The 142,664-nt window shown below is 30.9% G+C and overlaps 19 protein-coding genes and 2 pseudogenes across 33 annotated transcripts; 12 read left to right on the top strand and 9 right to left on the bottom strand.

Moving 5' to 3' along the window:
* Positions 1-5,890: 5,890 nt before the first annotated feature.
* Positions 5,891-11,128, bottom strand: LOC112533692 (acetylornithine aminotransferase, mitochondrial). The gene is made up of 4 exons (XM_048378068.1): positions 11,011-11,128; positions 7,820-8,886; positions 7,217-7,651; positions 5,891-6,520 (listed from the first exon to the last, which is right to left on the bottom strand). The coding sequence occupies exons 2-4, from the start codon at positions 8,201-8,203 to the stop codon at positions 5,987-5,989; spliced, it is 1,353 nt and encodes a 450-aa protein (XP_048234025.1). The 5' UTR covers positions 8,204-8,886; positions 11,011-11,128; the 3' UTR covers positions 5,891-5,986.
* LOC8283088 (F-box/LRR-repeat protein 14) lies at positions 8,896-11,210 on the bottom strand. The gene is made up of 2 exons (XM_015726164.3): positions 11,011-11,210; positions 8,896-10,527 (listed from the first exon to the last, which is right to left on the bottom strand). The coding sequence occupies exon 2, from the start codon at positions 10,476-10,478 to the stop codon at positions 9,075-9,077; it is 1,404 nt and encodes a 467-aa protein (XP_015581650.1). The 5' UTR covers positions 10,479-10,527; positions 11,011-11,210; the 3' UTR covers positions 8,896-9,074.
* Positions 11,211-11,905: 695 nt separating this feature from the next.
* On the bottom strand, positions 11,906-14,673 carry LOC8283090 (annotated as a pseudogene).
* A 1,397-nt stretch (positions 14,674-16,070) lies between these two features.
* On the bottom strand, positions 16,071-22,586 carry LOC8283092 (BRAP2 RING ZnF UBP domain-containing protein 2). 2 transcript variants are annotated; one of them, XM_002530405.4, is made up of 12 exons: positions 22,261-22,584; positions 22,016-22,131; positions 20,508-20,616; positions 20,249-20,369; positions 19,995-20,092; positions 18,612-18,718; positions 18,260-18,506; positions 18,112-18,165; positions 17,752-17,895; positions 17,526-17,590; positions 16,708-16,762; positions 16,071-16,604 (listed from the first exon to the last, which is right to left on the bottom strand). In XM_002530405.4, the coding sequence occupies exons 1-12, from the start codon at positions 22,477-22,479 to the stop codon at positions 16,437-16,439; spliced, it is 1,503 nt and encodes a 500-aa protein (XP_002530451.1). In that variant the 5' UTR covers positions 22,480-22,584; the 3' UTR covers positions 16,071-16,436. The 2 variants fall into 2 exon arrangements, with proteins under 2 accessions (XP_002530451.1, XP_048234176.1); XM_048378219.1 differs by lacking the exon at positions 16,071-16,604 and having other exon boundaries at positions 16,663-16,777; positions 22,261-22,586.
* A 690-nt stretch (positions 22,587-23,276) lies between these two features.
* Positions 23,277-29,318, bottom strand: LOC8283093 (3-isopropylmalate dehydrogenase 2, chloroplastic). Its single transcript, XM_002530406.4, has 11 exons — positions 29,002-29,318; positions 28,761-28,890; positions 28,553-28,664; positions 27,667-27,742; positions 27,467-27,555; positions 27,002-27,088; positions 25,588-25,704; positions 25,355-25,462; positions 25,127-25,180; positions 24,837-24,989; positions 23,277-23,611 (listed from the first exon to the last, which is right to left on the bottom strand). The coding sequence occupies exons 1-11, from the start codon at positions 29,219-29,221 to the stop codon at positions 23,537-23,539; spliced, it is 1,221 nt and encodes a 406-aa protein (XP_002530452.1). The 5' UTR covers positions 29,222-29,318; the 3' UTR covers positions 23,277-23,536.
* A 4,264-nt stretch (positions 29,319-33,582) lies between these two features.
* On the top strand, positions 33,583-35,649 carry LOC8283094 (pentatricopeptide repeat-containing protein At1g80550, mitochondrial). Its single transcript, XM_015726155.3, has one exon. It carries the CDS (start codon positions 33,683-33,685, stop codon positions 35,012-35,014), a length of 1,332 nt encoding a protein of 443 aa, XP_015581641.1. The 5' UTR covers positions 33,583-33,682; the 3' UTR covers positions 35,015-35,649.
* Positions 35,650-37,917: 2,268 nt separating this feature from the next.
* Positions 37,918-39,837, bottom strand: LOC8283095 (putative UPF0481 protein At3g02645). Its single transcript, XM_015726156.3, has one exon. The coding sequence runs from the start codon at positions 39,801-39,803 to the stop codon at positions 38,109-38,111; it is 1,695 nt and encodes a 564-aa protein (XP_015581642.3). The 5' UTR covers positions 39,804-39,837; the 3' UTR covers positions 37,918-38,108.
* Positions 39,838-44,599: 4,762 nt separating this feature from the next.
* LOC112536575 lies at positions 44,600-46,192 on the bottom strand (annotated as a pseudogene).
* A 2,100-nt stretch (positions 46,193-48,292) lies between these two features.
* Positions 48,293-52,711, top strand: LOC8283097. The gene is made up of 9 exons (XM_048377635.1): positions 48,293-48,632; positions 48,747-48,931; positions 50,131-50,315; positions 50,405-50,689; positions 50,786-50,844; positions 50,952-50,988; positions 51,088-51,159; positions 51,304-51,631; positions 51,864-52,711. The coding sequence occupies exons 1-9, from the start codon at positions 48,497-48,499 to the stop codon at positions 52,239-52,241; spliced, it is 1,665 nt and encodes a 554-aa protein (XP_048233592.1). The 5' UTR covers positions 48,293-48,496; the 3' UTR covers positions 52,242-52,711.
* Positions 52,712-53,857: 1,146 nt separating this feature from the next.
* LOC8283098 lies at positions 53,858-57,087 on the top strand. Its single transcript, XM_048378307.1, has 9 exons — positions 53,858-54,016; positions 54,210-54,403; positions 54,597-54,778; positions 54,876-55,160; positions 55,269-55,327; positions 55,445-55,481; positions 55,585-55,656; positions 55,742-56,090; positions 56,175-57,087. Exons 1-9 carry the CDS (start codon positions 53,881-53,883, stop codon positions 56,538-56,540), a joined length of 1,680 nt encoding a protein of 559 aa, XP_048234264.1. The 5' UTR covers positions 53,858-53,880; the 3' UTR covers positions 56,541-57,087.
* Positions 57,088-63,531: 6,444 nt separating this feature from the next.
* On the top strand, positions 63,532-64,437 carry LOC8283100. The gene has a single exon (XM_002530413.4). It carries the CDS (start codon positions 63,741-63,743, stop codon positions 64,194-64,196), a length of 456 nt encoding a protein of 151 aa, XP_002530459.3. The 5' UTR covers positions 63,532-63,740; the 3' UTR covers positions 64,197-64,437.
* A 2,673-nt stretch (positions 64,438-67,110) lies between these two features.
* On the top strand, positions 67,111-77,742 carry LOC8283101 (mediator of RNA polymerase II transcription subunit 15a). Of its 2 annotated transcripts, none has more exons than XM_015726163.3 (12): positions 67,111-67,254; positions 67,828-67,953; positions 69,083-69,194; positions 69,410-69,533; positions 69,913-71,337; positions 72,327-72,397; positions 72,717-72,791; positions 73,103-74,488; positions 74,621-74,965; positions 75,539-75,739; positions 75,821-75,909; positions 77,043-77,742. In XM_015726163.3, the coding sequence occupies exons 2-12, from the start codon at positions 67,841-67,843 to the stop codon at positions 77,248-77,250; spliced, it is 4,149 nt and encodes a 1,382-aa protein (XP_015581649.2). In that variant the 5' UTR covers positions 67,111-67,254; positions 67,828-67,840; the 3' UTR covers positions 77,251-77,742. The 2 variants fall into 2 exon arrangements, with proteins under 2 accessions (XP_015581649.2, XP_048233502.1); XM_048377545.1 differs by having other exon boundaries at positions 75,821-75,934; positions 77,043-77,178.
* Positions 77,743-79,928: 2,186 nt separating this feature from the next.
* Positions 79,929-80,916, top strand: LOC8283102 (fructose-1,6-bisphosphatase, cytosolic-like). The gene is made up of 3 exons (XM_048377608.1): positions 79,929-80,235; positions 80,341-80,416; positions 80,797-80,916. Exons 1-3 carry the CDS (start codon positions 80,141-80,143, stop codon positions 80,908-80,910), a joined length of 285 nt encoding a protein of 94 aa, XP_048233565.1. The 5' UTR covers positions 79,929-80,140; the 3' UTR covers positions 80,911-80,916.
* A 1,756-nt stretch (positions 80,917-82,672) lies between these two features.
* LOC8283103 (peroxidase 5) lies at positions 82,673-84,466 on the top strand. The gene is made up of 2 exons (XM_002530416.3): positions 82,673-83,473; positions 83,563-84,466. Exons 1-2 carry the CDS (start codon positions 83,243-83,245, stop codon positions 84,325-84,327), a joined length of 996 nt encoding a protein of 331 aa, XP_002530462.1. The 5' UTR covers positions 82,673-83,242; the 3' UTR covers positions 84,328-84,466.
* Positions 84,467-87,227: 2,761 nt separating this feature from the next.
* Positions 87,228-88,737, top strand: LOC8283104 (peroxidase 5). Its single transcript, XM_048377668.1, has 2 exons — positions 87,228-87,534; positions 87,671-88,737. Exons 1-2 carry the CDS (start codon positions 87,316-87,318, stop codon positions 88,433-88,435), a joined length of 984 nt encoding a protein of 327 aa, XP_048233625.1. The 5' UTR covers positions 87,228-87,315; the 3' UTR covers positions 88,436-88,737.
* Positions 88,738-89,879: 1,142 nt separating this feature from the next.
* Positions 89,880-91,174, top strand: LOC8283105 (peroxidase 5). The gene is made up of 2 exons (XM_002530418.4): positions 89,880-90,105; positions 90,215-91,174. Exons 1-2 carry the CDS (start codon positions 89,893-89,895, stop codon positions 90,989-90,991), a joined length of 990 nt encoding a protein of 329 aa, XP_002530464.3. The 5' UTR covers positions 89,880-89,892; the 3' UTR covers positions 90,992-91,174.
* An 8,300-nt stretch (positions 91,175-99,474) lies between these two features.
* Positions 99,475-100,328, top strand: LOC8283106 (A-agglutinin anchorage subunit). The gene has a single exon (XM_002530419.4). It carries the CDS (start codon positions 99,597-99,599, stop codon positions 100,179-100,181), a length of 585 nt encoding a protein of 194 aa, XP_002530465.1. The 5' UTR covers positions 99,475-99,596; the 3' UTR covers positions 100,182-100,328.
* A 3,326-nt stretch (positions 100,329-103,654) lies between these two features.
* On the top strand, positions 103,655-110,354 carry LOC8283107 (protein NUCLEAR FUSION DEFECTIVE 4). Its single transcript, XM_048377881.1, has 3 exons — positions 103,655-104,629; positions 108,458-109,359; positions 109,532-110,354. The coding sequence occupies exons 1-3, from the start codon at positions 104,300-104,302 to the stop codon at positions 109,995-109,997; spliced, it is 1,698 nt and encodes a 565-aa protein (XP_048233838.1). The 5' UTR covers positions 103,655-104,299; the 3' UTR covers positions 109,998-110,354.
* A 568-nt stretch (positions 110,355-110,922) lies between these two features.
* On the bottom strand, positions 110,923-112,240 carry LOC8283108. Its single transcript, XM_002530421.4, has one exon. It carries the CDS (start codon positions 111,952-111,954, stop codon positions 111,373-111,375), a length of 582 nt encoding a protein of 193 aa, XP_002530467.1. The 5' UTR covers positions 111,955-112,240; the 3' UTR covers positions 110,923-111,372.
* Positions 112,241-118,033: 5,793 nt separating this feature from the next.
* On the top strand, positions 118,034-122,513 carry LOC8283109 (pentatricopeptide repeat-containing protein At4g02750). 13 transcript variants are annotated; one of them, XM_015726167.3, is made up of 5 exons: positions 118,034-121,060; positions 121,151-121,315; positions 121,487-121,548; positions 121,619-121,684; positions 121,763-122,513. In XM_015726167.3, exon 1 carries the CDS (start codon positions 118,232-118,234, stop codon positions 120,974-120,976), a length of 2,745 nt encoding a protein of 914 aa, XP_015581653.1. In that variant the 5' UTR covers positions 118,034-118,231; the 3' UTR covers positions 120,977-121,060; positions 121,151-121,315; positions 121,487-121,548; positions 121,619-121,684; positions 121,763-122,513. The 13 variants fall into 13 exon arrangements, with proteins under 13 accessions (XP_015581653.1, XP_015581654.1, XP_048233884.1 ...); XM_015726168.3 differs by having other exon boundaries at positions 118,034-121,079; XM_048377927.1 differs by having other exon boundaries at positions 118,034-121,315; positions 121,805-121,874; positions 121,964-122,513.
* Positions 122,514-122,909: 396 nt separating this feature from the next.
* Positions 122,910-125,150, bottom strand: LOC8283110 (amino acid transporter AVT6E). The gene has a single exon (XM_002530423.4). The coding sequence runs from the start codon at positions 124,905-124,907 to the stop codon at positions 123,414-123,416; it is 1,494 nt and encodes a 497-aa protein (XP_002530469.1). The 5' UTR covers positions 124,908-125,150; the 3' UTR covers positions 122,910-123,413.
* Positions 125,151-142,664: the final 17,514 nt, after the last annotated feature.

Here is a 142,664-nt window from a genome sequence, read left to right as displayed (position 1 = left end):
TTGTCAATTCTAACATTAACTAATTTATTTTTAAGAAAAACTTCATTTAGGATATGTGGTTTGAGTTTTGTCATTTTAATATTCTGTGAATATGACCATTAGTAAATCATGATCAAAATATATATTACACCATTAGCAAGTGCTGATATGACAGTGGAAAGAATAGTGGGTATTACGTGTCACGTCAGAATCTTTTAACATTATTATGTAATTTGATCGCTATTTGCTAACAATCATATTTACATTGTACTAAAATTATAAAAAATAAACCAAAGACCCTAAAATGAAAATATGGTAAATTACAAAATTGTTTACTGAATTTTTTTATTTTTTATTATCACTAGAGTTCACATCATATCAATAAATTTAGCTAATAATTACATTGAAAATTAAAATTAAAATTAATACTAAAAATATAATACTATTAAAAATTTAAAAATTATGTGCTATATTTGATAATAATTACAATTAGAGTCAAGGTATGTTCATTAAGATGATTAAATTTTAAAATTTAACCATATGATTATTTTCTCTTTTTCAGAATTTATTTATGAGGATTAATTTAATTAATTAATTGACGGATTAAAAAGATAATTTTACTAACTAAAGAAAAGCGATAAAACATGGAATTAAGTACATTTCCATGATGTGATAGCAATTTACAGAATATAAAATGAAGAACTGCTTCATTAATTTGAAATATTTGAATTAGGTAATTCACAAATACTTTTATTAGAGAGAATAGGACGAGAGGTTTTAAATTTGCGATTCTTTAGGTAATCTATTTACTAATTCTGACATTCAACTATTAATTCTTAGAAATCAGACATAATTACATGATATCATCTAGAATTATAAACTAAATATATAAATTTCTTCATAACTTATTTGAATATTTCTTATCATATTCTTCTTTGAATGAGTAGAGTTTTTTAGGTAATATTTTACAAGGCAGGATGAGAGTTTTGGACTGTATTTTTAATAAAAATAAATTGAAATAGAAAATAAATTTAGGTATATTTTAAAGGCAATTCTAATACTATTAAGCCTTAAATCATTGGTATTTGATAAGTCTTGTTTTGATTAATTGGTTTGTTTGAAACTGAAGTACGAGTCCTAGAGGTTTACATATAATTTAGTCACATATATAACCGAGTGGCGGTTCTAAAAGAGTTTGTCTTATCTCATATTCATACATAAAAAAATGGTACAACTAAAAACAAAATAGAATACCGAGATTTAAATTTCCAAGCAATGGATGGGAAAACAAGGGAGCTTCAGCTTGGTGCTTGTTTCTCTAATACCAAGTTTTTCAGTTAACAAAGATTGGTCGTAAGCACAATATGGAACATCATATTGGTTTGTGCAAAACATAAATCAGTGGTCCAGAACCCTTAAAGATTAATTACACTTTGAAGTCAATCTTCTATTGGTGTGCACAATACTTATGAACAATACTCCATGCAAAAGCATTATAATAAAAGAAAAAAATACATATTTTGGTGCATCATCAGTTGTCCTTGTTTGGCTTGTTATGGGCATGTTTCGAGGTGGTAGAGGAAATTTGTTCACTTATGCTATGATATTTCAAGAAACATTCTGTAGGAACGACAAAGAATGTCGGTCTGTAAGTCTCTAAAACATTAAACAATCTTACTTATTGTAAATCTATGTGAGAGAGAGAGAGAGAGAGAGAGAGAGAGAGAGAGAGAGAGAGCTCATTAGTTTAGCACGCGAAGAAGGGTTTAGTGTTTTGCACACTATTAACCCTTTGGACCAAGAGATTTTGGTCTTGGTTGGCCTGTATGTATAGAAGATTTAAACAGAGATGGACCATTTTACTAGGGTTAGCCAGAGAGGGTTATTTTTGAAAAGGAAAAGAGAGACAATTAGGGTGAGAGAATCCCAAGAAGATACCATACAATTAAAAACCAAAGAAAGTATGCTATTATGATTTCTTGTACTTTTGCTGTGTTTATTTTGGTGTTAAGAAGTAATTATTAATAGTAAATATCTACTGCTACTTTCACGGAACATGTGGGGAATTGTTTTTTCTCTTTTGAGTGAATTGATGTTGTCACTTTTGAATATTCTTTGATGGGTTATGCATCCTTTTATCATAAGAATAGTTAGCAATAATTCCAAGAAAAACATATACCAGGATCAAACTCCTAACAGGTCAAAGTAAAAGGTCGATCCAAGTCCTGTCGTTATGGCCATTCATATATATATGCATCGTGTGTTGAATTCTACAGACTTCTTCTTCTTCTTCTTTTATTCTTATTTTTATTATTTAAATGTTTATTTATAGCTAAGCAATATGCAATACCCAATCCAAAAACTTTAGACAAGGGTTAATCATGTGTTTTAATGTGACTCACGGTGGCATTGCATTGAGAAAACTAATTAAAAAGCCTTCTTTTTGGTATTTATTATTTTATTTTCTGAATAATTTTATATTTTAAAATGTTTGTATAAATTTTATTTTCAATTAAATTATATTAGCAGAAGCATATTTTTCAATGTATGAGCTATAAAATATTGCAAAGCACCAAAAGAAAAAAGTAATAATAAAAGAAACTTAAAAATAAATTTAAAATATAAAATTTTATTAAGTTTAGTATATCATTATATTTTATTCTTAAATATAAAATCTTTAATCTTTTCAATTTGAGCTGCTGTTTTTCATATTAGAATTACTATTTTGACTTGAATCTAGAAACAAATTAACTACAAAATTGTAAAATTTGTTTTATAGAATATAGTTATAAATATAAAATATGATAGCTTTATTTAAATAAGATAATTGATTATTCTGTGAATTGAATGTAAATTATAAAGTTTTTTAATTGCAATAGAGCTAAAATTTGTTTCATTTTATTGATGAAAATTTATAATGAAAGAAAGCAGTAAGTTGTCTTTATTGAAAAAAAAAAATATAAGACAAAAGACATATTTTTTTATACAATTCTAAAAGAACTTAGAGGGTAATGTTTGGAATAATTTGGGGAGCAAAGTTTTATTTCTTGTAATCTTATATGTAAATCAAGATACTTGAAATATGTATTCTTCAAATATCCGGATTCGATTTAATTTTAATGGAGTAAAAGTTGAGTGATTGGTAAAATATTTTAAATTATTAATGCCTCGTGTATTATTTAAATAATATTATGTAATTTTATTTCTAGTTTTCTCCTTTAACTATGTGCAATAAAATGTTGGTTAGGCAGCTTCGATTTAGTCAATTTTATTAAAAAAAAAGAAAAAAAAAAGAAACAGTAATTTGAGATTACCAAAATCTTTACTCGAATTTCTAATGATAATCTATTTGAGTTCCAAAAACCTCATTATCATATTGAATAAAATTTTGTATTTCTTCATGCTGTGAACCGTCCTGTTATCGAAGCTTTGAGAAACCGTCTTGGAGTTGTCTCCTTCATTCACACAAAAAGAGAAAATAATTTCAATGGGTGACGCCCTTGCAAAGCCTGGTAACTGGCAGGACTCTGATCTGATTGCTTGGATTTGAGGACCCTCTCCATTTTTCTGGGTGTTTGGTATGCTCTTCTTTTGTTCTATCTTTTGTGCTCTTTGATGTTGTTGTTATTCTACATTATGTGGGGGGCTATTATTTTCTTGTGCTGCTGTCTCTCTTTTTCTTCTTAATTATGTCTCTCGCGATCACACAAATACACATTTGCTGCCCGCCAACTCTTCAACACTCACCGCTTACTCGCTCGCATTATTGCATTCATCACTGGCGTAATGCGTTGCATTGCATGCAACTCTTTCTACACAACCTCACTTTGACCATTCTTTTTCTAGACTTGCATGCACACATTTCGGAGAAGTATTCAAAATAATAATAATTATAATAATAATAAAAAATAAAACAAAACAAAACAAAATAAGGATCTTATCTAACATATGGATATATATATATATATAAATTTTTGAAACTTAAATTTTTTTGATATGTGTGTTTAATTTTTGACATAGAGAATTTTTATTTTGACATATTTAATATTTTAGACATATAAAATTTAAGTTTATATATAATTTTATAATTTTTTATTAATTATTGATTAATAAGTTACATTCCTAATTAGATACTCACTCTACTTCTCAAAAATAAAATATTAATTATATTTTAATATTATATTAATTAATAAATAATTTTTTATTTAATAATAATATTATTCTATCTTAAGAAATAGCATACTAATTATATTTTAATGTTATATTAATTAGTATATTTTTCTAATTAGATAATAATTTTAATTTTAGAATATAATATTTTTAATATTTTATTCAATAATAAATTAATTTTTAATTATATAATAAGTTTTTAATTTAAAAAATAATAATATTAATTATATTGATAGTAGTAATTTATATAATACTAAAATTAATTTATTAATATTTTTAAAATATTTTTATATTATTATATTAAAAAATTTAAAAAGGACATTTAAATATAATTAGTTTGCTATTGGTCTTTAAAATATTATAGATTAAATATCAAATATTAAAAAATTTATTAAATTATTTTTTTAATTTTATTTTATAGTTGAAATAATAATAACGTGTCATACAATGCATGAATACTTTTTTTAGTTAGATATAAATTTGCAAATTCCTTTCACAAATAAGATGATTAGTAGAAATAACAATAGATTGGATATTTTTGAATATTATCCTAATAGAATGTTTTTAGAAAATAATAGTTTAAAAGAAATTCAAACATGTGACAGGAAATATATTTATGAATGGTAAGTAGTCATTTAATATTAACATTTAATTTATATTATTTGATTTTATTAATTATCTTTTTCATCTAGTTAGTATTTTTTTTTCATTATTAGAAGTTATTTTACTAATTTGATTTCTGTCTTTTAATTGTATTACTAATTATACATTACATGAGTTTATTAAATAGGTATCTGTTGTATTACTCAACTTTATTTATGTAAGCGGGCTTTTAACAGGTAAAGAATTCATTATCCGGCTAATACCCTTAAATATATTTATAAATATAAATATAAAATATAACTGAGTTGCTCTGGTTTGAGTAGTATGCCAGTAGTACTAACCGGATTTATTCAAATTCAGATAATTATGAGTAACTCTGATTATAAGGGTGACCTATCCAACTTGAAGCCAAAATATTGTTCCTTGAAATTGAGATTTCACCAGATTCCAAGAACTCAAATAACATTCAAGCTCGCAGGTGACCTGATCCGACAGTAAACAATACCAAACCAACTAAATCATTACAAAACACAAAGCCACTACAGTTTCTTTTTCTTTCTTGGTATCAGACCAATTACTAGCTCAGGAAAATCCTTATAGAAATAATAAATTTTCGCACTATTGTTTTGTCTAGGAGTACCCTTCTGCTAGTAGCTGCCCTGATCGCAGCTGTCACCTTCCTGATCTCTTTCTATAGAATCAGTCACTGTCAGTCTCCCTTTTGGTACCATCTGCATGTTATCTTTTTCTATCTACTTCTTTAACTTACATGTATAAGTTCATGCTAACCAGTGCAACTTCTGATGAGGCAAAAAACAACTTAATCATCTTCTATTAAAGAGATTGTATGCTTGTCCAAACATTCGCTAATCTAAACCCATAGCTCATATATGCAATTTACAAGTAGTTGAGGTCTGAATGTACATTATGGTTAGAGGCACAAAACAAATTATTGGTAGATTTTAATTTGGGAGGACAAAGCTTGGCCAAAAGAAACTGACATGTCATTTTAAGAGTTTATAATGTACTTGCTGGTTTTCGTGTACTACGGTTTCAGCATATGTTTTGAACCCTATTTTCTGCTTACAATTTTGGGAAAGGCAATAAATGCACCAGAAAAAGCATATGCAAACCAAGATTGACAGTAACAAATTGTTTCAAGTCTGCTCTATTTAGGAGGAAATTTTTAACAGGTTTCACCTGAAACTAAATGTTGATACAAACTTCTTTTCCTTCAATTGGTCTCATCAAGTACTGGTAAACATTTAAGCAGAATATCAGTTGCATGCTCCAATTCTTGTTCTGAGATTATCAATGGAGGTACCAGCCTTACAACATTTCCTTTTCCAGCAGTTAATATTAAAAGACCAGAGTTTCGACAGAAATCTACTAGGGGTGAAGCAGATACATCTAGTTCTATCCCAATTATGAGCCCCAAACCTCGTACCTCTCTCACATGAGAATTTCCTCCAAGTTTCTGAATTAACATTTCCTTGAAGTACTGACCTTTCTTGGAGACACTGGCCAAGAAACCAGGACTTGATATTTTATCTAAAACAGTGATGGCAGCGTTACAGACAAGTGGTCCACCAGCAAAAGTGCTTCCATGTTCTCCATACTTCATCGCAGCAGCAACTTTTTCACTCATAAGTACAGCTCCTATTGGAAGGCCTCCAGCAAGAGGCTTGGCTATAGTCATTATATCTGGCACTATACCATATGCTTCATGTGCCCAAAGATAACCAGTTCGGCCCAAGCCACATTGCACCTGAGAAATTTTTGACATGCTTCTTAATTGAACTGAGATTTCTATATCAAATATCCAAATACTCAAAGTGTAAGTATGGAGGAATTAAACAAAAAAAAGAAGCTCTCTAATACAAAGAAAATGAGACAGACAATTGTCACAATCAAAACGAAAATTCTTTAGTTTGAACAGAAGAACCATGCTTCAAGCTGTCTTACCAAATAGTTTCTGCGCAATGCATGTAGTGAACTCTGATCATTTAAAAAAGGAGAAATGATAAAATGAGAACTGGCATCACTAACACGGTGCAGATTAAATGTAGGAGGTTTATACTTCTACTTAAATTAATTTGAAGAACCATTAATCAACTGGCATTTTTCTCCATGTTTTCCTTCTTATAGGTACACAGGACACTGTTTAGCCATGAGATAAAACTATGTTTTCACCCTAAGAATTCGAGAGAAATTCACTAGAAGGGCTCATGATACTCTATACTTGATGATGTTACTCGTGAAATACATCTATACCTTCCAATTATATGCCAACATATCTACGCTTTTAGTTAGTGACAGCATTGTGAGAGCAAAGGAGAAGGTATAAAAACAAAATGCCATAAGAAAATCTGTCATATCAAATAATTAGAAGAAGAAATTTGCATCTCAAGGTATATATCATTTATATAAAAACCTTTTTCTAGTAAAACAAAAAGCTGGTTACCTCATCAAAAACCAGTAGAGACCCAACATCATCACAAGCACTACGCAAGGATTGCAAAAATTCCTTAGTAGCACTATAAATACCACCTTCACCCTGAATAGGTTCAACAAATACAGCAGCAATTTTCCCACTTTGAATCAATTCTGTCGCAGCTTGAATGTTACCATATTCCAAGAAAGTAACTCCAGGCATAACAGGCTCAAAAGGGGAACGATAATGCTCTTTACTAGTCAAAGCAACAGCACCCATTGTCCTTCCATGGAAACTATTAGTGAAAGAAATGAACTCTGTTGCAGGCTTTTTCAGCTCAGGATGTGAAATCCTTTGAAACTTCCTTGCAAATTTGATTGCAGCTTCATTGGCTTCTGTTCCAGAGTTAGAAAAGAATACTCGATCAGCAAATGAAGAATCCACCAGACGCTTTGCAAGCTCTACCTACATAGTCGAAGCAACTAAACATTACAAAAAATAAATTATATAACGTAAGAAAAAAAAAAACAAATCCAATATCAATTAAATATGTAAGGGACTATGACTTTACATAACCATGAGTAGTAACAACGGTGACTAAGAAATATGAAAAGGAAAGATATTTTACTTTACCTGAGGGATCGAATAATAGACATTACTAACATGGGTAAGCAAATTGGCTTGCTCTGTAACAGCCCGCACCCAATCAGGATCGCCGTGGCCGAGCGCGTTGACCGCGATACCGGCGGTGCAGTCCAGATACTCTTGTCCTTCAGGATCGTATAATTTACAGCCTTTGCCACTAGAGAGAACTAATGGGTTTCTTGCATAAGTACCCACTAGAACCTTTGCTTCCATTTCTATTACTTCCTTGCTCTTCAAAGTCAGATTCTTTACTGATTCCGGCTGCATGTCCACGTTAAGACACGCGCGTGGAGTGATAGCACGGTGGCGACTGGCTGCCGGAGGAGGAGAAAGAGAGATGGGACGGTTGAGAAAGAATTGGGTTGAGCTCATTTTTGTTAAATTAGAAGAAATTTGCTGTCTTTGCTCTTGTGGGTGCTGAGCTTATACAGGAGATTTCAAATCTTTTCGAGAGGTATTGGATTTGCCAGGAAATAATTGAGAATTGAATCAATTCGATTATGAAAAAGTGAGAAGTATTCTTAGGAGGACTGATTGAGATTTGCGAGAGAGTATGTTAAGTGGAAAAGAGGGAGGGGTTAGGATTTAAGGTTCTCTGTTGATTGTTGAGGAAGAAGAATAGCAATTGGAAAAGTTATGCTTCAAAACAGGGAATATGGGGCGAATGGCGGGCTTTTGATTAGTCATTGGTGGTATTTTTTCGTCGATAGGTTTAAGACTCGAAGAATTCATTCAAAAAGAAAATCACATTAATACCTACTGCCATAAGGGGTCTCACTCACACTCTATGGCTGTTGTTTATTTACTATTCTACTGATTCGTATATTGAGATTTAAAGTTGCCAAAATTATAAGATTTAAGATTTAATTACGCTTATATATAATTAGATAAATAATTATTAATATTACGATAATCTCAAATTGTAGCTAGTGTTAGTGAATCCTGTAGTTGCTGAAGGAAACATCGATTGCTAATATATAGTAAATTCAATTATTTTCTGAATTAACATCTCTCCTTAAAACCATTGAAGATGAGCAACTGAATCCAAACAATTCCTGCATATGTAGATGGGACGTCAATCAGAGCAGTATACTTTAAAAATCATGATACAACCACCAAGTAAGAATGATAATACAAGAAACAGATGCATAAAGAACACTTAGAAAAAATTGCAAAGATGCATAAAAGACTTAACAAACAATTGATGTTTTGTTTTTTTCTTCTTTTGAGTATAATACCGAGTTCAATACATCCATGACAAGTCTTGCCGGAATGACACAGATCTTGCAGTTCCTTGAACACCCCTTTCAGAAATTTGAGGACAATCTTCCACTGTCAGGAATTCCATTTTGTATGACCCAATAAGAGGTTTTAACCCATCATCTGTAAGCCCCAAACACTTTTTTAACCTTAAAATGCACAAGCGAGGAAACTGGGTCACAAGCTGCAGCCCCTCATCACTAACTTCTTGGCATCTTACAAGCTCCAAGTTCTCAAGATACTGAGCCGAACAAAGAGCTTCCATCCCAATGTCATTGAAGGAATACACGTGGTCAAGAGCAAGTTCCCTGATAGGGCACGTCTGAATTAAAGTAAGAATTCCATTTAAAGTAAATGATGAAAAGGAAGGAAACTCCCCATCAGAAAAAGATACCCGTACAGATTCAAGCATTGGACAGTTTTGAGCCAACGCTTTAAGACTTTCATCTGTTAATCTCAAAGGATTGTTCAGCAGAAGGGGCAAGGAGAAATCTGAGGGAACTCGGAGGGAAATTGACCGAAGATTTCTTGATTTTTGAGCCAAGCCTATGATGTCATAGTCCCTCACCCCAACACACATGTCCAAATGAATCTTTTCCAGGTTCTTGCACTTTCCCAATACACAAGCAAGTCCTCTCCCTGGGCTGATGATGCAATTAACCAGGCTAAGTTCCAATAAAGATTCACACGGCACCAATTGCTTTTGCCATCTATCTACAGCCAACCGATCATAAACCTTCATATATCTGTAATTAGCATCCACCTCAAACTGCAATCTTTTTAGCTTTCGCCAGCCAGATCCTATCTTAATCAAGTCACCCTCCCCAATCACTCGACAATTCTTAATTGAAAGGTCTTCAAGTGTTTCAAGCTTGCCAAGGTATTCCAGCCATTCCACACTGGTAACATTGAGACATCGGTTAAGGTGAAAAATGATGAGATTTTTGCAACCTATAACAAGAGATAATATGCCACAACCAGTGATTCTTGGTGTGAAATTCAACTTCAGTTTCGAAAGCTTGGAGCAAGAAGCCAAGTAGCGAAGACCCACATCCGTTATGAATGTGCAATAGCTCAAAGCTAAATCACTAAGAGATGGACAGTTGTTAGCAAGCAGGAGAAGCCCTTGGTCATCTAACTGCTTTCCTAGCTTGGACATCCAACCAGAGTAAGTTATTTCTACTTTTACCAAGTTAGGAAAGCGGTTGCAGAGGGACGTCAAAGCTTGATTAGCAGGATGTAATCCACAACCAACCCGAAGAGATTGTCTTTGTTCATTATCCAATTCATACAGACGCTTACAAGCTAATGAAGCAGCATTTCTATCAATAGTTTTCTTGACTCTGCTAAAGATCTCCCAAACCAATTGGTCTGGTAAATCATCCATTGGAATATGATTTATTTCTTGCCTTAACAAAAGAATATCAATAACTCGTCTGAAAATACAATGCAAGAATCAAAATGAAACTCTTAATAGAAGTAGACTTAATTCACCAATCACCACAATAAATAGACAGATGTAAGAGGTAAAAGCTTCCATTAGAATGAAATCAACACATAACAAACAATTCAAAAGAAAATCATATGTAATTTTGTCTTACACCCGATACAGCGCAGAAAAATTGACTATTGAGGACCCATTTAGAAATCGATCCCAGAAACAAAACATGTACTGATAAAATAAAAAAAGAAATTTCAACCAATATCTCATCTTTTTCAAAATTCTCAATGCTTAGAGCAGACAATTATATAAAACCCAGAAAACAAAAATTAATTTCAAAGGCAACAGATCAAGAACAAGACTAAGATGAGAGAGATTGAACTTCATAGATATCATTACCAGATAAAGTTGCATGTGTATATATATTATCCAAAAGAATTCAGTCGAAAAAAAAAGATCGAAAAGAACGAAACTTTACCGTAAAACAGATAGAAACAGAAGATTTGGATGATGAAAAGCGTCAGTTAATGGATTAGAAATGGGCTTTTGGGAGGTTGTTACAGGTAAAATTGGTGATCTAATGATGTTCTGTCCAGTGTTAGTCTCTGTTCCTATGAATTCCTAATATTACGAAAGATTGTTTTTTTTCTTTGAGAATATGAAAGATAGTTCCTTGCCGGTTCAATCATGGACTTTTACAAATATATCCAATTGCCTTAGATTTTTTATTCATTAAATAAAAGCATCTCCTGTATTTGTTTTTCTTTTTGAGCAAATATTATGGGGTAGTTTTTAAATATTAACACAGGTTTTCTTTTCCTTTTTTCCCTTTTAGAATATAATTTACTTTTTCCCATATGTTAATATTTAAAGCATTAATTTAAAGTATACTTTAAAGTGTTATATTTATAATAGTTTGAGTTAATACTATATTTATAGCAAAGCTACATGAGAAGAAATTAAATTAAAAGTTTTGAGAAAGAAACTTTTGAACTTAGAAATTAAATTAGAAATATTGAATCAAAATAATGAATTAAAGCGGACTAAAATATCACTTGAATGGATTATATTTTATAAAATTTCTTAAATATTTTTCAATTTAAATTTTAAATATCACGAATTAAGTTAGAAAAATCAAATCAAAATAATAAATTATATGTGAACTAAAGTACCACACGAATTAATAATAACCTATAAAATTTCTCAAATTACAGACATCACTAGTCAAGAATTATTGCCAAAGAGAACTAAATTAAAGGTAAAAACTTTTCTAAATGGCTTAATAATAATTATATTAAGAGTATTAAGTCGACAATTAAATAGTTTAAAGCAAGAAAATTTTAATTTTATTACTTTGACAGTGGTTTTTCTTTTTTGAGAAAATTTAACAGTGGTGTGTTGGTGTTAAAAATAATACAAGAAAAAGAACATAAAATATCAAAGGAAGGGTCCATAAAAGAAATATCATAAGGGGTAGGACCATATGTTGTTCTGTCACTGTTTTTTTGGTGGGTTCAATTCAACCAGCAGATATTTTGGTCTCCAATATTTGCAGAATGCATCCAGATAGCATTTACTAGTGTTTTTTGAACACATGGGCTGCCACCATCAATCAATTTGAATCAAGCAACAAGTATTTTCCAAGCAAGTATTTTCAGTCAAAGTACCTAGCCAAGCTGGTGGCAACATCCCAGTTTGCTCATGCACAGTCTGGAGCAATGGAGGTAACATGCCATACACTCCAGCTATATCCTTCACTGGATCACCGGCACCACCATTAGCCTGCTCTCCACCATTAACACCATTGTTCCAAATGCTCATCTTAGGCTGCAATCCCTTGACTGCACTAGCATTAATGTTGGCAATTTCTTGGAACAGATTCTTATCAAGCATGATGTAGTCTCTTAATGCAGCATAGTTGCCACCAAGTTGTTTTAAAAGTGTGGCCAAGTAAACTCCCTGTGCTTGTGCCAATATTTGAATTGCTTCTGATTCTTTCTTCTTTGCATAGAGCTCCCCGTCTGCAGCTTGTTGGCGAGCATAGAAAGCTGCATCTGCATTAGCTTTTTGTGCCTCGGCATTCTTTTGCTTCTCATAAAAGACTGCATCTACTTCTCTTTGTTTCTTGTACATCTCCCAGTTTGCCTCTTGCACCTATATATGAATATGACTCAGAAAAATGACACTGTATGCCTTTTGAATTACATACCAAAAGGATTAATAGACAAAATGAAATTATATGCAAGAATATGGTAGTGTGAAATACCTTAAATCTCATAATCTACAGTGGCCCTGCTCAACAACTCAGCCTTGAGTTTCTCGGTTCTAGCCAAGGCATTCTTCGTTTCTAGTTGAGATTGCACTTCAGCTTCTCTTATAGCCACAGCCTTGGCAGCCTCTACCTCAGCCAATTTAGATGCTTCAGCCCATCCTGCCTTCTTGGTTGCCAGCTCAGCATTGGCATCTTTTTCGTCCTGAAATATCTTCACCTCTGTCTTAACCTTGATCTCTTCTTTCTGCCCTTCTCCTTGCCGTTGAACTGATATAATCTTTGTTTCACCATCAATTTTTGCAGCATTTTGTGCAGTCTCGCCCTGTCGAATCTTGGCTCCAGTTTCACTTTTTATCGTAGCTGCAGCAACATCAACCTACAATAGTATTTATTGACAATGTTATTATATCAAAGTCGCCAGTCAGCAAAATAATGGCAAGGAAGGGAGTCACAAGCATATACAAACCTGATAAGCTGTTAATTAGAAACATAATTTCATCAAAAGAATGGTACAGGTTGATTGTCTAAATAATATTACACTAATGTGTATTATTATCATTTTCTTTTCTGACAATACAGAAATACTTATATATCGTCATTATTAGGAAAGATTTGAGTAATTGTTGAAAGAGAAATCTGCTTTTAATTGCAAGAATCATTTGCAACATTAAATTTCAAGTACTAGTAAAGATAAAATTTTGTAAGATAGAACACCAAAAACCCATAAAAAAGCGTCATGTATCAAGATAACATGCTAATAGATTGACACTAAGAATTCAGATTTTAAACAATTCCTTCTTTTTTTTCTTCAAGAAATTAAATGCAAACTTAAAGAAACAGCTAGAATATATCAAAAACAACATTAATTATGAGCTAATAATACCCTATAATTCATTTGATTTCTTTAAAAATTACTTGTATATAAATAAAAATATCAAGAAATCAAAGACACCTGAGCAAACAGCAATAATATATTAAATTGCAATTAAAGCTGGTAGACTAATACTTGTCTCATAATGTATGTATGATATCATAAATTAAAACCCCAACAATTCTTCCAATTTTTTCAAGAATTTCTTAGTGTCAAGAAACAAAATACATATCAAGAACAACATTAATTGAAATCAAAAGAATTAATTGATTTCAACATCATACGGTAGCGATTACAAAAAAAAAAAAAAAAAAAAAGGTACCTTGGCTTGATTAGCAGCTTCCATTTGGGTTCTTTGACCCAAATAAGAAAAGTACTCATGACCAAGAACATCAACAAGTTGTTTAACATTAGCGTTATAAACCAAATTGATTCAATTCCAATTGAACTTTTCCAAAAACCTCTTGTTTAAACTCTTTAGTACCCTTAAAGATGTCCTCCATTGTCATAGAAGCAGCTAAAACACGGGTCTCTCCTTCAATAACACCTTGAACGAGTTCATTGACATGATTAGGACGTCTATCATGAGGTGACATTAATCTTGCTTAAGCAATTAGGCTTTCTTCGTCCTCAACTCTGGGTCCTATTGTAAACACTGCCGGTAAGATAAACGGTAGTTTCTCTGCACTCATTGCCTGTACTTCAAATGTGTAGTTTACTGGTGACACATCAAAAAGACGGCACGTCTGCATCGACCATACCCATGCTTTCTTGGCTAGTTTTATGTCTTTAATTCCTGCTCTTGTGATTGCCAGGTATTCCGATGGTCCTGCGACTCTCCACATATTGAGGGTTGTTTTCTTGATTTAGGGCTTACGGCGAGAGTTTTAGTTTTGAGAGATATAGGAGTACTGGGATTCAATTGTGTTTGCTTGTTAGCCAAGATAATTTATGGCAGGAATTATGATTTGCTATAGGAATATATTAGGTGATTTACATTTTTTCTAATTTGAATGATTAACACATAAATATGAAATAAATCATGGATAATATATAATTGTGATCCTGTACTCGGTAATTTGTGTACGACCTAATTCTATATGCATGGTGATTATTTTTTGAGTGAGTTAATACATGCACAATTTATGCATTGAATCATAACAATAAAAAGGCTAACTATATATTTATAGTCATTATCTCTTGTGGATTAATTAGTTTAATACTGAACTTTTAATCTAATCTAATATACATCTGAATTTATTTTTTAATATCTAACATTTTTATTTTTCGATTCAATCTACCATACTCTTGAATTTTATTTTTTTAGTAATATTTAAATACTTTTATGTAATATTTATAAATTTATTGAAAGAAGATACATATCAAAAAATATTAAAATATTATTTAAAAATAAATTTAAATATATATTATATTACATTAAAAGTTAGAGTGTTAAATCGATTTAATAATAAAAACTTAAAGATATAAATATCCAAATATAAGATAATAGATATAGGGCAAACCCATTAAAATTCACTGGACAAATTTTGATAATCCCTATATGATGAAGGGTGAAATTACAGCCATGATCGGCAAGGCCAAAGTGCAAAAATTTGAAACTGTAAGAGGGTGTTTAGTAGAAGTATGATGCAGCTGTAAGAACTTAACAAACAACAAATGATAGCTGCTCAATTCTATTTTACAGTTTTCTCTTATTAAATATAGATGATTTTTTTATTTAAACACTATTACTTTTATTAAAATCTTTTAATAATAGTTTATTTTAAATAAAATTTCATATAATTAAATTTTTATATTTTATAATAAATAATTATTATTTTAAAATTATTTTTAATAATTAAATAACTATAATAATTATAATTATGGTAATTGAAATTAGAATCTTTATTAGTAGAATATAAATATAGATTTTTATTTTCAATATAATTTTTATAAATATTTTTAATAATAAATAAAACTGAACTAAAAAAATTGACTATAATTTTTAATTATTATTAATTTATATTATTTAATATAATATAATAAAATAAAATATATTTTATCATTAGAATACTAGCTTTTTACTGTAGAATTTGTCAATTAAATAATGATGTTAAAAGTTATTCAACTTTATGTCTATATTTCAGACACAACCAACAAAACAATTACTTATCAGAATAAAAAATAACTAAATTGTACCAATTGAAAATTTTGATATTAAAATATTATTTTTATAAAGAATTTATTATTGCATAACTTTTTTTAAAAAAGAAAACACAAAAATACATCACAGATGAAACCGCAGAGTATTTTCCTTTTTCTATTATTTTTCTTTTTACTTGCTTTCTCCTTCAAAAAAGATGTTGCATCTCATAATACTAACAGATACATCAGATTCAGACACAAAGATTTGATTAGCGTACCCCAATTACCGTCTGCTAACCACGGGAGCTGAAGTAACAAAGTATTCAACATAATGCATGTCTCTTTCTATTTTTCTGACTACAGAACCCTCAAATTATGTACATTACACCTCCATAAAAAAATCTTAAAGCTAAGGACATCCGGAATATACAGGCTGAGAGTACTCCTGATCAACGTAAATTTGCTACACTACCTATGCTAAAAGTATCAATCTTAAACTTCAGAACTGCACAGAAAAAGCTTAGGCTTTTACAAAAGTTGCCATTAAGAAATTGAGGAATCCAAATGGATGAATCGGTACTTCACATTATCAACATAAGGAAATTTTGGAACTCCTCTATCCTCTGATTTTTCTCCGGTTATTAGCCTTCTTACTCCTGGGAGAATTGGTCCTTGAAGAAGACTCCACTAGCAATGGCAAGACAGTACCATCTTTGATTTCGTCCGACACTGACACTTGCTCCATAGGTTTCCCTGCTTCTAGGTACACCATTAAATCTTTGAGCTACAATGGAAAAATAGCCATTTTAAATGAAAACTTACAGATGCAACTGAATGTATATAGTCTGAATACATATAAACTTCCCAAAATTTAGAAGTTGAAAAACCTGTTCTTCTAGGTCCTGAATTTTATCATCCTTCATTTTCAAAGCCGTTTTCTCCCTGAAAATAATTTATCTAAGGTGATACCAGCAATAAGTATAATAGAAATAAGAATACAAGTTCACTGCGCTAATTGTCAGATAATTTATGCATACTTGAAATCAATGATTCTAGTGAAGACATGCCTAAATTACATCAAGAATAGGTTTGTCTATTGCTCAGCTTCCTACTTTTTGTAGGAGAACTTCTATTTTTTCTTTTTACAGAAGAGTTATGATAAAAAACTGCATGGATTTTTCTGATTGGTTATTTAAAAGTGGTGATTTAGTTAGTTTCAAATTCTACTCTCCCAAGTGATAAGTCAAATACTCAACTTTTCTCTCATCCAATTAACTCATGCAAAAATATATGTAAGATTTATTCATGCTGTATAGCACTGCTCTTTTTGTAACAAGTCTTCCAAATCATTTTCTCTTCAACAGAACTTTTTGTAACTTGGGATAACATGGTTACGGAAATCCCAGTTTGGAATTTTTATCTTCTATAGCCACAATAAACTACAAACTGAGGTGGGCTGACAGAGAGCCCATGAATTGTCAATTCATTTGCCACTTGACATGGCAGTGGAAAAATAACAATCTCATCATTTTAAATGGGATAGATTAAATTTTCAAGAATGCGGTAATTGGTCAATTTTTGAAAAGGTTTCGAAAATTTTTTGGATGATCAAAGTTCTGCATCATGTTCTTTCTAAAACACAACAGAGGGAACCCATGCAATATCCAGACACAAGTTAGAGGTTTTTGTTAAAGGCTATACATACCTCTCTTCAATCTCCAATACTTTTGCTTTCCATATCTCCTGATTTTTCACAAGATTCTCATCGAGCTATAAGCAGAAACAAGACAATTTTATAATAAAGATAACACGGTTAATAATAATATTTTGAAAAGAAATACATTGCAAGTAATATGATTAGATATACACATTTCAATTTATCCTGATTTAAAACCCTTCATTATTCTCATTGGCTAGAGATTGATACTTACTTCATCAAGAAATTTCTTCTCTTTGAGACATCTATCCAACTTGGACTGCAACTTTTGTAATCTTTGTGCAACAGCCTTCTTAACTGCTTCTGAAATTTCCCTTTCAGTTTCTTCTTTCACTTCTTGCAGCAAAGTCTCAAAATACTACCAAAAGAGCAAAAAGAGCAAAAGATTGATTTCAGCCAAATACTAAATACCATATCTATGTATCAAAGGAGAGTGCATTCTCTTTTTCATTTAATATAGGCATTTTAGAACAATGATAAGAGATGCAATAACTTATCGTAACAAATATCAAGCTAAAGCTCAACATAGGCTCAATAGCTCATATTTTTATAGAAAATGGAAGAAAGCACTTACTAACTTTTGGGTCTCAAGCTGGGTGGCTAGGAGTTCATTATATTCATTAACAATCTACATGTAACATGAAGTGGGATTATTGTAGCACAAAGAGCAGAAAAACAATTAAGTCACAAGTACTTTTACCATGAAACATATAAAGCATTACCGCTTCAACTTTGCTGTTCAAAAGAGCCTCACTAATTCCAGTGTTTACACATTCGCAACTTCCACAACCATCATTAGCATGCACACAATGGGAATTCAATTCAACTAATTTGCCATCAGTTTTGGATAGAATCAAACGGTGAACATAATTGTCACTGATGTAATTCCAAACACGCTGTGTTTCCAATTCTAGAGAATAGCAGTGTTGTGTTTCTTTCCAATGTCTTATTGCATGTTCTTCTTTATACCTACACTAAGAAGGAATGCAATAATTAACAAGTAATTATTAACAAAGAGATTGCCATTTTTAAACAAAGAGATTAAGAGAGAGGGGGAGAGCCTGCAATTTTTACCTCCCACAGCCAACAAAACCACAAATTACACAAAGCCACAAATTCTCAGAAGTTTGGCATACAAAACATGTTGATTTTTCAGGTTGTTGCTGGCAATATCGGCAAACCTGAAATGAAATGTTAACAGTTAGTTGATTCCCAAGTTTGGTCCTTAGGCTTCTATATGGAGCAAACTGTTACAATCAGCAACGCAGTTCATAAATAGCAGAAAATTAAGGCATAAACAACTCCTAGAAATATGACTGTAACCATATCATCTACTGCCTGACCAAACCAACCCCCTAACAAATGCAGATGGAGGCAATAAGCAATAGCCTAAGGAAACCCAGACAGAATAGTAGTGCTTGAGAATTTTCCCAAATATAAAGAACAATTTTTCGTGCACAGAACTTCTTGTTTGTAGTTTTCTTTCCTTTCTTTCCCAAGCAAACAGGCTGGAAAAATTAACACAGATGATAACAAATGCCTAGAAGTAAAAAATTACATTAGAAATCATAAATAAAGTAACTACAGAAAGAAATAACAACAAGCACTGCATAATAAGATTCGAAAGGATAAAGAAAGGCTTGTTGAAATTATTAAAAAAAAAAAAAAAAGCAATCAGCAAACCCAAGTATTCGGGAACTTAAACTATTATATCAATAAAAGTTTTGGGAAATTGATGACTGAATCATGAGTTTAAGTTTCACCCTCCATGATTTCCTACGCATCAAAAGACTTGAACTTGGCAAGCTGCTAAGCAACAATTTGCCAAAACAATCTTTTTTTTTTTAAACTAGCTCAGAAATAGTTGCATTTACAGATCTAATAAACTGGGCCAAATCTTCATCTCAGAGGTTGGCTATGTGGATCCATTTTCTGGAAACAATGATCACGTGATTTATTAATCTTTTTCTTGAGCTTTTACAACTCCTAACCTTTTACTGAGTCATGCTTTCCCAGACAAAGAAGACGCGTTACTAATTCTATTGGACACATTTAAAGTACCATAATCAACGGATTGAACACTATGAATAAACATCTTCCAATTTTAGAAAATCCTTCAACATACTCAGCAAGAGAGGATATACAAGACATGAAGTAAACATGTTAGTCTTCATTAATCATGAATCTACTTTATTATTTCTTTCAGGTAGTTGTCAATCAAATGCACCATACTACACATTCTCACATCTTTTATCAAGCAAGAATAACTAATTTTCAATTATCCTGCAAAGCCTGCAAGACTTTGCGACAGTGCAAGTGACATGCAATGCCAGCACAATGCAAGGGTGATTTGAAAGCATTTCACTTTTGGAAAAGGCCCTTTGCCATTAGCACATAGCAAAATAATGGAATCACCATAAACATGAAGAAAGAGCAAAAACAGTTGCAATTACTTACTGGACAAGAAGAATCTGTCCATTTTGAAATGCATGAGCAGTGAAAAGAATGATTACAGATAGTTGTGAGAATTCCACCCATGTCTTGGTCTAATCTCTCTGTAAAATAAAGAAAAATGTAAAAGAATGCTACAAAATATGGAAACAATTGGCAGAACATATAATTCTAGGAAACAAAGCTTTATGCAAAGAATTTTCTTGTCTAAGGGACAAATAGTTGCAGCAATTGTACTTATAGATGACAGCTGATCCTACCAAGACAAACTGGACATGAAGGCTGTTCAGTTGTACTTGCTGGGGAAGGTTGTGTGTCAAGTGAACCACTATAACCAGTGAACTGTACATCAACTGTAAAAAGCACACGGCAGACATCTTCCTGTATAAATGTGACAGAAAATTCAATTGGTAATAACAATAGTAATATAGAAATCTCTGACCAACTAATATCTTTCATAGAACTATCAAACAGTTCTTCATTCATTTATTAAGATTACTAAAACTAGGCAGAGCATACCTCCAAGGAATTAAACTGTCTACCATTAAAATGCTGATAGAATTTATCTGTTGATTCCTGACTGTCAAATCTTATCAGAATACTGTACCTATCCTCCATTCCATCATTCCTACGATGCAAAGTATAGGAATAAGGTACCATCTCCTAGCCGCATAATAATAAGAGAAAAGGAAGATAAAGGGATAAACATGAGTGGACTGTCATCAAAAAAACAATAAAACATGAGACTATCTTTCAGACATCAGAATATAATTGGTACTCGTTGCTTGAATTTAAACTTTAAAATCTATCTACAATCAACCTGAGAATCTAGATAAGCACCACTAATCACAGAAATCACCATCCATTGTATAGTTTCATTGCATCTCAGATATCTATCTAGATAATGTATCCTGCAAAATCCATACAACACCTTATACCCATCTTATCGTATCAATAGTTTGTTCAGTGTTGAAGTTGGAAATTGCTTTCTACTGAAAGCACCTTTAGATGCTATTGAGAAAAACCAGTTTGAAATTGTTCAACTATTTTGCAATAAAACATGTCAAAATTTCCTTGTAGACAAAGTTTTAATAGTCTCTAAATCTAATTAACAACTTCAGGATGATATTTTTTTATAGAGGAGCTCTAACAGCAACTTCAAATAGAACCAGTCACATTGAGGTGAGGAAGAATCAGAAAGTTCAATGCTAACAATGTTTGTCCTTGAAATTCAGCTTAACTTTTGACATTTATGCTATATTTTTATTGATAATTTCCTAAGAGTGAGCCTTGTCTCTCTCTTGCCCCCTACTTTCAAGAGGTGAAAGACCCTTCCTTCCTCATACTTTACCATCTCCCTCTCTCTCTCTCTCTCTCTCTCTCTCTCTCTCTCTTCACAATTCGTTCCTTTCAAAGGTTCCAATGTTGCTTTTGGAAATGTGTGTTGTATAATCACAATAGGTCCCCAAATATCAAGGTAACACTCAAAAAGCTTCTTCACAATCTGCAAAATACTCAAAAAAAAAAAAAAAACTATTGTATAATTGTGCTACTATTTTAAGCCGAGATGATCCTTGGGTTCGGCGGACCAGATATGGTTTTGGCTATGATCATGCTATTAGTTATCATACTTTTGGACATTAGTCAAAAACGGTATAAAGTCATGTGGGAAAAATAAGTCTCTTCAGAATCAACATAATACTCAAAAAGCTTCTTCACTTAATGCACCCTGTTCCAATTATAACATCCTACCAAATTCTCCATATAAATAATTGCATTAATGCCACCATTCTCATTCTAGGATCCCTTTACCTTCAATTTAATCTCCAAATGATCCTAATACCCCTTTGTTGTTAAGATATCCCTTCACCAACTGCTATTTTTTCCCCGGGGAATCTTTAAAATTACCACTGCCAAACTCGGAACCAGCTCTTCTCTTCTCATTTCTCGAGTAAAAAGTTGATCACTACCAATTAGTAAATACGATGTTATTGAACTCCAATTATTGACACTTTAATTAAGTTTACCTTACAATTCGCATTTCCGAAATGTGAGGAATAAAAGAAGCGCAAAACTGGCAAAAATCTGCATAAGTCATATGATTTGGTACTCCAATGACACATACAAGAGGTTTCCTTTCAACCTAACAAAAATAACAATAATAATAATAATCAAAATATTATAAGAAAAGAAATGAAAAACAGATTCAGTGCTGTTATTGAATAAAATTAAACAAAAATAAATAAACGAGAAAAACAAAAAAGCATATTACAGGAAGAGGTGAAACCGCGTCGTTGTTGTTGAAGAGGTGCATGACACCGCGTGTTTCTTCGATCCTAGGGTTTCCAGAGGAGAAAGGGAAGGCCTGAGTCATTAGAGAGGACGACGATGATGAAGAGGAGATCATTGCTTCCGATGGCCGGAATTGCTCCCCCGGTGAGGATGCTACGGCGGCGCTTGAGCTTGGTGATGGTGACATGTCAACTGACATTTTTCAGTTGAAAAAAGAAAATAAAAAAATGCATTCGCGGGTTTAATAGCGAAAAAGGGATTTATATGCAGAGATAGACTTCACCAATATGTCGATTTTTGACTCATATTTGCATCCTTTAAAAAAAAAATGATTTCAACGTATAATTTTTGTATACATTATATATTTATTTTAATTGTTGACATGCAATTATTATTGCTATTATACTAATTTATATATTATATTTTAGTTAAATATTTTATGTATTTTAATTAGAAAAATTACGAATTTTACAAATAATATTATAAAAAAAATCTTAAGTGTTAGATCTAATTCATATTTTAAAGAATAAACTATAATTATAAAAAAAAATCTTATTGCAAGTAAAATAATATTATTATTGTGAATCGTCTCATGCTTAAAAATCATGAATAATATTTTTAATTAAGAGCCTATCAAAGAATAAATATCCAAATTATTTCATTTTTTTTACTTTAAATTTCCATTAAAAAATTAACTTGAATTCAAAACATTTCATTTTATCAAAATTGGAAAATAATAATTTTTAATTAATATAATTTGTTTTCTTTTTCTTATTTCAAAAGAAAATCAACTTGCTTCTCCTCTCTCTTTCACACGCACACACACACACATTTATGGCTTAAGGTTTTCATTTTGCAAGTGCAATTATGAATCATATTATTGGGTAACAAATAAAACAAACCTACTTGACTAGACACTCTTAACATTGCAACACAATTTAGTGTTTTCACACTTTATTTGATTGAGCTCGCAGCTATTCTTTTTTGCCATAGTAATAAACCTGAAAAGCTCTGGAGCTTAATCTACAGAGCTCAAAAATGCATTTTGCTTATAAAATCCGATAAAAATACAACACCTCCTCAAAGATGGCAACTAAAATATTAATGAAAAGCCTCATAAATCACATGGATGAAAATGTTGGGAGGAAACATAATCATCATTTTTCTACTGAGAGCATCTTGATGTGAAGATTCTCATCTAAGAAACACTATTGTAAAGTTTAGCTCCTAACTTTTGTAGTTTAAATGGCTTTAGTTCAAACAGCAGCTGGAACTTGGGAATCTACAGACTTCAGCACTTCATCACCCATTTCTTTGCATCCCACCAATTTCTGCAAAAGCAAGAACATTGATAATCGACCAAAAGAGAGAAATTTCTATCACTAATGTTACACACCATGAAGATATTTAGTCTTTGATGCACTGAACTATAAGCCAGAGCAAAATTTCCCCCGTGTTAATGATTTTAAGCAAACATCAGTTGACTACCACTGTGTTTGGTTGAAATCCATAAAATATAGAATTTTCATTTGCAAATCTAAAGTCTATGTGCTTTGAATGAAGTAAAAATTAATTTAGAATTCTACATATTCAAATTTGTATGGAATTAGTTATAGCTATACTAAATTCTACCAAAATAGGTATTGCAAATGAATTCTACATTAGTTTTTCAATGTATTCTACAACACTAAAATGTCTCCTTCAACTTTATCATTTCCATTTTACTTTCTCTCGTGTATTTTTCTCAAATGAAATGAATTTCTTAATAGATTTCAACCAAACATAGCATAAATTGGCAACTCAACTTTTCTAAGGGGTACCACATGTTTAACTATGGTCATCGTACAGGCACATGCCTATGACCAGATCTTTTGTTTAACTGCCGGCCCTAAAGCCACATCTAAATTTGTCCTCAAGCATGAAATTTGTGACCCTCTCCAGTTCCACAAAGCAGTGTTGCAACATAAAACAACTCTTAAGTTAGAAATTCCTAATCTTTAAATATAAAAATGCATATCTCATTGTCTATGCAACTATTTCCCACCATACCAGTAACAGCTTCTATGATGACTCTCATTTTTTTCAGAGCCAATAAAACTTCAGGAAAAAGATTAAGTAGAAACAGATGCCTTCACTGATTCTGAATAATGAGAGCAGTGAACAATAGGGTGATAAAATGGCGATTGTGGAGAAGATGAATGAAAAAGGTCAGATAGTAGTAGAGAAAAGAATTAGTGTTGCCATCTCAAGTAAACATTGGTAAAGTAGCATTGAAAAGGTGAAGAAATGCAAAGGAAAATCATTTGCTGCCGTACTCAAAACCCAAAGATGATTTCCTCTCTTAGCTCTCATACATAATAATTTGACACGAGTTTTCCTCTTGTAATACAATTACAAGGACTTGAATAAGTGAAGAGGAGAAACAGTAGAGATAAAGTCCAAAACTTTTGGTTATCCCACCCAGCCCCACGCCAAAACAATTGTAACAAAAATCAGGTAGATACTTCAAGTTCAAAAAAATTTATAAATAGATTAAGCAGTTGCGAAGGCACGTACAGTTCCAGCAGAATAAATGTCACCCGTCCGAAATCCCATATCTAGGGTATCCAAAACTGCATTCTCAATTCTCTTTGCAGCCTTATCTTCCCCAAGGCCATACTTCAAAAGCATTGCAGCACTAAGCACTGTTGCCAATGGGTTTGCCTTGTCCTGAACATCAAGATAACAGTCTACATCAGAAAAGTTGCTATGCCTGCTCTTTTCTCTCGTCTCCATTTCTTTGTCCCCTCTTGTTTTGGAATTAAATATAAAAGAATGATGGAATAACAAAGAAAAATCAATCCAACCTGTCCAGCAATGTCAGGAGCAGAACCATGTATTGGTTCAAAAAGTCCAGGTCCCTATGGCAACATGAAAATTCATGCAGTCAATAAAATAAACTCAATATCATCAGACCAAACAGCGCTGCCATTTTCTTAAAGGGGAAAAAGTGCAAAGCAGTACAAGAATTTTTTTTGGAAAAGGCACTCAATATCTGAATTGATTCAAGAAATCAAATATGAAATTAGCCATACCGATGAACCAAGACTAGCGGATGGAAGCATTCCTATACTTCCTGTAATCATTGAAGCCTCATCAGATAGTATATCACCAAAAATGTTGTTTGTCACAATTGTATCAAACTGCAAATGTGTATTGACATTGTAAGGCTTTCCATTCTCGTCTACTCAACAATTTCACTTTACTCCACCGGAAATCCTAAAGCATCAAAAAGATGACATGAAAAAAAATGCCAATTTTCTCTGACCTGTTTTGGATTGCGAACGAGCTGCATAGCAGCATTATCAACATACATATGTGAGAGCTCAACATCAGGATACTCTTCGGCAATGGCAATCACTCTTTTCCTCCAGAACATTGATGCCTGGAAATTTGTAGAAACAATAACACATAAACACACCACAATGATGATCATAGCATACTTTGTATGTTAGCTAAAGATGCCTATTCCAAAAGGAGCAACGCAACTGGTTAATACTTAAAATAAATATATAAATATGTAATTATAACACAAATACTAATGAATAATGGTAGCCCTGTGCCTTGTATCAAACCTCCATTAGCACTGTGCATAATTAAGCAACAGTAGTGTAAAAGAAGTTATACCAAGGACATGCCCTTTAGGCTTCAGTAAGCTCTTGTAGGGTGTTATATTACATCTCTTTTTTTCAAAAGAGTAAGAAGAAGGTAGGGCAAGATTTATTAAGAATTTTGATTTCACAAATATTGTCAGGTTAAAATACAAAAGGAGGAGGATAAGTAACAAACTTTGAACAGTTAAACTATATAAAACCGCCAGCTAAATTTTCTAAGAACCAGGTAAACTTTGCCAGATAGGATAAATCTGGCGGGTATACAAGGCAATGAAGTTATATAAGATCATTCAGTTTTGAACCTGAGCAAAAAGCCAAAGGCATCATTAGCTGTTTAAGCTGGGGCAAATGATTAAGTACAGCAAAAAAGTATTGACAGATGTGATTTTGAGACATTTAATCACGAAAAGGGGTTGAAGATTTGATTGAAAGCATATCATTTGAAAGGTACAAATTATATGAAAATCCTTGTAATTTCTAGTTTTTCAGCAATAATGGCTGTATAATAATCTTTATCAGGCTGCCCGACATAGCATAAATCAATGACCTACCAATAACTATAAACTATTCCCTCAAAAAGTAAAGCCACAGATAAAACAGAAGAAAAAGCCAAGTACAAAATATGTCATTTGCAGAGAGAGTGAGGGAAGTACAATAAACATGAGCCAACCAACTGAAGTCCCCTGTCCTGTAGGAATCCACTACCGCAATCCCCACAAACTCAAGAATCTTCAAACGATTTCTTGGTTATAATTCTAGACATCAGTAGAACATTACATCAAAGTCATAGATGCAAAGCTAAATGCTAATGAAGGGGAGAGCAATTTTGTGGAAGCGGAGTTAGAGATCATATGCTTGAAAAATCAATGATAAATTAAAGAATCTCCTATCTCTTGCACAACTCCGTAAAACCAATACCAGTACCCAAAAAAAATACTATTCCTTTTGAAGTATTAAATAGTGCCAATCAAACTTTCAAAGGCCCCCCATGGTAATTTTATATTAAATGCATAAGTAGTGTGAAAACAAGAAGTGGAGATAAGAAAGTTCTAGTGATACAACATATACCTCCAAGACATTTGCTTTGTCAACTGAGCAGAGTTTTCCAGATCGTTTCCTAGCAGTCTCAAATGCAACACGAGCAATGCGATCAACCTGGTCCAAGTTTCTTTTCCCATTAACCAATAATTTATGAAAACAAGAATAAAACAGACATTTGCTATTCCTGAACAGATTGACTAGACTTTTGCTAAAATTGATTAAAAAAGTAACTTTTGAACATTGTGTATGCTCACTAACAATCCATGGACATAACATTCAAGGAAATTTTCAATCAGTACTAAGTTTAGTTCTTCTTATTTAATCTGTTGTTCAAGAGTTAACAATGAAGAAGCTACAACATGGAGCTGAAAATTTGAGGAAAAAGGACAACATGAAAAGAGAAGAAAAATTAATTTCAAATTAGTAAGGTGTGCATGACCAATCAGGCATTTAACATTCCAATTCACAACTCAAATAACTTCAGAAGTCTACCTCATATCCAGCATACACCTCAGTGTTGAAGCCAATCTCCTCACCAGATTCATTGGTGCCAAAACCCCTTGGTTTTCCGAAATAGATACCTATTGCCAACAAAAGTATTGATGGCTATTTTCATTACCACTAAAGTGAAAAGTGTAAAGTATAATATAAAAGAAAGTGCAAAAGCCATTTCATAGTTAAACTACACTGACCTCCAGTAAGCTCCCTTACAACCATTACATCAACGCCTTCAGCAACCTCTTTCTTCAAAGTAGAAGCATCCACTAGCTAAAAGACAGAACAGGATACATATACATATTCTTAACAGGGAAAAAGCAAATGATACTACTAAAGAGCAGCATAGAACCATATAATAAAAGGAAAAGACTCAGATGATACACGTTATAACTACTGACCAAAATGTGACTGTGGGAACAATATAGCTTTCTCTAGAGGTATATTTATCAAGCCAAAGCATTGAATTCATATAGCATATTATTCAGCATTCATGCTAAGAAGACCAATTGGCACACAAAGCAATCCAGATAATTGTAGCTAAGACACTAACTGAACCAATCTCTTAAACGTATTTCTTCTACCAATACCCATGAGGGTAAGAAAAGCTTGATAGCGTGTTTGATACCTTCCATGGGTACGCATAGCATAAATTAAGTTAAGCCAGTTACTTTACACATTGACTACTCCACTCAATAATGCACACAACTTCCATTTCTGCATCATCACAGCATAGTTCATATTAATTTGAAATTCTCTACTCCTACAAAAGGGTACAAAGATTTGAATTCGAAAAACGAGCAAGCAAAATCATATGCATTTCAGAAAATACAAATTTCATCAATGAATTTCTGAAACAATTGTTATTGCTTGCTTTTTCTAATGGATTTTGTTTATGGGAAAATTCAGTTATGCCATACCTAGCTATGCTTATCTGTTATAAGTGAATGCCAAAAACTCGAAGAAATGATTTTGTTTCTTTCCACATATATTATCTCTGGGCGAAGGTAAAGAGGAAAAGGAAGTGCAAAGTAAACCAAATAAATAGGAGTAGGGTAATCAAACATTGCATTTAAAAATCACCTGAGGTAACACAGTAGCAGGCCTCAAATTAGCAAAAACCTCCAGTCCTTCCCTAAGCTGAAGCAAACCAGTTTCTGGCTTCAAATGTTTTTCATTATTATCCCATTTATACCTTTTAAAAAAAAAAATAGAAATCAACACAATTAAGGACCCAATTTAAACTTCCTTTCTTTTTTAATAAATGAATACACAATCAAATTAAGAGTACCCTCCAATAGCTCCAAGTAAAACGGCATCAGATTGCTTAGCAACAGAAAGGGTTTCATCGGGCAATGGAACTCCAACTAAATCCAAAGCAGATCCACCCATTGGCATTTCTTGGAAACTAAATTCAATACCTGAAATACACATCAACAGAAACATCAACAAAATTAAACATACCATACTCTTAAAGTTCAATTCTTTTGTTATGTTATTGTATAATAAACTGTTCTTTAGTGAGCAGAAACCTTCAAGGTTGCCAGCAAGCTTGAGAACGTTCTTCGCAATAGATATGACTTCTGGGCCAATACCATCTCCGGGGAGAAGAGTGATGGAGTAGCGTTTTGATGGTGTCACGGCGGCGCACTTGATAGTAAATCTGCCTGGTTTAAGACAGTGTTTGGAAGTGAGTTTAGAATGGAAAATGGCTTTGTTTGGCTTGATATTAAACTGAGTAGCAGCAGCCATTTTTTATGGACAGGAGGGGAGAAACAGAAACAGAGAATTGGGTTGCAGAGGGTGAAGAGAATGGATAGAAGACTTTACTTGAGTTTTGTAAACGAAGCTTTGCTGCTTTTTTTTTTTTTTCAATTTCATTTTAGCACGTGAGAAAAATAACTTTGTTATTCAAAAAATATAACAAAAAATTGAAAATTGCTTTAAGTTAATAATAATTTAAAAAGTAATTATTATTAGAAGTAATTATAATTTATTCTATGTATTTTTTATATTATATTAGTTACCTAATAATATTTAAAAATATATTCTTTCATACTTCTATTTTTATACTAAAAACTCTTCACCTCAAAATTTTCATTAGAGAATTTTAATTAGATTTGGTATTATATTATTTATCTCTTAATTTTTTTATATAATATTATATAAATTATATTTTATATTTTATTTATTACATTAAAATTCTCGTGTGTTTTAAAAATTAATGCAATTAAAGAACTAAATTGATAAAAATTATGTGTAATTTTTAAATTTCTTATCAAAATTATAATTTGAGTATAACAAAATTAATAATAAAAATAATATATATTTATTTTAATACTTTAAAGTTAAATAATATAAATTTTCAGTATTTTGATAAATATAAATACTTTTAAAATATTTAAATTTTATTAGAATTTAATTATGCTATAAATTAAAGTAATTAAAGAACACTAGTTAATATTTTTTTACGAATATTAAAATTAATTTTTGCATAAAAATTAGAGAATAGGATTTTAGTATAATATATTAACTATAAAAAAATTAATATATTATACTAAAAAATAGTATAAAATTAAATCTAGTTAACAGTTATTTAACGAAATTTATGATAGAATGGATTTTTAGCATAAAATTACAAAATAAAAAAACAAAAGAATATAATTTTTAAATGTTAGGGGCAATTAGTATAATATAGAAAAATACAAGAGGGCAAATAATAATTATCCTTTATTATTATAATAGTAATAATAATATTAATAATATATTCATATTAACAATTTTTGAAAAATTCTTACTGATGCTTGGTTTATGTTCGACTTATATATAAAATCAATAGGTAATTAATATATATATTTATTAATTTTATATAATAGAATATGTATCAATTATGTAAAATTACTCATAATATGTCATTCTTTTATATTGTTATGGTCTAAAAACTAAGTTTAGATAATAAATTTTTAAATTTATTTTATTAAAATAAATGAAAATAAAGAGAGACATAGTATTTTTATCCTTTTAGCTAATCTTGAAATAGAGTTAAATTTATCATTATACTATCAAATATGAAATGAATAAATCCCATCAAAATATGAGTTAAATGTTATAAGACATAAATTTTAGGAAATTATTCATTATACAAATTAAACAAAATTTAAATTCTTAAATTACTTGGTGAATCGCATTTAACTACTATACTATCATTTTAGGTTGTATTATGTCTTAAGATTGTGCAAGCAAATATTTCTTACTTTTTTTATTGCTGACACTTCAACTTTCACATCTATTAAAAATGAGTACTTATGTACACACATAATTTAATATCAAAGGCTTGAGGCATAATTTTTCATAAGAAGTTAAATACAACACAAATATTTAGTTCTTTCTTTCTTTAAATCTAATGAAAAAAAAAATGTGTTTTAAAATAATGACTTCTTAATCTAAATTATGTTGAAAAAAATAGTAAATAGGAAAGGGAATTTGTCTTCTTCAGAAAAAAAAAAAAAAAGGAAAAGGAATTTGTCTAGTATGCTAGAAAACTATGAAATTATAAATAAATCCATTGACTTCATTTGTCCTTACTTTACTTGATTAATATAAGAGAATTTTATTCTTGATATCCAATAGTGAAAAAACATTTAAAATGTATATCTAACTACAAAAAATTGCATTAAAATGTTATAAATCTAACTATTGAAATATTTTAAAGAGGCTTCCAATTCATTACATATAAATAAGGAGTTTTTCCAGAAATATCCCAAAAGAAGCTAATTTTTTTTCAAAAATATTAAAAGTTGAAATATTATTTAAAAAATATGGTGGTACACGTTAGGTATATTTTCTTTACAAAATAGTATATGTCATAAGCAATTTTATATATGTTTTCAATATATATTCAGTTATTTGATATATGTTTAGTACATGTTTGGTATATAATTATTATTCATTCTATAATATTAATACGGTATACATAACTAGTATTTAAAATTATTTCTTAGCATCTATTTCATATATTTTTTATATATAATAATATAAATATAATATAACTAGTATTTAAAACTATTTTTTAGTATTCCTTTTAAGTATTTGAGTATATAGTTAACATATATTAGGTAAATAACTAATATATTTTAATATCTATAATTAGTATATTTTTAATATATATCTAGTGATATTTGAAATTAACTCTTAATATCCAAATATCTAATTCAGATACTTTTAGAACTATATTGTACATATTTAATATACATATGGTATATAATAAATATCTGCGTTTATTTATGTTTGTACATGAAATATACAATTCTTAAACTTTCTTACTATCTTATTGTATAACTGTTATATATAATATAAATACATTCTACTTACAACTTTTGCACTATTAAAAAAAATTAATGTAGAAAAACAAATTAAAAGGGATGAATAATATTTAATAAAATTGATATAAATACAATTCACCTTCAAATGCATATAGAAAACCATATTTTTTTATGGCAGTTGAAATGGTCATAGACAACACTTCTCCTTCTCAAACACGCGAAAACAATACTCAAAAGCTTGAATCAGTTTATGCAGATATGCCACTTATTTCTTGGCCACTGTAAGCAGAGCAAAAGTTCATTAGGGTATTATTGTGCAGAAGAGAAGAGATTACAGTTGCTTTGTCGATCGACTGTGTCTGAAAATGGATTTGTAACCACATTGGAAGTGGAGAAGCAAGTTGACTAGTAAGCTGATGGGTCCGAGGCAGACAATTCATTTAGAGAGCGAATCATTGATATAAAAATGGCGCATCCAATGCTGCACTTAGTGAGGATGGCTCTTCTCATGTCGTGTTCTCCAAAACTTATCGAGTCATGGAAGAACGATGTGTTTTCCAGACTCACCAAGTCATGAAAAAACGACGGAGTCTTTATGCCTTTTCTACGCAAATCTATAAAGACTGTAGAAAAAGAGAGTAAAAAAGAAATAACTCGACAGTATAAATAAAAATAAATTCAAAACAATCGTATAAATAAATATTTTATAAAAAAACCCGTAAACCATGTAATTTTCTCAATAAATAACACCAAATAATAAAAAAGTTAAAATTGGCATGTTTTGAGAATTTTAATTAATTTTTATTTTAATAAAACCAAAATTATAATTTTATATCAATTCTAATTATTTTTTCAAATAATTAGATGACATGTATGATTGGCTTTTTAATAGGCAACATCAAGTATCATGTGAGGATGGATATAATTAAGTTTGACTAAAATCTTAAAGTGACTAGAACTACCACAAAATTGTTAAATTATAACAATTTTGTTAAACATATTTAGCTAGAATTATTAAAATTCAGATTTTAACTTTTGTTACTATTGTTTGCAAAAAAAGAAAACTTTGTTACTATCAATCTAAAAAGATTTACTGAAATTTTATAATTCACCATCAAACTTATCCTGATTTTAAAATCTCATATTGAATCAATAAATAAAATTACAAATCCTAAATATATTTCAAACATATGATTTTACCTATAGGAATTTTTTATTTTGTAAATAAATCTAAATTATGCATTTAATGTTAGGATAAACAAAAAAAACGCAGAGAGAGAGTATTTTCATGATTGGAATAATGTTTAGTTTGCCACTTCAACTTTTAATAAAAGATCAAATTAACTTTTTTTTGATCTTTTGTATAATTTATCCAAAATTTTATCTTTTTGACTCAATTTAATTTAATTTTTAGAGAGTAAATTTAACTATTTTTAAACAGAAGAGTGATGCAATAAATATATAATAAATATTAACTCTTAAGTCAAACTATAAATTTTAATTTAAAATAACTACATATTGAAATATAATTATATATTTTTAATAAAATATTTAAAAATTGTGTTTATACTATTAAATAGTTTTTGAAAATTATTAAATTATTTTTTATTAGAGAGTGACTTTTACTCTATAAATTATAGAAAATTTGAGCAAAAAATAAAATAAAATTCTGAGCTAATTTAAATAAAAAAGGGGTGAATTAACCTTTCTCAAAAGGTTTGAGGGGCAAATTCAATCTTATTTCTTCGTAATTCATAGTGGCAACATTTCTTTTTTCTTTTATTGGGATAGTGGTAAAATTTTAGAAGCACCCTTCTCATAAGTCTATCTCTGTCTCTACTCGAGTAATGCAAAAGCAGCCTCTTCCAGAACAAGTTATAGAAGAACCCAAATGCTTCCTTTGATCTTTTATAGTAGACGCTTAAATCCCAATAAGATTATAATCCCTTTGATTATTCAGTCTTTTTCAACAAAACCCACTTCCCATCTTCTCTCCCAATCTCCAAAACCCCATCAAAACCCACAAGATTTCGACCCAGGAACCATATTCGAAACCCTTTCATGTTACAGTAATGACTGGAAATCGGCTCTTGATTTCTTCAACTGGGTCGAAAAGGAATGCAACTTTAATCACACTACAGACACATTCAATCGCATGATTGATATTTTGGGTAAGTTTTTTGAGTTCGATCTTTCGTGGGACTTAATTGAAAGAATGACAAAAGCACCATGTTCAATGCCTAATCATGCTACTTTTCGCATTTTGTTTAAGCGTTATGCATCTGCTCATCTTGTTAATGAAGCTAAATATGCTTATAATGAAACAGAGAAATTCAATTTGAAAGATGAAACATCTTTTTGTAATCTTATTGATGCTCTTTGTGAGCATAAACATGTTATTGAATCTCAAGAACTGTGCTTTGGAAACAATAATGGGATAGATATAGTGAATAAAACAAAAATTTATAATATGATTTTACGCGGGTGGTTTAAGATGGGGTGGTGGAGTAAGTGTAGGGAGTTTTGGGAGGAAATGGATCAGAAAGGAGTGCATAAAGATTTGCATTCATATTCAATTTATATGGATATAGTGTGTAAAGGTGGGAAGCCGTGGAAGGCAGTGAAATTGTATAAGGAGATGAAAAGAAAAGGAATGAAGTTAGATGTTGTGTCGTATAATATAGTTGTTCGTGCTGTTGGTTTATCGGAAGGTGTGGATTTTGCAATGAGGGTGTATCGGGAAATGAAGGAGTTAGGTTGTATGCCGAATGTTGTGACTTACAACACAATTATAAAGCTTTTATGTGAAACTGGGAGGGTGAAGGAAGCCTATAAAATGCTTGATGACATGCGTAAGAAGGGTATTGTGGCTGATGTGATTACATATCATTGTTTCTTTCGGTGTCTTGAGAAGCCTAAGGAGATTCTGTGGTTGTTTGATAGGATGATTGAGAGTGGGGTTCAGCCTAGGATGGATACTTATGTGATGCTTATGAGGAAGTTTGGGAGATGGGGGTTTCTTCGACCAGTACTTTTAGTCTGGAAGAAGATGGAAGAACAAGGATGTAGCCCGGATGAATTTGCATACAATGCACTGATTGATGCTTTAGTCCAAAAGGGTATGTTGCACATGGCTAGAAGGTACGAAGAGGAGATGCTGGCAAAAGGGCTTTCAGCTAAGCCAAGGGCAGAGTTAAGCAAAAAGGTGGATGAAGGAGAATAAATTTTGCAGATATATATGGAATCATCCTTGGCAGAAGAGCTTAATATAGCAGAGGTCTTACAATGGATTGCGCTGCTTGCAATTGAATTGCTAAAGCAATTTCTAGGTAAAACCAATTGCTGGACTCATTTTCCTCTTATGCTCTGAGATTATATGCTGAAGAAAAGTGTGGTAGAGGGCTTTTGGAAAGGTCCCAGCTGGAGGCAGTTCACTTCCTGATTCTGTTGGAGTTTTTGAGATCATGACACTATCTCAAGGTCTAACTAAATGTTCTTGCTTCCTTGTCATAACATTTCACTCGGGCCTGTTTTAGCCCTAGTAACATAAGGCTGCAATGGGCGTCCTTCCTTCAGTAGAGGCAGTGGCATCCAGGGAAGTTCAGGGTTCTTACTGATGGCCAGCTCCAAATCCTACTTGGAGAAATATCACATCTTTCTCATTTGTATATTAGAAATTATATCCGAGAATTGGTCACTAGTGTCACCGGAATCAACTGAAATGAGTGCAGTGCTTAGGTGAATATAGCAATCAGCAAAAGCTACCCCCTCATTTTTGGTGGAAATGTATACAGTTCTTCAAGTTGTTGTAAAATTATTTAATTCATTAAAGCAATCGAATTTACTAAGTTTCTTGTTTGCCTACAATGTATCATACAATTTTTATGGAACCGAAGCTTACAGAGCCTAAGAATAACGTTTCAAAGCCATTACATATTTTGCCTCATAGGAAGCTTGCATTTCCCTGCTTACCGCATCTTCACTGTTATGACTTGGCATTAAATTACTATATATGAACTTTTCCATGTTTACAATTTGCAAGGCACGGTGCAGGTTGCCAATTTAATTTTCTCTTTGTCCAACAATTAGGGATAACCCTTCATAGCAGTGAGTAAATGGTAAATCGAACTCAACCAATGAAAAAATTACAGGGTTAAATACTATTTTTCATTTATGGTTTGGTCTAATATGAGTTAGCCCTTGCATTTTTTTCTATTATATTAAAACCCATTTGAGTGTTAATAAAACTAATTACTATCCCTTTCTTGTTAGTCGAAGAACTAAATTGGTGATTTAAGATTATAATTTAATCTTTAAATTTATTATCAAATATCAAACTTGTTCAAAATTAATTTCATTATCAAATTAGAGTAAAATCTTATTGTTAGCACAAGTTAATTTTAGTGTCTAATTAAAATAATAAATTTAATATTCTTTTACTTGCTCTAATTTTTTATTTTTAATACAATTTAATTCAAGTAATTTGAACATTTTAAAATTATTTATATTTACAATAATATTATTAAATTACTATATAATTTTATTTTAGTTATTAATATAAAATAAACATTTTTAGTTAAAAAGATATCATTCTATTTCTATTTCTATTATATATTATAGTTAAACAATATAAAAAGTAAAAATTAAATTAAACAATTATGTCTTAATCTAATGAAATAATCTAAATACCAAGTTGACAAATCCATTATCAATGAAGAGATCATGTTAATCTTGTATGTTAAATATAAAACTTTTTATCAACTATTCAAATGAGATTAACGAGTAAAATTTTTATTTTAATATAGTTTAATTTTATTGTTTAGTAAAAAAAATTGTAACTATTTATTTTATTTAAGAATTTAAAATTAAACTACATAGTACTGTAATATTATTAAACAAAAAATAAATATTTTTAATATATTTAAATTTTCTTAGAATTAAATTATATTAAAAGAAATAGAAGATATAAATAAGTAAAATTTATTATATTAATTATTCACTAAAATTAACTTGTGTTAAAAATAAGATTTTACTCTAAATTGATAATAAATTAATTTTAGATGATTTTAATAATTGATAATAAGTTCATGAATCAAATTATAATATTAAATCACCAGTTTAATCTTTCGACTAACACGGAAGAGGGTATTTAATAATTAGTTTTAATAAAACTCAAGAGAATTTTAATATAATAGAAAAAAATGCAAAAAAATAGTTCATATATTAAAGCTAAATCAGAACTAGTAAATAGTATTTAATCCAAAATTAAATTATTAAATTTTTTAAAAAATGAAACTATATCAATCGAACAGGAGAGAGGCTCATCTGGATTAATTTATTTTTTAGTTTATTTTTTAAGTATTTATTTGTAAAACATGTTTATATTTTATAAAGACAACAATTAAATAATTTATTTTATTATAATTTAATTAAATATATATTCTTTAAAATATTATATTTTATAATAAATGTAAATATTTTTATGTTACAATTTCAGTTTGCCTCAACTAATTAATTTTTTTAACTCAAACCTTACACCGAATTGAAACTATTCGGTGTTTAAAATTTAAAGTGTAAAACTGGAATAAATTGAACCGGAAAAATAAATTTGAACGAAACTTTAATCCCTGACTATTGAATTGAACTTTGCCGAAATAAGGGTGAGTTTGTTGAAGAAAGCTCCTGCTTGGTCCTGGGCATCTGGGCCACTGCGGTTTCACAAAATTGTTTGATTTTTCCTATTGTTTATACAACATAAATTGAGGAATTCTGCTCTCCTTGACAGCTATAGATGCTGTCACATACCTTTAAAACCTTAAAAATTTCATTAAACCCACACCCATCTTCAAAAGTAGCAACCCACAGTACCTTTGGATTGTAGCTATGTATATCCTTTTCTTGTAGAAAGCAATCTAGAAAATTGGAAGCCATAATAGATTATACTAAACCTCATGATGTGTAGTGACAGTAGAGAATCTAGTGTGTAAATCAAAAGAAAAAGCTAAAACATCATTAAAAGAATATAACATATTCCAACCATGTATTATTATAAGTAAAGAGCACAAATTAGATAAGCATGAGATGGCTATATATAATCTTTAAATAGAAATCGAATACAATATTATCGTCATTACAAGCAAACATTCCTAGATTAGTGGAAGATACACGCTTAACTTTGCTCTTGATTAACAGATAAACACCCACAAATATTCATATAAACATCCCCAATTTCCCATAATAAATTGAAAAGGAAAAGAAAACAAGGAAAGGGTATACGAGAAATGAATGATTTCATGCCTAGCCATGCATGAAGGGAACTAGCCAGATTCATCAGTGCTGATATTAAATAAGCGAGAACAGCTGTAGACTGAGCAAAAGGCTTGTAATGCAGTCAACATCAAAAGAAAAACTGCAGCAAGTAATGTTAGAAACTGCCAAGAACCAAACACATAACTCTTCATGAAACTCCCAACTCTTACTTTCCACCTTCCATTGTAATATTTGTTAACATCTTCAATCACCTTATCCAAGAAAGGGACTTTTGTAAGTTTAATAGACTTGTTCATTCCGTTCCACAGATCTGCAACTTCTCTGTCACTCTTCATGCGGTTTAAAACGATGCCCTTTTCTCTGAGTAACTTAACATCTTCATCAGTGTCGATAATCCCATTCATTAGTTCAGTGTAACGTGTAAAAACCATTGGTCCTGATGCAGTTGATGTTTCATATGCTACTAAGTTTCTTAACACAACCTCTGAATTCACATCTAAGCTTATTATGGGGAAATGAAACGTAACTGTGTTAGGATCAAAACTAATGCTTGAGATGTTACCAGTAGTGGGTAAGAAACGTACACCGGATTTTGATAGCTCAGCAACAGAAGGAATTGCTATCTCCTCTACTAATGGAGGCTTGTTTGCTTCACTGTTAGAGCTATCATTCTCTGGTTTGATTTCCTCTTTATCTTCTGCGGACATCAGGTAGTCAACAGGTTGTTTCAAGATTGAAAAACCAGGAAGATTTGAGAGGATTTTCCATGGCAATTTGAGTATCAACTTAATAGGCTTTGAAAATATCAGCTTCTTGAGAATCTTTAAAGGACCTTTATTTACCTTTGAGATTATCTTCAATATCTGATCGAAAAGATCTTTCACGTAACTTGAATACGTGGATGATCTTTCTTTCCCTTCCTTGGTTTCTTCATCTTGATCCTCGGTCTCAGTTATCTCCCGCTGAGGCGGCAGGGCCCCCTCTATTTTCGGCACAATCATTTCATACAAGTAGTCTAGCAAGTGCGCACATTGGGAAATAGAGATCTTTCTTGCTTCCTTCGTCATCTTGAAAGGAGAAAGCTCTTTCGAGAATCCTGATAGCATCGAAAGAAGCATTTCATCAGCGAGTTCCAACGACAAGAACTGAACTTCTAGAATCTTTCTCAATACAAATAGAGGGATTTGATTCTCCAACATCACCATGTCCCTAAGAATCGCGTTATGTGCAGATTTTTTCCCGGCATAATCAACCAAATGAGACATTCTTGTTGAAACTCTCGTGATTGACATACCCTCTTTAATAGCATAAATTTGCAGGAACTCTAGCAAGAATGATGCATCAATAGCCATCATCCAAGCTAAAGTTTCGTTACTGAGATCAAGAAACCTGTGATAAGATGCTCGAATTTTCGGCTCAAGCTCAGTCAAGTGATCAACAATGTACTGAAACTTGACGTTCTGGAGTTGTTTCTGAGTTCTTTTTGCTGCGGCGAGCTTGTATCTCTCCATCTCATAAATCTCAGGGCGCCAGTGATGGTAAGGACCGATTGCAACTTGTTGTGGAGTATAGGAATCAGGATCTGCAGTCATCAGGATTTTAGGAACACTGAATATGGAAACGGGAACTTCACTTTCATTTTCAAGCTCTTCTTCAATGGTTCTACGGATGTGAATTATCCATAGATGCTCATCAAAGTTTGGGTTTGGATTGGAGACCTTGATGGTCTGTTTGGAGAACATGTTTTTGCTCTATGAGAAAGTTATGGTCGTTGCAGTTTTTCTTTCTTGAAGATTTATGATGGAGGGGTTACAGATGCGTTGTATTTATTGGCAAAATATTACCTTAATCAAAAGTGTTATTTAATTAAAAACTATTAGAAAAAAATAAAAGATTTAGGAAAATACTTTTCTCATGGCTATACAGTTAGGTAATAAAGGTAACTATTGGATGAAAAAATTTAATATTTATCCAAAAGTGGGCAGATATGATAGTAATAAGAGTCTTTTTAAGATAAATTAAAATTATGTGTTCGATTTTTAAAGGTATAATTATATTAAAACTTTTAAAGTAGTACTTTGTCATTTTAAAAATTTTATTCGGCATACTCTAAATTAATTCTACATATATGTACATAAAAAAAATTTAGTATTTAACATATTACTTGAAAAATGAAATTTTAGATTCAAATAGTATGTTAATTGTTCTTGAGATAATATTAATATTTGTTTTGAAAATTATTAACTCTTGGCTAAATCAACATGTAAAAGAATGAATTTAGTTTTTAAATACAACTAATATTAATAACAAAATCAAATTGTATGATATAAAACTTTATAGTATAGGTTTAGCATATGTAATTGCTTTGGTAAAGATGCTCATCAAAAGCTTGGATTTGGCTGGAGTGGGACATGTCAGTTTTTGTTATGGATTTACTAATGGGAGAGTTATGTATGTAGCTCTAACATTCATTGGCAATAAAAATGATGCCTTATATTAAAATGGATCTTCTTGTTAATTTGACAAAGTTGTTGCTGGATAGGAGTTTATTTTATTCTATATTCTGCTCTTTTTTTTTTTAATAAAAAAATATGTATATTCTCTCAAATAAATATTATAGATTTGTAACTTAAATATTTTTACTATACATGCTATTTTACAGTTTAAATATTATTTTTTATATTTTATACAGAAAATTAGTTTTAAGATTTATAGTGTAAAATATTTTTTTTTTCTCTGATACAAATCATGCCTCATTATGTTGACCCACTTTATATTTTTTCATTTAATGAATGATCAATAAAAGAACTATCATGCTATGCTTTATAAACACGGCATAAAAGTGCATATTCAAAAAATTAAACCAAAAAAAAAAAGCAAATCTTTGGAGGAAATTTGTAATTGTCCATGTTGTTGTAAAGAACCTGCAAATATCATTTAATACCACTTTGAAATACCGATATTTAAATTTTGTAAAACTCAAATAAATAATTATTTTAATTCACGCTTATATAATTAGATTATAATTCATTTATATATATATATATATATATATATATATATATATATATATATATATATATATATATTAGTTTGATGAATTTTAAATTTTAAAATAATCTCATCTTATAAATAAATTGATTAGATTTTATATTATCAACAATTTTTTTTTTTTTTAAATATCAATTTTATCTTTTATTAAAAATAAAATTTTGATGACATTGAAATAATGTGATACCAAATAATTAACCTCATCCTTCTTGTACCAACTAAAAGAGCTTAACTATTCTCAGAAAAGAAAACCAAATGAGTTTGACTTTAAAATAAAAATGGTTAATTTGAAAGAATCACTAGGGTTATGTAGTGCAATACGGGCATCTATTTGGAGCATTTAAAACGTGTTAGCTGTGCAATTGCTTATAAATTTGGGCTTTTTCTTTAGTTAGGCTATTTAGAAGAAAAAAAAAAATTCTAATGTAGAGTAAAAGTGAGATGAATTTTAGTTTTAAGGTAGTTTGAAAAGTAATTTTCAATTTATAATAGAAATTTATATAAGTGGACACTGTTCACTAGTTGGATTAACAGACAACACTATTATCCAGTAGACAACATTATTGACCATTCCAAATGGCAGACAAAAAAATTAGAATTTACAATTAAAATAGCGGAAAGGGTCTATAATCTTTTTTAAAAAAACCCATGTTCACCAATTTAATTAGCAGACATATTTCAAATTATAATAAAAAAATTATGTCCACCAGTTGAAGTGGTGGACTGATTTAGAGAAAAATGTCCATCAATTTTACTGGCGGATACGAAAGCATAATTATTATAATATTAATTTAATTCTAATAAATTTTTTTTATAAAAATATATTATAATACATAATTAAATTAAAATTATTATATGTAAGAAAAATATAAATTATTATAATAAATTTAAAATAAATTATTACACGACACAGTTGAATACTACGAAATAACTATTAAATTAAAATTAGTTATTAAAGAAATTAAGATAATTATTTTATATCCCATAAATTTTCTACCATAATTCATATGTTAGAAAAGTTCTAAAATAATTGATCAAATTAGATCTAATTATTATATAAAATACTTAAGTATATATATAATAATAGTATTTATATACCATAATCTGGACTTCTTCTTGATTTAATATATTTGAATTTTTTTAACTATTTTAGAATAAAAATATATAAAATTCTAAATAAAATTGTTTTAGAAATAAATCCTATTGTAGGGTACCTTTAAAAGTAAAAGAAAATTTGATGATAAATATTTTTTCAAATATATTAAATTAAGAAAAAGCCTATAAACTTAACAGCATCTCTCCCACGGACAATTAGACAACACATTACATAGGTTAGACTCATCTCATATGTATCTTTGTCCTAATTATTTCTTTGGTTAGCTACTAATTTTATGCCAAGTGTCCACTTTATTTATCTACATGTGGTTGGCACCATAATCATTTTTGGCCCAAGTGGATTAAAAGATTAAATAATATGGTAAAAAGAAATAAAAACATAAAGGTGTTGAGTTAACGGCATACATCTAAATTAAATAAAAATATACCAAGTAAATTATTTAATTAAAACATATACTTCAATAGGAGAAAAAAATTCTGAATTCAGCTAAAATTTGTATACATAATTATCTTGTTTTAATTTATTTATATTAAATGGGAGAGATCATATTTTAAAATTCCTTTCAAAGATCAAACTTTCTTTTTGTAAATTTAAACTTAAAAACCTAAGCATCTCATTAAAAAAAATTCTCAGAACCTCAAATTACGTTTGAAAAATAATCATAAATATTTAAAATTTAAGTTGTGCAGATAGCATATTTACAATGTTGCCAAGATCATAATTGATGACTACGTATGAATCTGGAGGGTGAATGTCAACAGTGATACCCTGCCAATCACGAAAGAAGAGAGTCGGCAGGCCAAAGGACTTTATGTCCAAAATGGTCCCCAACGATCAAGTTAGATAATAATAATGGATTGGACAAAGTAATAGTTATGTATGTAATATCAAGAAGTGATGACTCAATGAGAAAAAAAAAAAAAACTTTTCTTTAGAATACGAACTAATTAAATAATTTTATGACAACCGTCTGACAGCTAGAAAAATGTGATTAGTCTAGATTATTATAAAGTCATTAAAGAAATATTACGTTATTTTTAAAATATTTTCGACCTATTTTGGAGTTTAGATGACTTTTGATTGGTAGATGACATTATATTTTAAAATATAAAAATCAAAATACTCCCTCAATTTTTAATTATGATATATAATCTTTGATCAAAAGTCCACAGCTTGACTTTAGATCATCTTTTTCCGTCCTATCAGTCAATTCAAGATAAACCCTTCATCAAAGATTGTAGATAAACTCACTTCATTAGGGACCAAAAACTTGTTGGTATCAACTTAGATTTAGATTAAAGCAAAGAAAGCATAAATCATTTCTGACTGAAGGCTTTCAGATATGTACCCTGTTACCAAATGTCAACAACATCTTGAGTTGGGAAATGGAAAAGGAGCGGAACGAACAAGCTTAATTTTCGAAACCCTCAAATAAAATGTTTTAAAATTTTAAGTTGTTTTGTTGCTTGATCTGAATCAAAATCATTCAAATATAAGTTATTCTCTTTAACAGGTTTTATTAACTTAAAAATAAATGTGATTGAATTCCAATTTATGGTTCAACAACTTCAATTCATGGATTTTAACATAATAAGGTTATTCGACATTGTCATTTGAAGTTTAATTATAATAACTCTAATTATTTCACGTGATGTTGACTGTCTCAAATGGCATTCTGTAACTTTATCTAGTTGTCCCACAATCAAACTTGTTAATGTTAATTAACTTGTCATTCCGCTATGTTCTTTCTTTCTCCTTCTTTAAGCAAAAGAAAACGAAACCAGGGTGCAAGGAGAATGTGCTAATTAAAAAATAAAATTCATATTGGAGTTATCTTGTAATGATTAACAATATCACCATAAATAAGATACTAGAGTTTGTTCATATTCAAAAAACCCTTCTCTTACTTTTGGTTCTTTCAATATAATAAAAGTTAAGGTGTAAACACTTATAATCTAGATTCTTTTATTGAAGGTTAACTATGAAAAATATTTAATGGGTTAATTATTAAAAACAAAATAATTACAGTTTTTAGTACTTTTTGCAATATATACAGGTCTTTTTATGATTATATTAATGATTTACTATTTGATAAGCTGACAGCTTTTCAACAATATAATTATAAATTGCAAAGAATATTATTATATATTAATACTTTTACGAAAAGGTACCAAGAGCTATGATTATACATTTAGACTTAACATTCAAGCAAAAAAAAAAAAAAATGTAAACATAAGTTTATTCAAAACCAAACAATACATATATATAAACTAACCCAAAGACAAACACGAGTTTATTCATGACATACCATAGTACTTATAAGGAAAACACACAACCCTGTAAGACAATGCATATATACATTAAGGACTCTTAACCTGAAAAGTTTGAGCATTTCCAAGCCGAGCAAAATGTTTGCGTTGTCGTCAGAAGCAAGAGCAAAATGCTAGCTAACAATGTAATCAGTTTCCATGAATGATACACAGAATGCTTCATATAGTTCCCAGCATTCACTTTACACGTACTATCATAATACTTACTAATATCTTCAATCACCTTATCCATGAATGGAACTTTTGTTAATCTGATTGACTTATTCATCTCATTCCAGATATCAGCCACTTTCTGATCACTCTTCATATGGTTCAAAATTATACCCTTTTTCCTCAGCAATTCCACGTCCTCCTTTGTGTCTATAATCCCATTCATTGGTTCAGTGTAGCGTGTAAGAACCACTGGACTCTGATGCAATTGATACTTCATATGCTACCAAATTTCTCAAGATAACTTCGCTGTTAACATCCAAAGTAACTGTTGGAAGGTAAAATGTTACAGTACTTGGGTCGAAATTAATAGATGAGATGTTACCATTAGTGGGTCGAAATCGGACACCTGATTCTGACAACTGAGAGACGGAAGGAATTGTGATTTCTTCTACTAATGGTGGGTTATTGTTAACAACACAAGGCAGAATTTTTGGTGTAATAATTTTTTCTGTAGCTTGACAGAAAAAGCAAGATTGTTATTGGTTTTCTTAGGAAACGTACTGGCGCAATATGAAGAAACTTTGAAGAGAACAACTTTTGCGACTCATTCAGGAATTGTTGGATGTAACTCAAGTCAGCTGAACATTCTTCTGATTCTTGGTTATTGGATGGAGAATGATCCTGATCAACCACTTCTTCAACTATCTCAACTGATTCTTCCATTTTGGGCACGATAATGTCGTACATAAAGTGCAGTAAATGAGCATATTCAGAAACCTTAACTTGCTGCACCTGCGGCAAGTCCTGTGTCTTGAAAGGAGAAACATCTTTCTAAAACCCCATCAGGATAGAACCAAGTGTTTCATCAGCTAATTGTTGAGAAGAACTGGAATTCTTGCACCTTCCTTATTAAGAACAATGGAATTTGATTCTCCAGCATAATTATATCTCTCAGAATCTCATTATGAGCGCAGTTTCTCTTCGCATTATTGAAAAAATGACACATGCTTGATGCAATCCTTGAACACATCGGTTTAGTTATACATTCTTTGTCGGCATAGACTTGAAGAAACTTAATTAAGAAGGAAGCATCCAAGATAATCATCCATGCTAATGTTTCACCATTGAAGTTTAAGTATTTATTGTAACATGCTCGAATCTTTGTCTCGAAATTGATGAAGTGATCAACAAGACTGTGAAACTTGAGAATTTGAAGCTGTTTTCGAACTCTTTTAGTTGCAGAGAGCTTATATCTCTCCATCTCAAAGAGCTCTGGACGCTCATGGTGGTATGGACCAAGTGCAAGCCGATGTGGTGTGTAACTAAGTGGGCTGGTATGCATTAGGATTTTGGGGACATCAAAAATGCTAATAGAGTTCTCATAGTCATCTTCACGCTCTTCTTCGATAGTTCGAGGAATAGTTTTCAGCCACCGTAGCTCTTCAATTGGAGAATTCGAAGCAGATGATGGTGACGACATTATTGCAATTAATTTGGTCGTGGATGGAATGTTTTAGTTTAGTTTAAGGTCCACATGAGATATATATATTTTTTCCTTTATTTGAACTGAACGTCTTTGTTTTTGAGTTTAGAAGATTGTGCACGAGAGTGATAGTAAATGAGAATTATATAGAAACACGAAAAATCTTGGATTGTACCTGCTACATAAAATATCAACATGAAAACCATGGCAAGCAAGATTCTCAGCACATGGCAGCAAGTTAAAAGTTAGTTTCCACAGGAAGAGCTTTAACTCTCGGTGGGACATTGAGAGTCCCAACACTTGTCAATCACACTATAGGGAAACCAGATGAAGACGAAAGTGAAGAGCCAAGAAATCGATGTTGAGCAACCTAATAAGCTGTTTTCACAGTATACAGACCTGTTGAAGAATATTTCCAGGACCTCAAGTCTCTTGTTTGTCTCCAGCTAATTCTAATAGCATTGCTTAAATTAATAAGATTTTCATTTGTATTTAAAACTAGTGACTGCATTCTACTAGCGTTGCTTAAATTAATTTGAATTTGTATATTTAAGTTAAATATGTATAATCAAATAATTAATTGTAATTAGTGTATACAAATTAAATGAATAAGTAAAAATAAAAAGGTAGCTTGTGGTTTATTTTTTAACAATTTTAAATATATAGTTTAGTTTAGATAAAAAAAAGAAGATATATGATTATAAATTGTGAAAAAAATAAATGTATTATCATTAAAAATTTATAACTCGTAAGGATTCAACCATCTTTGTTACTCAAATTAGACATATTTGTATTTTCATATTTAATAAAATAGATTTAGAGTTTAATAATTTATAATATCATTGTTTGATCATCAAATCGATACATTGACAGTGATATCTTTATAACGATATGACACAAACAATAAAATTAAAATCTATTAATTTCTAAAATCATATTATCATACTTGAACAACAAAATAATGACGGCGGATATCAGAGTGAAGATAATTAAATTAATACAAGTCAAATTACAATTTATAACCATCTCTCTTTTCTTTATTAAAAAATTATTTATCTAAAATTCTTATTAAACCACATTATACTTTTTCTTACTTTTCCCTAATTGAATTCTCCATCATTTATCACACCAAAATTTTATCACATAGTGAATTTGATAAAATTAAAGAAATTGGATAAATAAAAATGATAGTTATTCAAAAACATAACCATGCATTTTAAAAATTCAAACCTATGAAGAAAAAACTATCATACTACATTTAGATATATTGATTTTTTTTATGACCGTGCTTCATGAATGTAAACTTGTCAAAAATTGCATAATAAATTTATGTAATATTAACTATTAAATTAATAATAAAATATATTTTATATTCTAAATATAGCATATAAATATAATATTTGTAATTAATATATTAATTAATAAATTATTCTAATTATCTAGTTTTAGAAACTTTAATTTTTTTTTTTACTGTATAACTGGAGTTATTTTATAACAAAAACTCCTTATCCTAAAAATTAATGTAATTTAAATAAATTAATTTCTGGTGATTATAATAAGTTTACTTTTAATTCTAGTTGCTTATTCTAATTAAATAATGATGCTTTATAACTATATTTTAATTAATATTAATTAATATAAGTATAATTGATATATTAAATTGCTCAAATAACCTTGTCTTATAACAACAATTACTAAAAGTTCAATAATTAAATTTATCTAATCTTGACATATAGTGTTAGCAAAACAATAATAATGATTATAGAGTTTCCTAGAAAAGAATTAATAATTTTTGTAGAGTTAGGCATCAGAAACGAAGTAATATATTTAATCAATTTTTTTTGTTAGAATTAGTATTTGTCTTCGTCTATACACTAAATTGATAAATAATTATATATATTTATTAGTTTTAAATGAATGGATATATGGCAATAATTAAATTATAAAGTATAAAACACCTATAATATGTTTCACTTTTTTTATTAGTTATGGTGTATAAATGAAGCCTGGATAAGATTATCTAAAAAAGAAAAGGAATATATGGAAACCGTGTGATAGATATCTATCAATTGTAATCTAAACCTCAAATGCAACATCTTAACAAATAGAACCCAAAATTAGGTATACACCATAAACAAGAAGATATATCTTCATCATCCAACACCCACATTTCTTCTCTTTTCTTTTTTCTTTCATTGATATTTATTTAGAAAATAAAAGTACCAAAAGGATGATCATACATTGATATTAATCTCAAAAATCTAGCAAGAAAAAAAGAAAGACACCCAAACAAATTACAATATGCTCTCTACCAAACCTCATCCATTCTTGCTTCTTCTACCAACATTGTTTCTCACTTCAACCTTCTTTTCACTCTCTAATGGAGCTTCTTTGTTTGATCATGATCACCTACAACTACCAAACGTACATGCTCAAGGTGTTCTTCTATTTTCTGTCTTAATTTTTTTCCAGAATGGTATCTTTTTTGGTTGATATATGCTTTTTGCTTTTCTTTCTTTTGGTAAATGATTTTTATTTTTTCTATATACAGGAGTGAAGAATGAGGAGCATATGGTATTACAAAGAATGGAGAGGTTGGTTCTTGAGGGAGAAAATGAGTCTATAAATAACTCAACTTTAATATTAGCAGCAGAAAAGACACACCGAAGAGACCCTCTCAATAATTACAATTATTATACAGGTGGATGGGATTACAGAAGTTTGCATTACTGGGCTGTGAGTTCATCTTTTTTATTCTCAGATTTTCTTTTGTTATGGCTAATTCATTGTTTTAATTCTTTCTCTTTTTTTTTTTTTTGATGATATACTATTTTTACCAGATTCTGGAATTTAATCTTTCATCTGCAATTTAATTTGTTTGGTCAAGTTTTCTTCTATACATTCACTTTAATTTTCAGGTTTTGTAAATATGATCAAGGTTTTCTTTTCTTTTAATACATTTCTTAGCTATTTCATGCCATTCAATTATGTCCAATATATAATAACATTTCAGTGCCCCTCTCTTCTTGATCACCTAACTGATTTTTATTTTTAACATGCCTAAAAAAGTATCATAAATTAGCAATGATAACTAAGAAACTTATTGTCTAATTTGTGGATTTCTTGTGCATATTTAGGAAGGGGAAACAAAGAGAAAAAGAATAAAAAACATTAGCTTGATTGACATGTAGCTGTAAACTTCATGTTGACTAGGATCTTACTCAGGCCAGAATGCCAGGTCACAAGAAATATAGTTTTATATTATTTTTCAAATATCTTAGTCTTTGTTTGCACTTTCCCTAGCAACGTTCATTACCAACAATCTTGTTTTCTGTTATTTTTCTTATATAAAAAAGTACAAGAATAGTACAGCAATGCGGTTCAGCTTAGTAATATAGTACAGTATTGAAGTTATATTTAGAGTTGTGAGGTCTCGATTCAGAGACCATTTATGGTCTTTTTGTTTGCTGTGAGAAGCTCAAAGTAGCCCTTCAACTTTAGGCTAAGGTACAATTTGGCCCAAATTTTATTTTTGCCCAAACTGCGAAAAATAAAAAGGAAATAATACTTGGTAATTACTAATTAGTATCATATAAAGTACTGCTCTGAACACTTTTAACTGATGGAAGTCGATCAAAGAATTTTTAGAGACTACAAGCATTGCTTGCAATCTAGATTTTTTTAAAATTTTTGAACCCACCCAATAGCTTTAAAGTTTACTGCCTCGGGTCCAATGTTGGGGTGCTCAGTATTTCTCTGTTCAAATCAACGACTAGCAGTTCTCTACTACAGATTATTATTGCAATATATATCTTGTACAATTTATGTTAACCTTAATTCTGAAATTTTCAAATGATTTGATTTTGGTTCTTTATCACAGAGGAATTAGCATTTTTTTTTTGTTTTATGTCATATTGATTGTGTTCTCAATGCAGTCTGTTGCTTTCTCTGCTGCTCCATTGTTCATCACTGCTGTACTGTGGTTTCTGCTATTAGGCCTGAGCCTCTGTTGTGCATGCTTATGCTGCTGCTGCTGCAGACGCAGAAAGACCTATAGCTATTCTCAATTAGCCTATGCACTTTCACTTATCTTTCTAATAGTTTCTACCATTGCAGTCATGTAAACCTCCACCTCCCTCACTTTCTTTGTTTAGATATGGTGCTGTGTGTGTTCTTGAATTTCTAAGCCAATTTGATTTTTGATTTCAGAATTGGATGTTTTGTTCTGTACATAAATCAGGACAAGTTTAGCAACAGTGTAGCATATGTGTTGGAATTCATTCTGAAAAAAGGCATATCTATTTTCGAAAGCTTCATGAGCATAGTGAGTGCATTTGCTTCAGCTGCAAAGGTTTCTGTCAATCAAATTCCTCTCCCTCCTGATCTACAGAATCATATCAATTCTGTGGAGCAAATGATTCAGTCCACAGCCAATGTACCTCAACTACAATCAGTCGCAAATGCGAAAAATATTCAAAGAGTTCTGATCCCTGCGTGAGTGGATCAATTTGTTTTCTTTCTTTAACATTTTCTGTCCAGGATGTTTGTTGTATGTATTGATTGTTTGCTATCTGTTGATCTTTCCTGAAGGAGCCTGGCTCTCAACATAGTTGCTGCTGTAATGCTTATCTTGGCATTACTTGGTTTCTGTAAGACTATTTCTTTCTTCAACAATCTACATCTTTGCTGTTTACAATTATATAATTGACCAGTACTGATGATTCTGACTCCCCATATTGTTCTAATGATTGACCAGTATTTTCGGTTCTCGGCGTGCAATGCTGTGTTTACGTGTGAGTGAAAAATTTATGTTTATATATGTGTAATCTTCTTTCACAGTTTTTGCTTCATTTCAGTGTCCTTCACCTAAAACTTGCATCAAATGATTACAGACTGGTTATCTTAGGGTGGATCCTCGTGACAATGGCATTTATATTGTGCGGAATCTTTCTCATTTTCCACAAGTAAGTTCTACTAATTGACTCCCTTGTTCAATATAAGCATTTTCTGTTAGAGGTTTTTGCACAACTTTATCATTATGATGATGTAAAATGACCGTTCTGATATTCTTAAATGCTATGTCTAAATTGATTTGATGAAACTTTCAGCGCAGTGGCGGATACATGTGTAGCGATGGATGACTGGCTTCAAAATCCAACAGCTAATTCACCCCTAAGTCTTCAGTTTCTTCCTTGCATGGACAAGAAAACTGCACAAGAAACCTTGACAACAAGCAAAGAGACCAGTTCTTATTTGATAAACACCATCAATAAGTACATAACTGATGTTGCCAACAAACAAGTACCATCCCACGGTGGACCTTTGTATCACAATCAATCTGGTCCATTGGTTCCTCTTCTTTGTAATCCCTTCAATCCTGATTTGACAGAAAGGAAATGTGCTCCTACAGAAGCGAACTTTAGCAATGTAGATCAGGTAATAACAGTTCCCACATTTCTAGTCGTATCGTAATTTTCCTATGTACAAGTCCGCAGAAAAAGGACTGCTTAAATTTGAACCTTTAATCTCTTGTACGTGAGTGTGAGGCAGGACTCGGTCACCAGACTATTTAGCCCAATGCCACGTTTTCTTTTTCTTCTAATTTTTAATGTAATGCTTCTCTAAATTTTTTTTCGTATGCTAAATAAATGGACTTTGTTGAATTCAGGAATGGACAAAACATACCTGTGAAGTTTCAGCAGCTGGAATTTGCATTACTGCAGGACGCTTGACACCAAATACATATGCCCAGATGGCAGCTTCTGCAAATGTCAGCTATACATTGTATAGTTCTGGACAATTTCTAGTTGAGCTGCTAGACTGCTCTTTTGTTTTAAAGGCATTCAATGAGATCAGCGAAAATTACTGTCCAGGCCTTAGGCGGTATAGTTTCAGGACATATGTTGGGTTGGTTACGATTGCAGCTTCAGTTATGTGTTCTTTGATCTTCTGGATATGTTATGCAAGAGAGAGAGAACACAGGAAATGTACCAAGAAGTACAAAGCTAGACAAGAATTCAATCCATTTGCAGGATGTAGAGCCTGATAGTAAGCCTCTCGATTATTGCCCTGTTCAGGTTGTTATCAGGATATATTTGGCAGGACACGCACAGACCCTGCTTTCATATAAATTTCCTTCTAGTTTTGTGTGTGAAAATGTTGATTTGACATAGAGCCTGCAGAGAGACCTATTTGATGAAACGCATAAGGAAAGAAGTCATCTTTTAAGAGTGAGCTGATTGGTCACTATACATAGAGCCAAGAAGCTCTAGTTGGATCGTAAATGTTTTAAGAGATGCTGCCATAACTCAGGATTGCACTGATGGAAATGATCATGGCCATGTTCTAAAGAGTCGATGCTATTTTACTGAAGATTGACCATATGAAGTCAAATGTAAAACTCTTAAATTAATTTTTGTGTCATTTGATGTGAACAAAAGGGATTGAGAACTTCTTTGTAATAGTAAATTTGACTTATATTTAAAGGATTAAGAGTAAATTTCACTTGGTATTTTCTCCTACAGTCTTTGAGTCTTTTAATGTGTATTGCAAAAGTTTTTGTACTTTAATTATGGTAATACTAAAATCTTTTTACCTGCTTTCAAAAAGAATTTTATCACTGATATATATATCACATAGATTTAATATTTATATGGGTTTTAAAAATTTATAGTTGATCTTTAGTATGGTATTTTAGCTGATAAAATTAAAAATTGGAATTAATAATTAAAAAACACACACACACCTCAGAGACTATATATGAAAGATAATACATAACCACTTCAGAAACATTTTCTTTCATTGAGAATTTGCTAGCTGGTTTGTCTTTTGACAGGACTGAGGAAGGGGATTTAGTACAACTTATGTAAAGCCTGATACATTATACTACCTGACCACGACACCCAAAGAAAAGTCGTCCGATTATGAAAAATGGAGAAATAAAAGATCGTGGCTATAAGAACATGAAAGAATTTAGATCCAATTCAGTTCAAATTTTTTCTTTTGTTTGAACATCAGCAGAAAGAATATTTTCTCTGCAAAAAACGTAAAAGTCATTTATTTAGTTAGACTGATCAATGCAGCTGGTAGCTGGTGGACGATAACTAATAACTGATGATTGATAAAAAATTATTTGATAAAATTTTATTAACAGTTGTTGTTAGTATATTAACGACCATTGAATGTATAATTTATTATTAAATATATATTTTTATTATATTATATTTAATGATATAAATTAACTTATAATAATTAAAAATATTATAGTTAATTTTTTGTTATTAAAAATATTTATAAAAATTATTTTAAAAATTTAAATTTAAATTTAAATTCTACTAAAAAAGATTTTTAAGTTTAAATATTATGATTGTAAATATTATAATTATTTAACTATTAAAATAATAATTATTTATTATAAAATATAAAAAATTTAAAAAAAATAGGACACAAAAGATTTTCACTACGAATAAGATAAGCATAATAATAACAAAAAAGAATTCGGAGAATGCATATGTAGGCACATAGCCAAAAACAGGAACATGCTCAAAGCAATCGGACTTGAGATAATCCCACCAAGTGTAAAGACAAGAATAAGTACTTCAAAACGACCAATTCTCTTTCTCTTTGATAACATCAATAAAATTTCAGAGGCATTACATAAGTTCTATTCACAGAGAAAATCTTACATGTCAAGAACAATGTTGTGTATCAAATCATTGCCTTTTCTTCTTTTACCAACTTTTCTCCTCATTTCTTCAACCTTCCTTTCTTCCTCTCACGGAGCTTCTGAAATTCACCTCCAACCAAACCTCCACCTTCGAGGTACCTATTTTCGAACTCATCTTAATGTTACTAAAGTAATGTACTTATCTAGATTGCTTCTAAAACTAAAATAACATGTAAAGTCTTATGTTTCTACAATTGGGTTTTGCTTAATTTGTGCATAGTCTTTTTGGACCTTTGTTAGTTTCAGCGTTCCATGCTAACTTTTGTTCTTGCAAAAACTGTTTAGCAGGGATTATCGAGGACGGCGAATTCGATGTACTTTCATGGGAAACTAGGAGGTCTATTCTTGATAGGAACAGTTCTGAATTTTCTGATAACAAGTCTATGATATTGGCTGCTAAGATAACACATAGAAGAGATCCTCTTGACAATTTTAAGTACTATAAAGGTGGATGGAATATCAGTGAAGAGCATTATTTCTATGTGAGTTTCTCTGGGACGAAATTCATTACCACAAAACGTTTTGGATTTTGCTTTTCTTGTGATTAACTATTGAGTTTCTCATAGTTCTGGACCTTAATTCTTCCTGTTGCAAAGTTTCTTGCATAATTCAACATCTTTTTCATGGTTTTCTTGATCATTAGTTTGATGCTACAATATTTTTGGCTCTACGCAGTCTGTTGCTTATACTGCTGCTCCTTTGTTTCTCATTGCTGTGATCTGGTTTATTGGCTATGCTGTGGCCTTATTGACCATCTGTATTCGTCACTGCTGCTGCCAATTAAAGCATCATGGTTATTCTCAAACCACCTATGTGCTTTGTCTTGCCTTTCTCATATTCTTCACCGTTGCTGAAATGTAAGTCCATTCTCATCTCTTTCTTCATCAGGCTAAATCTGCACATATACATGTCTTAGACAAGAGTTTCTTACTTTATTCCCTCTTTTGGTTTCAGTATTGGATGTATTGTTCTTTACACTGGACAGGAAAAGTTTCACAGTAGTTCAACAAGCACACTTAAATTTGTTGTGCATCAGGCAGATAATACTGTTGACAATCTCACTGTTGTATCCGAGAATCTATCTGCGGCACAAGGAGCTGGAGTAGATCAATTTTCTCTACCCTCTAGTGTCCAAAATAGTATCAGCAAAGTTAATAACATGATAAATTCTTCTGCTTCTACTCTTCGAGATGCGACTGATGATAATTCAAATAAAATACAGAAAGCTCTTGATTCTGTGTGAGTAAAAGCTTTTTAACGTTACTGAATTTGACTTATCATCTCCTTCAGTATGCTGATAATATGATTTTATTGTTCTTTTGTTGATTCTGTATATTAATCTTGCAGACGGGTGATTCTGATCATACTTGCTGCTGTAATGCTCCTTTTGGCTTTTCTTGGTTTCTGTAAGCCTACTAATCGCTACAATTTCATGCTCATTGTTTCTATCCGAGATTCCAAATGTCTAGTTATCAATGATTTTACTCACCATTGTCACACTGTTTTGTACTTATTGGTTGCAGTGCTTTCAATTTTTGGATTGCAAACTTGGGTTTACCCGTAAGTAAATTAGCAACATTCATAATCTGATAACCATAATGTATCATAAGCCCTTACTCATCTAATTTGTTAAATGCTAATCTCTGTCACTGATTAATTGCAGACTGGCTGTCATAGGGTGGATCCTTGCAACAACTGCATTGATTTTATGCTGCTTATTTCTCATTCTCCATAAGTAAGATGAATGGCTGATGAATGCTAGTATACTTGGTCTAATTTATATATTCAATAACCCACAATTCTCCCGTTTACAAATCCAGTGTAGTTGGAGATACCTGTGTTGCCATGGATGAATGGGTTCAAAACCCGACGGCGCATACAGCTTTAGATGATATTCTCCCCTGTGTGGACAAAGCAACTGCCCAACAAATCCTATCAGAAAGCAAACAAGTTACCTTCCAGCTTGTTACCGTTGTTAACTCCTTCATTACCACTGTCTCCAACATCAACCCGCCAAAGAACCTGCCGCCCAACTTGCCACCAGAGGCTAAACTTTTGTATTATAATCAATCAGGTCCACCGGTTCCTGTCCTCTGCAATCCATTCAATTCTGATATGATAGACAGGAAATGTGCTGCCGGTGAAGTAGACTCGAGCAATGCATCACAGGTATGCATAAGCTAAAAGAACAATTCTAGGCACTTCATATACGTTTTGTTGCCTTCTTACTATTGTAACTTGTGTATAATGCAGGTGTGGAGCAAGTACATCTGCCAAGTCTCAGAAAATGGTAATTGCACCACTACAGGCCGCCTGACACCAAAATTCTACAACCAAATGACGTATGCTGTGAACGTGAGCTATGCCCTTTATCACTACGGTCCCTTTCTTGTTGGACTAGTAGATTGCACATTTGTTCGTGAAACATTTAGTAGTATCAGCGAACATCATTGTCCAGGCCTGAATCGCTACAGTGGATGGGTCTTTATCGGGTTTGTAATGGTTTCAGTAGCAGTTATGGTTTCTTTAATCTTCTGGGTATTCTATGCAAGAGAGAGGCGTCAAAGGTTGGGTACCAAGCAGTTCATAAATCTATCTACCCAGGAATCTATAAAATAACAGAGTAGTGAGCTTGAGCAGTGAGTTTATAAAGATATTATTTAAACTTGAACAGTGAGTTTGATACCAATATGTGTATAGATTATAATTAGAATTCTTGAGACCCTGTAGAGATGCTTGAAATTTATTAGGTGGTTTATGCAATAACTCTTTTTTTTTTTTTTTCCAGCATCTAATATATTTTTATCTTACAAAAAAAGAGTCTACAAAAAATAAGCTTTCAAAAAAATAAAATTAAAAAAATATGGTCATATCATTATCTACTTAAAACAAAAGATTTGAAAAGATTTAAGCTACTCATACAAATCCAAATATGTGTTTTTTTCTCCTTCACTCCATAATTTTTTAAAAAATAAAAACAAAAGCTGTAACATTTTTCCTTCAACAAGAAAAGTTTCATCTTCAATGTCTAATACCAAAATTTTATTCCTTCCTTCACTATATTAACTTCAAAAAATCAAAAAAATACCTGCAACAGTTTTCCTTCAACGTCGAAAACATTCATCTTTATCCTGCAACAATACAATCAGTGTAAAAAAGATTAGAATCCATCAAATTTCTATAAAAACTATATCTAAAAAGAAGATAAAATACTCCTATTTTCATTTCTTCGACAGAAACTGCTACAACACAAATCTAGAAAATTAACAACAAATAGATCTGAATATTCATTAAGAACAAGAGCTTAAAGGTAATAATTTTTAAATAAAATACTCAAAGAAATAATAAATGTATAGATTTAATTTATCATATATATAAAGAAAAAAAATAATATTGTACAACATTGTATAATGTTTATGAAAAAAAATTTAATTTCTTATTTGTTTATTAGGTGTAGATTTTAAGTCAATGACTTGTTAAATATTTGAACCATTTAATTTAAAAAATATTTATTAAATATAATGTTTCTTTGAATAACAGATATGGAGAGCTTACCGGTATTCGTACAATACAATAGTGAATATAATCAAAATATAGATTACATCAATTTTGATGTAATGGGAATGGTTCCCATAGAAAAAAATGAGTACAGCAGTTTAATACAAAAACTGTCAAATCAATTGAAGATCAATCAAACATCAACTAGACTGGAAATCAAATTATAAAGTCAGAGCGCATATCCACCTCTCAAAATAGAAGACAATCAAACACTACTATTCTACAAGGAGCTAAAAAAAACAGAACAGATTAGACCAAAATATCCTTTATGCATAACAATTTTGAATCAAGAAAAGGAAAATTTCTTTGTTTCAACCTTTACATTCCAAAACAGAAATATGCCAACAAATGAAGTAGGTCCATCAGGATCAAAAATGAAAATAGAAAGAAAATCAACAAATGGAGAACAAACAAAAAGTATTTCAGATGCATTTGAATATGCAATTTTAATGAGCAAGAAAGTGAGAGAAGAGGATGAAGAAGTAGAAAGCAAGAGTCAAGAAGTAGATGTGATAATGAACATAAGGCATTTAGAAATAAAAGAAGGCCGGACATACAAAGACAAACTCACTCTCCAAACAGTAATTAACTTCTATGTTCTTAACAACCACTTCCAATATTAGGTGCAAAAATCTTGTCAATGACAGTATTTTTTTGCAATGCTTGGATGACAATTGCAATTGGAAACTAAGAGCTTCAAAAATTGAAAAACAATAATGTTTGTGATTCAAAAGCTCAACAATATACATACATGTCCATTGGAAATAAGATATAGCGATCACGGGCAAGCAACTACATCAATCATTAAAAATTGCATAAAAATAAAATATCTCAACATCAAAACAGTGTATACTCCTTCGAATATAATAAGAGACATGAAAGGTAATTATGATATATTTGTAAACTACTCAAAAGCTTGGAGATTAAAAGAAAAGGCATTCGAAAAAATAAAAGAAAAACCAGAAGAATCATATGGGATGCTGCCAAGCTATTTGTACATGATACAAAAATTAAATCCCGATTCAATTATGGAGCTACACACAAAAGAAGATCTCACATTCTTATATGTATTCATAGCACTTCAAGCTTCAATTAAAGGATAGACTTGTTGTATACCAATAATAATAGTAGATGGAACTTTCCTCAAATCTGTCTATGAAGGAACACTTCCCTCAGCAAACACACATGATACAAATGGTAAAATATTTCTCTAGTATTCTATATAGTAGATTTTGAAAATGATGCATTTTAGGAGTGGTTCTTCAAAAAACTGAAGGAGACATTTGGAGTGAAAAATGATATGTATATTGTATTGGATAGACATGAAAGCATTAAAACAACAATACAAAAAGTCTATTAGGAAGTCAACCATGTGATATATGTATATTTCATTTGTATAAGAACTTGAAAACAAACTTCAAGAGAAGTATAAGAAATTTCAAGAAGTCTTTCTTCGTAGCAGTAAAGGCATATACAATAGAGAGCTTTGAATATCACATGTCCGAAATAGAGAAGGTACACAAGCGTATAAGATCTTACTTAGAAAATGTTGGTTACCATATGTGGACAAGAGCATAAAACATCAACAATAGACATACAATTTTAACAACAAATATACCTGAATCAATGAATGCAAAAAATGGAAGAGCAAGAGATCTACCAATAACAGTTTTGTTGGAATACCTACGTGCTTTAATTTAAGAATCGAGCCACACAAATAGAAAGTAGACTTTCACAAGGTTGGCAAAAAGATAACATCTTCAACTCCAAAATTCAAAGGAGGTTTAATTTCATTATTTTTTGTATCGTAAATCTTTCTCCTATAAAAATGAAATAATGAAGTCAATCACAGAAAAAACTAAAAACAATAAAACACAAAAAACAATGAAAAGAAATTACTTATTCTTCTTTTTCATTCCAGCATCCAACCATAAACTAAATTCAACTTACTTGCTAAAATTAGAAAAAATAGAAAGTTCATTAAAAACCAAACTCAGTCAAAAAATATGACTTAAATACAAAACTAGGTTTAATCACCCTTTTGGAATAAACTGGTATATCAGCACTAGAATTTAAATTAACAGTACCAGAAACATTAGCATAATCAGCAACCTGCAAAAAAGTAATAGAAAAAAATAAAACAAAAAATCAACCATAAATCAACTTAAAATAATAAAAAAAATAAACACACCTAGAATGAGCTTATCTTAACAGCCTTCATAGGATTAGCATGAGTTTTTTTTAAAGCTTATGGATCAATATCATCAAAAGAAGATCCAAAACTAATTTCACATTTCATATCATTTTTATAAAATAAAATAAAAATTAAAAATATAATAAAATACTAAAATACTAAAATAATAAAAAAATACAACTAATCTTATTAGCACCAATATCTTCTACAAGTTCATTTCCAACATCACGAGTGCCATCACTTGTACCTATACCAGCATTATCATCACTTGTACCAACAACACCACTACCACACATACCAACATCAACTTTATCATCACCCACATTACAATCCTGATGCATAGAATTACCATCATTACCATCATAATCTTTTTTCTTCAAAATATCATCTTTACAATGAGAAACATCTACATTTTCTTTCTCAATAACATCTTGTTTCGTATTAACATTAAATTCTTTAGAAGCATCAAACTGTTTATCCGATTTATATACAAGCTACCAAAAAAATAAAAAATAAATAACATTAAATATAAAAAGTATATACCTAATAAGAATAAAAATTAGAAAAATTACCTTAACAACAATATTCTTCATCATCATCATCATCATCATTACAAGAATCATCCTTAACAGTACCAAATGAACCATCACCAACACTGTTATCTTTATGATCCTATAAATCACCAAAAAAATAATCAAACAACAAAAAAAATAACAAAAAATCAACTAAAACTCAACTGTAAAAAAACTTGCAACATCAGTTTTTTCATCAACCCTAAGCTTCTTTTTCAAAGCTGATAAAAACATCAATAAATTTCAAATCAATGTAAAGTCTAAGACCACTAAGGTCACCCTGCAATTTCTTCTGACTAGGCAAAAATAAATCTAATTTCTTTTTAATTGAATCAGATGAACTTGAACTAGATTTCTTGTTGATTTTACATTTATAACCAGTAGATAAAAAGAAATGAGAAGGACAATATCTTTAAAATTATCATCATCATTTTCATCACCATCAACAATGGGTTTACCCTTATCCTTTGAAAAAAAAAAAACTACTCAAATCAAGCTTCTCCCTCTTAGCTGTAGTGGGAAGAATATTTTTCAGCTTCAACTAAAAAAATAAAAATATAAAAAAATAGTATTTATAAAAAAATAAAAAAAAATCAACAAGAAAACTATTTCCTTCTTTCCTCCATTCCGAAACAATCCACCATCCAAAGATTTATAACTTGGAACTTTAGTAACTTTTCATTTTAAAATCGAAAAATCATATCATTACTCACCAAAACAACAATAGAGTTAACTAATGAAGGACAACACTCATAAAACTAACATTGAAGTACATAAGGAAAACCAATCATTCTATAATAATATTTTTTTCTTTTCCTTCCTGAATATTCTTCTCTTTCCCATATACTTTACTCTTTAAAGAACCAAGAGTAAGATTAAAGACCTCTAAACTCCAATGATAATCATCATATTTACCATATTCAAAAACATCAAAATCAGACAACAGAAACAACTTCTATTTCGATGAAGACAAAAAAAGATGCAAGAAATACAAACAAGCAAGCTTCACAGCATCATCATCATCACACAACCACCTTTTAGATAAAAAAGCTTCCTCAATGGTTTGCTTGTTTATTCGTTTAACATCTTTAAGATACTTATCAACTAAAGCATTTGATTCTTTAGCAAAACCAAGCTTGTTAAACTCTCCATGATATTTCAAACCTGTAGCTAAAGTAAACTTATCTATACCAAATCTCAATTTATGATCACAAACGTCAAACCACATCTCAAAATTATTAAGTTGCTCAACCTCCCTAAAAAGTAAGAAATGAATAAGCTGGGAATACAACTTAAAAAGAAGGAAGATTTAAAAAATGACCAAAACAACTATTCCTAAATATCAATAATTGTTTATCATCAAACTTATCTTTAATATTTTTCATAACATCACAACCAACTTTAGCACTAAAATGATCTTCCACATTCACTTTCAACGACCACAATTGAATCAGAAAAAAAAAATTAGTCAAAATAAAATAAAATTCGAATACAGTATAGAAAAAACAAAGTGAACTTAAAATAAATTAAAAATCAACCTTATAATGCAAAATAAAAAAATAGATTATGTAAAAGTAAAAATTAAATAAAAATTTAAAAGATAAAAAAATTACAGTTTTATAAAGTAAAAAAATATCAACAAAAAAAATTAAGAAAACTATAAATATACCCTAAATAAAAAAATAATTATTAATAAAGTATCAAAACAAAACAACAACATAAGCCCTAAGTAAAACAAATATAACTAAAAATTAAACAAATAAATTTAAAATAAATAAAATAAATAAAAATAAATAAAAAATACCTTAAGTCAAATATTAGTTTCACCAATTACAAGCTTCCTTCGTTTATTAACATTTTTATCATTAATCTCATTACTCATTTTACCCATAAATTTCGATTTTGAATCATCTATTTTCCCTTTTTTACCATTTTTCTTTTCAACCGACCGAGCTTTAAAGAACTCTTCTTAGTCGAAACAGTCTGTAAATTTAAAAGTATTTGACAACTAGATTGAACATTAGAAGAAATGGAAGAAGAACAAGTAAAAACTATTTATAAAGATACAAAAACAATTAACTAGCTAAGAAATTAGGAATAGATGAAGAAAAATGAAAGAAAAAAACTGACTATGAACGAAGATAGGAAAAAAAAGAAGAAGTGGAAAGTTAGAAAGGGGAAAGAGAGAAAAAGTGAGAAGTTACAAAAATAAGAAGACTGTAAAAAACAAAAAGCGTAAAAAAGTAAAAGAAAAACGTAAAAATATAAAGGAAAAAATGCTAAAGTATTTCTATTATTATTTTCCAAAAAAGCGTGTACAATATAATTTCCTCAAATTTATTCACATTCTAAAAACATATTTGATGTCAAATTTGTTGCATCAGTCCAAAATAAAAGACTCGAACTCAAGACCTCTCACTCTAAGATGTAAAAAATAAAAATAAAAAACTCTTATCACGAAAGCTAGGTCAAGTGTTAAAAGTTATTATCCTTTTCTGGTACATGGACCTACTGAAGTTGCCTTCTCATCCCGTTTCATCCCCTAGTAAAAGGAGGGGCATGGACTAACTAATTTTTTTCCTGTAATTTTATGTTCAATTGGACAAAAACAAAGATGAGGTGCCAATATGCACCTGGTTATAAATAATAAGGGGCCAGAATGCGCCTTATCCGTAAAACTGTGTCATCTTGACTTGAACTGGGAAATAATAATAATGAATGTTTGTTTCAGATTTTTATTTTTTGATCAACAATGTTTGTTTCAGTTTGCCCTCTCCTTTTTCTCCTCTTTTATTCTTCCCGTCCAATTTTGAGCTCTTCTTGATAACGAACAGCACATACAACGAGAAAAAACCTTTAAAAAGAAAATGAAAAATTCTAAAGCAAATAGACAAGGTAAAAGTTTAAGGCTCGAGGACTTGGTCATTCCATGTGTTTGACATGTATATAAATCCTTTAAGATTCTGGTACATTCTTGTCATCTTTTGTTTGACCTTGGCAGCCCATCCAGTGAATTACTCTAGTGCATGATCAAGTGTTTGCCATAAAACCTCTATGTGCCAATTTTTATTTGTATATATGCACATGATCAACCCCACAAAATATATGCAAAATCTATGTGCTGTGTACACTTGCAACCCATAAAAGCAAACCAACAAGTCATTCTATGTGCGATACCATACAATAATATAATGTTAAAACCTTGCAAATTCTGCTTGCTCTTCTTACTTGAACAATGGAAACAGCACATGGTTTTTGTTGCAGAGAAATGGAAGGTGGACAGATACTTACTTTTGTTCTAGTTAATTAATGTCCGTTTTCTAAATAAAAGTTGACAGAGTGTCAGACTTCTAGTCCAAATCTAAGAGTACATACCCAAAAGAATTCCATATGAAATGTGTCAAATTCTCTTACTAAATGAGCATCGGAATCATACTATGGCTAATCGTACAAACTATCACTGAAGAAAGCACGTATTATTAACTAGCCAAGATCATGTCAATGGCAATCAAGAATCACCCTTCTTCATCTTCATCTCCTTATTCAAGAAGAAGGACGTGCCTGTGCTCGCCATCCGCCCATCCAGGCTCATTCAAGTGCAGCTTCCACCGGATTGATAAAAATCCTCGCAGTCGAAGACATTGTCCAACAGCAGCAGCTCACTTGAATCCTTCGTCTTCCTCGAGTTCTTTTTCTTCATCAGAAACAGGAAAGGCAGCGGCAACATTAACAAGTACAGCAGCAGCAGTATCATCGAAATCAAAGATGGTGAATAATCTGATGATGACATTAAACATAAATCTGTTAAAGGCATTTCTGCTTCAGATTATTAAACCACCAAGAAGCCCTAACCTCCAAAGAAGAAGGACCTTCCAGCCTAATAAGCCTACCAGGTTCTGTCCTTTAAATAATGGCGGCCGCGGCCATCATCATGGGGTCACTGTTTCTTGATTGTATTAACTCCTCTTTCTCTGCATTAAGATTTAACTTTTGGGGTATACAGGAGATGCTGGCCATGCAAGATTTTGTAGGAGATTAATTAATATAGGATGCATGGGTTTTGGGTTTTCCTGTAACATTCACGATTAACTAATTACCTGATTAAATTAATTAAGCAATTATAAATTAGGTATCTTGCTTCAACAATTTTGACAATTTCTAGCCTGCCTTTTCGGATGAACAAAACCATCGATTTTTTTTTTGATCAAATAAAAAAGACCAAGAAATTAATATTCTTTATTTGAAGGCCACATATAATTGGATTTTAATTGTTAAGAAAATAGCAAAAGAATGTTTATGATTCTAAAAGGCGGTTAAAATAATGAAATCATAATTTATTATCCATTTTTGAAGAAATAAGATATGCGAGATTTATTATTTCATCTTTCACTCCTATTTCTTTCTTTATTTATTTTATATCTTTATTGTTAAATTCTCTGGTGTGGATTGAGGAAGCATTACACTATAACAGGTATTATTAGGTTAAATTTCCAATGGCTTACAACATTTGTCTGTTCCTACTAACTAATAGAGCATGGTACAGAAATGTCTGAATTCTAATAGAAACTCAATTAATTAATTAAGTTGAGAAACTAATTTTCGTATATTGGGCAAAAGCAAATTATAATTACATGAAGAAAAACAATACTCAGGGGCTGAAAAATCACTGCCTAATTATTGCCTTCCATTTATCAAGTATTTGTATCAAAAAAATTTATCCAAAATGTCTTATGTAGAGAACAATCTATTGATTATGTTCATTTACACCTTTAAGAGAACTAGCTTACAAGCATACTACATCCTATAATAAATTAATTTTTATACTTTGCACAAAAAAATTTCGTCATTCGCAAATTAAATAAAGGCTTAATTACTAATTAAATTCTGAATTTTATATTTTTTAATAATATTATCTAATTATTTTAAAATTTTAAAAAATAAGTATATATATTTTCATATTATTTTAAAATATTTTTTAATAATAATTTTTAAAATTTTACAGTGAGAAAAATGACGTGGCAAGTCAATTCAGCTTACTAACATAAAAATTAGGAAGTTGATAATAAATTTGTTGCATTGATATGTAAAATATGTGAAAGAATCACATATATGGAATTTTTAATGGTTATATTATTAATTCTAAGATAAATTATTTTTGCTAATTCATAATTAATATTCTTGCAATAAGCACAATCGACTTTCTACATCATCTTTTATATACTGTAAAATTTTAAAAATTATTATCAGAAATATTTTTAAAAAATAAATTAAAAATAAGTATTTATTTTAAAATTTTAAAACAATTAGATAAAATTATTATAAAGGTGTAAAGCTCAGGATTTAATTTATAATTAGGCCTTAAATAAATTAAATTTTCCATTTTAACAATAAATAATATATTAACACATTATAACTAACCCGCGATCCAACTTTTAAATATCATATTTCTACTAAAAGACAGGATCTTTATTTTACTATGTCTTAGTGTTGAAATCCCTCTCTTCTTGAAAGCTTAAAAAATAATCTGGATTACAATATAGAAAGCTTAATATATTTCACAGTTTAAAAAGAGTTTGGTATTATTCTTTAAAAATGACATATCTTATTTTTAGTATTCTTTTTATTAGAATTTCCTTCTTATTTTTATGGAATGATGATTGTTTATTGAATTTCCTTCAAGATTAATTGAACGAATTGTTTATTTAATATGCAAGTTTAGGAATATATTGGTTTAATCTATTCTTTTTTTAATTTAATGTGCACATAATGATATCATTGTTTATTTTTTATATTTAATATGCATATCGAAGTGATCCATTTTGAAATCATTAATGGGAATTAATCATATAATAAAAGGCATTGGATGCTTGAAATATCTAATTAAAAAAAAAAAACAGCTCACAGACATTAGATTGGTTGGTCATAATTAAATTTCATATGAGAAGGAACTAAAACTTTATAAATATTTGAATGTATGGTCAAAATTAAAGTGTTGTTATAATCTAAAGATTGACATCTAAAATTAGATTTTGCATTTATATGATTTTTTAAGTTGATTGTGATGATTTAGAAAAGCGATAATTACGTGATTATATAAAAAATAGATATACTTTCATTAATCTTTGGAAGATGAATTTTAATTAAAATTCAAATAGATGTATTTTTAATTTAAACTTTTGATGCTTAATGATTTTTTTTCTTTTAAATTAGGTTAGAGTTAAAACCATAAATGGAATTAATCTGTTTATAAAAGAAACATAAACTTGATGAAGTGTTTGAAGTTTAAAATTTAAGCCATTCTTTTTAAAAATAAAAGTGTTATATAAGGTTTTTTCTCAAAAAATATATTATCGCTCTAGACTTAATATTTTATTTTAAAAATAATTATTTATATTCATGTGTATGCGTGATAAAGAAAAGAGTAAGAGTAAAATAAAAAATAAATATTATAAAAATTTATAACAAGTATTTTATTTTTTTATATTAAATACTGCTTTTAGGGTTAAAATTGAAAAAATACTTTTTCTGACTTTAATTTTTTTATTTTTCTAAGAGTTTTTAAATTTTAAAAATTATTTATATAAAAAATAAGTGAATTGATATTTTTTCCAAAAGCAAGTTTATGAAAAAGTAGCTTATGAAAACTTATAAAGGTTAGATATTAAATCAAAAATATTCCAAACCTATTTTTTATATTCCAAACATCTATCTCAAACACGCTCTAAAAGGGTTAATATTTTTTCTGTAATTTTATACTCAATTGGATAAAAACAAAGAGGAGGTGCCAATATGCACCTGGTTATAAATATAAGGGGCGAAAACGTGCATTCTCGGTAAAGTGATAATAACATTCCTTGTGATCTGGCGAACAAGTATGATGTAACATTTGTTTGAGCTCGTCCTCTCTTTCTTTCATATCCGTCTCTCCTCTTTTATTCTCCTCTTCCAATTTTGAGCTCTTCTTCGTAACCAACAACAGATACAACGAGAAAAGCTTCTCAACCTTAAGGTGCCTTTTCTTTTTTCCACAAAGCCTTTTTATTTTGTACATCGTATTTATCTTCTCTTTTCTTTTTTTTTTTTTGCTAAAGAAAAAAAAGAAAAATCTCAAGCAGATGGACATGGTAAAATTATTTTCTCGTACCCTTTCTTTTCTTGAATACAAAAAATTGTTTAGATTTTAATGAGATCGCTGCTTAAAATATTTCTGTAAAATAAAAAAGCCAGGATCGTTGTTATTAATTAATATTTGAATAATCGGTCAATTCTAATTGTTATTCTTAGTTATGAAATTATGAAATCAAAACTCAGTGATTGATGGCTTATTTGCAGTGAGTTTCAAATTTCTGAGTTTATTTTTAATAAAATTTGCAACTTTCTCCTGTTGAATTATGATTTCGCTTATGGTTACAGTAAAGTTTACGTTTTTTGTTTTTCGTTGACCAAAGAATTTGAATTTTTAGTTTCTTTGTTCTTAATTTGTAGCTATTTTTGCGGAGTTGGTGCCTGTTTCACTCGTTTGCTTTAACATCTGATACAGTTCCTTTTCTCTTTTCTCTTGGTGATGTGTAAACATCGATAGTTAATTTTCTTTAATGGATACCAATAATTGGAGGCCGACTGCACAAGGGGGCGAACCTGCAGTCGATACAGGTGATTGGAGAGCAACTTTGCAGCCTGATTCGCGGCAGAGAATTGTCAACAAAATGTTAGTGTTTTCTTTTTTCTTTTCTAATATGTGGCTTGATTTTAATTATTGCATTTCAGGATTTTGTTCTGTATTGTATTAATGGCTGGGGGTATACCATGATAATTGATTGGTAATTTGTTTTTGAAGTGGAGAAGCTAGTAGTAGTAAGTATCTTAATATCTTGAATCAGCAATGAGCTTGGCAAATCTTATTTTAAGTTAACCTGTAGTTTTTCCTTTTTGTTTGTTTATGTTCTGCATTCGAGTTTGCATCCGGTAACAAAATGCCAACTTAAGTTTATTCTGAATCTATGCTTTGGATTTGATCTTTGAAACCTGTCCCACTTAAAGTTGTAAAAAATGCAATCTGATGCTATCTAGGTTTCTGCTCTTGGGACCTTATTCCTGCACCTGAAAGAAGCAAGTGGCGGTTTTGGGCTGCCCATTTTACTATTGTTACTATATATTTATCTATTTACTTTTAACATTAATGGCAATTGCCTGAGCGCTCACTTAATAATGATGTATCATACAACTATAGGAATGCCATATTTGAGATTTAACTGGTATAGTGAAGGAAAATGAAATTCAAGATAATTTATATAAATTATGCAAAAGGGTTGGAGCATCTTAGGTCGTTAATTACATTTAAATTGATGAAGACAGCTCGTGCTGGTGCTTGTCATGACCAAAAAGTGTTCTACAAATTTCACTGCAAGGTCACATGAGGTAAATGCACTGCAAATTTGTAAAATGAATGCTACAAGCTTTCATATTCACATTTATATGCTAACCTATTTTATACACGAACTAATAAAGTTCACAATTTTTTATATTGATATAAGATATACTTTTTATTTTATAAAAAGGTCTATCATAAAGTTCTAGAATGCAAACTCGTAGACAGAAGCTAACTAACTACAACTCTGGAAGTCTGTTTCTTTCATTTGATTGATATGCACTCGGTCATGATGATGTGATTCTGTAAATGCATTCCTAATACTACTTGCATTTTTACCAATTGAGGGTCTTATTATCTTGGTGGCTACTAATCTTCTCACACCAACTGAGGGTCTTATTCTCTTGGTGGCTACTAATCTTCTCACATCAGTGATGTAATTGAAAAATAAATTGTTTTGCATGCATAGAATGGAGACATTGAAAAGACATCTTCCATTTTCTGGTCAAGAGGGACTAGAAGAACTCAAGAAAATTGCTGTGCGATTTGAGGAGAAAATTTATACTGCTGCCACAAGTCAGGTATGTTTTCAAAAGTGGAGTTTGAGACCTCTTTTCAATTTTCATGCCTTATAATGCCTTTATAAAAATAAATAAATAACGAAATAAGGAGAAAGAAACACCCCTCCCCCTCTTCTCCTCTCTTCTCACCCAAAAATTCAACAGCCATATTTCTGTTGTGGATTGTTGCAAAATCTAATTTTTGTTTCTTTTCTTATTTTGTTGTTTGCTTGCAGTCTGACTATCTACGGAAAATATCACTGAAGATGCTTACGATGGAGTCCAAGTCTCAAAATAACGTGCCCAATTCTGTGCCACCCAACCCATTTGGAAATAACAACAGACCCCCAGATCCAGGAGGTATTATGTTGATTGAGCAGTGAACTTCGGTGTGATGCTTGTCAAACTACTGCAACCTTATACTTTATGTTCTATAGAAGTTTCTGTATATTGGTTAGGCTGTTTAACCATGGATTAATGGTCAAGAACCATTAGAAAATAGTCACAAATTTTATTCATTAAATTTTTTTAACTATTTAAGAATGCAATTAAGTGCAAATGTTGTCCTCTCTCTCCCATGGTTATGATATTGGTGATGAAATGACATGATCTTGCTCTGAATTTCACTAGTAGATGTTACTGCTAGTGAATAGGCAATTTGTATTTATAGAATTTCATGGACTTTTTGTTGTTTCCTAACCTGGTTTTTGTTGTATTCTTTTCTGCATATCTTGAACAGCATCTCAGAGTATGCAGCCTCAAGTTCACAATCAAGGGCAGTCACTTCCTGTTCCCTTGTCAGCTAATCAGACTCAAACACGTCAGCAATTGTTATCTCAGAACATTCAGAATAATATGGCGTCTACTGGGATTCAAAGTTCTGCTGGTTTAACATCTGCTCTACCTCCCGTGTCTGGTTTAGCACAAACATCTATCCCCAATGTTGTTGGCCAGAATTCTAACATGCAGAACATCTCTGGAGTTCCACAGAACTCAGCAGGGAATTCACTGGGACAAGGGGTGCCCTCCAATATGTTTGCCAATTCTCAGAGACAAATGCCTAGGCAACAGGTTGTTCCCCAACAGCAGCAGCAACAATCCCAAAATCCTACACAATATATGTATCAGCAGCAGCAAATACAGCAACAACTTATGAAGCAAAAATTCCAGCAAGGAAATCTTCCCCCTAACAATCTTGTCCAATCTCACCTCCAACAACAGCAGCAGCAGCAGCAGCAAAACCTGTTACAGCCGGCTCAATTGCAATCTTCTCAGCAATCTAGTATGCAAACATCCTCAGTTATGCAGCCTTCCTTAATGCAGTCGGCACCTCTCTCTGGTCTTCAACAGAATCAACCTTCTACTGTTCAACAATCGGCGCAATCCATGCTTCAACAGCATCCACAGTCAGTCCTCAGGCAGCAGCAACAGCCACAACAGGCTTCTAGCATTCATCAACAGCAAGCATCAATGATGCAGCAGTCACTTCTACCTCATCATCATCAGCAGCAGCAGCAGCAGCAGCTGATGGGCCAACAACAAAATGCCACAAATATGCAGCAAAATCAGTTAATTGGACAACAAAACAATGTTGGGGACATGCAGCAGCAACAGCAGAGGCTGTTAGGCCAGCAGAATAACATTCAAAATCTGCAGCAGCAACACCAGCAACACCAGCAGCAGCAGCAGCAGCAGTTAATGGCTCAGCAAAATAATCTCTCGAGTATGCATCAACAGCAGTTAGGCTCACAAAGTAATGTCTCTGGCTTGCAGCAGCAGCAGCAGCATCTGCTTGGAACCCAGCCTGGCAACTCCGGCATGCAAACTAATCAGCAGTCCATGCACATGCTGCAACGGCCTAAGGTTCCATTGCAACAACAAACGCACCAAAGTGCATCTAACTTGTTGCCCACTCAGGGGCAACAGCCACAGCCACAGCCACAGCTGCCACAGCAGCAATTGCCATCACAGATTCAATCACAGCCAACACAGTTGCAACAACAGCTGGCTTTGCAACAGCAGTCTAATACATTACAACGAGATATGCAGGCAGGGCTCCAAGCATCAAGTCAAGTGCCATCTTCCTTGACTCAACAACAAAATGTAATTGATCAACAAAAGCAATTATATCAATCACAAAGACCGCTTCCAGAGACATCATCAAGTATGTTATTCATTTCTGCAGTTCCTAGTCTTGTGGCAGTACTATTTGTTGTTTTGTGCTTTCATGTTTGTCCTACATATTTCCCAATTTGCATTATAATGCCACCACTGCATCTCTAGCCACCATTGTCATGGTCTCTTGGGACTTGAATTTTATTCCTAACGGTGAATGTTGTGTTGGAGAGTAGAGAAAGATTAACAAGTGGAGTAACTATGATCATTTTAAATTGCTAATTCTTTTAAGCATGCTGTTTCTACGTATTATTAGGTAAAAGAAACAAAAGGTGATGCATGCTTTCTCATGACATGATGAGGAAGATTGCTTTAAAGATGGTTTTTTCTTTGCATATGTTCTGTGCCTTGTATAGAAATCAGCTGCAATTTTATGTCTTTTTCCTCTTTCTTTCCCTTGAGTATTCTGTTATTTCTCATTTCTTAATTGAGCAGCACCCCTCCTATCTTATCTGGTGTACCTCAATTGCACACAATTATCATCTTTTTGTTCCTCTATTCTAATGGTAAGAGGACTGTAGTGCCACAGGCTCCCTCTTTTCTGATCATCTACCACCTTTATAAATTAATTCTGGACTATAGCATGTCTTGTGGTAAGGTAATCGTGATCCATTTTTTTAAATGATCAGTTGTGGTAGCCTGGAAGAATGTTATTTTGATAGTGTTTTCACATTATTATATTAAATCACAATTTTTTTATTATACCCTCTTCAACATGGGAAAATAATTCTTGAAAATGCTGAAATTGATTTTAGAATTGTCCTTCCCACTTCACCATTATGTGCTCTATAGCAGTTTTTGTTGGTAGTGCATATTCACTTTCACTTGCATGCATCTCAGTTTGTCTTTCTGTTTAAGTTGCTGTATGTATTGATCATTCTTGCAACTGCACATTCATCTCTTATCAAGGTACTTTCTCATTCTGTATAAAATGTGCAAGTTGACTTACATCTGTGCATATATATGCTATTTTTGTAGCATCACTTGATTCAACAGCACAGACTGGACATGCAAATGCAGTTGATGTACAAGAGGAAGTTTACCAAAAGGTATTTTCTATTGCTGTGTTTTAGAGGAATTATATTTACTAGATGAGCAGAACCTAAAGGATTTCAGATATAGGGGGAATTTTGGAAATAGTTGTGCTTAGTTAGGAAATAGGAAGCATTGCAATTATTTTACAACACAGAATAAGTACTGAAATGTACTACTGGGGGAGAAATATTTAGCTTTTAAGATCTCATTCAGTTTACTATAAATTAGGCCTAGGAATGAAATTTTCTATTGCTTTACTTTTGGTCTTTGATCTTATTGTATTATTTCTGAATCTTTTTGTGATTGCATCATCGTTTTCTTGTCAATTTCCAGATCAAAGCCATGAAGGAGATGTACTTCCCTGAACTAAATGAAATGTACCATAAAATTGCCACAAAGTTACAGCAAGTAAGTTAACTGAATACTTATTTGTTTCTTAATTCATCGTTTATCTATTATTTCTAAACTCCCATCTCAAATTTATATATTGTGGTAGTGGTGAACTTTTACTTTCTGTTCAAATGTGTTACCCATCCATATGGGGTGGTCAGTATGTAATTTGCACTGTGGATCCCCTCCCTCTAGAAGATAGGACACCTGCAAAGAAAAGGAAGAAAAAAACTTTGCACCTTTGCTATGCATGAGAACTGGTTATATCTTTTTCCCTGCAAAGATTAAATGCACTTGAAGATGATAAGTTCTTTTTCCCTTTTCTCCAGCATGACTCTCTTCCACAACCACCCAAGACAGAGCAACTTGAAAAACTCAGACTATTTAAGTCCATGTTAGAGCGCATAATAACATTCTTACAGGTTCCAAAAAGTAGTGTGATGCCTAGTTTCAGGGAAAAGTTGGGATCCTATGAGAAGCAGATTATTAATTTTATAAATACAAATAGACCCAAGAGGCAAATTACTTCGATGCAACAAGGACAGCTTTCCCAGCCTCAGATCCAGCAACCGCAATCTCAAGTTCCTCAAGTGCAATCCCACGAAAGTCAAATGAACCCTCAGATGCAATCAATGAACATGCAAGGGTCTGTACAGACAATGCAGCAAAACAACATGTCAAGTTTGCAGCAAACTCCTCTGCCTTCTTTATCGGGTGTTTCATCATCACAGCAAAGCATGATGAGTTCAATGCAGTCAGCTTCCAATTTGGATTCAGTGCAAGGAAATGTAATGAGCTCATTGCAGCAGGGCGGGTTGGGATCTCACCAACAGAATCCTGTGAGCTCTGCCCAACAGGCCAATATTCCCAATTTGTCATCACAAAGTGGGGTGAATATGTTGCAGCCAAATATTTCTCTCCAATCAAATTCCAATATGCTTCAACATCAGCATTTGAAACAACACCAAGAACAGCAAATGCTTAAACAACAATTTCAACATCGCCATATGCAGCAACATTTAATACAAAAGCAGCAGATACTGCAACAGCAACAGCAACAGCAACAACAACAGCAACAGCAACAGCAACAACTGCACCAGCAATCTAAGCAGCAGTTGCCTGCACAGATGCAGGCGCATCAAATGCCTCAGGTTCATCAGATGAATGATGTAAATGACCTTAAGATTAGACCAGGGATGGGTGTCAAACCTGGTGTCTTTCAGCAACATCTGTCAGCTGGGCAGCGCACAACTTATCCCCATCAACAGATGAAACCAGGAGCATCCTTTCCTATTTCTTCACCTCAGCTTCTTCAGGCTGCCTCCCCTCAATTAACACAGCATTCTTCTCCACAAATTGATCAGCAAAATCTACTGTCATCTCTCACCAAAACTGGAACCCCTTTGCAGTCTGCCAACTCTCCTTTTGTGGTCCAATCTCCTTCAACTCCTCTAGCTCCATCCCCTATGCCAGGAGATTCCGAAAAACCTATAACTGGTATTTCCTCGCTTTCAAATGCCGGAAACATTGGGCAGCAACAGGCAACCGTTGCTCAAGCACCAGTTCCATCCCTTGCAATTGGGACTCCAGGGATATCAGCCTCACCTTTGCTTGCAGAGTTTACTGGTTCTGATGTTGGTCTTGCTAATACTTTGACTACAGCTTCTGGCAAGTCTACTGTTACAGAGCAACCTCTTGAGCGCTTGATTAAAGCGGTTTGTTTTACTCTTTTTTGTATCTTCTTTTGTTTCTTCCTCGCCCTAAATTTTGTGGTGCCTAAAGTGAGGGGTTGGGTTTGTATTTATTTATTATGACTGATATACTTATGTTACAACAATAATTCTCAGGTTAAGTCTATGTCCCCTAAAGCACTAAGTGCATCTGTCAGCGACATTGGCTCAGTTGTCAGTATGATTGACAGAATTGCGAGTTCCGCACCAGGTAATGGATCTAGAGCTGCAGTTGGCGAGGATTTGGTGGCAATGACAAATTGTCGTCTTCAGGCAAGAAATTTTATCACCCAAGATGGAATGTCTGGCACAAGGAAAATGAGGCGCTATACAAGTGCCATGCCCTTGAATGTTGTATCATCAGCTAGCAGCATAAGTGACAGTTTTAAGCAGTTCAATGGTGCAGAAACATCTGAGTTGGAGTCAACTGCAACATCAAGTGTCAAGAGACCTAGACTTGAGGTATTATGTCGGGAACTTATGCCCTGCTATATATGCAATAACCTGTTGATTTTATGTGATGGTTTATCAATTTCTCACAACTTTTAAAACACTGCTCGAATTGAATCTGCTCAAAGCTTTTATGCCTCAGGTTTGTCTTCTTTTTTTCTTTTTTTTCCCTTAAGATGTCTAGTGTTAGTTGTTAGGGCTCATATAACACCCAGCTCTGTATGGCATATTTATAATTTGTTTTCTCTGCAATTATCACATTTTTTATGTTTGAATATTTGCCATACATTCAAGGAAACTGACAAAATTGTCCTGTCATCATTACCGGGCTAATAAAGAAAGCATTGGGTTGGCTATTAGTGTTTCTACTTTGAGTCAAAAAACATTGATTACCAGAAAGAGCAAGGTGCATCATTATTTGATAGGCCGTTTTAGGAAGATTGTGTGGAAGAGATGAAGAGCGTAGGTGCAAGGGAAAGTTTTACTGGTAGTTTTTACTGTGGCTAATTGTTGAAATCAACATCACTTTTTTGAAATCTCATTTTAGCTTATTCTGTAAGCAAAAATAACTTTGCTGCTCTGCAGGCTAATCATGCCCTTTTGGAAGAGATACGTGAAATAAATCAGCGACTTATAGACACGGTGGTTGATATTAGCGAGGAAGATGTTGACCCAACTGCAGGAGCTGCCACTGCTGGAGGGGGTGAAGGAACCATTGTCAAGTGCTCTTTCAGTGCTGTAGCTCTCAGTCCAAACTTGAAATCACAGTATGCTTCAGCACAAATGGTGGGTTTCTAGTTCTAATCTGAAAGTGATTATGTAGACCTTTCATGATAACATATTTATTTGTGCTTTATTATTGTGCAGTCACCAATTCAGCCCCTTAGATTGCTCGTGCCTACAAATTATCCTAATTGCTCTCCAATACTATTAGACAAGTTACCGGTTGAAGTCAGGTAAGAGAAGAAGAGCATCCCAATGGTACTATTTTTTGAAAGAGCAGCATTTCCATAATAAAGAGCATTATTTAAATATAAAGAGTAAAAAAATTATTTAAGTTCAATACTCTTTATTTTTCGCTTTTTATTTTACTTTTATTTTCATAAGCAGTAATGAATTTATTTATATTTTCTTTCCTTTTCAATTTTTCCCATAGGAAAAGAAGAATTAAAAATATCAATTAATAAAGTGCATGAAAATTTGTAGTACATATATTAAATACAAAATAGAGAGTGAAATTTGGGTCTCTAATTGTATAGAGTCAGACCAATTCTTTACCTTATATTTAAAGAATAAGAATCCATTTGAGTCTTATTCTATGAGATGACTCTTCAAAATAAAAAATTTGATACATATAAGGAGTGCATTGGAGATGCTCTAAGGCATGCTGATCTTTATTATCTTTTCACCTTTTCTCTTGTGCTGGTATTTGACTAAGGTGTGGATACTCTTAGGAGGAAAGTCATGGGCTCACTCCAGTTTTCTTCCCCCACTTTTCTCAGTCTTGGTAGTAAAAGGGTCCCTATTAGTGCGAATGTTGTGGATTTCCTTACACATTACCAGATAGGATCCTTCCTTTTCTGTAATATTGTAGGACATTTGCAGTACAAGCCCTGCCATTCATAATGCTTTTGACTTAGTTCCAGTTGCAGGCCTGATTCTTTGTGAGTTCCTCTTTCTTCCCTTGTTGATCCAGTCTTAGGCAAGCACCCCATCATTCTGCGGCAAAAAGCTAAGCTCCTGGGTTCCTGTTGGACCGCTTGGGGTATTTTATTCTCTTTAGTAGGCCTAGCACAGATTATCCTATTTCTGCATATTAGTAGCGAGGGGTTAAGTAAAGAGCTTAAGCTTTTTTTTTTCTTTTCTGTGGTAGCGTAAGAAGTTCGTTAACTATTTTTAGGAGTGAAAATTAAAAACGATTCTTGAGTGCATTTGCCCAGCATTTCATCCCTCTTCCTTTGCAACAGCATCATTGGATTTGATGAAGTTGATAACTTACAATATTTGTCGATTTTGTATCTGTGCTCAATTCCAGCTTTCATTAGAATATTCTTCAATCTTTGTTGTTACTAATCTTCATTTTCAACAGTAAGGAGTACGAGGATCTTTCAGTAAAGGCCAAGTCAAGGTTTAACATTTCTCTCCGAAGCCTTTCGCAACCCATGTCGCTTGGGGAGATAGCGAGGACCTGGGATGTTTGTGCCCGTGCAGTAATTTCTGAGCATGCACAACAGAGTGGCGGAGGTAGCTTCAGCTCAAAATATGGGACTTGGGAAAACTGCTTGAGTGCAGCATGATGGTTATTAGAGTGGAAGTAGTTGGTGGGAGTGTTTTTGATGAACCCCAATGGAAGCTTTGGAGAAACTGTTTGTGCCACGAGGAGCGAACAAGCAGTTTTGAATGGATTCAAGACGACTAAATCTCAACATTCGTGAAGTTTGTCTGGCTGAAGGCTCTTGGGGTCTGTTGTTTGAAATCTCAACATTCTGTAGTCTGTATTCTAGAGTAGTCACTCTGGTGTTTGAATTATGATATACATGTCTGTCTATTAGGTTGAACAAATAGAGCATTACACAGAGTGCATCACTTCTCATGTGCGAACTGATGGGACCTCTATTGGTTCATGTATAAAGCTTCAATTGAAGGAAGTCGATAAGTGTTTTTGCTTTGGGCAAAAACACAGACTAATATAACAGCAATCTGGCTTGCATCCCTGTCGCGATCAGTAGCATGGCACATTGCTGTAATGTACCTTGACTTATGAAAAACAGATATCTAAGTTTCTGAGATCTCATGGTCTATAATAGTATTTGTTTAATCTATTGTTAAAAATGTGATCAAGGAAATCTTGTGGTTTACCACAAGTTAAATTACATTTGTTCAAATCCTATGACTATGACAGCCAAACTAATGGGGTTATCAATCCTGTAATTTATAGAATTCATGAAATAGTTCAAGGGTCGGATGATTGTATTATAATACAAAATAGTAACAATTTAAATCTTGTAGATCGTAATGTAAGGGCTATTTTCTGGAATTTGATCAAAAGAAACCGAGTAATGCAGACAGGTAGGCATACTCTGTTTTTGCCTCTCTGAAGAAACAAAGACAATAGATGAGAAAGAAAACCGCTTAAAGTATATTTTATTAGCTTTGCCTTTTTATTTAAAATTAGCCAATTTGATAGATACTTTTATTAAAAATAACATTAAGTATGACGATAAAATCTAAGAAGTTAGTAAATTTTATAGATAATTTTATTGAAGACTAATATTGAGTATATGACTCCTAAGTTTTAAAATTTTAAAAATTACAGTGCAAAATTAATTTTTTTTTTTTAACAATTTAAGTCTTTTATTATAAAAACATATCAAAGAAAAGTACCTAACAAAATAAATTAACAACATTTTATCCTCTGAAGAAAGATGAATTCATTTTCTTTTTCATCTGTTTCAAATAATTAGCCTTTTTCTTTTCAGTGAAGCTAGTTTGTTATTTTGCTAATATATCCTTATGATATATATTCCATCTTAATATACTATTATTTTTTTATTAGTTGGCATATCAACTTTACAACTTTATTGAGTGTCTGGGTGGCGCTAATTGATAATTGTGTTTGGTAAAATTATATTATAGCTATTGTTGATTATATGTTTATTTAACCAATACAAACATCAAATTTAAAAATTTATTTTCAATAATGTGTAATATAATATTATAATTTTAATAAGACATGTTAATTACATATTTAACATAAGATATCCACTAAAATTTTTTATTTTTATAGCAAATAATTTTTTATATTAATAAATAAAGATATTAAATGGTATCATATATTATTTTACTTTTATAAAGAAAAAATAAAAAATACTTTATTTCAATTGCTTAAAAAATTCTAAATTAGTATTTATAAGAGATATAAAGAATAATTTATTTCTTATTTTTTGCAATAAAATTCAAATTAAGTTACTATAAATTAATATTAAAAAAGTAACAAATAAAATTAAAAAATAATAATTTAATCCATTCTTTTTAAATATAAGAGTTGTTAATGAAAAGTTCCAATATGAAGTTTTTGTAAATCAAAGTTGTTTATTATTTAAAAAATACTATCAAACATTTTAACATAGTTGTTGAAAATATGCCAAATACCAGCTAGCTCGAGGCTTTGCATTAAATAAAATTAAAACGGTTATTTTAATAATAAAACATTTTCTAAAATAGCACTTAAGATTTAGCTTTCAAGAGGTAAAAACATTGTTTTAAGGAGCCTCAGGTTTGAATTTTCGCATCTCCACAAGATGAATTTTGCTTTTAGTAAATTTTTACTTTCAATTGACTCTTTCACAAATAAAAAAGAACATTTACTAATATAAATGGAAAATTTGTTACGAAAGATACTGAATAAAAATTACTATTTTAATTATTTTTTAAAATTATATAAAAATAGAAATAGGGAAATTCTTATCTAGGTTTAGTGTATACACCGCAACTAATAGTATAGCGGTAAATATATAGAAGTATTTTACATTTGATATTATTATAAGTAAGTATATTTTTATATGATAGAGAGAAAATATCTACCAGTCCTGTATTAATTCAATTTAATCATTGTTTGCTCGAGTCAAAGGAAATAATACTTATAAAAGAAAATAAATCCACCCTGCCATGTACGTTATCAAGGCAAAGCACACTTAGTAATACAGGCAGAAACAGGGATCGCGAGGAGGTATTCATAGGCAGTTCTAATCCTTAAATGGATGGTGGAGATTCATTTTATCCCATAGTGCGAATTACTCCTCTAGAATCTCCCATCTCCAACAAATATTTACATACATCCATATAGTTTTAGAATCATCCATCATTCTTTAGCATAAACTAGACTAATTATTCTAATATTCTACGTAAAGGAGTGCAGGAGATGCGGCATTTAAATCTCTAAACTTGATTATAGCAAAAGCTATTGTTGCAGGAACCCTGGTGGTTAATCCATTCTATTAATTAGTAATCGCATAACTACTCTCATGTTACAAAATTCAAGTTTCCTGATGGATATTATGTTCTGATTGTACTCTATATGTTAATCGGTTCAATTAAATGACTGAAATTTTATTCTGGCCATTTTTATTTATGATCCGGCTTGACAATTTTTAGTAAAATTTCATAGCTTCTGATAACTATGCCTTGATGAACAGCATGGTAGCCGATGTCCACCGCACATTCCTTTATGGGGGGATATTTTTGTACCCTGCTGATAAGAAGAGTCCCAACGGAAAATTGCGGTAAGTTTGAACGTTTTTACTAAGAAGTTCAATCAACCTACACCTTCCTGTCTATTTTGTGGATTCAGTCTGCACGCATTTTGATTAAAATCTTTTTGCTCCTAGTGTTCTATATGAAGTCTTTCCAATGTCATTCTTGGTGGAACAAGCCGGAGGTCAGGCTTTCACTGGGCAGCAAAGGGTATTAGCTTTACTCTTGTTATTAAGCTGAACCTTCACTCACCGCTATTATGGAACTTCATATGCAAGTTTTTTTTACCTGTATTAGGAGTTTAAGAGCAGTTTCTTACACATCTGTCCACTTTTTATCAGGAGACTATAATGTATATTACTCAAGCTACGAACAACAATATTGAATAATCCTAAGACAGTAGCTTTGATAGGCAACCACCAAGCTAAACCATTACAATGATAGAGATTATGGAATTGCTACTGAAGCATATCCAATAGGAGCATGTTTCAAGCCTGATAGTAAATAAAATTCGCAAGAGATTAATAAACCTGAAGTGCCTCTGCTTTTCTGATATGCTATCGTTTGACATAATCCAAACATCTTGGCAGGCACTTGATCTAATTCCAACAAAGATACACGAGCGATCTCCAATATTTCTTGGAAGCTATGATGATGTTGAGGAAATCAAAGCACTATATGCTGCAGAAGCAAAAAGGGCGTAAAAGAATCATTCCTCGGTCACATATTTACATAGCCTTTAATTATTGGCTGAACAACCCAAAGTCATATGAATCTAGTATTTCTTTAGCATACACTAGTGCAATGGTCTAATGATTCATTACAATATGAATATAGATCTTTTATATTGAAACTGGATTTTAAAGTAGATGTTTAGTGTCCAACTGAAACTTGTTCAAAGTAATTGACTAATGAATTCCAGGCAATGAGGCATACTTTTCCTTTAGAGATCATAAAGTCTAATTCAAACCCTCCAAATATTACCTAATTCACTCAAGGTTCTATTAGTTTAAACTCGGTTTGACTTTAAGAAGTCAACTACTTGATTTCAACTCGAGTTAAAATAACATAATCTCGAAAGAATAATAAATTATTTGAGATTTAAAATAGTTTGAATTTGGAATGTATTAAATATATCAAGCCGTACATAACTGATTACATAAAATAACCTAACTAGATAGTAAAATAATTTTAGTCCAAAAACGATCAATATATAATTGACAATTCAGTTTAAAATTCAAAATAACGTGAATTGTTATATATAATAGTTTGATGACAAATTATTGAAAAATTAGGGTTATTATATTCAATTTATAAATTTTAAAAATTATGAAACATAGTTTGTCATAAAAGTAACACTTAAGAATACAATTAGCTGCTATGGCAATTCATAAGCTGAGAGCATAAAAGGAAGAGGTAAATTAAGACATATGCCAAACAAGTAAGAACATCATAATATAATATATATGGAAGACCATAATTTCATAGGATATACCGTGTAAAATATATTATTGTTTCTGAAAGAAGCTGCAGCTTGCTTCTTAGAAAGGTTTTAAAAGTTGAAACTCTTAAAAAAATTTATAATAAAAACAAGGTCTAATAATATTAAAAATTTATATCTTTATCTCTTTTTACAAATTTATTTCAATTTTAAATTATTTATTTAAATGACCCGATATAGCTAATTGTTTGCAATTATAGCTAAATTAAAATTTAAGTCAAAATTGAATATTATTCTTTTAATCCTAGATACTAACCTCCTTTTGTTTTACCAATATCGTTTTTCTTTTAAGAAAATGTATAAAAAATCACGACAAAAATGAGATAAAAATTGACCTTACTTTTTATTCTTCTTCTTGACTCATAATTTCCATTTGTCATTCACTTTCTTATTCATATGTAGCATGAACTTGATAACTCATACGATGTATAAATACAAATGGCAGCGATGTGTAAGCTGTTGAAAATAAATAATAATACGTTATTTGACACGTCACTTTACTTTGACTGAGATTTTAATTTAGCTATAATTGCAATCAATTAGTCAACTCGGACCATTTAAGTAAAAATTAAAAAAATTGACCAAATTGCAATTGAACATAAAAATTTAAATTTTTAGTATCATTAGACTTAAAAACAATTAGTATAATGAATAATTAAATAAAGAGTATTATAATAATTAATGAATTAAATATTCATGATATGAAAATAAAAATAATTAAAATAATGATATAACATACAACAATAGTAATTTAAGTAATCATTATAAGCCTATTAATAATATGAGAAATTATATCTGTCATTACGTAAAAATTTGATACATCAACCCTTCCAGCTCTTTGTTGAATTTAAACAGTATTTCTTTTAGCTCTTTGTTGAATTTAAACAGTATTTCTTTTAGTGTATCTATATGTTTAGAGTTAATTTAAAGGGTGCGGAAAAAAATTCTTACGGATATTAAAATACTATTTTAAAAGTTTTAACGGAACGGTATATATTTAAGATTCAAACTCGACCACAGCCCTTCGTTAAAATCAAAGAGACACCTACTATCTCAAATTTGTGTTATTTAATACACTTTTAAATTTAAACATTGTTTCTTTAAGCGAAAGTGAATAAAGCTTATGAAAGAAAACAGAAGGCAAAGTAAATAATGCTAGCCTTCCATATGTTATCCATTTAATGCAATACAATCAATGAAAGGTAGGTGAAAGAATAGAGCAGCACACTTAGTAATACAATTTCAAGCAAGGAACTATTCAAAAACAAAAAAGAAAAAACATTTCAACTTGCACTCATTCCTGCAGGCTACAGCTATCTACGCGTCTTGGATTTCAGAAGTAATACCAACTCCATCTTCCTTGCCATTCTCTCGACCTATAAATACTGACATGCACTTGCCTATTTTCTTCAGCAAAACACATCTCAATCTATATATCCTTCTTCTTTGCACCAGCAATATATTCTGTACTCTCATTAATCCCATAACTTTTTAACTAACCAAGTTTATTATAAGCACTTTGTTTGTGCGTTACGATGACTTCTAGCACTAGTCATAGTTTCAGCTCCCTGACCATTACCATTATGTTTCTTTTACTTTGCTTGCTGGCTACATTATCGTCAGCTTCTCTTAGCGTTGGTTTCTATAGATCTTCTTGTCCATCAGCAGAAGCTATTGTCAGAAGAGCTGTAAACAAATTGGTTTCTCGCAATCCAGGGTTAGGTGCTGGTCTTATTAGGATGCATTTCCATGATTGTTTTGTGAGGGTATGTATGTCAACTACTTTGATAGTTCTTGCGTATGGTTTTTACCTTTCTTTATTTTAATCTGATTATTTTTTTTATGTGTTTTACAGGGTTGTGATGCCTCTGTGCTTCTAGATTCTACACCGGGGAACCCATCAGAGAGAGAGCATGTAGCTAATAATCCTAGCTTACGAGGTTTTGAGGTGATTAACGAAGCCAAAGCCCAAATTGAATCTATATGTCCGAAAACGGTGTCATGCGCAGACATTCTTGCATTCGCTGCTCGTGACAGTTCCTTCAAACTTGGAGGGATAAACTACGCTGTGCCAGCAGGAAGGCGAGATGGACGTGTGTCCAATGTGGATGAAGTAGCACAAAATCTCCCTCCATTCTTCTTCAATGCACAGCAATTAACAGACAACTTCGCACGTAAAGGAATGTCAGCGGATGAGATGGTGACGCTATCGGGAGCACACTCTATTGGCATCTCACATTGTTCTTCATTCTCTGGCCGTCTCTACTCTTTCAACGCCACTTATCCTCAGGATCCCTCCATGGACCCTAGATACGCAGCTTTCTTGAAGACAAAGTGCCCACCACCAAGTAACAATGGCGATCCAACTGTACCACTTGATCCTACTCCCAATCGTATGGACAACAAATACTACATTGAGTTGACCAGGAATCGAGGATTATTGACTTCCGATCAGACACTGATGAACAGCCCTTCCACACAAAGGATGGTGGTCAACAATGCAAGGAATGGCGCCACATGGGCTGCCAAGTTCGCAAAGGCAATGGTGCATATGGGTTCTCTTGATGTTCTTACTGGAACTCAAGGTGAAATTAGGACCCAATGCAGTGTTGTCAATTAAGCTTGCTTGTTGCTGAAAGGAGTTCCGTATGTCTTGTTTTCTCTTATTGTTTTATTCATTGTTCGATTCTTTTTTCTCATTTACCAAAGCAATTGTGAATTATTTCTTGGATTACTAAATGGACATGAAACATTTCGAAGTAGAGCAGTATAAATTTGCAGGTATTTCAATATGTTTGGTAATTTTGAATAGCTGTATTAATTTAAATATAATTAATGCTCATAAGACTACTATATTTATTTCTTTTCATGGTCTTGATACCTATATCTTTTCTGTTATCTTCATAATTATCAATATAAATAGGGTAGAACCCAAAAGAAAAAGGCAAGAATTTACACCCTATTCTCAAATCAATATGTACAAACATACCAAATGTCTCATCAATTAAAAACACTCAATTAGCGAAGGCCTTCTTCATGGTCTTTTATTATCGGATTGCCTTCCTAGTGACTGGGATTTGATATGTCAGTCAATTTTAGAGTATCTTAATTATAATTTTTTTTAATATTTTAATATTTTTATTTTAAAAAATTGTAAAATTTAAGTCAAATTTACATAATATATTCTAAAATGTAATTTTTATATAAAGTTACATACTAAAATATTTCTATGTAAATTTCTTAAGATTACAAGAATTTTATATTATTAATTTAAAATCTTATAATTTTTATTCAATAAATATATAAAAAATATTGAAAAATCACTGTAATAATAACACTCTAAAATTTATCAATATCTTAATATCTAAATTTTATTAGAGGATACATCAAGACATTGAAAAAATATTAAAAAGATATTATAATGAAGGCACCCAAAAAATTCACCCGAAAGAATATAAAATATAATTACTAAATATGTAATTGTACTTAAGGTCATTATGGTTTGAGTGCACCTATGAAACCCAACTCTGTTTAACAAGCAAGCATAGGAAAGAAATCCCCCGAACAATCCATTTTTAATTTACATGTGAAATGTAAATTTTGTTAATTAATGTTATTAATTTTTGTGACTATTCCTCTAAAAATATCTTTATTATGGAAAGATCAAATACTTATTTATGCTTTTGAACTTTAACTATTTTATCAGTTTAATACTCTAATTTCTTATTTAATTTAATAAATATTTAATTTTTTTATAATATTTATAATATTTTTTTATATGTTTTTTTATTTAGTATATCTATATGTATTGCATATAAAATTAATGTTATTATAAAATAAAATTCAGATGTGTGTTAAGTTAAATTGAAAGTTAAGGACGTTTAGATATTAAAAAGATAAATTTAAATATTTATTAAATTAAATCAAAAGTAAAAATATTAAACTAATGAATATAAATCTAGTGGTATAAATATACTTAGCTTCATTGAAACTACAATTTTAAAAGTTACAGTTTTAAAGTATAAAAATATTAAAAGTAATTCCATGTGTTAAAAGCCTAATTAATGAAAAGATTTGATCTAACAATTAATAGAGAAAAGTGAAATGTAATTTATGATGGATAAAAAACATATTATCTTAGAGGAAATAATTAGGTTTAGGTGCTTTATAGGGTGATTTTGTTTTAAATACTAATAATTTTTAATTAACTTAAATCTTATCTTTTAAATTTTATAAATAAAGATGACTGGCAACCTATTGAACGCTCTACAATTTTATAATTATCGAAATAATTAATATTTTATGAAAAATGATAATAATTTTTATATCTTTTTACAAATTATGTTAATCTTTTGTAAGTGTTACTAATTACGAAAAATGAATGATATTACAAAAAAAAGATTATTTTTGTGAAATTTAATGATTTATGAATAAATTAACAAATTTATAAAAAATATTAAATTTTTTATAATCGCGAAATATATTACTAAATTACGAAAAATGACAATTTTTTTATATTTTTCATAAGTATTATTAGTTGCGAAAAATGAATGATATACGAAAAAGTAACTATTTTTATGAAATTTAATGATTTATGAAAAAATTAGCAAATTTATGCAAAATGTTAGATTTTTCGTGATCTTGAAATATGTTGCTAAATTACGAAAAATAATAATCATCTTCATATTTTTTTCGCAAATTGCACTGATATTTCATAAGTGAAACTAGTTGCGAAAAAATAAAAAATATTATGAAAAAATGATAACTTTTGCGAAACTTAATGATTTACGAAAAAATTGATAAATTTATGAAAAATATTAAATATTTTCGTAATCGTAAAATTTATTGTTGAATTACAAAAAATGATCACAAGTTAAGCTAATTTTTCATATATTTTAAAGGTATATAAATTTTTAAAACTATCTTATGTTATTTTAGCAAATTTTATTTTAATTGGTAACCAGTAATTACATATTACTAAATTTTTATAAAAAAAATATATATAAATTATTATTAGTGGATTAAAATAAAGTATGGTTACTTTGTTTTAAACAGAATTTACCTTAGGTTTAATAAGTCTTAACTAATCACACTGTTAAAGAATAGAATCTTAGGGCATGTTTTGCCATACACATGGGAAGGGTCAAACATGGCTTTCTAAGATGTGTTCAGTATAAGTTTGTTTGTTTATTTCCTTTTGGTTTCTTTTGGGTTTGGAGTCAACCGTATCATTTGTCAAAATGATTTAGTCAACTAATACACCTTAAGGAGATGGGCATGTCGCATGGTTGGAACCTTCATGGCATGAAAAGCAAATCATCGTTACAAGTTATCCATTAAATGCTACTTGGGGCAGTACAGAAAAGTTCAAAAATGGACGGAAAACTTCAACTTGCAGTGCTCATTCCTGAAGAAACCCCACGCGTTTTGCCCTTGGACGTACGTACACCAACTCCGCCTTCTTTACAAATCTCTCAACCTATAAAAACAGACAGCTCGATCCACTTTTTCTTCACTTCACACACACCCCAATATCCTTCTCCTTCGCCTGGCCTAGCTATCATTTCCACTCCCTTTCATTAGTTCATTTCCCTTTTTCTGTAATACAATGACTTCTGATAGAATATTGTCATATTCTTGCATTGCTTTCCTTTTGTTTTGCTCATTGGCTACTTTGGCATCTGCATCCCTTACAGTTGGTTTTTACCAATCTTCTTGCCCATCAGCAGAAGCTATTGTTAGACAAGCTGTCAACAAATTTGTTTCTCGCAATCCAGGGCTAGGTGCTGGCCTTATTAGGATGCATTTCCATGACTGCTTTGTCAGGGTATGTGCAATATACTAATTCCTATCAGCTTCTTTTTAACTGTTATTTGATATAAGTTTAATAATTTTTACATTCAGTAATTTAAATATGCGTCTTCTATCCTAACCTGATTCTTCCTTTTTGTGCACTAATACAGGGTTGTGATGCATCTGTCCTGCTAGAATCCACACCAGGGAATCCATCAGAGAGAGAACATGTAGCAAATAATCCTAGCTTACGGGGTTTCGAAGTGATTAATGAAGCTAAAGCCCAACTTGAAGCCATTTGTCCACAAACTGTATCATGCGCAGACATTCTTGCATTCGCTGCTCGTGACAGTTCCTTCAAGCTTGGAGGGATAAACTACGCTGTGCCAGCAGGAAGGCGAGATGGACATGTTTCAAATGTAGATGAAGTAGCACAAAATCTTCCTCCATTCTTCTTCAATGCACAGCAATTAGCAGACAATTTCGCACGTAAAGGAATGTCAGCCGATGAGATGGTGACGCTATCAGGAGCACACTCTATTGGCATCTCACATTGTTCTTCATTCTCTGGCCGCCTCTACTCTTTCAACGCCACTCATCCTCAAGATCCCTCCATGGACCCAAGATACGCAGCTTTCTTAAAGACTAAGTGCCCACCACCTAATAACAATGGTGACCCAACTGTACCACTTGATCCTACTCCTAATCGTATGGACAACAAATACTACGTTGAGTTGACCAGGAATCGCGGATTATTGATTTCCGACCAGACACTGATGAACAGCCCGTCCACACAAAGGATGGTGGTGAACAATGCAAGGAACGGTGCAACTTGGGCTGCCAAGTTCGCAAAGGCAATGGTGCATATGGGGTCCCTTGATGTTCTTACAGGAACTCAAGGTGAAATCAGGAATCAATGCCACGTGGTGAATTAAGCACTCACTATGTACCTACTGAGAAGAGTTCGACGCTAATGTCTTTTTTTCTTTCTTAATTTTCTCACATTCATTTCTAAATCAGTTCTTTTATTCGTTGTTTCACTTCTTTTCCTTCTCCTTTGTGAATTTTCTTTTGTTTCCTCATATATATTTATCGAAGCAACTGTAAATTTTCTGATGTAACATGTAAAAGTTCAGAGTGAATGGAGATCAATCTGATAAGTGTATAATATATACATTAATTAACCGGTTGATATTTTAGGCCCGATAAAATTAAACCTTGTTTTTTCAGGACCCAATCTATCACTGTCTGTTTTTATTTTTAACTCTTGATAATTTAGTTGGAAAATTATTGTCTTAGGCTTGATATATGTTCCTAGTATACACCAAAAAGATAGATGATTAATACATAATTATTAGTATTAAATAGGAGAGTATATATCGATCATCCAATATCAAAGTGTAAATCACTTACATACATGTCACTCTACTATTAGTTGTAATATATAGTGTATATACCAAGCTTAGGTAAGAATCTTCCAATTTATTTTTTCTTGTAAAATGATTAAATATGATAACTTACTACAAATTCTTATCTAAACTTAGAATATATACCACAATTTCCAAAAAAAAAAAAAAATACACCATAAAAAATATAAGACTAACACATATTATGAGTGTCAACACTTTAGTATTAGATGACTTACACATGTTCTATTATTTATAACTAGTAAATATATATTAATTATCTATCTGTTTGGTGTATACGTATAGACATACATCAAGTATAGATAAGAAATTTCCTTACAAAAGTATTATAATAGCTAATTAAATATTTGTAAATAAAAATAAAAATCAATAGAAGGGATTATTTGCTCCCATACTAGTTATCAAAATAAGTTATTATACTATAATTGTCTTGCTGCTTTGGTACTTATAAAAACTAATAATAGCAAATAATTAAGAGTGCATCAAGTGAAAGATTTCCTATAAACCTATATATTATACCTTGGCAGTGTATTTAGTCTTATAGATGTGGTAGTTAGGAAGGGACTATCACCGTCAGAATCCTCATTACATGAAATTTTCTAGTCTTTAGAGTTTGAATTTAGAGCTTCCAAGTTACTAAGAACATAGAATGTTGACATTTTCTCTAAAGATTATAGCATAAAAAAGTTTGAAGATTTGAAGTTTGTAAAGAATTTTAATAATGCATAATCAATTTTGTTATTGTTGTTGCACTAACTCAAAGAAAATGATAGCTACTTAATCATTTATATTATTATCCTATTCAATTGCACAGGAATGTTCAAAATAAGAAAAGTTCAACTTGCACACACATTAATCCTAGAGCTACACTTCACCTTACAAACATTTTCATTTCAACCTATAAATACTAACACAAAATCCACTAGCAGCACACGCCTCAAATATCCTTCTCCTTTTCTGGTAAAATGTCTTCTGAAACAATGTCCTCTTGCGTTGTCCTCGTGCTGTTTTGTTCATTGGCTACTTTGTCGTCAGCATCCCTTAGAGTGGGGTTTTACAAATCTTCTTGTCCATCAGCAGAAGCTATCGTAAGGAAAACTGTAAAGAAATTTGTGTCTATCAATCCAGGGTTAGCTGCTGGTCTAATCAGAATGCATTTTCATGACTGCTTTGTCAGGGTATGTATTCGCATAATCATGTATATTCTGATTGTTGTTTGTTGTTATTATTACTCTTGCTGATCTGAGTAATATATGATTAATCTTCCTTTCTCTGTTTCAAATACAGGGTTGTGATGCTTCTGTCCTGCTACAATCAACACCAGGGAATCCATCAGAAAGAGAACATATTGCTAACAATCCTAGCTTACGAGGTTTTGAGGTGATTGATGAAGCCAAGGCTAAACTTGAAGCTGTATGTCCAAAAACTGTATCATGCGCAGACATTCTTGCCTTCGCAGCTCGCGACAGTTCCTATAAGCTTGGAGGAGTAAATTACGCCGTGCCAGCAGGGCGTCGGGATGGGCTTGTGTCCAATATGGCTGAAGTAGCACAAAATCTTCCTCCTCCCTCCTCCAATGCAGAGAAATTAGCAGACAGTTTCTCCCGTAAAGGATTGTCGGAAGATGAGCTGGTGACACTATCAGGAGCACATTCTGTTGGCATCTCACGTTGTTCTTCATTCTCTAATCGTCTCTACTCTTTCAATGCTACTCATGCTCAGGATCCTTCCATGGACCCTAAATATGCAGCTTTTCTGAAGACTAAGTGCCCACCACCAAATCCAATTTATGAAGCTAAAGTAGATCCGACTGTGGGACTTGACCCTACACCTAATCGCTTAGACAACAAATACTACGTTCAGTTGTCAAATGATCGTGGACTGTTGAATTCAGATCAGACATTGATGAAAAGCCCTTTTACACAGAAGATGGTATTGGACAATGCAAAGAGTGGTGCAGCATGGACTGCCAAGTTTGCCAAGGCAATGGTGCACATGGGTTCCATTGATGTTCTTACAGGACCTCAAGGTGAAATCAGGACCCAATGTAGTGTTGTGAATTGATTAAACTTCGTAGCTTAATTAAGGTTTTCAATTGAAAATCATTTCTTTAACTATGTAATATTTTTAAGATGGGCCTATTAAATTCCATAACTTTTCTACAAAAAATTCATTTATATGACCAAAGAATTGTGGCCTTAACAATTCAAATTGTAGAAATAAATAACACTTCAGTCCCTGCATAAACTTTGTTCAAAATTGTTAATGACATAAATAAATTATCAAACTTACATTGTGTTTGGTTGAAATTTATAAATTTTATGAAATTCATTTGCAAATATAAAATTTATATACTTGAATAAAGTATAAACTAATTTAAAATTTTATATAATCAAATTTGTATCAAATTAGTTATAATTAAATTAAATTCTAATAAAATAAGTAAAATTTTAAATAAATTCCACATATTCTTCTCAAATAAAATGAACTCTTCACTGAATTTCAACCAAACATAGTATAAATTTTATTTAAATTTAACAACTAATTAATCCAAATAAATCTATTTTATGCCCTCAAAGTCATGATTTTTTTTCTTTTTGTTTTTTTGAATAGAGAGACAAGATTCTAATCCCATCAAAATAAAACATTTATTTCTTCAACCTTGCATCAATTTTTGTTTTTCTCTTTAGTAAAAACATTAATAATAATAACAATAATAATAATAATAATAATAATAATAGTAATGCTTTAATATCTCAAGAACAATTAAGTGTTATTGCCCGCATAAATTAGCATAATATTAACAAAAAAGTTTTGACAATTTTGTTACACATTCAAGAGTACTTTATTATCCATAAGAGTTCTGCTCGGCACGCTCTAAATTAAATCTATATATGTACACCAAAAAAAAATTGCATCTCACTATACAAAAATATAAAATAAAGAAGAAATTTTTATATTTTTTTATACAATTAATTCTCTTCTTTGAGTTAACATTTGAATTATAAAACTCACATTTAAAATATTCTTATATTACCGTTAAGTTAAGAAATTAAATTTTTATGCATTTAAATAGATGGGAAGTGGCTTGTATTATACAAACCTTTCATTTCTTAAAGTGCCTAAGAAATTTAATCTAAAAACTATACAAGTGATCGAGATTGAGTGCTCAATATTTGCAGTGATTTCTTAATTAGAGATTGCCTGTAAATCTTTGAAATTTTCAAACATCTATATTAATTCGATGGATGTATCTGTGCATTTTATGAACTATCACTTTGACCAACAATTTACAATTATTCTGTAAATCATATTGAATTGAATCTTAGACTTGACCCAAAAAAAACCAAACTATATATATTTAAAAAGTGCCTAATACTTTCCGTGCAAATTTACAAGTCTTGATATGGACCGCATGTATAACTCAACATCATGCACATTAAAATTAACATTATATGTATAACTTAAGATCACTCACATAAAAATTATAAATATTCAAAATATAAATAAGATTTGACTCAACCAAAGTGCTATTGACTAATTCAATTCTGATGCTCAAGTTTGTGAATATTTTATAAGTCTTCATCGAGCATAGTTTATAAATATTAGAATAATTAATCAACATAAATTATCAGTAAAAAAATAAAAAAAAATTAAATTCTTGAAAAGAATAATTTTATATTTAAATTTAATCAAACGGAACTCGTTTTATTAAATCCTTGTTAAAAAGTCATTCGTAGAGATTTTATTTTATTGTCGTATGTATTATAATTTATATTTTAAGTTCTTTTTTTTTTATTAAATACTAAATATAAAAATTTAACAGAAAAAAAAAAAAAAAAAAAGGAGAGAGAAAGGCTCTATCATTGAGAGCGTAGCACGTTGCAATTCAAACAGACAGTTATATGGTGTGCCATGTGGGTTGTCGTTTTGAGAGTGGGCAATACCATTCTAAGCCGGCAGCAGCACCATACAGCTAATCATAACAACCAACAAATCACAAGCATTAATCACAAGATGACGGGCCTAGTCATCAATCAGGCTCATAGATACCCAACACGTGGCGACACGTGTCTCTTTGTGCTGCATTGTTTTTGTTTTTGTTGTACAATGTACAGAGTTCCAAAAACCTGTGCGAAGTCGTTAGATTCTCTCTTTTATCGTTTTCCTCTCGTTTCTTCAAGGATAGCAAAATCAAAATCTGAAGAGTTAAGTAAAAGGCTCATGACTCTGATCTTTATTACACGAATGACCTTTTTTTCCTTTTTTGAAGGCAAATATTGGGTGCGCTACTTTACTGTTTTCTATCACTTTGTTGCATTTTCCTTTATCTTTTTACCCTTAATTTATGATAAAACTTTATCATCCAAAAATAGTTATCGGAAAATATTAAAATATTAATAACCGATGGTTTATCAAAGAAATTAATCAGTTATTCATTGTTAATGTAAATTTTAACTTGGGATAAATAATTAAATTAATTTTATTTTTTATTTTTTAAAATTCATAACTACACTTTTATTTTTATTCTATCAAATTTTTTATTTTTATATTTTCCCAAAATTACAATCCGGCGACTGCAGTGTGAAAAATAAGATGGCTGAATATTGATGTGTTATTTTCTTTTTTCTTTTTTGACTGAAAAAAATTACCGACTCATTCTAAAATCTAAAACACATCGTTTTGGTTGTGTTAAGCCCTTTTCCCCAATTGCTCGAATGTTACAGTTCCATTTTTCATCTTCTACCTCACTTATTCTTTATCTTGTTCATTCAAATGCTTGGATTCTTCCGTTGAGTTTGCTTTTCTCTTTGTTTAATTCAATAGAAGAATTGGGTCATGGGTGGATGACAATGGAGACAGAAGTTCTCATTTATCTTGGGAATTGACACAACATCCACGAAACCAGCAAGATAGGTTTTATCCGTCCTAACCTTCACATCAACAAGGACATGTCGTTGCACCAGAATGGCAATAACTTCACGATATGTGAGAGCATATTTCAGCCTCTTACGCACGATAAGGAATAAGACATATTCCCTAGACTTGTGAAGTCTAGATGATGGTTTTGGTGCAAATGCGCCACCCAATTTTTCAATTTGGAGCATTAAGTCCCTTCAAGTGCTTCTTCAACCCTCTTGCCATTTTGTGCTCTACAACCTCTATTTGGCTGTCTAGAAAGAGAAGTAAAATAGAAATCTTTATGTAGCTAAGAAAGTAGGGCATCATATGAGTTTGTTAGGCTACAACGAAATTGGAAGAGATTATAGCTGAGAAAAAATGGTTAAAAGATGGAAAATTTGGCTTAAGGAATACTTATTGGCTCTCTGCTCTTTTATTGTAGCAGCAACGACATGAAGTGAGGCCAAAGCAGGTGCTAAACCATAAAAGTGCTCTTCAGTTTGGAGAAACCAGCAAGCAGGGATCGCAACGGTATGATAGCCGCCCGTTTAATGCTATGACAATCCGAACTCAAACCCGTATAAATTATAATTATTTGAACTTGTCACATATCCATTTAAAAAGTTACTCTTCTTAGGATTACTATGCAAACCATCCGAACCCTTTATTTATGAGTATTTAAAGGATAGCGGATACTTTATCCGTTAAAATCTGTTATATAGATATTCGGGTAATTAAGTAGTCTCGGTTTACTGAACCATTTTATAATAAAAAATAAATAAAAATTATAAAACATAAATTAATCAAATCTAAATATTCAATATTAAATATTTGATATATTAATATAAATTAAACATAAATTTAATAATATTTAAAATAATATTATAAATAATAAAATGTAATATTTATTACAATTTGTACATCTTTCAACTCCATATTCAAAGTACAATTGGATACTAAGTGTAATTGAAGCATTTTCATTACTTCCGGAATTTGAAAATGTGTACAACTATCTTCAAGTTCAAGAGTACTATTCGTATTTAACATGTTACAATCTAAAAAAAACAAAAGTACAGTTAATAAATTGGATTTAAATATATCTCATATATTTAGCAAACATCAATGCACTTAACATTACAAATTGCTAATTTATTTCTAACACTTTAAGATTCAATACACTTAATATTTATCGAACATCAATACACTTAATATTCAATTTTAATAAAGATCATATTTACTGGTATATATCTTATTGTTGTAATATGGTTAGAATTAAAATTTAAAATTTAAAATTTAAAATTTAAAATTTAAATTAAATTTAAAGTTAAAATTTAATTATACTACATATAACAATATGATATAAGATTCTTTTATATCATATTAATTAGTTAAAAGATATAAAATTAATTAAGATTATTTAATAAACATGATTGATGTCATACTAGCACTACATAATAATAAGTTAATAACGCTAACATATTAAGTTGAATATTATAATAATTGTTTAACATAATCTAGTACAACACTATAATGATTGATGAAATAGTGTTGATTTTATTAAAAGAAATGAATAAAAAATTATATTATATATATATAATATATATTATGTATATATATATGTATGTGTATATGTATATATTTGCGTATGTATATGTATATGTTAATGTGTAAATATATAAATATATATACATAAGAATGAATTGATACGAATAAGTATAGATAAAAAAAATAAATAATATTATAGCTTAATTTTTTGTCAAGACAAAAATTATGTGTCAAAAATTAAGTATAGATAAAAAAATTAGGTCTCACAAAAATATATTATATATATATATATACATAATTTTTGTTTTGATATGTATATTTATTTATTTTGATATATATATCTATATTTGATATATGAGATTTAAGTTTATGCGTAATTTTATAATTTTATTAATTAATAAATTATATTTCTAATTAAATACTGCTTATAATTTTAAAAATAATATTAATTATAATTTAATATTTTATTAATTAATAAATAATTTATTTAATCAGATAATGATGTTTCTATCTTAAAAAAAATAATATATTAATTATATTTTAATATTATAAGCGCTTTAACTTTTCAAAGGCGGTAAAGAGAGTGGCAATAATATTATTTAGAAGGGGGAGTGGTCCAATAGAAACTTAAAACCTGGGATATCTTTTCGTTGGTTGCCATAATATTAAGCTGCATGCCATAGCCGATTGTTTTGTATCCTTATCTTGTGATAACTGAATTACCCTTCATTAATGTCAAATTCCCAAATTCATTCTTATTCGTATCAATTCATTCTTATGTATATATATTTATATATTTACACATTAACATATACATATACATACGCAAATATATACATATACACATACATATATATATATACATAATATATATTATATATATATAATATAATTTTTTTTATTCATTTCTTTTAATAAAATCAACACTATTTCATCAATCATTATAGTGTTGTACTAGATTATGTTAAACAATTATTATAATATTCAACTTAATATGTTAGCGTTATTAACTTATTATTATGTAGTGCTAGTATGACATCAATCATGTTTATTAAATAATCTTAATTAATTTTATATCTTTTAACTAATTAATATGATATAAAAGAATCTTATATCATATTGTTATATGTAGTATAATTAAATTTTAACTTTAAATTTAATTTAAATTTTAAATTTTAAATTTTAAATTTTAAATTTTAATTCTAACCATATTACAACAATAAGATATATACCAGTAAATATGATCTTTATTAAAATTGAATATTAAGTGTATTGATGTTCGATAAATATTAAGTGTATTGAATCTTAAAGTGTTAGAAATAAATTAGCAATTTGTAATGTTAAGTGCATTGATGTTTGCTAAATATATGAGATATATTTAAATCCAATTTATTAACTGTACTTTTGTTTTTTTTTTAGATTGTAACATGTTAAATACGAATAGTACTCTTGAACTTGAAGATAGTTGTACACATTTTCAAATTTCCGGAAGTAATGAAAATGCTTCAATTACACTTAGTATCCAATTGTACTTTGAATATGGAGTTGAAAGATGTACAAATTGTAATAAATATTACATTTTATTATTTATAATATTATTTTAAATATTATTAAATTTATGTTTAATTTATATTAATATATCAAATATTTAATATTGAATATTTAGATTTAATTAATTTATGTTTTATAATTTTTATTTATTTTTTATTATAAAATGGTTCAGTAAACCGAGACTACTTAATTACCCGAATATCTATATAACAGATTTTAACGGATAAAGTATCCGCTATCCTTTAAATACTCATAAATAAAGGGTTCGGATGGTTTGCATAGTAATCCTAAGAAGAGTAACTTTTTAAATGGATATGTGACAAGTTCAAATAATTATAATTTATACGGGTTTGAGTTCGGATTGTCATAGCATTAAACGGGCGGCTATCATACCGTTGCGATCCCTGCTTGCTGGTTTCTCCAAACTGAAGAGCACTTTTATGGTTTAGCACCTGCTTTGGCCTCACTTCATGTCGTTGCTGCTACAATAAAAGAGCAGAGAGCCAATAAGTATTCCTTAAGCCAAATTTTTCATCTTTTAACCATTTTTTCTCAGCTATAATCTCTTCCAATTTCATTGTAGCCTAACAAACTCATATGATGCCCTACTTTCTTAGCTACATAAAGATTTCTATTTTACTTCTCTTTCTAGACAGCCAAATAGAGGTTGTAGAGCACAAAATGGCAAGAGGGTTGAAGAAGCACTTGAAGGGACTTAATGCTCCAAATTGAAAAATTGGGTGGCGCATTTGCACCAAAACCATCATCTAGACTTCACAAGTCTAGGGAATATGTCTTATTCCTTATCGTGCGTAAGAGGCTGAAATATGCTCTCACATATCGTGAAGTTATTGCCATTCTGGTGCAACGACATGTCCTTGTTGATGTGAAGGTTAGGACGGATAAAACCTATCTTGCTGGTTTCGTGGATATTGTGTCAATTCCCAAGATAAATGAGAACTTCTGTCTCCATTGTCATCCACCCATGACCCAATTCTTCTATTGAATTAAACAAAGAGAAAAGCAAACTCAACGGAAGAATCCAAGCATTTGAATGAACAAGATAAAGAATAAGTGAGGTAGAAGATGAAAAATGGAACTGTAACATTCGAGCAATTGGGGAAAAGGGCTTAACACAACCAAAACGATGTGTTTTAGATTTTAGAATGAGTCGGTAATTTTTTTCAGTCAAAAAAGAAAAAAGAAAATAACACATCAATATTCAGCCATCTTATTTTTTTAAGATAGAAACATCATTATCTGATTAAATAAATTATTTATTAATTAATAAAATATTAAATTATAATTAATATTATTTTTAAAATTATAAGCGGTATTTAATTAGAAATATAATTTATTAATTAATAAAATTATAAAATTACGCATAAACTTAAATCTCATATATCAAATATAGATATATATATCAAAATAAATAAATATACATATCAAAACAAAAATTATGTGTCAAAAATTAAGTATAGATAAAAAAAAATTAGGTCTCACAAAAATATATTTATATATATATATATATATTTATTAGTATTATTAAATTGTTATATACTATATAATATATATATATAATTTTTATTTTTAATATTAAATAATTAACATATACTTATAAATATTTATCAATTATTTACCAATTTAGTATATAAATAGAAACACCAAATTTAAGTGAAATATTTCATTAAATTGAAGCTCCCGACAAATTGAAAGCTTCTTCTCTAATTATGGGACAAGTACATTTTTAAAGATTTATTTTTATTTTAAATTTTATTATATTCTTAAGAATATTTTAAAAATAATATATATAAATTAATTTGATAATTATTAATATTTATACATTCATTTAAATTTATTTTTTAAAATATTCATGACTAAAATTTAATGTGACGATAGATAAATATTATATATTAAATAAAAATTAAAATTATAAAAGCAAATTAATTATTTTTCATGAACAGTAAAATTATGTATAAAAAGATAAAAGCAATACCAATCGTCACATGCAGATTCAATTGCTCTTAAAAAATATAATTTTTGAATTCAAGTCTTCATTTTTATATTAGGTGAAATTTCACTTTTATGGTTAATATAAGAAGATGGTTATCTCATATTATATAGTCACAATCCGTTAAATTTTTTATAAATAAGAAAAAGTAATACCAATTATTATATACGGATTTCATTATTTATTCAAACTATAAACATATCTATATTCATGTTTGATCTATAATATAAATTAAATCAAAATTAAATTAAATTAAAATAAACGTAAGAATGATGGTTGTTCAAAGCCTAGCCAACAAACACAATTAAAAGAAAGTATAAATTATATGTACATATTTTTCTTGCTTGGTAACAAAAAATCTTCAAAGTAGACAGCCCACAGCTTCTCAAGGACAGAGCCTGAAAAGGAAACCTTAACCAACGGCACCACATAATAAAACGGTTTTTTAACGCCCAAACTACTAACAAAAATTACCTTCCAAACCGCTACTTATTTACAATCTGCCCAACCCCCAATCCCTCCTTATAAATACCCGTCTTGCTTCTCTCTAGGTTTGCCCAATTCGCCTCTCACACGCCGCTTTTCTTTCTTTTTCTCTTTTTCTCTAAACAAAATAAAGTCTAAAACAGTCCTTTCTTGTTCTTCAGTATCATACCAACAATGCCTACTTCAAGAGCCAAATCTTGCCGTACACCGCCGCCGGCGTTATCATCGACGTCAACGTCCGCTTTCGCATCATCAACAACGTCAAGTTTCACATCACGCTCTTCCTCATCCTCGACGTTGTTCGCACGCTCGACCTCTCCCACGCCTTTGAATATGTACAACAGAAACAGTCAACCGTCGCGGTTCTCTATGACCGATCATCGTCCTATCTCGCCAAACCGTTCAATTTCAATAAAACGGCAAACGTCAAATAGCAGCAATGCGGTATCGTCCAATAAAAAAAGAACCTGTGCTTGTTCTCCTACTAATCATCCAGGTTCTTTCCGGTGCGCTTTTCACAGAGCAATGACGGCGAGGAATAATAGTAGTACGCCAACGGCGTCGTATCAGCATTCGAGTAGTAGATTGAATTTTAGACGATCGGCGATGACTAATTCGCTAGTGAGAATCGGAGGTGTTGAAGGAGAGTTAGTTAAGAGAGCACTCTCGGCTTTGATTAGGCCTTCATCACATCAACTTCGTCGTTGCGCCGCTTTTGAGCCGAGACCTAGCCGGCTTTCTGTTATGTCTACTAGCTAAAAGGTTTTGTAATTCTTGAAACTATTATTTCCATCGGATTTAATTGTAGCGATAGATTGAGAAATTTTGTAAAGATTGGAGAGTAATGATGTAAATTAGATTTTTTGTGATGATCAATTAAATTTGCACCTTACTTTGCTAGCAATATGTTAGACTTTTACATTCTTCTTTTTTTTTTTTTTTTTCTATTTCGATTTCACTACGAAAGAACTTAACCAAATCAAATTCTGTCGTGAGATGAAATAATAATAGCAAGTCCTATCGCATGCAGAGAACGGATCTTACTTGCCAAACAGATGCTAGCGGTGGTGTTATATTTTGTTTTTTATTTTATTTTTTTAATTACTATCTATAGATAGATAGCCAGTTGTGCAGAGTGATCCGACTGTGGTGGGGAGGATCTTGTCTTGTCCTCAAATTCGTTGTATCAAGTCTGTTTCAGAAAACTGACTTGCTATTTGCGTACCATGAATTTTAATATAATCTTATTAATATTCCTAAATAAGTGATGGTAATTAAGAAATACACTAGAGCGTCTATGGAATTTACAGGTTGTGTGAGCAAATAAATGCCAGCTTTAAATTTGTTTGGTTTGTTTGATGTCTTTCTATTTCTCCCTAAAATTCCAACAACCTTCAGCGGTAACGCTGAAGCTGTAGGGAGCCGCGACAGAGAAGTCTTTGCTCCCCCACAATTAGCATATGCGCAAATGGCACTCTGGCTAAAGTTACTAGTGAATTGCAGTTCGTCCCAAAATGTGTTTGGATTGTCAGAATATAGAAAGTTGAACTCTCAGTTTCCAGGAACTTGGATGTGATAAAATTTCACCTCCATCAAATGTTGTTTACAGACGGATTGAGATTAATCAAATCATTAGAAAAACTCAGAAGCTAAATTTACCTTTTAGCCATCTTTTTATTTATGTAGAAGACTATTTTACTTATAACTATTGAGAGACAGCCAAAGAATAGTATCACAAGGTGCCTTGTAAAAATTAGTATATTAACACTATATTTGATTTCTTTTCTTAAAAAAAAGTTATGATTGCACTAGAAATCAAGACTTTTTCAATTTCTACAAGAGTAATAATATCAAATAGATTATGTCTTAGATGGTTTAAAATTCTTAAAAGTATCAATTATGCCTAAAACCATATATTGCTAGTGAATGAAAAAACAAAAACCAAATATTCTGTAAAAGAGAAGAAAAGAGCAGCACTGCATGCCGCCCTGCAAAAATTGGGTTAGGACAATTCAGAAGCGTCCAGATTTTGAGAAATTACTTTGGGAAGTCCAATGTAAACTTGATAAGGCCCTTTCAATTAATTAAAACTGCCCAAAATTGTTGGGTATGGATAAACTCCAGCTGCTTTACAACCGTTCATATTTGTCCCAATATATTGTTTCTACAATGTCTTTGTAATTTTGTTGCTTCATCTCTATGTCCCCTTTTTGACAATTGAGCTTACCAATTACTATATCTAACTCGCAATGCAATGTTTATTATTATTTGCTTTACTACTTAAATTGATAGTAATAATTAACCGGATATAACTCAATTAGTACTGAAATTATTAAATTAAAAGTACCAATTCAATTCAAATTAATTAATTAATTATAAAAACTGATTGAGAATAGTCTTTTTTTTTTCTTTTAGGTTATTTTGAACTCATTTTCAAATGAAAAGGAATATTTAAAATGCTGACATGCTACAACTCAAACATCTACTGTTGAAAAATTAATCTAATAATAACAGTTTTTGTTTTTTCTTGATTTATTTATGGACTAACATGAAAAAGAACAAAAGATTATCATAATGTGTACCACGAACCATTGGCAGAGAGAATAGTCTAGAATAATTTGCATCAAATAATTGGAGTTAAAGAAAAAATTGCTGTTGCACTCAGAACAAGAAAATAATTATAGATAACAGAAAGAAAAGGCATATATTGCGAGATGGGCAATCTAGGCACCATTGTTTCTGGAGGGGAAACATATAAATGCAATTCTGTTAGCATGTCCCAGTTTCTATATATTTTTCAACCTTAGGGCATATAATTGTGCTTAGTATCCTAGCATTGCTGACATCCTGACATGTGCAATCCATATAATTCTAAATTTAAATATTAGAGTGAATTAAAATTTTTATTTTTATTTTTATTTATAAGAAGGCCAACATTGCTATGGACTATACAATAATTTAAAAATAAAAATTTATTTAGTTCAGATGAGAGGACTCAAACTCGAGATCTCTCACTTTCAATAGCAAACACTCTTGTCACTTGAGTTAGAATTAAAATCTAAATTAATATTTATTAGATCGTATGATATATTGATTACATTCTTTTAAAAAATAATTTTATGAAATTTTGTTTGATTATATTTTCTTTTAAGCAATTCTTTTTAGTAAAGATTTGTATTAAATTATTCTAATGATATTCTTTTATTCTAGAAAAAAATGGCTGACATGTGCTTTAAGAATCCAAGCTCTCATTACCCACCAATATTTATTAGAGAATTTTCTTTTATCTTTTTTTCCACCTCTTAACTTTAGCTAAAGATACCCAAATAGGAATTCAACATGCCAATTAAGTATGAGGCTTGTGATTGTCGAAATCACTACACCATTGATGAATGTATGATCAGTATTTTCTGAACCCGCACTTATGTTGCAAATAAATAATTATATCACCATGGTTTTTTCCTATTAATCTTAATAAGTTTTTTGAGATTGAAATTATTGACTGCACTACAAAATAATTCTTACACCGATAACTGCATTATCAGCCCAAAAAAATTCCAAAATACTGAAAAAATATAAATCACAGTCTTGGAAGTCCCAACCCCTAAATCTCATGATATTGATGTCTACTTTTTACAATGTTCGGATGATCTATAAAATTTATATACTTTAAAAATAGTAAAAGTTAATTTAGTATTTTACGTCGTCAAATTTACATAGAATTAATTATAGCTAAATTAAATTCTAATGAAATAGATGGAATTTTCAAATAAATTCTACATGAGTAAATTAATATATTTCACAACACCAAAATATCTTTTTCAACTTTATAATTTTTATTTTATTTTATATTTTTTTTAAATAAAATAAATTCTTTTAAAATTTCAACCAAATATAACATAATATTCTATATATATTCTTTTACTATATGTCCACATTCTTAATCGTATTAAAATTCAGAAGTAGAAGAAAGGCTTTTATATAGGGTTGAGTGTTTGGGTATGAGTGAGTGGGGAAAGCTTGGCCCAAACTGAGGCTTGCCTAGAATAAGCCTGGTCCAATTAGGCTCTTCAATTGAATGGACTTTTCAGTTTAAAATGTTAGCCGCTAAAGGTTCTGTGTCCATCAGATAAATCCATAATGTATCTGCACTACCATCTTATTATCCCTAATTTTATTTATTTATTTTTTTTGTTTGGAGAGAAATCTTATCTCTAGTGTTGGGTAGGTGCAAAGTTGCAGGTATATATATATTTTTATATAATTTTTGAGTATATAATTTATATATTCATATTTGTTTTGCTTCTCAGGATGCTAAAGCCCAGCACTTCCATTTCTTTTGATGTTTATTTTTATTTGGAGTTTACTTTTTTGTTTATTTTATTTTTGTTAATGCTCAAATGGTAAAAAGAAACATCTCTTAATCTGTAAAATAATTTCTTTTCTTTTCTCAAAAAAAAAAAAAAAAAAGGATAAAGTTTGCTGCTCAACTTGATAACTTGAGGTCAGGGATGACATCCCTCTTGCCTTAACATCAATACATTTATAAAACATTTTTATTCTGGTCAATTAAAATATAAATGCTTTAATTTCATGGGGCATCACCATGAACCACTCACCAACCTTTCAACTCCGAACATACATACATGTGCATGCACACAAGCACACCAAAATGCAACTTCACTTGTAAAATAGTGCTCTTACTCCGGGATCTGAATGCTTTCTCTAATTTCTATTATTACATTCTAGTCTCGAACTGAAACAGCACTTCCTTCTCTCTCTTTCCGTATTTATGTCCTGCCCCAACTCATAACTACAAGACTAAACTGCAAAAAGAGAACTGAGAAGGTAGCCTTTTACAGAAACACTAAAAGGTCATGCCAAGCATAGTGCTTAAACCAGGGAGTAGGCCGCCGTGGGTAGGATTAGCAGCAGCAGCATGGGTCCAAGTATGTGCAGGGAATGCCTACAACTTCCCACTTTACTCAACTGCACTCAAATCAGTGCTTGGTTATAACCAACAGCAGCTTACAATTCTTGGAGTGGCTAATGATATCGGAGAGAATGTGGGTTTGATTCCTGGTATTGTTATCAACAAGTTCCCTCCTTGGGCTGTTTTGCTTGTTGGTGTTCTTTCTTGTTTCTTGGGTTATGGTGTTCTTTGGCTTGCTGTTAGCAAGACTGTAACTGGCTTGCCTTACTGGTTGGTGAGTCATTTGCAAGAATTCAACTTTTTATTTTTATTTATTTTTATTTTTTGTTAATCTTTCATTGCTTTTATTGAAATTGACTGCATGGAAGTAGATGATAGTGAGTTAGAATTTGCAGAAAAATGAAGTTTTCATCTTTAGGCACCCTTTCTTAGGTTGTTGATTTGGTATTAGATTTCAAACCAAATTTAGGATTTTGCCTCCTTCCCTTTTCTGTTGTTTGCTTTATGGGTTTTGTTGTGTTTAATTGCTTGAGGAACTAAATATATTTGATATAAATTGGAATAGTTGCTTCCTGCATTTGGTTATATTTCATTGGGGGACAACATGGAGTTGATTGATCAACAGGTAATACTTGGATTTGGTTGATCTGGAATATGTCATTGTGTATTTATCTCTTAAACTGTAGTTTGATGCTTCAGTTTATTCCTCAAATTCATGAAACAAAACATCGTTATTTATTGATTGAAACTATGGTTAGTTGCTAATCCTAATTTTTCGTGAACCATGTGCTCAACCATTTGATAACCTAGTTGTAGAAGAATTCTCTATGAAGTTCCATTCATTTAACTAGGATCTGGGATATAGATGCCTAATCTGGGTTTGATATTCCCTAAAGCAATCGAACTAGACAAGTGTAGGTAGCTTGACCGCTTTATCTGTCATTGAAACACAAGCTATGTTGCTCCGATTCGGGTACTGTTATCCAGTGCGGGTTACACAAGGTCAATTTGTGTCACACAAGCTGGACACATATCGGCCTATATTCCTACCAATGTGATCCCCATTACTGATGGACAAATCTGTTTGGGGCGAGCTCTTTTATTGCAGAATTAGACCATCAGAGAAACGATGCATAAATTGCTACGCCCTTTGGTCTTGTGCTTACATTAGTTTTCTGAGCCGGTCTATAAAGGTCATCCTCTTCATGAATTACTGGACTTAAATTGTTATTTTGTCCGCAAAGATGGCTTTGCCTGCAAAAGTATTCAATCATCCAATTGCATGCTTATGATGAATTAGGTGTGGAACTGATGAACTCATTTTGGTCACTTTGCAGCTCTCTGTAATTTACCTACGGTAGACACACATTTATACCTCCCAACTTTGATTTCCCAATCAAAATAGCAACGTTCATCATTATGTCTAATCAAAATTTGTAGCTTAATTAATTTGGAAGAATCTTAAACTATAGAAGTGCAAATTGGCGAATGAAAGTAAATTTAGTTTTGAGTTCTTCTTCTGATGAAGGAGCTATGCAACTCAGTTTCAAATACCCTAAGATGCTGGAAAACACTTTGTTTATGTAGGGAATTTTCTGCAATTTCTTTAACTGGAACTCGGTTTAAGTATATGGGTTATACAGCCCTGGCAATTTTCTTAATGTTTCATAGATTATTGTGCTCTAGGATTTTCCTCTTTAAAATTATTGAAGCAGGAACTTGCATCTTTTAATTTCATTCTGCAGGTCTTGAGAGCCCCAGATACAAGACGTTTATTCCAGGGTGTCTATAGAACTCATTAATCAGATTGACGGGATAAATAATGCATCTTCTTTGTTAAAGTGATATCTCCATGATGTGGTCGTGATTGTCTTTTGAATAAACAGAAGCGTGTTTTTCAGTTATTTGCCTTACCTGGATCTTCTTTCTTATGGAAATGTGGGTGCAGATTTGGTTTTGTATTAGTATTTGCAAAATCTACCTTGAGGCTTTATGGTTCTCTTGATGAAACCTGCTATTTAATAATCAAGTTAAATGGCTCGTTCAGTATTGTTGGTTGTTCCTTATTAGATGAGGGTATTCAAGTGGTCACCCGAATTCAAATTTCATTGTGGATTTTGTTATAAGAACATATCTCACCCTTTATGTTAGACGCTGTTGCTTGTGAGTGGATTGCTGTAGCACCAATTGATATTAAGTGTTTAAGGTAGAAAGAGAACTCCATCTCCCCAGCTATGTTATGGGGGTCTGCAAAGGACTCAATTCATGGTTGTCAGAGTCGAAGAATTTAGTTAAGTCTTTGGTGAGAATGTTTTGGTAATAGATTGGCAGTTATTAGGGAGGTTGCTGAAACTTTGATGAATCAAATGGTGGTTTATATTAAACCAGAGGTTGTAGGGTGACTGCCTGTGATGAAGTATGCCTAGCGGAAGGATAAACTAGTTAAGCAGTGAAGAAACAATGTTTGCACATGTTCTGCTTGATTCAAATGAGAATGCTAGGATAGATCTGTGTCAATTATAGGACGGATCGGATATTAACTGAAGGATAGAACTTGCACATATTAAGGAAATGTTGAAAGAAGGGAAATTGAAATGATCTGGATACATGCATTGTAGAGCAACAAATGCACTGATACAAAAGTTGGAGCACATTGAAGTGGTAGAGATAAGAAGCTAGAGGCTGCAGATTACATGGAAGGTGTAGTAAAAAGATTGGATTTAGCGACTGTAAGTTATCTCTGAAGACAAGGAGCTCTAAACCAGTTAGAGAAATGGCCGAGTCCAACTAATTCAGGGTTTGAACTTAGTTGAGTTGAATAAGAATAATTATCTGAAAATCGTCATAGTTGAGGATCAAAACACTCTTTTAAAGTTCGGAAAGTGCCAGAATGTTAGGAACATTTACATTCTCACTAATTGCTATGATAATGTATAATTGATACTTACCTCTTCATCATTTAATGTGGAACCATACTTTTTATTATGAAAGATCTTACAGATAGAACTGATCGAGTCAGAGGAGCAGAACTAGTAGACAACTTAAACAAGTTACTTCATTTTTTGAACATGAACATTACTTTTCTTCTCTGACAAGAGGCACAAACTATTTATATCATGGCCTTTTACTTTTTGAAACCAATGCATCAGGACATGACTGTATGCTCAATACTGTATTAATACCACTTATGCTGAGACATGATTTTTCTCTCAAATACTATAAAATAATTTAGAGAAAATAAGGATTAGTAAAATAGGGTAAGCAACAAATGAGAAATTGCAGAAAACTTTCTATGAACATTTTCCATAATAAAGTGGACTCCTACTTGAGCATGCATCAATAGCCACAGGTATTATCCTGCATGATATTCAGAGTACTAATTGTTGATCTGGAGAACCCATAAGACAGAATTGCTGAAAATGCTATTAGATCAGGTCTTACTATATCATTAGCAGTTCTTACACTATCTAAAATGTTAAATCGCTACCTACACCATCCGAATTTTAGGTGGTACTAATACTCATGCTCTGAATATGCATAATTTATCAGCTTTCTTGGTCATTTATGAATGCCTTTGGTTGCTGTCACATTCTTGTGGTTTTAAGAAGTTCCTAGCAGCAGCCCAAGTTAACATTTGATCACTGGTAAAACCTTTAGTAAGTGGTTAATCACAAATGATATCTTCACATTTCAATGCAATTTCAGTTACTAGAGAAAATGAGTTTACTGGAATTAAAATGTTCTCACAGAAACATCATTTTCATCAACTTTCTCCTCCCTCAAGTCCTCATGCGTATGATATTCTTTGTTTTAGAAGTGATCCCCTCACCCCATCTCATATGGTATATGACAGAACTCTCAACCACAGAATCATGTCATGTTAGTAAGTTGTCATAGGCAGTGATTACGGCCTATTCCTTTAATCTTGAACTTCTAATTGGAATTGCATCACCTTAACTGTTGAACTTTCTGAAAAGTTATTTATTATTATTTCTACTGGTATTGTTGTTTATGCAAATTAAGCCTTGGCCAAAGTTTATGTTGAATTTTCCATTTTATCATGTTTATGCTTGTAACATCTCTTAATTTTTTGCTGTTATAGCTGTTTCTAGCGCTTGTTGTTGGCACGAATAGTAATGCATGGTTTGGCACAGCTGTGCTTGTAACCAATATGAGAAACTTCCCCCTCAGTAGAGGCACTGTTTCTGGCATTCTTAAAGGTTATGTTGGGCTTTCTGCTTCAGTATATACATTGCTGTACAATATGGCGCTTGATGAGTCTGCTTCAAAACTTCTGCTATTCCTTACTGTTGGCATTCCAGTTATATGTTTAGCAATGATGTATTTTATTCGAGCCTGTACTCCAGCTTCTGGAGAAGACTCTTCAGAGCATGTTCATTTTGTTTTTACCCAAGCTTCAAATGTTGTTCTTGCCCTTTATCTTCTCATAGCCACCATAATAAGTGATGTGGTTTCTCTAAGTACTGTAGTTTCCTACATTTTAGTTGGCGTAATGATCATTATTCTGTTGGCTCCTCTTGCAATTCCTATCAAAATGACTCTTTTTCCTGCAAGACCAAGGAATGGTCTCCCAGCATCCAATTCTTCTGATAATCTAGTTCCAAGGGAGGGTGAATCTGCCCCAGCAGATCCTTTGTTGACTCCATCTTCATCAGCTGCATATCTTGGAAGTTTTCACGATAATGATTATGCTTCAGATTTGGAAATACTTCTTGCTGTGGGAGAGGGAGCAGTGAAGAAGAAGAGGAAACCTAAGAGAGGCGAGGATTTTAAGTTTCATGAGGCTTTGATTAAGGCTGATTTCTGGCTTCTTTGGGTGGTATACTTTCTTGGGGTTGGTCCTGGAGTTACCATTCTCAATAATTTGGCTCAGATTGGGGTTGCTTTTGGTCTTGATGATACAACATTATTGCTTGCTGTCTTCAGCTTTTGCAATTTTGTTGGCCGTCTTGGTTCAGGTGCTGTTTCTGAACACTTTGTCAGGTAATTACTTATTGACTTAACCTCATGTACTAGGTTAGAATTTGAATTTCAAGTTCTTTCTGGCCTTTTAATTTCCTCTCAGTATATGTGTCCCATATTTCTCATATTAGTATCCAACTTTTTATCTTTTTTTTTAATGGATGCCTGATATGGTAAAAACATGTTGCTACAGGTCAAAAACAATTCCTCGAACACTGTGGATGACATTTGCACTAATAATCATGATCATAACATTCATTCTGTTTGCATTTGCTCTTGATGGTATTCTCTATGTTGCAACTGCTATGATTGGTGTCTGCTACGGAATTCTGTATTCTGTAATGGTGCCAACTGCCTCCGAGCTTTTTGGCTTGAAACATTTTGGCATCATTTACACCACCATGTTGCTGGGCAATCCTGTTGGTGCACTTCTTTTCTCTGGGATACTTGCAGGTTCTATATATGATGCAGAAGCTACTAAGCAAGGAAGCTCTTCCTGTATAGGGGCTGGTTGCTTCAGGTTGACATTCCTGGTTCTAGCTGGTATATGTGGACTTGGGACCATCCTCAGCATAATCTTGACAGTTAGAATACGGCCAGTATACCAAATGCTTTATGCAGGGGGTTCTTTTCGTCTTCCACAATCTTCCGGCCATTGATGAGAATTATTTTTAGCTACTAATAGAAACCGAGACATGGCTCTTTGCGGAGTTTGTAGCAGTAAAGTACACAAGAAAGTGGCTTGCATTTGGCTACAACCTTCGATCTCCCCCAAGTATGAATTTTTGGCTATGGTAGGGCTAATTAGGGTTTGTTCTGTAAAACTTCTAATGATGACTGGAAAAATTTGGGGGATAAATATATTCAAATTGCCATAACACCCTTGAGGGATGTTTTGGCTTGTATCAATGAAATTGTATCTTCCTGTATTATATCAAGCCAAAACTAGTATAACTTGGCAAACTTTATTGCATAGATCAAATATGATAATGCCTCTCGTCTTTATTCCTTGTAAATGCCTGGCCCCGTTGTTGCAACAAGGTTGAATATATGATCCTTTCTTTTCTGCAGACAGAAATTAAGCGTTCAGAATGTTGGAGAACTGGAAATCAATCTGTGTCTTCCTGTTTTCTTGAGCATTGGAATTAAGTACTTGTAAAAAGTACATGAATCCCCTAATTTCTTTCTTTCTCCGGTGCCTCTACCAAGTTGAAGCCGATTTTCTAGCATGGCTAAAGCCATTTCCATAAGAAATCATATGGGAATAATTTCAATATCATATATTTGTACCGATCTGAATTATTGTTATTATTATTATTGCTCGTCATTAAATTCTCTATTCAATAAGATTGGCTGCCATGACAGCATGTTCGACCTGCATTTTTATTTAAATTGACATGAATTCTGCCTCTGTAAATCCACACAACCAACTAGAATTCTTATTTGCATTGATGATTACCTCCATGTCACTATTTTCTAGATTCTGTTGCCAATTCATTAATATTCCGGTATCAAGGGAGGGAATGATGTCCAGGCTTCAGTGCATACTTTATACACATTAGATAAAGAAGTTCCAACTCCCAATAAATCAAAATGATCCATTAAAGTGACAATAGTTGGCTTCTTTCTCTTTTCTTTTTTTCTACTTAAAGGAAAAGCATATGAAATACAACTAAATATTTGCGTACCTAAAACAATTAGTCTCCCCAGAAAGACACTAATACTACTAGCGTATGCCTTCTTTTCTGCTAAAGATGAAAAAAGAAGAAAAAGAATACACCACAGAAAGCCAAAGGGAGACAATCTCATTACTGAAACAGACCCTTGATGCCAAAGTGTGCCCTCTGTCTGAGCCACCACTAATTTTAATGAAAATATATCTTCTTAAACACACGAACAAGACTCTTTGGTGGAAGAACCCTAAAAATCCATCTCTCACCATTGAAATCACAATCAAGAAAAAAAAGAAAAGAAACATTTATAAGTTTTTTTCTTCTCTAAAAAAAGAAAAAGGAAACTAAGAACTAGAATAATTCAAGTTGGTTTTAGATTCTGGAACATAGTATCCCACCTGATCTCTTCAACACCAGTTGACCAATATCCATCATCATGATAATCACCATCAATATTCTTCTCTTCCTTGTTAAGATCATACACCATAGGACTTGAAAAACTATCCAATCTAGGTCCTGAAAGAAGCATAGGACTTCCATTTGTAAGCAATAATCTTCCTTGCGTAGCCATCATCAACTTCTTGTTCCTCTTCAACATTGCTCCTCTCCATCTAGTTGCATAACCAGGCCTTGGGACAACAACAAGAGCATTCTCTTCCCGGTGAATCCATGCTCTTATATACTTAGATAAACTCCTCTTAGTCCTCTTGATAGCCACAAGAACTCTCGCCATGGGATGTGGGCTAGCTCCTTTCTCCTTTCTTGCAAGCTTGAGGATCTCAAGCCTATGTTTGGCTATCGATATCCCCATGCTTTGAAGAAACTCATGGTTCAAATAAGCTATGTCATCTTCTTCAAGCTCATTGTGAGAAAAGGCAAGGCCATATTCATATACAAGAGAAGGCTCAAGGCCAGTTCTTGAGAGCCAGGAGAACCAATCCATGGATTTTCGAGACTGTGTGTGGGAGTGTGTGTTTCTCTGTATGTATTAAATTCTCTTCAAGGTCTAAAGCAAGTTCATGTATATAAGGTGGAAATAAGGTGTGTGAGTTCTCTTCAAGGCCTAAAGGAGTTCATTTATACAATAATGTGGGAATAAAGTGTAGATATATAATGTAAAAGGTGCACATCGAAATCCTAATTTGAGCCTATTTTTGTTAAAGAAAGAAATAAAAACTAAAGAAGTTGGCTAGAGGAGACTTAAGACTATTATCTTACTTAATTTTCAGGGTGGGTTATCTATTCTTTTATAAAAATGGCTTGGCAGTTGAATCTTGAGAGTGACTAAAGAAAAAGGAAGAGGGAGGGGTGGGGTGGGGTTTACTTGACATGACCTCCAAAAATGGTGTGAGCCTTAGGAGTGAGCCTCAAGAATTCCAATGAGAGATTGCAGTGCCATCAATCACGGCATGAGGAAAACAGTAATGTGGTGGGGACAATAGTATGAAGGTGATGGACTCTAAATTTTCAAATTTGGCAACTCATTTGCTAAAGTCGGATTATGATTTTGGTTAGACTAAAATCCAACCCCTTTTACTATTCACTGCTACTTAATGATTTGACTAGTCTAATTGATGGATAAAAAACTTCTATGTTTTGCAACCTAATTTCTTAACCAAGTTTCAGTAACTATGTCAAGTAACAATCTCTTACGATCCTTATAATAGAAGCTACATAGTTGCTAACATGTTAATTGTCAGACTTAAAAAGGAGAGTTTAAAGTAGATTATCTACCTTCCAAAGTACTATTAACTCAACATGTTTGTGCAATTTATTGTACTAAATCAAATCACATTAACAATATATATACCCCTTCTCAAAACAATGTATTATTTAATTTAAAAAATAGCTTATCGATATTATAATGCTACTTCATACAGAATAATCAGAGTAATAAGTTGATAAAGAAATTATTAGTATTACCCATCTTTATTTTATCTATCTTTTGATTAGATGAATATAATTTGGAAAAATAAAATAAAATTAGCCCATAATATCATTGAACAAAGAAAAAGAGATGGGATTAAAAAGATTCGGGTCATGAAGGTAAACTATGCACGGTTTGTAAATATTAATGCACTACTATTACCATTTAATCACAAATAAATTATATATCATTAAGCAATAACGTTGAATTAAAGCCTGATTGAGTGAAGTGGTACCTAATTATATTTGGTACGTTTGAGAGCTATCCTAGGGGCTAATTTTATGGAAATGAACCATTAGATTAAAGTGCACACATTTGACTACAAAACGAAGCCCTTTCTCACCAAAACAAGAAACATAAAATCACTTCTAAACCTTTTTCTTTTGATAGACCAAAAATGTACAAATGTTTCTTTCACATTTGATTTCGTGGATATGCTTTTCTTGGGCAATGGAAAAGGTGAGACACCCACAAAAAATTGTCATTTATTTTTTGTGTGGGTGTGAAATGAGTTTGACTTTTTAATTTTGCTTGTTGCTATATTAATTATATGAGGTGCTGTCTACCATCAATAGCTAATTAGAAATAACTAATTATTAGTTTATTGCATCATTAAGAAAATACAATTGTAATTAAGCTGATCATGGTATTTACTATAACTACATCTTTATTACTATAATTATAGTGTACATAGCAGATAGAAAATAACCCACCAAATGATACTTTCATGAATTCCTTTTCTTTTTTTTTTGTTAGTTTCATGGAAATTCCTTAATTAGTCCCCAATTAAGAAATTGGTTTTAAAATAGTATGAAAAATGTTTTGGAAAAAAGTCAAATTATAAATAAATTTTACAGAATGATAAATAAGAAAACATGGTTTGCTCTTAAATTTGAAATAGTTTTAAAAAAATGAAAAAGAAAAGACTTGAATATTGTTATCTTTTTCTAAAAAGAAATGCAGTATTTTTTTCTTTTTTTTAATAAATTAAATGTAGTATTCATATTGTTGTTTTTTAGACTTAAATTTGACCTAACTTTTTCTTTTTAAAATTTTATGAGTCGTGGTCTGCCATCACTAACTAATCACTTTTTCTTTTCTTTAAAACATCTAAACTAATTTACATTATCTTAGCGGCTCATTAATTTAATATATTAGATGACCTCTGAATAGGTTAAACTGTTGACTCATGCATAATACTTTTATATATATATATACTGTTAATAGTTTAGTAACTGAGTTTTAAATAAAGTATAATTATTGTAAAATTAATTTTATCGGATAAATTATGAAATATTGAATTATTTTTTTTAAATCTTATTAGAACATTCAAAACTCGTTAAAAAATTTATCAGAATTAAAATAAGTCAAATTGTTAGATTATTTTCTCTCTTTTCAATTTTTCTCTCTAAATTTTATAGGAATTAACATAACTAGTCTTGAATGAAAATTTAATTGGTAAATAATGAAATAGCGATGAAATCACAAGTGATTGATACCGCTAAATGAACTACAATAATTGAATTAATGATATTAGTCAATTTACATATAAATTATTAATGATTTAATTTTCAGAATATTAAAGTGTCAAAAAATTCACTAAGACACTACTTAAAAACTTAAAATATAAGATCAATTTTTGTACTTTTTCCATATTTTCTCTAATATAAAATAAAGCTAATTGTAAAAGAAATTGTTTATCTGATTAGTTGATTTTTTCCTAATTTTAATAAAATTAATTCTATTTTATAATTTTGTGGCAATTTTAATCATTCTTTTATCATAATCTAAATCAGAATTGTAAAAATATGTAAATCATTGAATTTCTTTAGCATTAGGCCTAAAATTGTTGTTCTTTTAAACCTTAATTGTCTTTACTAGAAAGATGTGTCGAGGAACATTAACTAAAAGTTATCCTTTTAAGTTAGAGAAAATTAATCCTGTCAGCAATGGAACTGGCAGACATTTACACTTTGTTTGGATAAAGGTTAAAGCATGCAGCATTTTAGAGTTATTTTACTCATAAAATTTAAGTGTGTGGATTAATAATTAGAGCATGCAAAAGCTGCAAGTAATCTTAATTATTCTTTGATTTGAACCCTCAAAGAGCATAATCATAGTTTGTTTAGACAATAGAAACACTAATTATCACAGACAGCCAGGCAGCCTTTGTTAATAAAACCATAAAGATAATAATAGGTGATTCCTTTTTTACTTTCTCCTTTTTTTCCATAAGAAAGAAAACCCTTTTTTCCATATTATTTGGATTTTACTCAGGAAAATATGTTATAGACCTTATATAAGAAGAAAATGCAAGTCTCATTTTCATTTTCATATACTAGGATTTAGTCCATAAAGATTAATGGAAAAAATATAAAGGAAATAATTGTAGTATGGTTAATATTTAATTTTATGTGTGTAATCATTTTTAAACGAATTAAGTATATGTGATTTATTCTAATAAAATATAATATATATTGACGTAATATTTATATAATGGAAAAATAATATATTTCGAGAAAGGAGAATGTGTTTTGCCATTAATTATCACAATGCAATATTTTTAGTTCTATTTTAATCATAATTGTTGCAATATAATCAGAGATTAATAAGGTTTTGAATCTAAATATCTCCTATGCTAGCCCTATCTACCCCATGAAAAGGTTTTGTGTTGTAATGGGTCCAATACATTATGTCTGAAACATGCACTATCATCTCATCTACTGGAAGTCTTAATCTTGGTAGTCCAACTTCTCCTACAGCATCACATGCCCTCCTATCAATTGCAAATTTGAACTTCAAATTTATGGTAGGGTTCACGGGCATTGCCTATTCATAATTTTTAGAGAGGATGAATGTATGTACTCAAATTCCATGTGAGATTAGAGGGAAAGACAAAAATTCCCTTGAAGGGTAAAACACCTTTTGCAGTACAGATCTTTGGATGGTTTGATGTAGACAAAGATTAAAGAATAGGCAGTTTCATCTAAACCACATGAACATTTCAGTTTTGAGGATCAAGAAAAAGCAACCCATGTTCCAAGATAATGGAGCAACATGCAATTCTTTTGGTACATTCTGCCACTTTGTGACTGTAATCATTTTTAACTTTTAATGGGTAGTTCTTGCAACTGTGGTACTAAATCCATTTTCTTACGTAATCTTCAAATAATGATGATAGTACTGCAAAGATTTTCTTGTTAAATATTAATTTTTCATTTGTAAATTTTGAATATGAAATCAATCGAGATTAATGCGTTATCTATGAAATTACTACATATAAATTTAGAAAGAGTATTCCCTCCTTTAAATCTTTATTTTTGCTAAATAATACATATATTTATTTACAAAAGAAAAAACAAACAAGGTTCTTAACCTAACGGAATTTTTATCATTTTAATATTATTATTATTATTATTTATTTTTGAGATTAATATATCTTAATTCTTCACGTTATAATTTTGATAGTGTGCCTCCTACTCAATTATATATTATTGCGCAATGCGAATAAAACTATGATGTATACCTGAAAAATTAAGGTGGTTGTTGTAATTAATTTGTAGGATTATTAGGGAATTGTGAGAAATGATTGTGGAGTAGTAGTGTATATATTGTTTATAGTTTACGCATGTTTTCTTGTTAAGTGGGAGTGAAGCACTAGCTCGTCTGCAACCATCACATGATTCAAAACTATAATAGCTCCTCCTCAACACAGAATATTAATCTTCTTTTCCTTTGTTCATTTGTCTTTGATGGCTGCCCAAGTTGTTTCTGATAGATTCCATTCCATTCCATGCCTCACTTTTAATTTTTCTTTACTTTTTTAATATGATGCTCCAAGGATATTAGCATTTAGAACAACTATAAACTTCATGTTTTAATTTATTACAATTATGGCAAGATTCCCAAACGTTAAAGCTTGTTTAAGGATCAAAATTCAATTAAGATGTTATATGATTCGGGTACTAGGACTAATTTAGAGATCATACTTAATTAGTATAAAGAAAATGGTCGCAATGTAGTTACTGTTTGCTAATTCTAACTTTCAAATTTCAATTATGATAGTTTTGAGGCATTCACTGACCTTACCAACTCTAAGCAAATGACATATATGGTTTGGTCGTGATGTTACTTAAGAGTGACCCAGTTGAAGATCGACTAGTACTTAGTCACTAGTGCAAGGCATCATCTTTTCATACCTAATTGCTTTTATTTTTACCCAAAACCATCTAATGGTTGTTAACAGATTATGATTTCAATTCCTTAATTAATTCATATGCATGCGCATGCAAATTACAACCACAACCCAAAAATGAGTACTTATTTTTAAATTCGATTTATCATATGGAATAATAGCTGAATTTGCTGTCCAATATAACACTTCATATTTGATATTGTAGTTGGCACTTATTTCAAATTCAAAAAGCTAATTTCTAATGTACAGATCCATGAACTTTTCTAAACAACAGTCATGTATCAAAGATACTTACAATTATGTGACATTTTATTTTCAGCTTAATTGTTAAAAAAAAAAATCTTGTACATTTCTTACTAAGTTTAGTACGTAAGTTTTGAATTTTTAAAATTTCAATATCATATTTTAATATATAGTCTTTAATAAAATTATAAGTAATATTTATTGATGTAGTATGTATTTCGATGTAATGAAAAAAATTGAGTCAATATTAAAATTATTGACTTATCATAGTACTAAAAAATATTATTTATGCACACAAAATATTTTTTAAATTTTTTTATTTTCAAATTTTACTAATTTATGTATTTAAACGATAATATCTTAATAATAAAAATACTAATTCAGTCTTTTTTTTTTATATTGCCATCAAAATTTATACTAAGTCAATAAATCTAGTTAATGATTACACCAGAAGCTAAAATTGAGATCAAAATTAGAATAAAATGGTAAACTTTTAAATCTAAAAATTATATGCTAAATTTGATGAAAAATGCAAAGGACAAATCCTCTTTTTTACAATTAAACCTTTATTTATTTTCCGTTTTCTAAGCTAAAAATTCATATTGATATAAACCAGTATAGTAGCCCATCAAGGCCCTAGAAACGAAGGCCCTTAACAGCCCAAAAGCATCACTACCCATATGATAATTCATCGCCATTGCAGCCATAACAAATTTGAGCCCACTTATCTGGCAACAAAGTAGTAATAGTTGCTTTCAAGTCAATTCTTGCGCCACCTTCTCTCGTAGTAGCTATTCTTGTAGCTATGTGCTAATCTGCGTTAAACAATGCAAACTCTGGCCTGTGTTAACATCAATGATATGCCACCGTTTTAGCCGCTGTCTGTCCACTGTCCCGATATCGGTCTCGCAAACGCTGCGCAACCCGCAAGCGCATTTGTTCCAATGCAACAAAAAGATTCAAGAACTCGGCAAACTTGGCCGAGTTAAGGATGCCCGTCACCTGTTCGATACAATGCCTCAGAGAGACGCTGTCTCATGGAATTCTATGATATCTGTCTATTTACAAAATAACAAAATCCCAGATGCTAAATCACTTTTCGATGCTTTTGAATACAAAAATGTAAGAACTTGGACAATTTTGCTATCTGGTTATGCAAAAGCTGGGCTCATTGAAGAAGCTGAAACTTTTTTTCGATCAATGCCGGAGCGTAATGTAGTAAGTTGGAATGCAATGTTAGCTGGGTTTGTGCAGAATGGTGATTTAAGGAATGCTAGAAAGTGTTTCTATGAAATGCCTGAGAGGAATGTTTCTTCGTGGAATTCGATTATAACTGGGTATTGTAAAAGCGGATTGATGAAGGAAGCAAGAGAATTGTTTGATAGGATGGAAGAGAGGAGTTCTGTTTCTTGGATGGTGATGGCTTCTGGGTATGTTGAGATAAGCCAGTATAGAGAAGGATGGTGTGTCTTTTTGATGATGATGAATAGTGGAGTGAGACCTGATCAGGCAGTTTTTGTGGTTGGATTGTCAGCTATAATGGGTTTTAATGATTTGGGTATGATTGGTAGTTTCAGGACCCTAGTTATGAAAATGGGGTATGAGGAGGATGTGGTGGTAGCGACTGCTATTTTGAATGCATATGCGAGGTGTGGGAGTTTGGATGATGCCTTTAAGTTTTTTGAGTCGATGCCTGCAAGGAATGAGTACTCATTGACTAGCATGATTGCTGCCTTTTCTCAACGTGGTAGATTGGATGATGCAATTGCATTGTATGAGAAGGATAGTAAACAAGGCGATGCTACAAGGACTACAATTATTGCTGCATATATGCACAACGGCAGGATTGATGAGGCCAAACACATATTTGATGAGATTGTGAACCCGAATGTGGTAGCCTGGAATGCTATGCTTGGTGGATATGCTCAGAATGGAATGCTTGAAGAAGCAAAAGCTATTTTCTTGCAAATGCCTGTTAGAAATGCAGTATCTTGGGCAGCCATGATTGGTGGTTTTGTACAGAATGGAAATGGTAAAGAAGGTTTGAAGTTGTTTACTGAGCTTCACAGAACTGGGATGATTCCAACTCATTCATGCTTTACCAGTGCTTTATTTGCTTGTGCCAACATTGGGGATGTTGAAATTGGTAAACAGATACATTCTCTTTCTATCAAGATGAGGTGTCAGTCCAATCCATTTGTGGGAAATGGTTTGATTTCCATGTATGCAAAATGCAACAGTGTAGAAGATGTTTCCCACGTATTTAACTCGATGAATGTGAGAGACACTGTCTCGTGGAACTCACTTGTTTCTGGGCTTTCATGGAACTACTTGCTGAATGATGCACAAAACACTTTTGATAACATGCCAACGCGGGATGCAGTGTCTTGGGCTGCCATCATATCAGCGCACGTGCATGCTGATCAGGGAGAAATTGCCTGGCAATTGTTCCTTGACATGTTGTCAGCTGGACTCAAACCAAATGACTTAACCATTACTAGTCTTCTAAGTGCATGTGGCAATCTTGGCGTAACCAAGCTCGGAGAACAGTTTCATGCGTTGGTCTTAAAGCATGGATTTAATTCATGTTTACATGTGTGTAATGCTCTTATATCCATGTACTTCAAATGTGGTAATGTGGATGGCCTGTATGTCTTTGAGGAGATGATTGACAGAGACATAGTCACATGGAATACAGTCTTAGCTGGATGTGCACAAAATGGACTATGTAAAGAAGCAACCAAGGTTTTCGAGCAAATGGCAGAAGCAGAAGTTTTTCCCGATGAAATAAGCTTTTTAGGTGTTTTAAGTGCTTGTAGTCATGCGGGGTTAGTTAATGAAGGATGGGACTATTTCATTTCCATGAGCCAGGATTATGGAATAATCCCTTCACTTTATCACTATACTGTCATGATCAATCTCCTTGGGAGGGCTGGACAGCTTTCAGAAGCTGAAGCCCTCATTCAATATATGCCTGTAAAAGCAGATTGTGTTATTTGGGATGCACTTCTTGCTGCTTGTAGAGTGCACCGGAACATGGAACTTGGCCAGAGGGTTGCTGAAAAGCTTTGCCAAATGGGGACACAGAAACCTGGGACCTATGTCTTATTATCAAATATATATGCATATCAAGGCATGTGGAGCAAAGCAAGAGAAATAAGGAAATTGATGAAACACAATGTTGTAGAAAAAGAACCAATCACCTGGATTCAGATCAGGAACAAGCTGCACTATTTCCTTATGGGATATGAGAAACATGATGAGTTTAAAGAGATTTGCTTGAAATTGTGGGACTTCTATAGATGCTTCAGAGCATCAGTTTATGTACCAGATGCTAACTCTGTTTTATATGATGTCACAGAGGAACACAAAGAGAATGAGGCTCTTTACCATGGTGAGAAACTTGCCCTTGTATATGGGGTTTTGAGAACACCAAATGGCGCTCCTGTTCAGATTATGAAGAATCTTCGAATTTGTGTTGACTGCCATTCTTTTATGAAATTCATGTCCAAGGCTACCCAGCGTAAGATTATTATTCGAGATGGGAATCAATTACACCATATCCAGGATGGCACATGTTCATGTGGGGATTATTGGTGAGTTTGGTGTAGTGAAAGCATCAAACGTTTTGATCCATTCTCTCAAGCACATATTTTGTGCAATTGCTGGCCCCAAGACATAATGGTACTCATATTTTGCTCAGGTTCTTTCTACCCTTGCTCTTTTGTCTTCCTTACACGGAACTCTTTTTCTGAGTATTTACTTGTCTCACAGCAAAAGAAACATTTATGAGGCTACACTGGAAAAGCCAGTAGTTGATTGTGATCATTACAACAACTATGCAGATGCTCTAACTTGTGTTAATTGCCAGATGAGAAATTTATAAGATTCTCGTGAGATTTTATATTGTCAGCGGGATTGTGAGAGCTTGGTTTATCTGTAAGTGAGCTTGTTAATTTAAAGAAGTTCAATTACTAAATTCAATATGGGAGACTTGATATTACAAAGAAAAAGAATAGAAAAGAAAGGCATTAGTGTCTTACAAACTATCTTTCCCCTGAATTTATAACTGACACTTTAGTTTCTCCCTGATCAAATTATTACTAGCAGGTATTAAGCAGACAGAACAGGCTGTGAATCATAGCTTAATCAGATTCATGAATGATGGACAGGTTAGCACCTTAGCATTTAATTTTATAATTATCATCTTATTCTATTCTATCTGAGGGATGTTATTTGCAGGCAGTTCCTGTTGACATAGTAACTTAAAAAGGCAAGATTGAGAAAATGGTTGATAAGCATTTGATGGTGAGGTCATTTTCTTGAAGTTGTTAAACCACTGATTTTGTTTGTATTTGTAATGATTTGTCTATGCTCATCTACCAGGTTGCACTTATTATTATTTTTTCTGATGGGAGTTCGGTATAGGGATTCATCTAATAATATAAAGGCTGGTCGGTTAATGAGGGTCCCTTTCAGAGATTAATCACCATAGTTGGTAATGATTCTGAAGTTGTAGAGATTTTAGCTGCCTGATTTGCGATCCTTGCCATTCTGTGAGAAAAGTCATTTCTTTGCTAACTTCAGAAATGATGCTCCTAATGTCACAAATGGGTTCCATGAGAGCTCTGCGTTGCTCATTCCAGGCAGATTCCTAGATCAATTTGTTCAGAGACTGCTTGCAGTAGACAGAAGATTTTTGCAACCTTCTTTCTCTTGTACAGAAATCAATGCTCCGAGGCAACTCCACAATTTCATTGCAGTGGTGGAGAGTAAAGTATTATGCCTCTTTGCAAAATCTCCCCTCCTTGAAAAATACATTGCTGAAGAGAACACCTTTGCTAGGGATCACTCACGTGATGCTGGAATATGATGGGGAAGACCTTAAAAGATAAGTCTTAAATCCTAATAAGATCTTAGGCTTTATCAGCCATGGAGGATTTTTGGTATATGTTTTACCTGTAATTTGTATTTTCTTCCAGCAAGCTAGACATCAGTTTGCATATAAGACTTTTCTCCAGCACTATAGTTTGTCTTTTGGAGATCATAAGTTTTGTGAGTGTATTCCGTAGCACTTCATTATGGGAAGTGCATCATAATAAAAAAATTCAAGCAATTGCTTCTTTACTGATTCAAACAGGAATTGCCTAGTTACCAAGTAACCTTTTTGTACCTTATAATCATATGAATCACAGTGCAAATAGGGGAAAAAAGAAAAATATGACGGTATTTTGGAGGTAGCCAACACAACTAAGTCTCAATCCCAAGCAAGTTTCAGTAAGCTACATCCGCCATATTTTTCTCCATTCCATTTAGCACGAAACCCCTAAAAGAACCCTGTCTTAAAACTCATCCATCATCTCCCTCGGAGACATCCTCTGGAGTATCAATCAGACATATAGACACATGTGCAGGACCTCAGTTGTCAAAGAATAAAACCTATTGTAAAAATGTTAAAAGAAATATTGAAATCCAATAGTAAGAACGGATAGGACGCACCACTAATTGAACAGAACAATTAGAGAATCCTTCATTGTGAATCAAAAATAGTAATTTGTAATGCCTTCATTATGAGTTATGGCTACAAAGTTCCTGGTAAAAGAATTCATTTTAGCAGCATTTTTGCTGTTGAAATATACAAAAGAAAAGGAAAAAGAAAAAAACTGTGTAGGAACCGAATCATCAATTATAATTTTTTTTTCAATGGACTTACATGAGGTAGGTGACCCTAAACGTATCTCCATAATCGTGCTTCAGATGCTGAACCAGCCAATCACATTTCCTCTGACAATTCATTGTTTCTGAAACATCACCCACACCCCTCAGATCTTTTTGAAGCCTTTGTCTGAACTCCTATCACAAAATGCATGAAGCAGCATTTTGCCAAGGGAGTAGAATATTTCCTGATATGATTCGGTTATTTGAAATGAATAGGTACCAGAGAAACATGAAATTGCGACAGTATGATCCGCCTTGACTCTGGAAAATTGCCAAAACTTTCCTAGTAGTAACTACCACCAAATAACTAAAAAGAAAATCATTTGGATTGGCTTTCGAGGCTATAAATATTTCCAATCACTCCAACGATGCTAACTACTGCTGCCATAATTAACATTGACCATGATAACAACTTCTCTTTATGACTCAAACCCTCCCCTCGATAACTCAATTTCAATGCAACAAGAGGTGGAAATATAAAGCCTAATGACACTGCCGTAGTTGCCCCCGTAAACTTGAAAGCTGTCCAAATGTTGGGAATCATGGTAGAGCCAAAATATATGAGCCCCAATAGCACTGTGGTCAAGGCCAAAGATCTCTTCCTACTCTCTGAAAGTGGAGCTGATCCCTCAAACACCATGGCATCTACTGTTTGCCTTAAAGAGAAATGAATAACAGGAAAAACAAGAACCAAATGAAAAATATATCCAACCCTGACAATATAATCCAGGGCAGAGCTGAATGGAATTCCAAGGTCTGCGTCAAAATTAGTCAGGATATCAGCTTCAGTATCCTTCCCAAAGAGTAAATAACCTGATACAGCAGTTGCAGCATAAACTCCAACGCAAAGAACAGTTGTAATTCTGCCCACCTGATTCATCTTCTGAGGTGACCTCCCTTCAAGCTCATTATATATAGGTTGAACATTAAAGTGGCAAACATAAGCATTTGTCATGATTGGAATCACCACAAGCAAATCTAAGATAGCATTCTTCGAACCAAAATCTGGAGTCATCCTTGGAACCTGAATTTTCCCTTCAACGAGCTTAATAAAAGCAACGATAAAGCATACCACAACAAAGACGATAGCTAAAGCCACCGAAGCAGCTGAAGTCAAGCTCAGAGAATCAATCTTATCCAATGCACAAAGGGGTGCAAGAAAAACAACCACCACGATCAAAATCACCAACTTCCTATGATCCCACATCCCATGACCTAACCATTGATCAAAAACCCCCATATGATGAAGCGATCCTGACATAACATCACCAATAATAATTAAATACACAACCATAACACCAGCATTGTTCACGATTATGCAAATCTCAGATAAAACCTTAGCAGTTTTCCCTAAAGCACATTGAACAACTTCACCATATGAAGAAGCCTTACAAAGTACGGAAAACCTAACTAACATTTCAACACTCACTTCAGACAAAATACCCATCAAAACTATCAACAAAACCCCCAAAATCAATCCAAGAACCTTCATTGTAGCTGGTAAAGCCATAATCCCAGCACCAATAATAGAAGTAGTTAAATTAAAAACAGCACCATAAATCCCAGACCCCTTATTACTTGGTTGTTTCGAAACAACCAAAGGATAATTATCAATATCAAAATCATCATCACCACCAACATCATCATCCAAAATTTTAAAAGATTGAATCTTGGGATCTCTAAAACTGTCCCCATCATCAAATGCGACATGGGCTCTCCTTGGATGAATTGGGATCTCAGGACCATCATCATGGTGATGCAACTGTAATTCAACATTTGAATTCTTGGGTATAGCAGTGTAATTGCTATCCATTACATAAAGAGCATATAAATATACAAACACAAAAAGAACAAAACTTGGAGATCTTGAATCAAGGAAAAGAAAATTAAAAGAGAAAGGGTGAAAACTTACAGAGACAATTAAGATCTAAAAGTTAAGTCAAACGTTGTGTTTGTGGTCTGTTCTTTGATGCGGAGAGAGAGAGAGAGAGAGAGAGAGAGAGAGGGGGAGAATTGCAGTTGAAGGAGAAAAAGGCTCTAAATTTATTCATTGGTGGAAATAGTATGTTTTGGATTTTTATGTTTTTAAAAGTCATGCCATGTCATATGGGTCCACATATTTTTAGATCCTAAAGTCAGGTGGCTTCCTCTGCCCTTCAACTCCAAGGAATGAGCTAAGCAAAATCTGTATAACTATGTGAAACGGCATTCTCTTAAGGTGTATAGCTGATGTATGATTTCAGAAAAAAGAAAAAAAGAAAAGCTATATTGATGTATAATAAGTTTTCATATAATATTTTATAAAATTGATTTACTTATCAGTGGTTTTATTTATTTATTACGTGCTCATAAAAATCAAGAGACAACCACCAATCATGTAGTTTAGTAGCCAAAGTCTCTCACACTCCGAATTGAAACCCATCTCTTTCTTCTGAATTGTAAATATAACTATTCACGAAATAATAAAAATTAAGGAATGGATAATTATACAATAACAATAAATGGTCGCAAAGAGGTTTGAACTAGTGATTTTTAAAATTCTCCTAGTTATTTTTTAATCAATTAATAAGTAATGTTATTATTCTTTTCAATAGAGTATTAAAAATTTTAAAGAATCACTGTGAATCATTACTTATTTTCTAAGTTTGCTACAATTTCTATATAAATTTATTATATTATATTTATATCAATTAGTCCTTCTTTAGCATTTTTCAACAATCAATCTATAATAATTTTACTTTCCCAAGCATTTGCTGAGAGGGGATTTGATTTTTAGTGGCAGAAACAAGAATTACAGTTGGTGAGGCTGAATTAAATTCCCTTTATTTGCTTACAAATAATTAGGCGACCTTCAGAATATTCACCTCAAATGGAAGATTGTGGTCACATACAAATTTTATCGAGTAACAAATGTGTCATATTCCATCCTGAGGGCAGCAGCAAGAGATAAGAGTCCTCCCCAGACCAACTGCTTAAAGTTTAATACAGATGCCCCGTTTCATCCCTCCAGTAGCGATGGCAGTATTGGCCTTTTCTGTGCAGAGATGCTTCAGGAAAGCTGGTCTCAGGTGGAGTGAGGAAGCTTTTTGTGTGTGCCACCTCTGTTGACAGAGGCTTATGCTCTAAGAGACGCAGTCGGACACGCAAGTTAAGTTCAATGAGATCGCTTGGAAGTCTTGACTTGTTAGTGGTCATTTCCAGTCTTAAAAACCACAAGAAGGAGATCCCTTGGGAGATTCCACGGGCGACTGAGGATAATTAAGGGGAAGTTCTCTTCAGGTTCTTCCACCTATATCCCTAGGAGTAGCAATACTGTGGCTGGCAGATTGGATTTTTTTTTTTTTTGGTTGCTAATCTCTCTCTTTTATTTTCTTTGCGTGATAACACATTGAGAATTTTCATCTCTATGATTGATTGAAGATAACTGAATGTTTGTCTGGTGTTTGTTTTTTTGAAGTTAAGCGTTTATCCATAAAGAAACTCTTAAGATCAGGTTTTTTTTTTTTCTGAAGTAGGAGGGACAGAAGTAGCGTTCTCTTTTTCACAGTTTCTCCGTTTCAATGTTTGTTTTTCTTGAACAGCTTCTCCGCATCACTGGAATCAAGTACGTCACTGATTCTGAAACAGACAAAATCTGTGCCAAGATTAGCTTCTTCCCTTTGCCAAGCAATTAGCTTGATTTTGTAGCAAAAATAGATACTTACGACAATAACGATTCCAATTGCTTAGAGAAGCTGGTTTCTTTTGCAAAGATGCTACAGCCCAATCTGATGTTAATAACAGTGGAGATTTCGCTGTGCCAAAGCACTTTGCCGAGACAATGTTTTTCTCAGATAAATTCCATGTCAAAATCTCCAGTGTAAACTTGATTTCTAAGGATGTTCATGGTGAGAAATTATAGAGGGAAGACAAGGAGGCAAGTTTTGACAACAGGGTGCCGCATTTGTAAACCAGAAGAAGTTGCTTGTTGGGGATTCAATTGTATTCTTGAGAGCTGTAAATGGTGATCTTTGCATCACTGTGCTAAGGGAATGAGGAATGGAGGACTGGAAGAAACTACAAAAGTGAAGGTTGAAGGCAGTAATTCTTGCAGCCAACAGACAGCCGTTTGAGGCTGTTTATTATACCTAGGAGCAAGCACCCCGGAGTTTCTGTGTGAAGGCATCTTTGGTGAGGACAGCAACGACGATTCCATGGTCCTCAGGGATGAAGTTTAAGATGGCCTTTGAAATAGAGTATTGTCCATAAAGGGTTTCCTGGTTCGTAGCTTCTGGTTCAGGTTGTTGATCATATTCGATGGCCTAATTCTCCAGGAAACTTCACCAGGTGACTTGGGATGAGCCTGATTCCCTGCAAAATGCAAAACTAGTCGGCCCATGGATGGTTGAATTACACTCACATTTCCAGGTTTACCTTTCAGATTTCATCAGTTGAGCTATTTTTGTGAGCCAAGCTCATCAATATCTATTATTCTTACTTATTATGCTGTATTTGGCTACTAAGAAAGTCCATTTTCTCGTCCTTTATAAGCATAAGATACTATTTTCTTTAGCTAGGTTTCCACTGATTGAAGTTATAGCCTTAATGGGAATTTTCATAACTTGAATCCGATATTTGAAAAGTTGCTATTTATCTCACTGATATAAAGAGTTTGCATTTAGACAGAAAGATTTGAAATTGTGAATTTTAAAGCAAAGGTTTTTATTGAATATTTAGATTCATGAAATTTAGTTAACTCTTAAGGATAGATAAAAACTTATTGAGAGTAAATTTGAAATAAGTCTATGCTGTTGCAGAAAGATTTAAGTCTCATTCATAAATCTAAAAAAGCTAACAAACCCCAAATCCAAAACACTCATTTCACATCATCCATCCAGAATGGAAATTAGACTTATTTTGATTTTCTTAATTTTTTTTAAACCAATTTCCATTATCTTATGGTTAATATTATTCTTCAGTCTCAGCACGAAGGGTGGAATTTTAAAGAATCTTTAAAGAAAGATGATTTCGCCTTGGAGAAGAGTGTCCACAGCTACTTCCTTACAAGGGGCTGTGATTCAGACAGACAATCGAGAATGCAGGCTGATTATGGTGATGATAAATAGCAATACCAGCACAAACAAATTTCAGATGATGGATACAATTGGATAGAATTCTGTTAAAAAGAACAAGTTGGAAAGAAGTAATATAGAAAGAAATTATTACAAATGCATATATATATATATATATACCCCAACTGTCCGAGAAAGAAGGCAGTTAAGAGGACAACAGATGGACAGTTTACTGGCATATTTTACAAGGGGAGCCACAACCACCCTAGGCCTTGGCCTCATTATTGTCCCCTATGCTTGATGCGGTGCGTCCAAGTTTTGAAACCAAAGCGAACCCAATATGATTATGGTCATCATCAACTACATCAGTACATCCGAAAGCATATGGATACAGTCGGATAGGATACGGTGGTCTACAAGTTGAAAGAAGCGAAACACAAACTCATTGCAATCTGACAACTGCCCCCGACAACGAAGGAAGTCGAAAGAGCAGCAGGTGGACTGGTTGCTAAGATAAGTTACAAGGGCATCCGCAACCATTCTACGCTTCATACTGCTAGAAGATCATTGTTACCACCATCAGCCTCCTCTTCGTTTTCAGAAGCACCATCAACAGCTTCTACTGATGAAACTCAAGGTTCAAACCGTACCATAAATGAGAATCAAGACCAGCCATTTGGAACTCCTTGTGGCGGACAGGTTCTGCTGAGAATTCTTTAACATCCATAGGGTAATGACAATGATAATGAGACTAACATTGAAGACTTGAGAACTGATAAGTGTAGTTTACACTACAAGAGGCAGTATCAGTCACTAACCTGCAGTAAGAGATCAAACTGCCATTGGTACATGTTTAGAATGAAAAGAACAAGAAGTAACTTAGATTACAATAATTAAGGGGACAAAACATAACCTTTTTCTATAATAATTTAATTTTTTAAAAGCATTTGTGGGGATAGTAAGGGCAAGTGCCCCCATTGCCCCTGTTGTAAATCCGTCTCTAGCCATTGGTATTAATACATATTGGCACAATTCGAAGAACCTTTTTCCTTTTTCTGAACAACTAATTAGAAAAATATTTTGATACCTTGATTTTAAATTTCTTATCTAATATGCACTTGGGGGCTTTGTTTGGTGATAGGTGTAGATGTTAATTTAAGTAAAATTTTAAGTTTGACTCCCTATTTCAAATTTTCATATTAAAAGATACTTATTCATTCCATATATATATATCCCTCTTTATAAATTCAAATTATAATAAATGATATACATTTAATTATATTTTATTATTAAAATATATATTAATCATTCAATATATAAATATAAAAAAAAGTAGTTACATCATGTATTATTTATTTATTATCAGGTATATTATTGATTCAAATCATTTTCTCTTTTTCTGTTGACCGCTAACAATTTACCGTCAATATCTTTTAAAAATTATTTAATCCAACACAAATTGTTACAAATTAATTCTTAAATTATTTTTTTAAAAAAAATGGGTTAAACAATATATTTCCCGTACTGAACTGAAGAAGTTGTTTCTACGCACTAGCAATTAAAGCAAAAACAAATGGAGAGAGCAAGTAACCTAGTACGACCAACTTAATTCTAGGAATAACATTGGGGAGAAAATGGTTTTGCAATTCTTTGTTAAGAGTTTGAGGTGAGGATGAATGATTACAGACATATTTGTTTGGAGTGGAAAACTTCTATTAATTTTATAATTATTTAGAGATTTTAATCTTAACGATATCATTTTTACTCCTTTTGTATAATATTTATGTTAAATTTAAAATTATTCACTATCATTTAAGAAAACTAAAAAAAAAAAATTGGTAATAATTATGTGAATTTAATATAAGTAATCGCTTCATATTTCATATATACACAGTAAAACCTCTCTACAGTGATACTCTATATAGGATTAATCTTTTTTAGCGAATATCACGTTATATTTTGTCTTACTATAGTATTATTTTATCTTATTAATATTATTTATATAATATAATAAGATATTTATATATCTTATTTCTAGTTTTTATCATTTTACCGACAAAATTAAGTATTAACTACAAAAAAAGTTAATATTCAAACTTCCATTGAATTATAACTTTCTCATAGTTATAAATTTTATTCATACAAAGTATATGACTACATAGAGATTAAATAAACTTGAGCTGGGGAGATGGGGAGAGGAGCTTAGGGTTTTCCAACACTAAAAACAAAATTTCATTAAAAGGAAAAACAACTTATAGCAGTTCCACTACCAGTGTAAAATCATAGTACACTCATAAATAAAAATATGAATCAATATATTTTTTTTTAAAAAAAAAAAATTGTAAAGGAAAATTTCTTACTTAAAAGATGATTCATGCTGATGGAGCACATTCCTAAAGTTGAATTGAGGGAAATGTTTCCCCATCAATCAATAATTGCAACAGCATACATAATAAAACTTAAAAAACCATAAATTCCCAATCTTAATATATCTAACCCTCTAATTGCGATGTATCTGCCCTACCCATCCTTCTCTTTACACCACTTTTGGCACTTTCTGGTTGATCATATCACTTCATTTTTATTTTTATTACATCTCTTCTCCAGACAGAGACAGAGACAGAGACATATGTTGAAAAGAAAAGCTCACTTGTCACAGCTTTCTAATTATGGTCGAACACGAAATGAGCACCAGCATGGCGTGCCCAAGGATTCTAAATCTCTCTTCCACATAAACAATATTGTTTGTATACTATCTCATAGGTTTTATCTTTACCTTTTCCTTCTGACTCCTTTCATTCTTTTTATCTTTACTTTTTATTAGGGAGTTTATAATATTATATAAATTTAGTTTTAATACAATCTATAGACCGTCTCTAGCAACTAATTTTAATTGGTTTTCATCTTATTTATATGAGTTATTCAGAGTTTATAGATTTTGACAATAAAATTTATTATGTTATTTTAGTAGTGAATTTGAAAAACAGATAATAATTAAAAAAAATGTATGAGAGAAGATCGTATGATTGTTAAGGTTTCAACATCCGGAAATACATCAAGGTCTTTCAACAATGAAAATGAAATATTTAGTTGAAAATTCGTTTAGGATCTTATATTAGATTTACATAAGTGAATGAGTGAAAGAATAGAACCCACTAATAAAATTGAGTTTTGATTTAATAAATATTAAAATAATTAGAACTAGTTATTTGGTTTGTTGGATTTTGATAATAACTAGAACAAATTACTTAGTTAGTTGGACTTTAATACTTATAAATTATTTATATTTCTTATATTTTAGCAATTTGAATTAATTGATTAAAATATGAATTAACTAGTTAAGTAGTACCTTTTGTTTTGAAATAAAATAAGTTTTTGTTAATAACAACTTATAACAAATAAATAAACTTGACTACATTCAAAAAATATACACTAATCTTATTATAAATATAAATTTTTCATTTAGACTTCATTGATCATATTGATAAAACAATTGTATACAATATATTGGCTGCATTTGGCTCATTTGATGACTGTATTTAAGCTACAAATTGATTTCATTGTTGTTTGACAAGTTTCTAAACGAGTCTGATTTTTTTAAATATCAAACTCAAACTCATCCTAACTCCTATAACAGAAAATAAAGAAACTCTCTTACAAGAAGACAAACAAACTTCCATATAGAAAGACAAATCAAAAGGCTCGTAATATTTCATCAACAAAATTAACAAACGACTAAGAAAAATAAATCTAATATAAGATCCTAAATAAATTTTCAATCAAATAAATTCACCTGTATTGTTAAATATTTATGAATTTGGAAACCTTAATAGTCATAGAATTCTTTTATATACATTTTTTATTTTATCATCTATTTTTTCAAATTTACTATTAAATAAACATAAGAAATTTCGTCATAAAGATTTATAAACTCTTACCAACTCATGCAAATAAAATGGAAGTGTGATTTGATTACTTGTTGTAGCTGGAAAAAGACTATTAGAAGCAAAAAATAAAAAAAATAATGAGCGAAAAATTACAAATGGAAGCCATTAATAGCAGCGAAAGAAAGAAAAGAAGAGATATTTAGCGGGTAGTTTTTTTTTTTCTTAATTTAGTATATTTTATTCTTTAAAAATTAAGTGAATGAGTAAATAATAGAATTTAATATTTATATTGAATTCCATCTATTTAATGCTAAAATAATTAGAACTCAACATTTTATAAATTATATGTATTTTTTTTTTTTTTTGGCAAATCTTTAGGAAACGTGGAATTTGTAAGGATAACCATTATTATTCACAGTTAATTAATTTATTAGAGCTTTTAAAAGAGAAAAGATATGGTTGGAGCTAGTGGTTTTTGACAATGACAAATTAAAATTTGAAAATGATCCAATACCATTGACCGCAAAACAATATTTCCCCATTTATATTTTTTTTTATAAAATTTAGTGTTTTCTGAATCCAAAAAATAGGTAAATCACAACTTTAAATTTTAATTATATATATATTATATATTGAGATGTCATATTATAGAGTGAAGATTAAATTAAATTAATATATCCATGTATGGAAAACTTTATCTATATCTACAACAACAATAAAATATAAATATTAATTAGTGTTTTATTTGTATAATTTGCCTTAATAATAAAAATATTTTATAATATAAATAAAAAAAAGATGATGTAAACTTGAAATTTCACTAAAAAAGTTAAGATAATCAATTAATATTGTAATAATATGTAAGCTTACTATCTATTTTAGATTTGGTGGTTGGGTGATCGGTCCAAATTATGTATAGATATTTAAGAGTATTTTAAAGCTTTAATGATATATTTCTATATATAAAATGGTGAAAATATGTGTTTTGATATCACTTAAACTTAATTGTCCATTTTCAGAAATATTAGTAAAAAGAGGAAAATATAGAGCTAAAAGAAGCTTAATTGGATATGTTCGTGTCAATGACTAAGATTAAGACGCATGGACTGCTAATTACAAGGCTCAAGGGATATTTTAGTCATTTCTTATAATTATTATGATTTATATTAAGAGTTATTTATGAGATAGTATTTGGTGGAGATTAAGATACTTAAAAGTCTTATCTATTAGATAGACTTATATTAGTATACCAATCTCTATAGAGATTTATTTAGAGGAGGACTCTCCTCTATATAAATCTCTATAAAACCCAGAAAGAGGAAGAGGAAGAGGAAGGAAGAAGGAAGGAAGAGAGTTTTCTCCTACCTACTCTCTACACCTACCACCATTATTCTCTACAGTTTTTCATAAACACTTTAGTTTTAGTTTTCATTACTATTTTTAGGATCTAAGGAGCTTTTCAAGAAGTGAAGACTGAGGACCAATCTTCTTCTTACTTGAAGAAATTCTGGATCTTGAGGGAGCTTTTTATTTTATTATTTTATGTCTTTCTATTTAATACCATGATCATTGGGTTAAATATGTTAGACTAGTTTTCATAAGTATTTAGTTTAGTCTTTCTATTTTTGTATGAACCTTGTTATTTATTTATTTAATGAATGATTTCTTTACCTTCATATTTTTATTAGTTTCAGTTATTATTGTTAGTTAACCATCACATTAATTTAGCAATAGTAATTGTTATGAAAATCTTTAGGTTTAAAAATATTAGAAACATCATCTTTACTTTAATCTATGTTGGTATAAGAAACCTAAGTTGCATTATTAGCTTGAGTGATTTAGGGAAAAGGCACATCACCATCTCATTCATTAAATCTAGGCTTAAAGTAAAATAAGGAGATTATTAAGTAAATGGCTAGATTAAATACTATTTTTAGCATATAGTTTTAGATCATAAGCATTTGCATTTGCATTGCATATTTATTTATTGTTTAGTTACTTTACTTTATGACCATTATCCTCTCAAACATATGATTTAGAGTGTTTAGATTTACTTTCATTATTTTGTGTTGATAATTATTCTTTATAATAAATGGCCTCATAGTTCCTTGATAGATCGACCTCGTGGTGAACTTGCTCTTATTACAGGAACAGTTCGTGCACTTGCGAGTACTAAAAAAAGACACATCATTGGGCTTATACATTTTTAGAATAGGATGAATGGATTTGTAGTTTATAAAAAATTTTAAATTTAATCTTAATTTTGGGTTTAAAATTTGGATTTATTTATTATAGAGAAATTAAATAAATAAATAATTTTTTATAAATAATTTTAATTTTAATTTTTCAATTTGAGACAATACGAGATGGTTTAGCACGGTTACCGATATAAAAAATTTAATGATATCTAAAATTGTACCAAAAATAATTTTAATTCAGTACAATTTAAAAAAATTTGATGATCAATAAATATTTTTGATTATAAATATTTGCAATTTGGCTTTTCTTTTTAGATCTTTAAATTCTATGTTAAACCCTAAAATGGATTAAATGAATTGATTCACCAATCCATTTAAATCTAATTATTAACATATTAAAAATAATTTCACAGTCCAAATCTATTTATTTTGGATTCAAATAGAATTAATTAATAGGGTCCAACTGCTACTAGAATAAGTTGAATAGTCTCCTGGATGGCAACCATAGCGCCCCCCTACTAATGTCTAATTCCTTTTTTTTCTTTTAATGAATTAAATGGGCCCCCTACTAATGTCATGTAATAACCTCTTCTTTTTATTATTTTCAATCTCTTAGTCCCCACAAATTATGTTAGAATTTATGTCATTTCATGTCATATCAAGACAACTTAAGAAATACCGACAATATTTCGCGACAATTTAAGGATTTATTACGAGTTTGGTGCAATCATCAAAATATCAAGAAAACAAAGTGCGATAAAGTCGTTCTATCTTTTTATCTAGTATGCCAAAAGAGCGGTTTGATAAAACGGCATCAATATATCGAACGATAGATTCAAGAGAAAGCGGTTGCTATTTAGCGAGATAATAAATACTACTTTATATAATAATAAAGGTCAAAAAATATAATAAAAATGGAAAGAGGACAAATGGACGTGGAGAATGGTTTTCTTTTCTTTCTTTTTTTTTTTTAAATTAAAAAGATATATAATGCATTTGCAACATTATCGTCCTTTATGCACCTCAACTTCATGCTATCAACAAAGTCAATTTAGTGGTCCAACCTCTGAATTAAGACCTCTCTAATTGGTACAAAGTTTTTATTGATAATTCTTTTGAACCGTCATTTTTATTTAAAGTAGTCTCAACTTTAATAGAAATAGACATTTAATAATTTATCCATATCTAACTTCAGATGAATAGTCCTTACCATCTTTGTTAAATTATGCACTCTTACCAAAAAAATAATAATATTATTATTATTATGAGAAAAAAAAATACTTTATTTGATTTGAGAATCAGTTCTCGTATTATTATTGATGAAGAAGAAGAAAAAATGACTTTCCATATTAATCCTCTATATTAAGACTTTATTTATCAACTCTATAATAACTAAAGCATTATTAATTCAATAGAGAAAATATAGTGAAAGTAAAAGATGACTAATAATTTCATTAAGTGGGCCTGGGTCAACATTCTTCAACTTTGCAAGCTCCTCAAACTTCATGTAAAGCTGGTCCAATCTGTTCTCCTGCAAGCCCATATAAATCTAGAAACTTATGAACCATATGATAAAATTTATATTATATATATTTTTCCTCTTTATATTCCTCCAATCCAAAGAAAGGTTTAAGGTCACAAAGATACCTGGCAATTCTTGACAAGATATGTAATAATACAAGAATAAGAATGAGGTGAAGGTGAAGGTGAAAGACGAGAGGAATAATGAAGAAGCGTGTGGGAGTTTCTCAGCTTTGATTAAGAAAAGAACCCAACTCATTCTCACCAATAAAGACCCAAATGAATTTTCATACGTGTTCTCCAAAATCCAAAATATTAAAAATAGTTTTCTCAGGAAAAAAAAGAAAAGGTTATCAGTTGATTAGTAAGTTCGCTGTTTCTGCGGTTGGATTTGGATCTAACGGTGATGTTGATATTTTGCAGTAACAGTTATTTTTCTTAATATAAAATAGTTTTCAATGAAGCCCTCATGCTATGGTGTTTTTGTCTCTTATGGTGATTATATTCTTTTGTTTTTCTTCTAAATAAATTTATAATTATTGAGATTCAAATAAAAAATATTTAATATTAATATTTTCAATAAAAATTTATTATTTAAAAGTAAGAGAATTGAAATCTAAATTTGATTCATAATATTTATATTAAAAAAGAAAAGCATGCCACTGATTAAGTGATTGAATTGGGTTAAGTAAGCTCATTAAACTTTTCAAAATCTGTTGGCAATTATTTGATGTTGGAGTGCCCTTTTTCTCTTAATAGTAATTCATTTTCATATTATAATAAAGTTTAGAAATTTAAACAGGTAACAGTGCTACTGTGAGGGTCCATGTAGGGGAGGATTGTATAATTTGGTTTTGATTGAAATTTATAAAATTTATTTATATATTTAAAATTTATCTATAAAATCAGTTATATCTAAACTAAATTTTATTAAAATAAATAAAAAAATTAGTTCGTCAATAAATTTCATAATATTAAAATGATAATTTTTTTTTATTTTTTTAAATATATTTTTTTAAATAAAATAAATTGCTTAATGAATTTTAACCAAATATAACATTAAAAAATAATAACTTAAATCCTACGATTTCACAAAGTTTAGATTTATTTATGTTTTTTTTTCCTAATAGAACTCAACTCAACTCATGAATCCAATGTTATTTGTAGTACGTTTATTATAGAGAAATGTTTAAAAATATTTTAAAATTAATAAAAATATCATTTTTAACATATGATTTTTTTAGAAATATTATTTTTTTTACTTTTTTAAATTTACTTTGTAGTTGTTTTTCAGTTATTTTTTTATTGTTCTACTAAAAACAATCAAAACATTAAAACCGTAATTTTAAAAAATAAAAGACTATATTTTTATATTTTAACATATTAAAATAAAAAGTAAAAAATACCATAATTTGATAAAAAAATTAAAAAAGTATGGATATTTCTGATTTCTTTTTTATTATATGAAGACAACTAAGCAATCGGTCCATGAATCAACTGAACAGATATATCCGACCTTTTAAATTTATATATAAATATATTCTATATTCATATAATATATTATATAAAAAAATATGACTCTTATTGATATTAGTAAGAATTTATTGCATAAAATATATATTATTATATAATATAAAATAATTATTTGTATTGCGGGGAACATATAGCTTATTAAACTTCCTACAAAGAGGGCAAAAATAATAAATCATGTTTGAGGTCATCCGAATTTACATGTAAAATAAATAAAATAGTGAAATTACATAATTACCGAAAGTAGATTACACTGTACAAGATTATTTCTTCATTAAGGGACGAGAACCTTCTGAGAACAAAAAGTGAGAACTAGACATTATTGTATAGACTGGTTGGTCGATTATTCTTTATAGTTAATGATACCTTCTTTTTTTTATTTCTTACGGAAAAAGAAAAAGTGGGAAGAGAGAAAATAATAATGCAAAAGATATTTGATAGTTCTCTTTCTAAAATCTTTTTCCCATTTGCTGTTTGGTTTCTATTTTCCTTATTTGAATATAAAATAAAATATTATATAAGGTTTTAGTATTGTATGCTTTCTTCAAGTTAAATTTAAATTGAAAATATATATAAAGATAATATATAAAAGTAATAATATTCCTAATTAATACACTTTTCTCTCTCCAATGCTTTTCCAAATTGGGCAGAAATATATTAAAAAAACAATAAAATTTTGTCTCCTATTTCCCTTTTCTTCGCAGACAGAAAAAAGTGAGTTTCCCATTTAATTTTATTTACTTAATTCTTTTTTTCTTCCATTATTTTCCCTCCCCAAAGACACAATGTAAGCTTCTATATGTGGGCAAGACAGAGTAATGGGACATGGACATTGTGATTAATACATGAAATTGGACCACCAGCTCTTTATTTTAGACCCATGACTGGACCACATTTTTTCAAAGCCCTCACTTCCATATTTCTGTTCCATTGGTTTCCTGTTTTGTTTACTAATGTTTTGCAATATTAGCACAGTAAATGAATCCAAAGGGCAATTTTTCTAAAGAAAACTTGTTATTTATAATCATACACCATTTTTGTTGTACAAGAACAACAAAACATCCAATGACTTACTTTTTACAAAGAAAAATCATTAACCATGTCATTTTAAATCACCCTTAAATAAATTAAAATTTGATTGGCAATTTCTAACTGGTTTTTCTTATTATTCAAACTGAATTAGAGGAAAATCCCTTATTAATTTTGTGAAAAGAGTTTATATTTATGGTCTCATGATAAATATTAAATTTATCTTAATCTTTTTATAAATTATTAAATTATCTTTCTATCTTACATAAACTTATATTATAATACTACAATAAAGAAAATTTAAATCTGCCATCTTAATTATACATTATCCCTGTATTTATATGAATTAAAAAAAGTAGCTTAGAACACTCAATTTAATTAATTCATAAATGACGTAAACAAGCACCATGACATTAAATCGAAACCCACGTAAGGCAGACCAGTAGTCTTTTTTAAAAAAAATAATAATAATTGTAAATTAATTTTTCTAGACTGACTTTGTCAAGCCCTACCCCCCACTACTTTGAATAAGAATCTCATCCTCTCCAAGTCCAAGCAAACAAAGCAAAGAAAACTATTCTTTGTTAAAATACTTTTGTGGTAAGATATTGAATTAAAAAAATACCAATCTGAAAATTAAGCACATTTAATTTAAAAAGATAAAAGTATTTTACCCTTTGAACGATAATTAAATTCTTCCTCAAAAAAAAAAAGGAAAAAGAATTAAATTTAAATCTTATTTCTTCTGCATTAGGCTTGCTATAATTTTATAAAAAATATAAAAATAGAATTCATATTATATAATTAGGGTCATTCATCCTTCGTACAAAAGGATATCGATTTAATTTCATTTTTAAATCATTTTAAATATTGTATATTTTAAATAAGAAATTTCGTTATAAAATCATAATAAAAATAATTATTTTATTATTAAAAAAATTCAATTTGTAAAGATTTAACAAATTATTATATTATATTTTTATGTCTAATAATATATATTTAAAAATTAACAACTCATAATGTATTACTTAGCAGTTAAATCTATCTCATTGAGTCAATAACTTCTTTATCGTAATCTGAATCAACTAAGAATTGTTAAATTCTAACTCATAATCATATATGTGTAATATAATAATGATAAATTGATAGAGAAATGGTTGAATTTTTAATGATTAGATATTTTCTTTAAAAAATATATATATTTAAAATTGATCGGTCCAAATTATGTATAGATATTTAAGGGTATTTTAAAGCTTTTATGATTTATTTATAAATATAAAATGGTGAAAATATGTGATTTTGCCTCACTTAAGCTTAATTGTCTATTTTTAAGAATATTAGCAAAAAGAAGAAAATATGGAGCTAAAATAAGCTTAATGGGATATATTCGTGACAAGGCCCAAGATTAAGATGCATGGACTGCTAATTATAAGGCCCAATGGATAAATTTTAGTCATTTTGTATAATTATTATGATTTATATTAAGAGTTATTTATGGAATAGTATTTAGTGGAGATTAAGATACTTTAACTCTTATCTCTTAGATAGACTTATATTAATATACTCATTTCTAGAGAGATTTATTTATAGGAGGACTCTCCTCTATATAAATCTCTACAAGGAACAAGGAAGGAAGAAAGAAGGAGGGAAGTTTTCTCCTACCTGCTCTCTACACCTGCCATCATTATTTTCTACATAATTCTCTACAGTTCTTCATAAACACTTTAATTTTAGTTTTCATTGTTCTTTGAGGATCTAAGGAACTTTTCAAGTAGTGGAGACTGAGGACCAATCTTCTTCCTACTTGAAGAAATTCTGGATCTTGAGGGAGCTTTTTATTTTATTGTTTTATATCTTTCTATTTAATACCATGATCATTGGGTTAAATATGTTAGGCTAGTTTTCATAAGTGTTTAGTTTAGTTTTTCTACTTTTATATGAACCTTGTTATTTATTTATTTAATGAATGATTATTTTACCTTCATATCTTTATTAGTTTCAGTTATTATTGTTAGTTAACCATCATATTAATTTAGCAATAGTAATTGTTATGAAAATCTTTAGGTTTATATTAGAAACATCATCTTTACTTTAATCTATGTTGGTATAAGAAACCTAAGTTGCATCATTAGCTTGAGTGATTTAGGAAAAAGGCACATCACCATCTCATTCATTAGATCTAGGCTTAAAATAAAACAAGGAGATTACTAAGTAAATGGCTAGATTAAATATTACTTTTAGCATATAGTTTTAGATCATAAGCATTTGCATTTGTATTGCATATTTATTTATTGTTTAGTTACTTTATTTTATGACCATTATCCTCTCAAACATACGATTTAGAGTGTCTAGATTTACTTTTATTGTTTTGTGTTGATAATTAGTCTTTATAATAAGTGGCCTCATAGTTCCTTAAGAGATCAACCTCGTGGTGAACTTATCCTTACTATAGGAACGGTTCGTGCACTTGCGAGTACTAAAAAAGACACATCAAAAAAAATTTTAAAAATAAAACTTCAAAGTAGCTTTATGTAGCTTTTTTATATATATAGACTAAATATATCTTAATATCCTTAAACTTATTTCAATTAGTCAGTTTAATACTTTAATTTTCGATTTAACTTAACAAATATTTAAATTTTATCTTTTTAATATCTAAATATCTTTAACTTTTAATTTAACTTAACGTGCATATAAATTTTATTTTTATAATATTTAAATATATTTATACAATTCATATAAATATATTAAATATAAATACATGTTAAAAAGTATTAAGATATCATACAATATATAAATGGTGATTAGATTAAATGGAAAGTTAAAACTAAATAATTGAAATTTAGAAATATAAATATATATTTGAGCGTGTATATATATATAAATAATGTACTCGTGTTGGCACTCCACATTGGACCAACTTAAAGAAAGCGCATATGGTGGTTGACGTTGTGTAGTTAGTGGAAATATCCTCCTACGAGAATACAACAAAAAGCTTACCCCAACACTTATTACAAGAGGTCACATCATTCTTTTTCTTTTTTTCTCTTACAATTTTGCCATCTTTCCAGTAGCAAACAACCATCATTTAGGGTAATTATACACTTTAATTACATATTTAGGACCACTACAACAGCGAACATCTATGTTCAAACCCACCAAATATAGAATTGATTTTTCAGAATTAGAAAGAACTAAAATAATAAAAATATAGATTTTCCACCCACTAGACATCTAAATCTTTGAGCTTCTCATAGTTGCTGGAATGAGAGACACCAACAATCCCTTGCTCCCAAAGAAGATGGGAGCACAGGCCCTTCCACCATCACCCAAGTTTCCAAATAAAATGGAAACGACAAAAACCATTTACACACAGGAAAATGAAAAAAAAAAAAAAAAGCCATTATTTTGGTTATAAGTAGGTTTTGGCTTAGTTTGACACAGTTTTTTTTTCTTAAATTAGTTTTTGATTTTTTATTGTTTTGCAATTTTTAAAGATATCTAAAATTAACTTTTAGAAATTTGTAGAAAATTCACAACAATTATTATTAAAATTTCTTCGAAAGAGAAAATAAAACAAAAAAAATTATAATTTCTATTTCTAAAAAAGTTACAAAGATGAATTCAATTTTTATGAAATATCTTAATCGATTAGTTTTAAAATTAAAAAAGAAGATAAACTGATCAATCTATATATAAAATTAATCAAAATGTGAGCTTAATTTTAGTTTAAGATAAAGAAAAACTTAAATTATAGATTTTGAATTTACAACTTGATAAGTTTTGATTAGAAAAGAAAAAGAAAAAGAGGCGAGTGATGTAAAGTTTATTGGTGGAGGTGAACCAACTTTGGTGCACAAATAGAACAACATTGATGCAAGTAGGAAGAAATAGAATCTATAGTACTGCTGACACCACCAAAACTTTTCCCATCATCTTTATCTGCATCATGAAATATTCTAAGTATTACTTGGGATGGAAACTCCTGATGAGACCCTATTATTATTATTATTATTTTATGATAATAATCTTATCATTGTTAATATTCGAAGACATTTATTAAACTTTTTTCCACCGAAAAGGTGGATTATGACAACAAATTTATATTCTATTATATATGTTCTGTAACAGGATTGAGATTGTGAATCATGCATGTTAATTAATCTTGAACATGAATTTAATTATATGTTTTAGTGATATAACTTGCATAGAATCACTTTGTTTTAAAGGGTAGAACATAATCATATATGCTCTTAATTAAATATTCTTCTTGCACTGTAATAATTACTTCATCTCTATTGGCTTCCTTCAAAATACTATTATTTGTAACCCTTTTTTTTTTTTTTGGTTTGAT

This window comes from Ricinus communis, chromosome 8 (assembly GCF_019578655.1).
Source record: "Ricinus communis isolate WT05 ecotype wild-type chromosome 8, ASM1957865v1, whole genome shotgun sequence".
In the NCBI taxonomy this organism is placed as follows: Eukaryota; Viridiplantae; Streptophyta; class Magnoliopsida; order Malpighiales; family Euphorbiaceae; genus Ricinus; species Ricinus communis.
The sequence above is the reverse complement of the archived record's forward strand: the minus strand, read 5'-3'. Positions and strand labels throughout refer to the sequence as shown.

Bases quoted from the DNA above. Each gene is read 5' to 3' on its own strand.
- LOC112533692 (XM_048378068.1), bottom strand. From the start codon at position 8,203: ATGAGCTCAACCCAATTCTTTCTCAACCGTCCCATCTCTCTTTCTCCT. The intron at 7,652-7,819 runs GTAAAGTAAAAT...TCGACTATGTAG, and splicing joins TCTATTATTCGATCCCTCAG to GTAGAGCTTGCAAAGCGTCT. The intron at 6,521-7,216 runs GTAACCAGCTTT...AAAATTTCTCAG, and splicing joins CTCTACTGGTTTTTGATGAG to GTGCAATGTGGCTTGGGCCG.
- LOC8283088 (XM_015726164.3), bottom strand. From the start codon at position 10,478: ATGGATGATTTACCAGACCAATTGGTTTGGGAGATCTTTAGCAGAGTC.
- LOC8283092 (XM_002530405.4), bottom strand. From the start codon at position 22,479: ATGTCAGTTGACATGTCACCATCACCAAGCTCAAGCGCCGCCGTAGCA. The intron at 20,093-20,248 runs GTAGGATCAGCT...TTTATTTTACAG, and splicing joins TTCATGTCCAGTTTGTCTTG to AGAGATTAGACCAAGACATG. The intron at 16,605-16,707 runs GTTTTTCAACTT...TTTCCATTGTAG, and splicing joins TTCAGGACCTAGAAGAACAG to CTCAAAGATTTAATGGTGTA.
- LOC8283093 (XM_002530406.4), bottom strand. From the start codon at position 29,221: ATGGCTGCTGCTACTCAGTTTAATATCAAGCCAAACAAAGCCATTTTC. The intron at 27,743-28,552 runs GTGATTTTTAAA...TCTGTCTTTTAG, and splicing joins CTGCTACTGTGTTACCTCAG to CTAGTGGATGCTTCTACTTT. The intron at 23,612-24,836 runs GTACGTGCCTTC...TTGCTTTTGCAG, and splicing joins ACATTTATTCTGCTGGAACT to AAATTGGTGGGATGCAAAGA.
- LOC8283094 (XM_015726155.3), top strand. From the start codon at position 33,683: ATGCTTCCTTTGATCTTTTATAGTAGACGCTTAAATCCCAATAAGATT.
- LOC8283095 (XM_015726156.3), bottom strand. From the start codon at position 39,803: ATGTTCTCCAAACAGACCATCAAGGTCTCCAATCCAAACCCAAACTTT.
- LOC8283097 (XM_048377635.1), top strand. From the start codon at position 48,497: ATGCTCTCTACCAAACCTCATCCATTCTTGCTTCTTCTACCAACATTG. The intron at 48,633-48,746 runs GTGTTCTTCTAT...TTCTATATACAG, and splicing joins ACCAAACGTACATGCTCAAG to GAGTGAAGAATGAGGAGCAT. The intron at 50,845-50,951 runs GTAAGACTATTT...ATGATTGACCAG, and splicing joins CTTGGCATTACTTGGTTTCT to TATTTTCGGTTCTCGGCGTG.
- LOC8283098 (XM_048378307.1), top strand. From the start codon at position 53,881: ATGTCAAGAACAATGTTGTGTATCAAATCATTGCCTTTTCTTCTTTTA. The intron at 54,779-54,875 runs GTAAGTCCATTC...TTTTGGTTTCAG, and splicing joins TTCTTCACCGTTGCTGAAAT to TATTGGATGTATTGTTCTTT. The intron at 55,161-55,268 runs GTGAGTAAAAGC...TTAATCTTGCAG, and splicing joins CAGAAAGCTCTTGATTCTGT to ACGGGTGATTCTGATCATAC.
- LOC8283100 (XM_002530413.4), top strand. From the start codon at position 63,741: ATGTCAATGGCAATCAAGAATCACCCTTCTTCATCTTCATCTCCTTAT.
- LOC8283101 (XM_015726163.3), top strand. From the start codon at position 67,841: ATGGATACCAATAATTGGAGGCCGACTGCACAAGGGGGCGAACCTGCA. The intron at 72,398-72,716 runs GTATTTTCTATT...GTCAATTTCCAG, and splicing joins AAGAGGAAGTTTACCAAAAG to ATCAAAGCCATGAAGGAGAT. The intron at 75,740-75,820 runs GTGGGTTTCTAG...ATTATTGTGCAG, and splicing joins AGTATGCTTCAGCACAAATG to TCACCAATTCAGCCCCTTAG.
- LOC8283102 (XM_048377608.1), top strand. From the start codon at position 80,141: ATGAACAGCATGGTAGCCGATGTCCACCGCACATTCCTTTATGGGGGG. The intron at 80,236-80,340 runs GTAAGTTTGAAC...TTTTGCTCCTAG, and splicing joins AGTCCCAACGGAAAATTGCG to TGTTCTATATGAAGTCTTTC. The intron at 80,417-80,796 runs GTATTAGCTTTA...ACATCTTGGCAG, and splicing joins CTTTCACTGGGCAGCAAAGG to GCACTTGATCTAATTCCAAC.
- LOC8283103 (XM_002530416.3), top strand. From the start codon at position 83,243: ATGACTTCTAGCACTAGTCATAGTTTCAGCTCCCTGACCATTACCATT. The intron at 83,474-83,562 runs GTATGTATGTCA...TGTGTTTTACAG, and splicing joins TCCATGATTGTTTTGTGAGG to GGTTGTGATGCCTCTGTGCT.
- LOC8283104 (XM_048377668.1), top strand. From the start codon at position 87,316: ATGACTTCTGATAGAATATTGTCATATTCTTGCATTGCTTTCCTTTTG. The intron at 87,535-87,670 runs GTATGTGCAATA...GCACTAATACAG, and splicing joins TCCATGACTGCTTTGTCAGG to GGTTGTGATGCATCTGTCCT.
- LOC8283105 (XM_002530418.4), top strand. From the start codon at position 89,893: ATGTCTTCTGAAACAATGTCCTCTTGCGTTGTCCTCGTGCTGTTTTGT. The intron at 90,106-90,214 runs GTATGTATTCGC...TTTCAAATACAG, and splicing joins TTCATGACTGCTTTGTCAGG to GGTTGTGATGCTTCTGTCCT.
- LOC8283106 (XM_002530419.4), top strand. From the start codon at position 99,597: ATGCCTACTTCAAGAGCCAAATCTTGCCGTACACCGCCGCCGGCGTTA.
- LOC8283107 (XM_048377881.1), top strand. From the start codon at position 104,300: ATGCCAAGCATAGTGCTTAAACCAGGGAGTAGGCCGCCGTGGGTAGGA. The intron at 104,630-108,457 runs GTGAGTCATTTG...TTGCTGTTATAG, and splicing joins CTGGCTTGCCTTACTGGTTG to CTGTTTCTAGCGCTTGTTGT. The intron at 109,360-109,531 runs GTAATTACTTAT...ATGTTGCTACAG, and splicing joins GTTTCTGAACACTTTGTCAG to GTCAAAAACAATTCCTCGAA.
- LOC8283108 (XM_002530421.4), bottom strand. From the start codon at position 111,954: ATGGATTGGTTCTCCTGGCTCTCAAGAACTGGCCTTGAGCCTTCTCTT.
- LOC8283109 (XM_015726167.3), top strand. From the start codon at position 118,232: ATGATATGCCACCGTTTTAGCCGCTGTCTGTCCACTGTCCCGATATCG.
- LOC8283110 (XM_002530423.4), bottom strand. From the start codon at position 124,907: ATGGATAGCAATTACACTGCTATACCCAAGAATTCAAATGTTGAATTA.